At 51.9% G+C, this 106979-nt stretch overlaps 3 protein-coding genes across 7 annotated transcripts; all 3 read right to left on the bottom strand.

The window, feature by feature from the left end:
* Positions 1 to 40281: 40281 nt before the first annotated feature.
* Positions 40282 to 60263, bottom strand: HPN (hepsin). Of its 2 annotated transcripts, XM_061387957.1 has the most exons (13): positions 60098 to 60263; positions 59464 to 59533; positions 52888 to 52989; positions 52758 to 52799; positions 46666 to 46795; positions 46475 to 46597; positions 46293 to 46333; positions 45748 to 45913; positions 45456 to 45646; positions 41498 to 41593; positions 41160 to 41302; positions 40813 to 40977; positions 40282 to 40616 (listed from the first exon to the last, which is right to left on the bottom strand). In XM_061387957.1, the coding sequence occupies exons 2-13, from the start codon at positions 59477 to 59479 to the stop codon at positions 40578 to 40580; spliced, it is 1254 nt and encodes a 417-aa protein (XP_061243941.1). In that variant the 5' UTR covers positions 59480 to 59533; positions 60098 to 60263; the 3' UTR covers positions 40282 to 40577. The 2 variants fall into 2 exon arrangements, with proteins under 2 accessions (XP_061243941.1, XP_061243942.1); XM_061387958.1 differs by lacking the exons at positions 52758 to 52799; positions 52888 to 52989 and having other exon boundaries at positions 60098 to 60262.
* A 1317-nt stretch (positions 60264 to 61580) lies between these two features.
* Positions 61581 to 71654, bottom strand: SCN1B (sodium voltage-gated channel beta subunit 1). The gene is made up of 6 exons (XM_061387959.1): positions 71271 to 71654; positions 69256 to 69422; positions 68322 to 68562; positions 62971 to 63112; positions 62324 to 62395; positions 61581 to 62230 (listed from the first exon to the last, which is right to left on the bottom strand). Exons 1-5 carry the CDS (start codon positions 71308 to 71310, stop codon positions 62329 to 62331), a joined length of 657 nt encoding a protein of 218 aa, XP_061243943.1. The 5' UTR covers positions 71311 to 71654; the 3' UTR covers positions 61581 to 62230; positions 62324 to 62328.
* Positions 71655 to 74697: 3043 nt separating this feature from the next.
* On the bottom strand, positions 74698 to 99827 carry GRAMD1A (GRAM domain containing 1A). Of its 4 annotated transcripts, XM_061387953.1 has the most exons (20): positions 99740 to 99827; positions 98635 to 98955; positions 89654 to 89864; positions 89545 to 89565; positions 88981 to 89065; positions 88740 to 88843; positions 88563 to 88658; positions 87733 to 87813; positions 84301 to 84413; positions 83975 to 84125; positions 83255 to 83453; positions 81657 to 81800; positions 80016 to 80134; positions 79782 to 79924; positions 79124 to 79227; positions 78865 to 79038; positions 78677 to 78764; positions 77298 to 77405; positions 77093 to 77213; positions 74698 to 75144 (listed from the first exon to the last, which is right to left on the bottom strand). In XM_061387953.1, the coding sequence occupies exons 2-20, from the start codon at positions 98904 to 98906 to the stop codon at positions 75052 to 75054; spliced, it is 2427 nt and encodes an 808-aa protein (XP_061243937.1). In that variant the 5' UTR covers positions 98907 to 98955; positions 99740 to 99827; the 3' UTR covers positions 74698 to 75051. The 4 variants fall into 4 exon arrangements, with proteins under 4 accessions (XP_061243937.1, XP_061243940.1, XP_061243938.1 ...); XM_061387956.1 differs by lacking the exons at positions 98635 to 98955; positions 99740 to 99827 and adding an exon at positions 95076 to 95172; XM_061387954.1 differs by lacking the exons at positions 98635 to 98955; positions 99740 to 99827 and adding an exon at positions 94363 to 94510.
* Between the last annotated feature and the right edge of the window lie 7152 nt (positions 99828 to 106979).

Raw genomic sequence — 106979 nt, 5'->3', positions numbered from 1 at the left:
CTTTGGTGGTCTTGGGAATGAAGTGGTGTCTCCCTCTGCCGGTAAGTCAGGGAACTGCATGCATCCAAACTTGAATGGGGACCCGTGCAGGGTGGCTAGGAAGGATGCGCCATCCTTCACCTGTGCCAGAGTCTGCATGCTCAGTTGCCAAAAGGGCCAGACAAGAATCATGAACAAGTAAAGCAAGACAAGTGTGAGACTACAAGTCACGATGGCAACTTGGCGAACAGAACTGAAGTATCTCCTAGACATCTTGTTATGGGGGAAAAACAGCAAGGTGTTGAGGAGTATGCTACCATTTGTAAGGGGGAGAAAGAATGTATATCCATGTACTTATGAATGAATGAAGTATCTTTGGAGATTGGCACCCATGATTGCTTCTAAAAAGGAGGACCCAGAAGCTGGGGGATGCCTGGGAAGGGAGACTCGCTTATCCTCATACACCCTCTTGTACCTTCTGAATTTTATATCCTGCAAATGTACTACTTTGAGGAAAAAAAAGTTTAGTTAAAAGAATTTCAGGATAACCTGTATATAATTCTAGCCAATTGCTTCTATGCTTTCAAAAGATGTCAGCAACCTGGATCTTTATGCAGCACGCTCTATATTAAAAGTTAGCTCCCATTAAAAAAAATATGCAGGTTAGACAAAATATATTTAAGGGCTGGTTGCAGCCTGAGGAGACCACCAGTTAGAGTCTTCTGCCAGCTTTGTTCCCTGAAGCTTTAATCACGTGATCTTGCATTTGGATAGACAGATGTTTATAAGGCTATACCCAAAGTAGGCTGGACTAGAATGTGCCCCATCCAAGTGGGTGTTGGGCTGGGGCTGGGGCTTAGGGTGGGGAGAGGCAGGACTTGAGACCCTTGTGTGGTTGGAACAAATGTGAACACTGAGAACCTGGGGAAAGTCTGCAGGGAGTGGAGTGCATGTAAGTGCTTGCATCCTTTGGGGTTTGAATTTTTTGGGGATTAGTCTTCCAGGTTGATTTGACTTCAGTCATATTTACAGTGTGTCTGCTTATTTATATATGTGTATGCATTAAGCATGTACGATTATATACAAATACGTTTATGTGTGTGTGTGTGTGCTGTTTGCGACCCTATGGGCTGTAGCCCAGCAGGCTTCCCTGTCTATGGGATTTCCCAGACAAGAATTCTTGAGTGGGTTGCCATTCCCTTCTCCAGTGCATCTTCCCAACTCAGGGATTGAGCCTGAGTCTACTGCATTGGCAGGCGGACTTTTTCACCGCGGAGTCACGGGGGAAGCCTGGGATCAGAGATACCCATGAACAGATGAATGTCACCTCCTGGGGCTTATGTGGAGCTGCTCCCTGTGACATGAGAATTCAGCACCTGTGGGAGAAAAGTGGGAACTGTCAGGTCCTGTCCTGCCACTTTGGGGGTGTGGCTGTGGGCATGTTGCTGTCTACCTGGCCTCCAGGAGTCACGTGAGGTGCCAGACAGGGTGACTCATGGGCTTCCTGGTGGCTCAGTGGTAAAGAATCTGCCTGAGATGCAGGAGACATAAGAGAGATGGATTCGATCCCTGGGTCGGGAAGATCTCCTGGAGAAGAGCATGGCAACCCACTCCAGTATTCTTACCTGGAGAATCCCCATGGACAGAGGAGCCTGGCGGGCTACATTCCACGGGGTTGCAAAGAATCAGATATGACTGAACAACTGAGCACACACACACACATATTGTTACCTGGAGGTTTGTGCTCTTGTGTGTGTGTGTGTGTGTGTGTGAGACAGAGAGTTTCTCTGAGTTTCTCGGATGTCATCTCACACCAAAAGAAGCCGGAAACACTGATTTTTAGGATGAAACCTCTTGATTTTTAAATGTTGGTAACTGACTTTTAATTTCCCTAACACTTTGTGGAGTAAGTAAAATGTGTCCAAGGTTGGATCAGGCCCTACGGTCACTAGAGTGAGTCCCCATCTTAGGGACTAGGCAAGCTGGGGAAGGGTCAGGGACCACCACCTGCCACCCCGTCTCCCTCCCCAAGCATGTTTCTGCCTCAGGGCCTTTGCAACAACTGCTCCCTCTGCCTGGGATTCTTCTCCTGCCTGTCACCAGGTAAGAGCTCATTCTGATACCTTCTTCAAATCCTGGCTGAAGACGTGGACTTCCCTGACCCTCTCGCCACCTTTCTTTAAGATTTTTTTTTAATGTGGACTATTTTTAAAGTCTTTGTTGAATTTGTTACAATATTGCTTCTGTTTTACCTTTTCTGTTTTTTGGCCTCCAGGCATGTGGGATCTTAGCTTCCTGACTAGGGATTGAACTTGCACCCCCTGCATTGGAAGATGAAGTTCCAACCACTGGAACACCAGGAAAGTCTCCACCTTTGCCCTTTCTATTCCCTTCATTATTTATTTATTCATTTATTTATTTTTGGCTGTGTTGGGTCTTCATTGCTTTGTGCAGGCTTTGTATAGTCGTGGCAAACGAGGACTACTCTTCGTTGTGGTGTGTGAGCTTTTCATTGTAGTGGCTTCTCTAGTTGTAGAGCACAATCTCCAGGCCCTTGGGCTTCAGTAGTTCAGCTCATGGGCTCTAGAGCACAGGCTCAGTAGTTGGGACTCACAGGCTTAGTTGTTGCATGGCATGCGGAATCTTCCTGGGACCAGGGATCAAACCCATGTCCCCTGTACTGGCAAGCAGACTCTATCCACTGTGCTACCAGGGAAGTCTTTCTATTCCCTCTTGACTTATCTATCTTCAAAGCATATTCTAGAAAACTTCTCTTTGCTTTTTTGATTATCTGCCTCCCCTGCTGGCACATCAGCTCCTGCCCCCAAATTTTCATCTGAATTATACATAGAGCATATAGTGGTGCTCATGAAGTATTTCTTAAATAATAAGAGAAAGGAACTCTTATGACTCCCCTCACCATCACAGAGGTATTTCTGGTGTGAGGCGGGGGTGGTGAGGGCAGAACTGCTTAATGGAGGCAGGTAAGCAGATGGACCACATTTGCTGATGGGCCTGGATCAGTTTCCTCATCTCTGGGGGTGAGGGTGTGGGCTGATGGCTAGAGGTCCTGAGTGTGAGTAGGAGTTATCGTGTGAGAGGGGGACTAGGTGTTCAAGGGGGGCACGCCACAGCCTCCTCCCAGCCTGTCTCAGTCGCTGAAACAAGGATCTCAAATTGGTGACCCCTGGGCCAACCCAACTATTGCAGTGTTTGCTTTAGTTCCAAAAGTATTGCAACTATTTATAGCTGCCAACATTTAAACAGGATATTTCAACGTAAAGCTATGTGTTAGGCTTCTCATGGAAGATCTGGCTTAACTGAACCACATCCCTCCTTTGCACTCTGTTGTTGGAGGGACAGGTCTGTCTTCTCGGGGTGACCCTGGCCCCATCTTCCCCTGATAGGAGGTTCCATGGGAGGAAGAGAGGCAGTGGGTGACCCACAGTTGCTCCAGCCCCAGGCCTGCTCCTATCACCTTCCATCTGAGACCCGCCCTCTGCCTACGTGACCACTATTATAGCACTGACCCTGGACACACACGTCCAGGTGGTGGATCCCTGGGGAATGTAATGGGAGCGGTCATGCCGGAAAGATCCCCAGGGCTGTTTGCCTGCTGTCAGGGGAAAAGGCATGATTAAGAAAAAGCCTGGTCTTATTTTGTAACTTCCTCCTGAAAAGCCTTTGACAGGCAACTAATATCGGAAGAAATCGAGCCTTGTGAAATGCCTGCACGTGGAAGGGGCCAGAGAGGACTTCTGAGATGCAGAAATCATAAACATAGGCAGAGACAGGGAGAGCTAAGGGAAATGAGGCAAACTACTAACAATTAGTGAATCTCTCTGAAGGGTTTTTGGGTTCATTGTACTGGTTTATGTTAAAAATAATTCAAAAGAAAAGTTGGGGGAAGTCAGCAAAAAAACTTTTTAAAATAAACATTTACACAAAATAATAAAACACAAGCTCAAAAACAACAGCAAAAGAATGGAGGAAAAAATAAATTCAGAATTGGGTCACCTAAGTGTCAAACAGAATTTAATTGAACTTTGGATGCCATGTATTTATGTATATTTGTTCGTTGTTTGTTTGGTTGCTAAGTCGTGTCCGACTCTTTTGCGACCCCATGGACTGTAGCCTGCCGGGCTCCTCTGTCCATGGGATTTCTCAGGCAAAAATGCTGAATTGGGTTGCCATTTCCTTCTCCAGGGGATCTTCCCAACCCAGGGATTGCTTCTCCTGCATTCATAGGTGGGTTCTTTATCACTGAGCCACCAGGGAAGTCCATTTATATATATATAATAAAAATACGTACATTATATATATATATACACACACACATTTTTCCCCTTTTAGATAAAAGCCTGTGTTCATTTTTTGCCCTCCCCTAATAGCTGCCTTTTCCTTCTTTCGGATCATTTCCCTGACTCGTGGGTACCCTGCTCTGCCTCTCCCTAGCTGTGGGTGCCTCACCCTGCAGTGGCTGCCCAGCCCAGCCTGGTGGGACCCCTGAGGCTCTGAGGCAGATTCTAGGGCTGGTAGGCTCCTGCTTGGCTGCAGATGCAGAGAAATGAGTCTGCACTTCTAAGAGCTTGGCCGGTGCCCACGGCCCTGGGGAGGCATTGACCAGGCAGCCCGCTGGCAATCAGGGGCCCTGACATCTTAGCCTTCCCATCCCCCTTCCCCCTGCACCTTGGCATTCAAGAAGGCAGTGCGGAGAGCCAAGGGCACGCCCTGTACATCCCTGAGTCATCACCTACTATTGCTAACCGCCTCTCTATTGTCAGCTAACAACGCTGCGGTGTGTGTGGTTGCAGGACTCACCACCTGCTGGGCAAGCCTTGTTCTACTGGTGGAGAAAACTGGTGCAGAGGGGTTCAGTCACCTCCCGAGTCATTTAAGGGTCAAAGTTGGGATTCCAAGGCAGGTTGGCTCCACACCCTGTGCGTGTGGGGCAGGGGAATGGTGACAAAAGGGCCACGGGCCCCACGTAACTTTGAGGGTCCCAAGAACAGACAGCAGGTTAGAAGAGGGAATTAGACAGCAGACAATATTGCCAGAACAAAACCCCACTCCCCACCCTGGCCCCGCCTCCATCCTCTCCCTCCTGGACCATCACACAGCCTCCTCCCTGGTCTCCCTGCTCCCTCCCAACCCCTACAGCCTGCTCCCCACACTCAGAGAAGGGCACCTGTGAACCCCTGAGTCAGATCAGGGACCCCTGGCTCAGAGCCCTCCTCTGGCTGCATATCTGTCCTGGCAAAAGCCAGATCCTCACCAGGACCCACAACTTATAAGTCACTCCCCTACCTGGCTGCCCATCACCTCTCCTCCCCCTCAACCCCTTACTTACTCACTCACTCACTCCTCAGCTCCAGTCCCACTGGCTGCCTATTGCAGGAAGGGGGGCTGCTTCCAGGGCCCGAGAGTGGACTTTTGTCTAATGCTTGGAAATGAATTGTCTGAGGAGACATACGTGTTCATAAAGCAAGTGACTTTATTGGGAAGGGACGCCCGGCGGGGAGAGCAGGAGGGTAAGGGAACCCAGGAGAACTGCTCTGCTACCTGACTCGCAGTCTCAGGTTTTAAGGTGATAGGATGAGTTTCCCAGTTGCCTCTGGCCAATCAGTCTGACTCAGGATCCTTCCTGGTGGTGCACACATTGCTCAGCCAAGAGGATGCCAACGAGAAGGATTCTGGGAGATGGAAGGACACATGGGGTCTTCTTTTGACCTTTCCTAAACTCTTCCAGCTGGTCATGGCTTATTAGTTCCAAGTTCCTTACCAGGACCTCCTGTTTTAAAATAACTCATGCTGAGTAGTTACTATGGTGCCCAGCCAGGGTGGGCGGTTTCAGTCTAACTCCTGCTAACAGCTCTGCTGCTCCTGCAACCCACTAGGCACCTTTCCAGCCCCAGGACCTTTGCACTTGCCGTTCTCACTACCAAACTCACTCTTCTCACGGATATCACATGGGTCGCTCCCCTCATCTCCTTCCTTCAGAGCTTTGCTCAAATGTCACCACCTTCATGAAGCTTTCTGTGGCTACTTGATTTAAAAACACTTACTTTTCCCATCTGGAAACCACTGCACCCCACCCTATTCTCTCTCTCTCTTTTTTTTTACTGTAGCACTAGCATATGTCACCTCCTGCCATACTGAATAATTACACACTTATTGGTTATATTTATTCTCCCTCCCACTTCTGTAATGTTAGCTCTGGGAAGAAGGGACCTTCTTAGGCTGTTCCATTCCCTGCAAGTCCCCAGCATGGAACACAAGGTCTGGTACATAATAGGTGCTCAATAAATATGTGCTGAGTGAATGAAAGAAAGTTATTTTTTTTAGGCTTGATACTTTATTTATGTATCTATTTGGCTGTATGGGGTTTTAGTTGCAGCAAGCAGAATCTTCACTGTGGCATAAGAACTCTGTAGTTGTGGGCTCAGTAGTTACCCCATATGGGTTTAGTTGCCCCGAGGCTTGTGGGATCTTAGTTCCCCAACCAAGGATTGAACCCATGTCCCCTGCATTGCAAGGCGAATCCTTAACCACTGCACCACCAGGGAAGTCCTGAAGATTAATTGAGGCTGATTTTTTTTCCCCTTTTCTTTTGTTGTTGTTGTTTTGGCCACGTGGCTTTGTGGGATCTTAGTTGCCCAACCAGGGATCAAACCCAGGCCCTCAGCCATGAAATCACTGAGTCCTAACCACTGGACCACCTGAAAATCATTCTTGAGAGCTACTACATCCTAGGCCCCATAACAGATGAATCAGGTACCTCCTTTTCCTGAAGCAGGTCACATTTAGGGGGCACACAAGCCCACAAGTGGAGAGGGAAAGAACTCAGAGCAGAGGTTCAAAGCCTAGGTTCAAATCATAGCTCCACCTCTTTCTCCTTGTGTGACCTTGGGTAAGAAATTCTTCCTCCCTGGGCCTCAGTTTCCCCATCTATACAATGGGGTTAAAAATAGAACTCACCCTGTAGGCTGCCCTTTGGATTCAATGGGGTTGTTGTGTGGGATGCTGACAGCATGACTAATTCTGAAAGCGGGTTCCTTTCCTGGAAGTGGGGGGGGGGGCGGCTAGTGGGAGGGGCACAGCTGTGTGTTTTCCAACAGGCAACAATGGAACTCTTGTAGGCAGGGGCCCTCAGGCATGGAAAACACATCCACCCCTGTGGGTTTCAGACAAAAGTCTCAGGTCTCAAATGGGAGGTTTTCCAGGGCATTTACATTTTTTGAAGATTGTTGTATCAAGAAATACTGGTTTGGAAATATGAGCCCACTGGAGTGGGCTTCCATAGCACCCTCCTCTCTGCAATGAGCAGCTGTGAGGGTTGGAGGGACTTCTCCTACCTACAGCTCCTGAGGCTAGGACCAGATAGGCTTAAGACAATCCTTGGGCCACAATGATTGGCTCAGTGGGATCCAATTAGACTGAAGCACTGGAATTTTGTTTCATAGTTGAGGGTAGGAAAGACTTAGGTTTTGCTATGGACAGTGGAGGAAGCACATTTGAGACCTGGAAGTTGCAGTCATTTTGCCACCACCACAAAAGCCAGCCTGAAGACAAAGCTAACACTATGGAGGACCATAAGCCAAGAGAAATGCTGATAAACAGAGTCTGCACCCTGATCAAGCCATGCCTGCTCTCCCTCTGGAATTTTATACAATCTAAAATCTTGACCTGTTTGGGTTAGTTTTAATAATATTTCCTGTTAATTGTAAATAAAACCAACAAAACTGTTATACAGAAAAATTTTGTGGACCCAGAATCACTGCACTTTCACTAGCATATGTCACACGATTTTTACTTAGTTTGAACCAAAGTATTTCTTTTAGCTTAATCAGTTCGAGTGTCTCTGGGGGCCAACGAGTGCTTACCTCAACCAGGCCAATGCCCTCTCTCTGTGAACAAATCTGCATCCCATTCACTTAGATAGACATCTTTGAAATGGACCTGTTCTCCTTCCCAACTTCCACTTTGAAAAAAGGCAATGAGCTGAAGGAGCCACAGGACTTGGCAAAGACAGAAACACAAATTCCTGGGAACTCGGCAGTCCTCCCATTGAAGGTGGTGATGTTCAAGTGCTTGAAGGCCTGGCATGTGCATGGGGAGAGCAGGTGGCACCCCAAGATGCCCAGACACTCAGGAGGAGGGGGAGCAGTGCAAGTGGAAAGCTTACAGCGGCAGACTGCTCACAGTGCTCCCCAGCCGGGTGGTACCTGCCCCCTCCCCGCCATGGAGCAGCTGCACTGCACTGCATGAGGGCGCGGGGGCATGCCATCAGTGCTGCTGAGCACAAAGCCTGTGTCACAGCTGTCAGGCAGGGCGGGCTCAGCACAGGAACTGGGCCATGAGGAGCCACAGAGCTCAAGTGGCTGCGGGGAGGACAGGCCAGTTCTGGAGGAAGACAGATGGGGGTTAATAACTAGCCCAGCATTATTATTCTGGAATACATCCAACCAGAAGAGGACCAAGGGAGCAGAGAGAGAGTTGAGAGGGACAAGGGCAGGCCACAGGGCAGGGAAGAAGGTGGAGGCATAATCAGGAGGTAATGTAATGGTGATGATGATGTTGCTGATGATGGTGATGATGGTAGTGTGATGGTGAGGATGATGGTGACGGTACCAATGATGGTGACGTTGATGCTGCTGACAGTAGTGGTGGTGATAGTGATGATGATGGTACCTCTGATGGTGATGATGGTAGTGGTGGTGATAGTGATGAGGGTACCATAGTGATGATAATGGTACAAATGATGGTGATGATGGTGGTGGTGATGGTGGTGGTGGTGATAATGACGGTGATGATACCCATGATGATGACGATGGTAGTGGCGGTGATAGTGATGATGATGGTACCAATGATGGTGATGATGGTAGTGGTGTTGATAGTGATGAGGGCACCAATGATGGTAACAGTGATGGTGTACATCATGGTGGTGGAGAGGAGGACAGTGGTGGTAACAATAATAATGGAGGTGATGTTGGAGATAATCGTGTATATAATGATAGGGTCATTACCTCCTGAAGATGGTCTGAAATAGCATTTCCTGAACACTTAGTGTACACCAGGCTCTGCTCTGCGTTTCCTCATGAAAAATTAATATTTTTTCCTGAATTCACTGAAGAAAACTGAGTTAGCCAGAAGTTATGCAAGGTCATTATCATCTCACTGGTCAAAAGAACTACCTATAGTTGAGCAGATAGCAGGAACTTGCTTTTCATATGGCATGCTGCCCACACCTCACAACAATCCCAGGAGACAGGGCTTTCATCACCCCCTTTCACAGATAAGGAAACTGAAACCAAGAGAGGTTAAGTGACTTGCCCAATGTCATATGACTACTGAGTGTCAGAGCTGGAATTTGAGGGCAATTGGGTTCCCCTGAGCCTGGACTCCCACTTAGCAACAATCATCTGGCGAGTGCAGCACCGACCCCGTAGGAAGGACACCCTCCTACATTTGCCTGCTCTCCCCTCATCATTACATCTGCTTCAGCCATTTGCCTGCCTGGCTCCACGGGCATTTGGATTTCTGAGCCCCGAAGAAGCAGCAAGAAACTGCCTGGCAGATGTAGACACACATCAGGATCCTGAAGTGTAAAGAGCGGTGACGGGCAGCTGTCAGGGGTCAGAAGTGTCAGTCCACGTGAGGGCTCAGGTGCTCGGTCAAGGGCTGGCACTTCATCCTAAGGAAGGCAGGAATCAAAGCAGCACTCATCTTGCTGACTCTGAGTGACCTCGCCCAAGTTAAGGAAACCCTTCCTTGTGCCTTGGTTTCCTTAGCCATAAAACAGAGGTAATTCTAGCCCTCCCCTTGGCAGGTTGTTATGGAGACTGAACGAGCTAATGCATGTTGTAGAGTCACTGATGGTCACTGAACGCCCACGTGCTGCCCCATCCCAGCCCCACTCTTGTAGGGGGGTGGGGCGGGGGGAGGGAATCATGACGAGATCTAGCCAAAGTACTGTGACTTCCAAGTGAGGGTTGAAGAGTTGGGGTGGGGAGAGGGGGCACACGTGCGACCAGGGTGGTATCACAGGATGGAAATGGACTTGAATGGTGCCCTGGATTATTCTGTGGAATTTGTAGGAGAGAGACTAACCCTTGGTCATGTTCAGGAATGGAGATGTCAGGTGGCTTGGTTACTGCAGCGTGACCTAGACTATCCTGGCTGATTCGATGTCACTCGGTGTCTGCCATTATTTTTAATGAAGCAGTCTTCTCAAGGGGACAGTTACCAGCAGGGTGCACAGTGACTTTATTTGAGCGTCATTGACCTAGGAGGACTTCCTGGAGGTGGTATTGGGCCAGCTGGTGAGAGCAGGCTGAGAAGGACCCTCCCCTGGCAACCCCCGCTCACTGCAGGCCACCAGGTGTGCCCAGGGCTGCACCGGGAGGCCTGGTCTCTGGCATTCCTGGGTATGGCTCCTCAGCACAGCACACAAGTCTTTCCTGACCACCTGTGGCACAGAGCTCGTGTACACAGCTCTCCATGGGGACCCAAGGCTCTGTGTCCTCACTATCGGGTCTGTTGTGGGTGCCCAGCAATCTGTGGAAGGCCTGGGACAGGGCTGCCTTGTCAGGTCTGTGGCTTGTGGATACAGAGGGGTATAGGCCCATGGCTGAGCTGTGGGTATCAGAGAGCCACGTAGCCACGTGCTATTGGAGCCACGGGAGCCGCACGGAGTACCCCTGTGAAAGTCCCCGGCCAGGCCATAGAAGGTGCGGGCGGAGATCTCAGGTACTGTCACCGAGAGGACGTGGGATTCATGGAAGGCCACAGAGAGGCCAGGGGCTGCCTGGACTGTGATGGCTGAGGATGGGGAGAAGGCTCAAAGTGTGCCCCCAGCCAGGGTCAGGGGTAGGCTGGTTGTGTCAGGTAGTCCTGCCCAGACACCAGCCCGTGGGGCCCCCTGCTTCTGTCCCCACGATCCGCTCTCCACGTAGCATCCACTGAATCCTTTAAAATCACAAATCAGATCCTGAAAAATGTTATTCAAAAAATTACTCAAAACCTATTTTTCGGGAACTTGCTTTCAAAAGCATTAATTGCTATGCCCAAAGTTTTCAGTTTGTACTTTATCACAAGTCTAATTTAGACTCTTCACTAAAAATACTAAAAGGTACAAAAGCCAATTTCACCTCCCTACCCTGCCACGTGTTCAGAAAATCTTTTCATATATAATCAAATTAAGGGAATTGAATCTTAATAAGGATAAAAGCAAACTGGAAATACATAATTGCAGTAAATTGAGAATATTTCTTTGTTTGTTCATTCACCAAATAAATTGTTGCTTCAGGCAAAAAAAAAAAAAATCAGATCCTGTCCTTCCCTTATTCCAAACCCTTCCATGGCGCCCTAGTACACTCAGATAAAATCTAAACTCCTCCCCATGGCTTGTGCAGCCCTATGAAACCAGCCTCTGAAACCCCTCTTTCATCATCGCTCACTCACCCCCTTGCACACCCTGCCCCAGCTGCACACCAGGCAGCATTCCAACCTCTGGACCTTTACTCTGGCTGTTCCCTCTGCCTGGTTCCCTTCCCTGCTGTGTCTACCTGACTCCCTTCCTCATCTCCTGCAGGTCTCTGCCCCAGTGCCTCCCTGCCCTCTGTCTTAAAGTGTAATATCCCACTGCATGTTCTTGTCTCCTTTCCTGCTTAATTTGTCTACAGGACAAACTGTATCACCTTCTGACGTACTAGAAGTTTACTTTTGTGCTCAAATTTTTGTCTATTTATTCAACAAAATGAACGAAGTCCCTGCCCTTGGAGATGTCTTATCGAGTCAAGAGGAACACAGACAGGAAACAAAGAAGTGATTAATAGAAAGGATGGCTTAAGATGCTGACAAATTACTTTGAAGGAAAGAAAAATGGGGGATTATAATAGAGAGAGACTTGGGAGAGGTGGTTCCTTTCATGGGGTAGTGAGGAAGGGCTTCTCAGAGGAGGTGATATTTGAGCTGAAACCTGAAGAATAAGAAAGCATCAGCTATGTGAGGCTCTCAAGGAAGAGTGTTTCAGGCAGATGGAACAGCCAGTGCAAAGGCTCTGAGGCAGGAGGCTACCTAGGTGTTGGAGGGGCAATAGAGAGGTTGGTGTGGCTGGAGCAGAGTGAGTAAGGGGGCAAGTGTGCGAAGATAAAGTCAGAGAGGTCACAGAGGCCAGTTTTATGGGGTCACATGGATCACAGTTATCTGGGAGGGCTTTGCAATAGGACCTCTGTGACCTGACTTGGGAGTATTAAAGATTTGCATTTTACTCTGCCTGCGGTGGGGGGGGGGGCAGGGCACCACTAGGAAGCTGGTTTGCCCTTGTAGTTATGTTTTATTTATTTATCAAACATTTTATCCCCTTACTAAATACCTTGTCCTAGGCAATTTACACCTTTTAATGCTCACATACAAGTAGGCACTCGTGACATATTCAGAAATACATACAGTAAGTCCCTTACACACAAACGTGTTCCATTCCAAGAGCACGTTCTTAAGACCAGTTTGTTCGTAGTTCCAACAAAGTTAGCCTCGGTACCCAAAGCATAGTGGGCTATACAGTGCCGTACTGTAATAGGTTTATAATACTTCTCGCCCAAATAATACAGAAAAGACAATCAAGAAAATGTATTTACTCTTACAGTGCAGTACCTTGAATAGTACAGTCGTACAGTACAACAGCTGGCACACAGGGGCTGGCACTGAGTGAACAGGCAAGAAGAGTTCCTGACGGGAGGAGGGAGATGAAGTGGGAGATGGAAGAGCTGAAGGATCGTCAGAAAAGGAGACTGGGGGAAGCTGCAACTTCACTCACTCCTGATGTTGATGGCCTAGGTTCTGGTTCCTTGCTGGATTCGATTCTATCTACCCTCTTGAAAAAAATGACCTGGTGATGTGTGGGTAGTAGCTCTTTTGTTCGAGTCATAGATGACATGGTGGCACTTGATTGCATTGAATGGCAGCGGCAAACTTTGACTCCCATTCTACATTCGGGTCCTATGCCTCAAAAGCTAACAGTGTCTTCTCAATTAGAACTAACTAACGTGACTGGACATACGAACACACGTTCACATCTTTCAAAGTTCGCAACTTGAAGGTTCATATGTAGAGGACTTGCTGTATGTTGTCTCTGCTCCCAGTTTCTGGCACACGGCTCCTAAAACACTTGTATTTCCGGAGTGATTGGGCTGCCAGGAGAGTCTTTGTCCTGCTATTTTGTCCTTGACCCTTGTTCCTGGTACGCAGAGCTCCTAAATCCTCTGGAATTCCCAGGGCACTAGGGGTGTCTTTTGTTCTAACGAGGCAATGCTTGGTGGGCTCCTGGATGAGTTCCGGTCACTTGAAAAATCAAACCAAGATCAGGAGCTTCTGTTGTTACAGTTAGAAGCTTGGAACTTTCAGTTCCATTCCCACCGCCTTCCTCTGGGGAGAGGAGAGGGGCTAGGGATGGAGTTAATGATTGATCACGCCTACGTGGTGAAGCAGCCATAAAAATTCCTCAACTACGGGCTTTGGGAGGGGGGCCCTTCTGGGTTGCTGAACACATCCACACACTGGAAGGACAACACAGCCTAATTCCACAAGGGCAGAAGCACCCACATTTGGGATCCTTCCACAGACCTCACCCTGTGTACCACTCTGCCTCTCCATCTGGCTGTTCAGCTGTATTTTTGTAAGAGCCTTTATAATAAACCAGTAAATGTAAGTGTTTCCCTGAGTTCTGTGAACCAATATAACAAATTATTGAAGCTGAGGAGAGGGTGGTGGGAATCCCTGATTTGTAGCCAAATCAGACAGAAGTGTGGGTAACATGGGGACCGCATTAATTTGGCATCTAAAGTGGGGATAGTCTTCCAGGGTTGAGCCTTTACCCTGTGGAGTTTGCTGACCCAGGTAGACAATGTCAGAATTGAATTGAATCGAAGACACCCAGCTGGTGTCCACAGAGAACTGTCTGGTGTGGAAAACCCCACATCTGGCCACCAAAGTGTGCACAGCACCATTATCACTCCTTGTACAGATGAGGAGACCAAACCACAGACTGTGAAGTCACCACGCCAAGCTCAATAGCTAGCGAATGGCACAGTGGGATTCGAACTCAGGCCTCCAGGTCCGGCAGCACACGCTTCACCACTTTACTTCATTGCCTGCTAGAGCATCAGTGAGCTCCTGGTGGGCCCGAAAGGTGGACCCAGAGAGTTAGTCATTCAATCGTGTCCAACACTTTGTGACCTCATGGACTGTAGCCCACCAGGCTCCTCCGTCCATGAGATTCTCCAGGCAGGAACACTGGAGTGGGTTGCCATTCCCTTTTCCAGAGGATCTTCCCAACCCAGGGGCTGAACCAGGGTCTCCTGCATTACAGGCAGATCCTTTACCTTCTGAGCCACCAGGGAAGCCTGTTGACCCAGAACAGCCATATAAATGGAGGCTCACAACTCCTATGTGTTCAGGCTGCCAAACTGCCAAATGGAATATGTTCTAGCCTCTTGCCTTGACACCAGGACCTTCCTAATGGCCAAAGGCCAGGTGACTCCTAAGGATTCCTGGATAGGAAATGATGCCCGAGCACAGGCTGCCCCGGCCCACCTCCTGTTTTCCAGCCCTGGTTTCACCCAGCTGCAAGGGGTCCTGCATGTTCATACGATCCAGCCTGCCCCTCTCTCAGTCCAATCTGGTCTCACCCTTCCTGCAGGGGCCTTTGGCTGTGCTCCTTCTTGCTGCATGGTCCATTCTCGGGAGCAAGGTCTAGAAGGCTGTCAGGGAAGGGGTTGGGTAGCAGGCTCCAGGGGGCATGTCCCAAAGGGCCTGGGACTCCACCACCCGTGGGGAGAGGGTGCAGTCAGAGGAGGCCAGAGTGGGATCTCTGAAGTTCAGGGCTGGGGCGGGGACTCTCTGTCCAGGTCTAAGGGCATCAGAACCCCAGTATTTCCATCTCCAAAGGGGACACCCTTGGGCTACCCTTTTGTCAGCCTTCTGTCACCCACGTTTGTTACAAGTTGGCTGATGCCTACCTGGACTGCCCCCAACTGTCCCTCCAACAGTGAGAGCACCATCCCTCCAGGTCCACACCCACCTGCTGAGTCCACGTGGGACCCCAGGGCTCCGGATGCCTGGCCTACACCCAGATGCTGCAGGGGTGTGGTGTGGCAGCAAGCTGTGGTCAGTGCCTCCTGGCCAGGCCCTTGACCCTGGTGGTGGGTTCCACTGAAGGTGCATGGGTGAGGGTCTCCCTAGAGCCACAGCACCCCATTGTACATAGGGTGGCAACCCCCAACTCTTCAGACTGGTGGCAGTTTGGGGACCCGCAGGAACAGGAGTGGCTCTCAAAGGGGTGTCTACACCTGTAGCACACATACCTCTGGTCACAGGTGGCTCTGGGTAGACCTCAGTGCCCAGAGGGCTGCAGCTGGCCTGCAGGGGGCAGCCACAGTGAGGGTCCAGCACACGGATGCCCACTTCCAGGCCAAAGCCCTCATGGCAGAAACAGTCCACTGTTCACTGGCAGGCTCAGGGCAAGGAGGAGTTAAGGCTGGCACAGGGGGCTGGGCACGGGGGCCCACAGAAGTCATAGTGGCTGTGGGCTAGACACATCCAGCCAGGGGCGGGGTGTCACCCTGAAACCCCTGAATCAGAGGGGAAAACCTAGGATGGTTGCAGGACAGGGCAAGGGCAGGGCTGGACCTCAGGACACTTCCCAAGTCACCACTGTTTGGGGTCAGCGTTTTTCCTTCATGTGGTTTATTACCATCACATCCATGGGCTGCTTAAAAATCATGGCAGGTGATGAGCAATGAGAATGACTCGGGATGAAGTGCGGAGAGGAAGGAGGAGGGATTAGAACAAGGGCTAAGAGGAGCCCTGACTCTGGTATTTTAATATCTTACCTTTTAAAATATATTATTTTCTATTTTTGGCTGCACTGGGCCTTCGTTGCCGTGGATGGGCTTTCTCTAGTCGAGACAAGTGAGGGCTCCTCTTGAGTTTCAGGTGCTCGGGAGTCTCACTGCGGGGGCTTCTCTTGTTGTGGAGTGCAGGCTCTAGAGTGCAGGCTCGGTAGCTGCAGAGCACGAGCTCAGTTGCCCCATGGAATGTGAGATCTTCCCAAACTAGGGACTAAACCCATCTCCCCTGCATTGGCAGGTGGATTCTTAACCACTGGACCACCAGGGAGGTCCATGAGTCTGGTTGGAGGTTTGGGTGGCCATCCCAGGGAGCAGGGCTTGGGGTCTCCCTGGGGGAGACCAAGGAAGGGGACATCAAAGCTGCCCGAGGGGTGAGGACTTCATCAGCAGTGAAGAGGCACCTACAGCATCCCAGGGCGGCTCGCCAGTCAGGCAGGCGGACGCCGCACTGGGTGCAGAGCTCAGCGTGGGTCTCCAGTGAGGCCCACAGCGTGCAGTGCCAGGGCCGTACCGGCAGAGGGCAAAGGTGCAGGCCTGCAGGCAGGACAGGGGGTCCTCATGCCATGGCACTTGGTGAAGGGCCCGGAGCAGTTTGCCAGAATTCTGCAGAGCTGCCTGGCAGCCTTGGCAGATTTCCAGGCCCCCCGTGTCTTGCTGACAGCTGGTGGAAGGGTAGGGGTCACCGGGACTCAGCACAACCACCTCCAAATCTCACATCCTGCCTCCTGGCTGACTGGCTCTGCCAGCCCTCCTCCTCCAGTCCCTGTCTGCTCCTGGCACAGTTTTATAAACTTAAAAAAAAACAAACCCAACCCAGACTTCCCCTGTGGTCCAGTTGTTAAGACTCTGTGCTTCCACTACAGTAGGCACGGGATCGATCCCTGGTCAGGGAAGTCCCACATGAAGCTCAGTGCGGCCAAAAAAGAGTCCCAACCTATTCATCTCAGAGTGGCTGTACTTCTGTAGTCTTGTTGGTTTCAAGCCTGTGGCTACTGAGCACTTGAGATGCGGCTGGTGTGACTGGAACGAGAAGTTTAATGTAATCTAAATTAATTCACTTATTTATTATTTTTTTTTCCTGGCCACACGTTGCAGCTTGTGTGATCTCAGTTCCCTGACCAGGGCACGGGTTAAGTCACAGAATCTTAACCACTGGTTTGCCGGGAAAGTCCCTAAGTGAATTCACATTTAAATTTAAATGGTACATGAGGTTAGCGGCTGCAGCATGGGGCATCTCAGGACTAAAGGTTTGGTGAGGGGGAGGATTTTCTTTCTCCTTTTGGTGAGGTGGTTGCGTGGAGTGTTTAAGATCAAGGCCTCTGGAGCCAGGCTCCTTGTTCCATCGTTTACTACTGTGAGGACTTGGGCAAATACCTTCTGTGCCTCAGCCTCCTCATCTGTAAATGGGTACAACAGTTGTTCCTGGTACTAAGGAGCACCACGTGTTTGCTATCTGTGGCCTCTGTTTCAGCCGTCTGTCCTTGAGGCACCCCCTGCTTGCCTGCTGTTTGCCCCCAGCCCAGCATTTCCCCCAACCCAGGCTTCCCTGGCCCTGTGTGGGCACTCATCCAGGCTGGCTATCCTGGGTCTGCCAGGCGCTGTCAAAGTCAGCATCGCCAGGGGTGGGCACCTCGCTAGGGAGTGCTTTGGCATCACCAGGATCACCTCTGAAGCCATGGAGGCTACAGAGACGGCCCCAATGCCTGTCCTCGGTACTCAGGCCGCACCATCAGGAATAGCCTGATGAGGCTGTTGAAATGCAGTGGGAGCTAGGTGCCCACCTGCAGCACCATGATGCCCTGGTCCCACCACATGTGAGCTCTGGGGCCCAGCTACACTGGGAGGCTCACTCCCTCGCTGTCCACCTGGGCATGGGGGGCGCTCAGGGTCTGACTCCTCCTGCTACCTCCCGCCCCCGCTCAGTGTTGTAGGTGTTGGGGAAGGGAGGAAGCAGTAAGAAATGGACATCTCCAACTCCACGTATCCAAATCTGAGCCCTGTCCCGCCCCGTCCCCCCACCTTCTGCATCTCAGGCAGGGACCGCTCCATCTTTCAGAATACGGAGGCCCCAAACCAAGTCATCTTGGACCTCGCCCTCTCTCTCACCCCACATCTGATCCTTTCAAAATATTTCAAAATCCCACCACTTCTCCGCACCCCCTCCTATCCTTGCCCTGATTCCAACCCCTGACACATCCCGCCAGGCCTTTCACATCAGCCTCCCACTCCCAATAATAGTCTCTTCCCCATAGGAAGCCAGAGGGAACTTCACCCCATTTAAAATTGTAATCCCCTCCTCACACACATGGACTCCCAATCTTCCCTTCATGTTTTATTTTTCTAGGACTTATTACCATCTGATGTGTATTTATTTTTACTGTCTGTCTCCCACTGTTATAATGTGAGCTCCAACGGGGCAGGGACCTGTCTGTTTTGATCTCCGCTGTGTCCCCAGAGTCTAGAACAGGGTCTGACACAAATTCACTGTAAAGTTTTGTTGAATAGATGAGTGATGATTGATGGATGGATTTAAAGATGGGTGGATGGATGGAGGGATGGAAGGATGGGTGTATAGAGGGAGGAATGAACTGAAGGATGGAGGGATGGATGAATCAATGGTGTGCTATACACTAGAGATGATTTGATGCAGGGGAGTTTCAATAAAGTTTGATAGAGGGGTAGGTAATTGAGGAGTGGAAGGATGGAGGGGTAGGGGGTGGGTGGATCAATGAATGGATGAAAAGGTGGATGGATGAATGGATTGAGGAGGATTGTATGGAAGAATGGTTATATGGATTGATGGATGGATGACTGCATGGAGTTAAAGGCATGAAGGTGGGATGAGAGATCGGCCTAGACAGGACAGAGAGTGGGGCTCCCCAGTCTACCCTCTCACCTGAACTTGCTGCCCCCGTTCCAGGGTCACACAGGTCTTCAGTCTCCAGCTGCTGAGCTCCTCCTCCTTGCTGCACAGGAAGGACACGTGAGGGCTGCGGAGGTTTCTGTTGGAAGTCACACTGAAGGAGAACCCCCACAGGAATGGGCCAGGTGGTGGGTGTAGGTATCTTGCAAGTGAGCCACGGCCCCATTGAAGGGGAAGTAGTGAGGGTCTCTGGTGTCCATACAGGTGCCTAGGGGGCTCTGACAGCCCAACCGGCCACCCCGAAGACCACAGACCTCCCCAGCAGGGCATGGAGCCGGGCTGCAGCAAAGATGTCCTGATCTGTCGCAGTTGCAGTGGTGGGGGCATCAGATCAGCCAGACCACGTCTCCTACCTGGGGAGGGAGGCCAGGTGAGCATCCCCGCCCCAGCCTGGCCGATCAGAACAGGGCACAGCAGAGGCCTGGGGCAGGCAGGCCTCCTCAATCCATTCATCCATCCACCTTTTCATCCATTCATTGATCCACCCACCCCCTACCCCTCCATCCTTCCACTCCTCAATTACCTACCCCTCTATCAAACTTTATTGAAACTCCCCTGCATCAAATCATCTCTAGTGTATAGCACACCATTGATTCATCCATCCCTCCATCCTTCAGTTCATTCCTCCCTCTATACACCCATCCTTCCATCCCTCCATCCATCCACCCATCTTTAAATCCATCCATCAATCATCACTCATCTATTCAACAAGGAGGAGCAGAGGCTGAGGGGCTGGCTCAGTGAGGATGGGTATGAAGGAGATGCTTGGAGTCAGCGATGGGCATGTCTGATGCTCATGATGGGCCAGAGAGCAAAAAACTGTGAAACCAGTGTCCTCTGGCAGAGAGCACAGCCCAGCAGTGAAGAGCACAGTTGAGGGTCAGAGAGACCTGGAGTGCAGGCCTGGCTCTGCCCCTTGATGGTTCAGTGCACCTGCAAGTCTTGGCTTCCTCCTCTGAACAATACAGATGATAAACTCGAGCTGTTTAGGGGTCAGTGTGATTGTGTGTAGGAGGCACGTGGCACCCAACTGGCCTACAGTAAGCTGTCCACACACACTGACTAATATTACTAATAATAACGTGCTGACTCAGTGCTTGGTTTAGAATGAGGTCTTAGAAAATATTACCTGCTATTATGAGGACAGGATTACACATGTAGTAAATGACGAGACATGCTGGTAAATGACCAACATGTAGTAAATGACCATTTACGTGTAGTCAATGTATTACATGTCATGTAAATGACAACAACCATTGTTGTTATATATCATTAAACACTTAGCACAGGGACACAGCAAATGCCCAGTACCTATTGGCCAATATTATTGCTATGATCACCATCATTTTAATATGCTTACATACAGATAGGCACATGGGAAATACCCCAGATATATTAGCTGTTCTTGTTGTTGTTAAAATGCTTAGCCTAGGCATGAACACAAAGTAAATACCCAATATACTTTCATTACCATGAGCCTTAATAGTAAGGGACTTGACATATGGTCAGGACTCAAATGTCAGCCAAAAAAATAATAGCACCAGCAGGGCTTCCCTGATAGCTCAGACAGTAAAGAATCTGCCTATAATGAAGGAGACCTGGGTTCAGTTCCTGGGTTGGGAAGATCCCCTGGAGGGACATGGCAACCCACTCCAGTATTCTAGCCTGGAGAACCCCCATGGACAGAGGACCCTGGCAGGCTACAATCCATAGGGTTGAAAAGAGTCGGACACAACTGAAGTGACTTATCGTCATCAATGCTAAATAGCTTAAGACTAGGCATGTTCACTGGCCCAGGTTCAATCCCTGCTTGGGGAACTAAGATCCTGCAAGCCATGCAGGGAGTAATGCTCCCTAGAGAATATGCCTTGTCCCCATTGTATCCCTAATGTTCGAGCCTCTGATATCCAAGCATTAGGGAGTGAGGAAAAATTTTGGTGTAGGGGAGGAGGGCAGGATATTTGGGGGACAGTCAGAAAGAGCTGAATATGCACTCAGTTCTTCATATCAGGGAATTCTTACTCATTTTGTTAAGTGTGAGCAAATAGTGCCTTTTTTAAAAAGCCGTATCTCTTATTAGAGCATCATGCTGAAATATTTACAGGCTTCCATGATATCTGGGACTTGCTTTACAAAAAGTGAATAATGAGTTCAGGAGTGGGATGTATAAAACAAAGTTGGCCACAACTTCAGTTCAGTCACTCAGTCGTGTCTGATTCTTTGCAACCCCACGGACTGCAGCACGCCAGGCCTCTCTGTCCATCATCAACTCCTGGAGTTTACCCAAACTCATATCCATTGAGTCAGTGATGCCATTCAACCATCTCATCCTCTGTCGTCCCCTTCTCCTCCTGCCTTCAATCTTTCCCACCATCAGGGTCTTTTCAAATGAGTCAGTTCTTCACATCAGGTGGCCAAAGTATTGGAGTTTCAGCTTTAGCATCAGTCCTCCCAATGAATATTCAGGACTGATTTCCTTTAGGATGGACTGTTTGGATCTCCTTGCTGTCCAAGGGACTATCAAGAGTCTTCTCCAACACCACAGTTCAAAAGTATCAATTCTTCAGCGCTCAGCTTTCTTTATAGTCCAACTCTCACATCCATACATGACTACTGGAAAAACCAAAGCTTTGACTAGACGGACCTTTGTTGACAAAGTAATGTCTCTGCTTTTTAATATGCTATCTAGGTTGGTCATAACTTTTCTTCCAAGGGGCAAGTTTTGTCTTTTAATTTCATGGCTGCAGTCATCATCTGCAGTGATTTTGGAGTCCAAAAAAAAAAAAAAAAAAGTACGCCACCGTTTCCATTGTTTCCCCATCTATTTGCCATGAAGTGGTGGGACCAGATGCCATGATCTTAGTTTTCTGAATGTTGAGCTTTAAGACAACTTTTTCACTCTCCTCTTTCACTTTCATCAAGAGGCTCTTTAATTCTTCTTTGCTTTCTGCCATAAGTGTGGGGTCATCTGCATAACTGAGGTTATTGATATTTCTCCCAGAAATCTTGATTCCAGCTTGTGCTTCATCCAGTCCAGCATTTCTCATGATGTACTCTGCATATAAGTTAAACAAGCAGGGTGAACCTGGACCTGTGCATTGGGAGCATTGAGTGAGCCACTGGACCACAGGTGAAGCTCCCAACACATACTTGAATCTGTGTATTTACCTGTACTCTTTCTGTCTTCTCCACTGGAATGTCACACCCTTTAGAGCAGGATTTTGCCTGTTTTGCTCACTATAATGTTAGTCGCTCAGTTGTGTCTGACTCTTTGCAACCCCATGGACTGTAACCTGCCAAGCTCCTCTGTCTATGGGATTTCTCAGGCAAGAATACTGAAGTGGTTTGTCATTTCCTTCTCCAAGGAATCTTCCAGACTCAAGGATCAAGCTTGCACCTCTAGCGCCTCCTGCATTGGCAGGCAGATTCTTTACCACTAGTGCCACTTGGTGGTCTCTAGCCAAAAATACTGCTTGGCACTTAGTAGCTGTTCAATTAACATTAGTTATTGTTAAAGTAAAGTGAGTAATGATCTCAGGGCTTGTCTCTGGCTTTAAGAGGAGGGGCAGGCCAAGGAGGGTAGAATACCCAGCCATCCTCCCCAACACCCCGCCCACCCCACCCCCATCGCATCCGTCCCTTCTGCTGGCCTTTGGAACATCCAATGGGCTGCTTCCTTTAGAAAAAACACTAAAACACTTCCTTTAGTGTTTGAGGGACACTAAACTCAAACAAAATGGGAAAGACTAGAGATCTTTCCAAGAAAATTGGAGATACCAAGGGAACATTTCATGCAAAGATGGACACAATAAAGGACAGAGACAGCAAGGACCTAACAGAAGCAAAAGAAATTAAGAAGTGGCAAGAATATGCAGAACTGCACAAAAAAGGTCTTAATGACCCAGGTAACCACGATGGTGTGGTCACTCACCTAGAGTCAGACATCCTGGAACGTGAAGTCACGTGCGCCTTAGGAAGCATTACTACAAACAAACTAGTGGAGGTGATGGAACTCCAGTTGAATTATTTCATATCCTAAAAGATGATGCTGTTAAAGTGCTGCACTCCATGTGCCAGCAAATTTAGAAAACAGCAGTGGCCACAGGACTGGAAAAGGTCAGTTTTCATTCTAATCCTGAAGAAAGGCAATGCCGAAGAATATTCAAACAACTGCATAAGTGTGCTCATTTCAGATGCTAGCAAGGTAATGGTCAAAGTCTTTCAAGTGAGGCTTCAACAGTTCGTGAACTGAGAACTTCCAAACGTACAAGCTGGATTTAGAAAAGACAAAGGAATCAGAGATCAAATTGCCAACATCTGTTGGATCACAGAAAAATCAAGAGAATTCCAGAAAAACATCTGCTTCATTGACTATGCTAAAGCCTTTGACTGTGTGGATCACAACATACTGTGGAAAATTCTTAAAGAGATGGGAATACCAGACCACCTTACCTGCCTCCTGAGAAATCTGTATGCAGGTCAAGAAGCAATAGTTAGAACCCGATATGGACCAATGGACTAGTTCAAAATTGGGAAAGGAGTACATCAAAGCTGTATATTGTCACCCTGTTTATTTAACTTATATGCAGAGTACATCATGCTAAATGCTGGGCTGAATGAATCCCAACCTGGAATCAAGATTGTTGGGAGAAAGAGTAACATGGAAACTTACATTACCATATGTAAAATAGATAGCCAATGGGAATTTGCTGTATGGCTCAGGAAACCCACACAGGGGCTTGGTATCAATCTAGAGGGGTGGGATGGGGAGGCAGATGGGAGGGAGGTTCAAAAGGGAGGGGATATATATATACCTATGGCTGATTCATGTTGAGGTTAGACAGAAAACAACAAAATTTTTAAAGCAATTATCCTTCAATTAAAAAATTAATTAATTAAAAAAAAGATCACTGGGAGAAATATCAACAACCTCGATATGTAGATGATACCGTCCTAATGGCAGAAAGTGAAGAGAAACTAAAGAGCCTTTTGTTGAAAATGAAAGCAAGTACAAAAGCTAGCTTAAAACTCAACATTCAAGAAACTAAAATTACGGCATCCAGTCCCATCACTTCATAGCCAATAGATGGGGGAAAAATGGAAACAATGGCATATTTTATTTTCTTGGGCTCCAGAAGCACTGCAGGTGGTGACTGGAGCCATGAAATTAAAAGAGTTTTGCTCCTTGGAAAAAAAGACAGAGACGGCAAACCTATGACAAACCTAGACAGCATATTTAAAAGCAGAGACATCACTTTGCCAACAAAGGTCTGTATGGTCAAAGCTATGTTTTTTTCAGTAGTCATGTATTGATGTGGGATTTGGACCATAAAGAAGGCTGAGTGTGGAAGAATTGATGCTTTTGAACTGTGGTACTGGAGAAGACTCTTGATGCTTTCGAACTGTGGTGTTGGAGAAGACTCTTGAGAGTCCCTTGGACTGCAAGAAGATCCAACCAGCCCATCCTAAAGGAAGTCAACCCTGAATATTCATTGGAAGGACTGATGCTGAGGCTGAAACACCAGTATTTTGGCCACCTGATGCGAAGAGCTGACTCATTGGAAAAGACCCTGATGCTGGGAAAGATTGAGGGCTGGAAGAGAAAGGGACAACAGAGGACGAGATGGTTGGATAGCATCACCGACTCAATGGATATTTTGAACAAGCTCCGGGGGATGGTGAAAGACAGGGAGGCCTGGTGTGCTGCAGTCCATGGGGTCGCAAAGAGTCAGACACAACTGAGCGACTGAATAACAAGCTCACTCCCTGTCCTGAGAAGTGCATGGGACTGGGCTGGGGGAGGGGAGTCACTGGGCACCATGAGTTGGGGGGCAGGGGGGCGGTCCCAGGCCGTCAGGATAAAGCCCTCGCTTCATGCCTGTCATTTCAGGCCCGCAGGCCTGCCCCTTGCAGCCTCATCCTTCTGCAGGCTCTCTCTGGCTCCACTGCATGCAGTCGTCTGCACTTAAAATTTTTGCCTCTAGGTTGAAAACACTGTTGCTTCTTCCTGGAACATTTGTCTTCTTGTTTACCTGTCTGACTTTATCTTGTCATTCAGGCCTCAATTCAGTTGTCCCTTCCTCTGGAAATTGTCCCAGACTTCCCCGGCTGGCCCAGATCCCTCCTAAGGGCTCCCAGAGACCCCTAAGTGTCCCTCACTGAGCCCCGATCACTCTGCCTGCCCTTTCCCCATCACAGGCACCCCCTGCCCCCACCCCCCAGGTTCTTGCTGTCTGAGCACAGCTGTCTATCCCAGCAGAGTGTGGATTCCATGGGACAGAGGCAGGGACCTTATCAGTCACTACTGTGTCCCCAGCATCACCTAGGACAAGGTCTGGTCCGGAGTACCTCAACCTACTCTGTAGCTGTGTGTCCTCAAGACAGACCCCTCACTTCAGTGCCTCAGTTTCTCATCTGCAAAATGGGTAAGAACATGGATCAGGCCACCCCTCAGCTGCCTGCTGAACTAAGGAGGTTTGGGTAAGGCTGACTCCAAGTTTTCCCCAGGACGAGGTGACCCAGGACTCTGGAACAACATTTATCACCAAAAGGGCCCTGGAATGCAAGCCCTGTGGGTCTGATCTGGGGGCAGAATGACATCAGTGCAGTGTCCTTCCCTAAAGTGAAGAGGGTAAATAAAATTATGACAGCTAATCCTTAATAGCAGTCACCGTATTACGTGGAACTGTTAAAACACTTGATTCTCACAGCAACGCCACAAGTTAAGTACTATTAGCATCATTTGTTTTCATGAAAAGGGAAACTGAAGCAGAGAGAAAGGTTAAGTGATTTTCCCAAGAGCATCCGGTTAGGAAGTGGTGCTGCCTGAATTCTAACCAGCGGAGCCTGACCTTGGGATCTGCGTTCTCAACCTAAAGGCTGTACAGATAAATTGGACAATCTCTCCTTTTATATATATATATACATATATATATATATTTGTTTATTTATTTGGCTGCCTTGGGTCTTAGTTGAGACACATGGGAACTTCATTGTGTCAATCGGGATCCTTCAATGAAGTGCACAGACTCAGGAGTGTGTGAGGTGTGAGCTTAGTTTCTCTGGGGGCTGCATGTGGGATCTTAATTCCCCAACCGGGGATCAAGCCCACATCCCCTGCATTGCAAGGTGGATTCTTAACCACTGGACCACTTGGGAAGTCTCAGAAATCCCTGTTTAAAAAAAAAAAAAAAAGGCAGAAAAAAGGGAATGGGAAGTATTTGAGTGTCACCTATTTGGTGATACTTTGTATTATGTGTATGCATATATTGGTGTGGCCAAATAATGGCCGAATCCCTGGCTCCTGAGAACCTGTTACATCACATGGCAAAATGCCTATGCAGATATGATTAAGTTATGGACCTTGAGGTAAGGGAGGTTATCCTGGATTATTCACATGGGCCCAAATGTAATCACATGAGCTCTTGACAGTGGGAGTTGAAAGCAGAAGGGTTAGAAAGAGACAAGAGAGATTTGAAGTATGAGAGGGACTGAGCCTGCTGTTAGTGGTTTTGATGATGGAGGAAGGGGCCATAAGCCAAGGAATGTGGGAGGCCTCTGGAAGCTAAGAACAGACCTCAGTTTATAGCCAGCAAAGAAATGGAAGCCTCAGTCTTACAACCACGAGGAGTTAAATTCAGCAACAATCCGAATGAACAAGAAGATGGGTCTCCCCTAGAGCCGCCAGGAATGCCTGCAGCCCTGCAGCCATGTTGATTTTTAGCCTGATGAGAACTGTGTTCAATTTCTGACCTAAAGACTTGAGTGTCATAAATTTGTGTTGTTTTAAGCTATGGAGTTTATGGCACTTTGTTATAGCAGCAACAGAAAATGAATATAATTGGGTCCTCAAACTAATAGTATTTTGTTCTGTGGGTCCTTCATTAAAAAGTATCTGAAAGACTCCTTAATACTCCGGATGAAGGTGGCATGGCAGCAGGGCAAGGATGGGGAGAAGAGTGTATGTTTGTCCTTGGGGCACTGGCCAGCATCCATTGCCCACTGCTAACCTCACCCCAGCTTCTGCCCATGCAAACACCCAGAGCCAAAGCCTGGAGTCGGGGAGAAGCCAATTGGAGAATTATCCCACCCTGCATCCACAAGAATGAGATAGAAAAACATCTCCTGAGAGAGACATTTAAGGTCTCCAATCTGATACCTAAAGAGATTCTCCGACAAGCAAAAGGAGTCTTCAGTGATGGAATAGCCTCAGTTAAGAATCGATGGTTTAGGGACTGACTTCCCTGCTGGCACATTGGACAAGAATGCCAATGCAGGGGACACGGGTTCAGTCTCTGGTCTGGGAGGATCCCACATGCTGCAGAGCAATTAAGCCGTGTGCCCCAGCTACTGAAGCCTGGGCACCTGAAGCCTGTGGTCCGCAGGAGGAGCCACCACCACGAGAAGCCCTTCACCACAACGAAGAGCCACCTCCCCTTGCCGCAACTAGAGAAAGCCCACATAGCAACAAACACCCAGCTCAGCCAAAAATAATAAATAGCGAAATTATATTTTTAAAAGAATTCATGGTTTAGGATTTTCCAGGACTACATTGAACATCTGGTTGATGATAAAGTGACGGCAAACGCAGTCCAAAATCTCCCATCAATACTCCCAAAATGAAAGAAGGCTGTAACTACCATCAGCTCTTTGAACTCCAACACCAGAGACACGCCAACAGGCTGCCCCAAAACTCAGGTGGACCAGCGCCACTGACCCTTCCCGCCGCACTCTGACCCACTGCAAGGCCACTGGCAAAGCTTAGGCACTCCAGTAGCAGTGGGGTGAAAGTAAAAATTTTCCCTTCCTGTGAAAAGCAGGGGGCTTGAGGACAGAAAAGTTCAACTGCCCAGATTTGCTTGAGTGTGAAAAAGTTAAGTGTTACTTTTGAAAAGAAAAAAAAAAAATCAGACACAGTGATTGGTTCAGGAAAGAGCGAATCACAGCCATGGAGACACAGTGTAACTCTGCTGGGACTTCCCCACCAAGGATTTCTCTTTCCTGCTGGGCACCTGAGTGTCTGAAGGTCCTGAGCTACTCTGCTCAGGGTGAGCCTGGCTGGACAAGGGCCAGAGTGGCAGGAGGCAGCAAACCAGGGCTGATGATCCTGAACTCCAGGTTGATCCATGCCTGGAGTAGCTACTCTTAGATCCTTAATCACTTAAGCCAACAAAATGAGCTGCTCTCAGTTGGTGAAAAATCTGCCTACAATGCAGGAGACACAGGTTCTATTCCTGGGTCAGGAAGATCCACTGGAGAAGGGATAGGCTACCCACTCCAGTATTCTTGGGCTTCCCTTGTGGCTCAGCTGGTAAAGAATCCACCTGCAATGTGGGAGACTTGGCTTTGATCCCTGGGCTGGGAAGATCCCCTGGAGAAGGGAAAGGCTACCCTCTCCAGTATTCTGGCCTGGGGAATTCCATGGACTACAGTGGTCCTTGGAAGAAAAGTTATGACCAACCTAGACAGCATATTAAAAAGCAGAGACATTACTTTGCCAACAAAGGTCCATCTAGTCAAGACTATTGTTTTTCCAGTAGTCAGGTATGGATTTGAGAGTTGGACCATAAAAAAAGCTGAGCACCGAAGAATTGATGCTTTTGAACTGTGGTGTTGGAGAAGACTTTTTAGAGTCCCTTGACTGCAAGGAGATCCAACCCGTCCATCCTTAAGGAAATCATTCCTGAATATTCATTGAAAGGACTGATGCTGAAGCTGAAACTCCAATACTTTGGCCACCTGATGTGAAGAACTAACTTATTGGAAAAGACCCTGATGCTGGGAAAGATTGCAGGCAGGAGAAGGGGACGACAGAGGATGAGATGGTTGGATGACATCACCGACTCAATGGACATGAGTTTGGGTAAACTCTGGGAGTTGGTGATGGACAGGGAGGCCTGGAGTGCTGCAGTCCGTGGGGTTGCAAAGAGTCAGACATGACAGAGCGACTGAACTGAACTGACTGACAGTCCATGGGGTCACAAAGAGTGGGACATGACTGAACAAGTTTCACTTTAACTTTTCTGTTTTCTGCAGCTAGCAAGAAGAAGACTCCTGGCCGGCATGGATAGGAAGGCAGAGCCCAGTGCCTGAGAACTGGTGGAGTGGCCCCTCACCACAGTCTACCCGATGTCTTCACAGCTGCAGGCGGAGGCCATGTGGCTGCCATTGCTGGGTGTAGCTCCCCAGCCGGGCACACAGGATCTCCCTGAGCCCCCAGGGGCATGGAGGTTGTGGACACGGTGGATTTGGGCCTCGGCTGGCTCGTCGCAGGCCTGGAAGGGCCAGTTGTGGGCTGTCAGCCCACAGAAGGCCAGGGACTGGTGCCAGGAAACCCTGTTGTGAGGGTACAGAGGGACGGGGCCTGTGATGGAGCGGCTGACTTGGGGAGGCCAGATCCTTCCAACTGAGTGCAAAGTCTCTGTGTCAGGCAGCAGGGAGCCGTCAGGGCCATGGAAGTCATCCTGGGGATCCCCACTGAAGTCCCCCACCTAGGCTTCAGAGGGCAGCAATGTAGATCTCAGGCACATGGCAGATAGGTGGTGGGCACCAGTCATAGGCCAGCCTAGGCCAGAACCACTGATGCACACGTGGCTGGGGCTGCTAGCCAGAGGCAGGGACAGGTGGGCTGGAAACATAAACGGGGCCGTGTCCACATCAGACAAGCCCCGGTGGGCTCTCATTCCCTCAGGACCTTTGGCATGGGCCATGTCCCCTCAGCATCCCCAAACCCGGGGCGGGGGGCTTGGACTCTGGTCTTAGCCCTGGCTGAGCTTACCTGGATCTTCCCAGGAGTCTGAGCCTCCATCATAACCTTTACCCCCTGGGCACCCACCTCGATCTGCCATGCCCCAGTCAGGCTGGCTGTGGGGCTTAGGTAGTCATTATCCACCCACACGGTGAATGCCGGTGCCCCTTGGCCAACTTGACAGGCACAGCTTGGCACATAGTGGCGGGCCCCCTGGCTTGTGACGATGACCCCACAGAAGGTGTGGTGATGGGGGTCACCTGACATTTGGTTACTGCCACTCAGGACTCCGTAGCCAGACCCCCGCACACAGCAGACTCATGGTCCCATCTCCACAAGCCGGAGGATGCAGCGAGGTGGTCGCCCAGCCTCCTTATCCTTGCACAGCTCACGCAGTGGGAGCTCAGCTCTCGAGCCCCTAGGAGCAGGACATGTCTCTGCCGGGGCAGCCACAGAGGGCTGGGTGCATGCAAGCCCCACCACTGAACACATAACCAGCATGGCATACACATCCCTCACGACACAGGCTGTGGCAGGTCAGAGGCACCTTCTTGTGTGGGCACATGGTCTGGCAGTTACCGGCACATGTCTCCCAGTGGCTGTTTTCAGGGCAGGATAGTTCTGGAGCGAGGAGAGAGACAGGGAGAGACATCAGTATTAAGTTTGGTGTTCAAGACAATCCCTGCCCTGACACACACATAGAGTAGGTTTGTATCCTCTCAGACCCCAGAGCAGGGCCAGATGTTTTTGTGCAGTCCACAGCCTATGCAACTGCACACAGCGTTCCCAGTTCCAGCTTCCACACTTCTCTTTACTATCTCCCTCCAGCTTACCACAAAAGTCAGGACCATGCCAGGTGCCCACAGGGATGACAGTAGCTTGACAGACCCGGGTGAAGGCAGCCAGTGCCTGACAGATGACAGCACACTGCTATACACCATTCCTCCACACAGCTTGTCCACACACTGGGCGGGTCCAGGCACAAGCCGGAAAGGGCCTCATCAGTTCTGAAAGCTGACCACAGGTCTTGGGAACTGCATACCTGGCCCTCAAGTAGGCTGCAGGGCTCCATCTCCTGCCAACTGGGCTGGAATGGCCCAGGTTTCAGCTAGGCCATTCCCAGAGAGGTCAGGGTCTTGGGCCTACACAGGCCCTTGGTGATGGTTACCTCAGTGTGTGGTGCCACAAGTTCCAAATACCCGTCCTGGATCCACAGTTTGAGGCCTGCCTCCATGGCCAGGCAAGTGACTAATTCCCATGTGTGGACAGCGAGCCGAGCTTCGGCGATGGAGAAGGACAGGGGAAGCGGGTGCCCATTCACTGTGGGGACAGGACACAGCACTGGGATTGGGGAGCCCCAGCACAGATTCCACTCTGGGGGAGGCTATTGGTGGGAGGAATCTGAGACAGAAATGCATGTGTCCAGTGAGGCTCATGACAATGACACTCTTGAGGGGGAAAGGGGACACAGATGGGGGTGTTTACAATAGAAAACATGGAAGGGACACCTAAAGGAGTGGGCAAAGGTGGGGTTGAGAAAAAGGTGGGCTGAGTCCACAGGCACGTCTTTAGAGTGACGGCTGAGAAGGTGGCCCAGCTGGAGAGAAAAGAGGAAAACTAGATGCTTGGGGTCCTACAAGTGGGGAAAAATGAGCTTCAGGGAGAAGACAGGTGTTGGGCATTATCTAAAGCTGCTGATGGTCAAGCAGGACATGGCCGGGGGATTAAGCGCTAGACAGGGGTTGGGGAAAGCGAAAGTCACTCAGTCATATCTGACTCTTAGAGACTCCATGGACAATTCTCCAGGCCAGAATACTGGAGTGGGTAGCCGTTCCCTTCTCCAGAGGACCTCATCAAGAATGGTTTGGGAGGAGTTCTTCCTTGATGGTCCAGTGGTTAAGACTCGGTGCTTTCACAACAGGGACTCAGGTTTAATCCCCAACTGGGGAACTAGGATCCTGCAATCCCGCAAACTCAGCCAAAAGAAAAAAAAAAAAAAAGAGTGATTTTGGAGGCCTGAGGTTGAAGGATGACAAAAGCCTGATCAGAGAGGGTTCAAGAGACTGGAAAGAGAGGGTTGGAGGCAGCAGGCTTTGGGGGTATTTGCTGTAAAGGGTGTCTAAGAAAGGGGGCAGGAGCTGGGTGTGGGGGAGGGGTGCAGAGGGACCGAGGGATGTTTCTTGTTGTTCAGTCGCTAAGCTCTTTTTGACTCTTTGCAACCCCATGGACTGCAGCACACCAGGCTTCCCTGTCCTTAACCATCTCCTGGAGTTTGCTCAAACTCATGTCCATTGAAGCTGTGATGCCATCCAACCATCTATCCTCTGTCGCCCCCTTCTCCTCCTACCTTCAGTCTTTCCCAGCATCAGGGTCTTTTCCAGTGAGTTGGTTTTTTGCATCAGATGTCCAAAGTATTGGAGCTTCAGTCTCAGCATCAGTCCTTCTAATAAATATTCAGGGTTGATTTCCTTTATGATTGACTGATTTGATCTCCTTGCAGTCCAAGGAACTCTCAAGAGTCTTCTCTAGCACCACAGTTTGAAAGCATCAATTCTTTGGCATTCAGCCTTCTTTGTGGTCCAACTCACATACCTGTTCATGACTACTGGGAAAGAGGCTTCTTAAGATGGACAGATCAGAGCCTGTTGGAATGTAGTGAGAAGGATCCTGTAAGAAGAGGCAAATTGATACTGAAGCATTAAATCAGTGTTGCCCAAGCTTGAGCTTGCATCAGAGTCCCGGAGGGGCTGGTTAAAACAGACCACTGGCCCCACCCAGAGTGGTAGTCTGGGGTGTCACCCAAGGATATCCACCCAAGAATATTCAAACAAGTTTTCCAGATGCTGCTGCTGCTGCTGGTTTGGGCCCCCTTTGAGAAGCACTGATGTAGAAGAGAGAGCACAGAAGAATCTCCAGGTGAGATTAAGGAGCAATCACGGAGCAGTGCTTAGCCGGGAGCACAGACCATATTCCATCCCCATGGTCTGGAAGGTACAGGGGCCTGGGCAGAGGGGCAGGGAGGGTGGGGGCTCACAAAGGGTTTCTGCCCCCATTTCCCAGTGAAATAGGAAGCGAGACCATCACAGCCAAGAATGAGGTGACTTGGTCTGAGGGGAGAGGGGGACAGTGAGGGAGGCTGGTGCGACGGCCCTTCAAGTTCATGATCCCAGGTATGAGGTTGGCCGGGCCGCCTAGGGGTGAGAGTAAGAGGAGAGGGGCGTCTTCTGATGAGGGGCTGCCTAGGTGCGAGGGAAGGAGGGCACAGGTGGGCACAAGTGGTGAGGGTGCAGGCCAGGAGGGAGCTTGAAATCCTAGAAGGAAAGGGATGAGGAAGAAGCAGCATGGCCAGGGAGGTCAACCAGCGGCTAGAGTCAGGGAACCAGGGAGTGGGAGCCAGAGACTGGGTTGTGTAACAAAGAAAGGGGAGGGGGTGGGGACAGAGGGGTATCAGCCTTCCTCTCGCTTTCCCTCAGTCTCTTATTTTATTCTTTAAAAATATTTGGTATTTATTAAAAATATTTGTTATTTATTTATTTGACTGTGCTGGGTTTTAGTTGTGACACTTGGGATCTTTAGCTGTGGCATGCAAACTCTTAGTTGGGGCATGTGGGGTCTAGTTCCCTGACCAGGGATGGAACCCGGACCCCCTGCATTGGGAGCGCAATCTTGGCCTCTAGACCACCAAGGAAGTCCCTTTAGTCTCTATTTTTTTTTCTCTTTTTCTGCCTCCACTCTCCCAGTCCCCACTCCCCAGCCCTCAGTCTACCTATCCCTTTCTCTCTCTCGCTCGTCTCTCCGTCTATGGTCTCACTCCCTCTGCCATCTCTCTTTCCATCTCTCACTCTCCCCCAGTCCGTGTCTGTCTCCCTCTCTCCATCACCCATTTTCTCTCTCTCTCACTGCACTTTCCTCTTTGTCTCTCCATATCTGCCATCACCCTCCTGTTTTTAATCTTTTGCTCTTTCCCTCTGTCTCTGACTCTACCTCCTGGTGTCTCCCACTTGTCAAGGAACCAGATCCTTCTTCCCTGGGCCTGGGCCAGAGAGCCCCAGCCTTGGCCCTTCTCCCTTCACCCCTTTCCTCACCTGGAGACCAAGGGCCCCAAGAGTGGGAACTCGGTCCCAGGTGGCCACAAGCAGGGCACACTGGGAGGAAGCATGGGCCAGATCTTGGGCCTTCCACTGCAGCAGCTCAGGCTGGCAGCTCTCCACCTGCTCAAAGGGGATCCCACTCAGTGTGGACCCATCTGCCCAGAACGGGGCCTCAAAGGCCTGGCCCATCTCCAGGGGAAATAACCTCAGGCGTGACCAGGGCCACAGGCTTCCCAAAGGACTCCAGCCTGTTGGTGCCGACCTGGGGGAGGCAGAAAAGGAAGGGGCTCAGGTCAGCGATTGGAGAGGGTGCCGGGCCCAAGACCCAGAAGGAGGAGGGAGCAGATATAGACTGGATGAGGCAGGAGTGGGGTCGGGGGAAGTGGGGCCCCTGTACAGTTAGGGGTTTGGGGCACTCACACAGGCCATCCTGTGCGTGACCTCAAAGAGTGTAAAGGGCTTCCGCAGCTGTAGCTCCTCAAGAAGCCATTGCCCTCTGAGGGGGGCCTCATCCCCCCACGTTCCAGCCCCAAGGGAGTGAGGCTGGGTACACCCAGACCACTGAGGCTCCACCAGCTCCCCCAGGGTGGGGCCATGTCCTCTCAGACACCCACCTGGGTAGGGCCATGTCTCCTCAAACATGCCCCGGTGGGGGGGCCTGTCCCCTCAGACACCTCCCAGGGAGGGGCCCTGTCCCCTCAGACATCCCCCCAGGGTGGGGCCATGTCCCTTCAGACATCCTCCCAGGGTAGGGCCATGTCTCCTCAGACACCCACCTGGGTAGGGCCATGTATCCTCAAACATGCCCCGGGGGGAGGCCTGTCCCCTCAGACATCCCACCAGGGTGGGGCCATGTCCCTTCAGACATCCTCCCAGGGTGGGGCCATGTCCCATCAGATACCCCCTTGGGGGGATTATGTCCCCTCAGATACCAACTAGAGTGGGGCCATGTCCCCTCAGACACCCCCCAGGGTGGGGCCATGTCCCTTCAGACATCCCCCCAGGGTGGGGCCATGTCCCCTCAGATACCCCCTTGGGGGGATTATGTCCCCTCAGATACCAACTAGAGTGGGGCCATGTCCCCTCAGATACCCCCGGGGGGATTATGTCCCCTCAGACACCCACCAGGGTGGGGCCCTGTCCCCTCAGACACCCACTAGGGTGGGGCCATGTCCCTTCAGACATCCCCCCCAGGTGGGGCCATGTCCCCTCAGATACCCTCTGGGGCAATTACGTCCCCTAAGACACCCCCCAGGGTGGGGCAATGTCCCTTCAGACATCCTCCCAGGGTGGGGCCATGTCCCCTCAGATCCCTAGGCCCCTCTCTGCCTGCCCCCCAGTCCTGTTCCCTGACCAAGTTGGGGAGCATGTCTAGCTTTACCTCTTCACTCCTTGCTCCAGGTCACTTGGTTCTGCAGGACTGAGGGAAAAGGAGAAGGTGTCAGCTAAGGGCTGGGGTGCCCGCATCACATCTGACCCTTTTCCAGAGTCTTTTATCGCACTTATCCACCAGCAATGGCCAGAGAAGCCCCCAAAGTAGCCCCATGGGCCGGGTGGTCACTCTGGCTTGTACCTGGAGGAGAAGGGACTGGATTGCCAGGGAAGTCCCATAATAGGTTTGATTTATATTGAAATAAAAGTATGCCACTGCCATATGAAGCCCATGGTTTCAAAAATATTACTATTAATGTCAAGGTTAAGTTGAAAAAGGGGGAAAGACAAAAAGAAAGATAATTATTATATTTTATTTTATTAAATAATTATATTTTATTTTATTAAATAAAATAAAAATAAAAATGGTACCATAGTATTTGTTCCTGGTCTGTCTTTCCTAAAGGCAGCTCCATAGGGCAAGGAATTTTGTCTGTTTATTTTTTTGTCTCCATTTCTAAGCCCCTGGTGCTTAGAACGGTGCTTGACACATAATAGCTGCTCAATAAATATTAGTTGAATGAATAAATAGTAAAAGTTAAGAAAATCACACTCAGACATCTGAATTTGGGAAAATGATTAATTAACATACATAAAACTCTCAGCAGTACCCAACACATAGGAAGTGCTCAAAAAATCTTCATGAATATTCTTATTATTATAAAAATGATTATTATTTAAAGATGCAACACATAGGCATTCTGGCCAAATGCTTATGTGCCCAAAGCTGAATATCATCATCTTAGAATGAACTTCTGAGATATAAAAAAAAACCTGAAAATGTATTTAAAATGTATTACTGTTATAATTTTATTATCCACAAAGGTCAAGGGCAACTCTTCTGAGTTGACACTTCAGATAATTTCTCCACTTTGTCAGCAGCCAGTGTTCAATTGCAGTCAATAAATGTCTATGGCAGTTCTAAAACATAGCCCTAAATTTTCTGACTAGCCTACCATCATGAGGTGGGGATCTGTCTCTGTCTCCCCTCCTTGAATCTGAGCAAGTTTGTGATTACTTCAACCAACAGAGTAGAAAAATAGTGAGGCTGAGCTATGAAAGGCAGCATTTGCTAGCATGTTTGCTATGGAGCCCTGAGCTACATGAGCAGTCCACATGTCCTGAGGCAGCCATGCTGGGAGGAAGCCCAAGCCGCTTGGACAGACCAATGCATTGATGGTTCCAGCTGAGCCCTGCCGCTGAGCCGTTCCAGCCAGGCACCAGACTTGTGAGTAAAGCAGCCCCTTTTCACCAAGTCAGTCCACCCTTTAGGACAGTGGTTCCCAAACTTTTTGGCCCAGGGACTAGGGTCAGAGGGAAGGAGTTTGGGGATAATTCAAGCTCATTATACTTATTGTGCACTTTATTTCTATTATTACTACATTGTGATATTTAATGAAATAATTACACAGCTTACCATAACATAGAATCAGTGGGAGCCCTGAGCTTGTTTTCCTGAAACTAGATGGTCCCATCTGAGGGCGATGGGAGACAGTGACACCCAAAGTATGTTGCTTATGTCCAGTCTACTACTCTGTGATCTTGTTTGGTTGCTGTCACTGCAGAAAACCCTGCTTCACAAATATAGGATGTTGGAAACAGAAGCAGACTTTTCAGTGTTTGGTGGCAATCCTGAGATACTCTGCTTTGACTTTAATCCAGACTGTATGGAGATTTGAAGTCTTCAGCATACTTTTAAGGCCACTGTCATTTGCCATCTCAAGTGGTAATGCAAGCTATAGGGAGCTGTTGTAAACACAGATGACGCTTCACTCTCTTACCCACTGCTCACCTCCTGCTGTGCAGCCCAGTTCCTAACAGGCCATGCACTGGTATGGGCACATGGCTGAGGGGTTGGGGACCCCTGCTTTAGGACTTCTAGCTGAAGACCTGGACATCATGAAGTAGAGTTGTCCCTGCTGTTACCCCTCTGACTTTCTGAACCACAGAATCTGCATAATAAAATGGTTGCTATTTTATACCACAAAGTTTGGGATGGTTTGTTATGCAGCCTAGAACTGGGACAGCTGCTCACTAAGTAACTGTAGGATTTAAATAGTATTACTTTTTCTGCAGAAACTAAAATCCATTCTCTCCTTACAGCCCTATTTGAACATTCAACAATAATTATTTCTGAATACAGAATTCATGGCCATCATAATCATTGTTAATTATGGTGCCAATTTACTTGCAGAAAAACCATGGTAGAAAAAAAATAACTGTATACTTCCCCTTCGATTTGACTGGGAGAATGCCAACTTATAAACCACATATGGAGCTTTCCATTCCAAGTTACATCCAGAAGGCTTTCTATATTTGAAAGTGAATACTCAGATATAAACACTCACCATGAGTGCAAAGCCTTGCATGTATCCCTGAGGTGGTTACATAAATTGGGCCAAAGATAAGATGGGCCAAATATTTCTGGCTCGGAGATACACAGCAAAGACATGGAAGAAAGAGTTTTGATATTTGATCTTTCTGAAGACCAAGATCCTGGCAGAGCTTCAAAGCAACCCTGTGATTGTTATTAATATTTTTCTAATATCTGCATGACTCCTTGAGTGGGTGGCAAGGTTTAGTGAGAGCGGAAGGAGAAACTGAGGCTTACCTACCGCTGGCCAACATAGGAGACTGCTGATTGGCTGTTGAGTAAATCAATCTCCCCAACCTCTTCTCCCCTCCAAGAGCAATGATGCAGGCAAAACCCAGAATGACCTCCTGGTTAACAACTTCCCAGAGGAGATCTATAGGTTTTTAATGTCCAGACTTCCAACCAGACCCCGTAGAATCAGATTGCATCCCCTCAAGCTTCCCAGGGTGGGAGTCCTACCCTGGGACTTCAGTCCCACCCAGAGCAAGATCGTGTCTTCTCAGACTGGCCCCCACCCAGCCAGAGTGAGCTGTGTCCCCTTGAACCCTCCAGGACACCGCCATATCTGCTCAGAATCCCCAAGGTAGACCATGTTCTCTCAGAGCTCCCAAACTTAACAAAACACATGTACAGTACATTTTTCAACTGACAATGATAAAGGAAAATTTATAGTCCCATTCCTGTAGTTCAAAACATTTTTAACAAGCAATGTGTGAGTCAAGTCTTGAATTATATCTCCAATATGGTGGGTAGAACAGCGAGTGCAGCCGCACACAGATGTTTGGAAAACTGTGTGGAGATGTGGAGTCAGGGCATTCCTGATGGACAAAGCCATGGTGAGGATCACCAGATCCTAAGGGTCTGATCCAGGGAGAAATGCTCAGGGCATTTTCCAAGTAAATAGTCTGTACTCATTGGAAAAGACCCTGATGCTGGGAAAGATTGAGGGCAGAAGGAGAAGGGGGTGACATGATGAGATGGTTGGGCAGCATCACTGACTCAATGGACAGGAGTTTGAGCAAATTCTGGGAGATGGTAAAGAACAGTCCCTGGGGTCGCAGAGTCGGATATGACCGAGCGACTGAACAACGATGTTATTTGCAGGGACTTTTCTGTGTCTATTTGTGTTTTAGGAAATTGCTTGGGGACTTGTAGTTGATGGGCAACACACTGAATTTTTATCATGGGAAATAGGCATCTGGTGGGTGTTTTCCTGCAGAGCATCTGGTGTCCAGCAGCACCTGGTCAAGCCTAACCAGGAAGCCCCATAGTTTAGGAGCAGTGGTGCCCCCTGGTGACCATCTGGGTTCCCCCTGCCCAAGATCTGCCAATACTTATGTGCTGCTGCTGCTGCTAAGTCACTTCAGTCGTGTCCAACTCTGTGCGATGTGCAGTGGTACCCAATCTTTCTGGCACCAGAGACCGGTTTTGTGGAAAATAATTTTTTCACACCCGGGATGGGGAAGCTGGTTTCAGGATAATTTCAGCGCATTGTGTACTTTAAGGAAATGGTGGGCTTCCCTAGTGGCTCAGACGGTAAAGCGTCTGCCTGCAGTGCAGGAGACCTGGGTTCGATCCCTGGGTTGGGAAGATCCCCTGGAGAAGGAAATGGCAACCCACTCCAGTACTCTTGCCTGGAAAATTCCGTGGACTGAGGAGCCTGGTAGGCTACAGTCCATGGGGTCACAAAGAGTTGGACACGACTGAGCGACTTCGTTTCACTTTAAGGAAATGGCAACCCACTCCAGTACTCTTGCTTGGAAAATCCCATGGACAGAGAAGCCTGGTAGGCTACAGTCCACAGGGTCTCAAAGAGTCGGACACAACTGAGCGACTTCACTTCACTTATTACTATTATTATTACATTGTGATATAATCATAATGCAGAATCAGCGGGAGCCCAGGGCTTGTTTTTCTGAACTCAGGCGGTGATGCAAGCAATGGGGAGCAGCTGTAAACACAGATGAAGCTTCACGCCGCCCAATGTCCACCTCCTGCTACAAGGCCTGGTTCCTAACAGGCCACGGACTGGTAATGGTCTGTGGCCTGGGGTGTTGGGACCCCTGCTCTAGGGAGCAAAGTGGGTCCAAGGGGAAGCTGAAACCAACCTCCAGCCCAGATGAAGAGATGAGGGCGATGTCTCAGGCTGTGCTCACGGGGCCTGGCACACCTGCCTTCTGTCCACAGGGTCCAGCTTCCTGTGGCGATCCACAGTAGATGTCTTTTTTTCTCACTGGGTATCTACAACCATTTTTTTTTTTTTTTTGGAAACAGCACCTCATTCTCTTCTGGAGAAGCCCTCATTCTCGGGTCATGTAGTTCTTGAGGGTCAAACCTCCTCCCCACCCCATGCACAGGTGCACAGTGATCTGATTAGGGATGAGCATATGGCCCAAATCTGTCCAGGGAGAGCCAGGCCTGGGGCTTCTTTGCTATAGCTGATGGGAAAAAAGCATTCTTTCTCTACTGAGGCTGCTAAGTGGTCCACAGCATATAAGCTTAGAGTTTCTGTGGGTTGGGGGGGAACATTTCTATCTCTAGTTGTAGAAGAGACTGCTTGAAAATGAAGCTGACACAGAGAAAAGCAGATGTGAGAGAGGAAGTAAGGCACAGTCCTGAAAAATGTTTGAGCAGCTGGATCGAGAAGAGAAGCCAGAGGCTCCAGTGCATTTTCAGTTAAGTGAACCAATTAAGATCTTTTCTGTTAAGCCAGTGGGAACTGGAGGATTATGCTCCCTGCCTTGATCTATGCCAGGCCCTAATCGCTGTCTTCGATGCGCCCAAAATGTCCTCATTTGCTGCTTACAGCTGCAAACTCAGAGACCACATTAATCAAAACCATCTTTATTATTTAAAGAGCATCCTGTCATCAGGAGCACAAGATGGGGGGGAGGTCCCAGATGGCAGAACAATATTTACATGGGGGGCAGGAGGGTGGTCCCAGGGCTGAGTGGGCCCGCCACTGTGGAGGACCTTGGAGGGAAGAGTATCCTTGGACCTGTGGGCTGGGCCCAAGAAGAAAAATGTTCCATCCCTGGCCCAGGGTGAACCCCATCACGTGGGGCTGGGGCCCCTTAGATCAGCTCGGGCCCTGGAGGCGTGCACAGCGAGGAGAAGCCACAGGTCAAAGCTGGGTTACCATGCCGCTGGCTTCGGAGTGAGTCTGGGGAAAGACAACTAGGGGCTCCCCCCAACGTCCCACAAGTGCCCACCCCTCCCCAGGAGCCCCGTGAAAGCCATCTGTTCCCTAGGGTGACCGCTTCTAAGCCCTATAGGTTTCCAGAAAACCCTGCCTCCCTTTCCCGCTCAGAGTCCCAAACCCTCCCGCCCTCTGGCTCCCATCTGGGCTCAAATTTCACCTTTATGGCCTGGAAGATCCACTCCCGGAAGTCACTGACTTTGGTGTAGACGCCTGGCTTCTGGGCCAGGGCACAGCCGGTGCCCCAGCTCACAATGCCACACAGCCGCCAACGTGGCGTCCGAGAGATGCTATCCTCACACACGAAGGGGCCACCACTGTCGCCCTGGTTGGGGATGGAAGGCCTGGCTGGAGGCTGAGACGGCTGGCCGGGAGGCCCTCCTCGGAGGGCCAGGGGCTGTGGTCATAGAACCCTCTGGCCCTGAGATAGGGAGCCCAATCGCCCAAGGCCCTATGTCTCCATCCCCGGGGAGGCCAGGGCCCCGGCTGCCCCTCAGCATCCCTCACCTGGCAGGCATCAATGCCACCCTCAGGGTAGCCGGCACAGAACATCTTGGGCTTGATCTGGTTCCCGTAGAAGTCGGGGCCGTTGCAGACATCATTGCTGATTATGGGGACTCGGGCCTCCTGGAGCACCCCAGCCTGTTGGCCTGGGGGTGTGCGGGCAAGGCTGGCCGAAGCTGGGGAGCATGCACACCCCCTCCCCTCCCCTCCCAGTGCCCACCTGGGCTGCTCAGCGTCCCTACACCCCCGGGTCCAAGAGGCACTGGCGTAGCCCAATTGCCCTTCCCCAGCCCAGCTCAGAGTCTCCCTAAGGCAGCTTCCCAGCAGAGGACAAGACTCACCGTAGTACTGCGTGTTGCCCCAGCCAGTCACCGTGCAGATCTTGCCATCCACCAGGGCCTGCCCGGCAGCCGGGAGACACACGGGCTGGATGTACTCTGTGCAAGAGACCACACCGGTCTGGGCCCCTGCCAGCCTGCTTCACCCAGGACAAACCTCGCTCCAGCTGCCCTGGCCCACCTTTCCCTCTGTTCTTTCACAAACACCACAACAGAAGTTGCCTCCTATAAACAAGGTCCCACTGCATAGTGCTGGGAACCATATTCAATACCCTGTGATGAAACATAATAGACAAGAATATGAAAAAGATGTGTGTGTGTGTGACTGAGTCACTTTACTGTATAGAGGAAATTAACACAGCATTGTAAATCACTACACTTCAACACAGGGCTTCCCCAGTGGCTCAGCGGTAAAGAATCCACCTGTAATGCAGGAGACATGGGTTTGATCCCTAAGTTGGGGAGAGTCCCTGGAGGAGGGCATGGCAACCCATTCCAGTATTCTTGTCTGGCAAACCCCATGGACAGAGGAGCCTGGCAGCTACAGTCCATGGGGTTGCAAAGAGCTGAACACGACTGAAGTGACTTAGCATAGCATAGCATCCTTCAATACATTTTTAAAAATAAAGGAAGCTGACTTCTATTGAGAACTCACTATGTACTTGCATCTTTCTGGGTGAATTCCCTTAATATCCCATCAGCTCAGAGAGGTAGGGGTTATTATTACCCCCACTTAAAGAGGGGGAAATAAAACCATGTCACTTGTCCAAAGCCTTAGATTGAGTCAATGACAGAGCCCAAATTTGAACCCAGGTTGGCCCAATTTCTAAGCCTGTGTTCTTAACCATGGCCCATGTGGCTGCCCCCTACCTAGAGAGTGACTTTGAGAAATTTTAATTTATTTTTTCAATTTTTTGGCCACCGTGGCATGTGGGATCTTAGTTCCCAGAATAGATCGAATCTGTGTCCCCCCGCATTGAAAGTGCCTCCCATTTAGCTGGATCACCAGGGAAGTCCCTTCTGTAAGAAATTTTACAAAGCACTATCTTGAGATATTGGACTTCCACCTGTCAAAAAATCATCATCATAAACACACCAGTCTATCCTGTCCACAGTAAGAATGGCATCCCTGAGACACGACATCCTTGTGCAGTGTACAACCCATGCAAGTGGTCCTGGCAGCCCTGCTAGCAAGCCTTGCTGGTGACTTCACCTGCCTGAGCTCAGAGCTCTCAGGTGCAAAATGGAAAGAATAATCATTTCCCCCCCAGAGGTGTATCGTGAGAAATTGGTGAAGTGTTAAATAGCATGCCTGGCTAACAGGAAATGCTCATGTAACTAGGAATAGTAATAAACAACAACAGCAATGATTATTAGTATTAACTGAATGCAGGCATTGCTCTAAGCTCTTTGACTCAGATTAACCCTTTTCAGCATTTCAATAACCTTCAGGAGTCATTTAACAGATGAGGGAAACAGGTTTGGAGAGGTGAAGCTACATACCCAAGACCACAGAGCTGCTGAGTATCTGACCCCAAAGCCCATACCACTCCTCTCAGCCCCATTTCCAAATACAGGCCACTCACATGTATTGTTCCCTTAAATGGAGAACTAGTATCATGGACCATTCAAAAGAAAATAACCATTAAAAATAAGAATAAGGCAGACTTCCCTGGTGACCAGTGGCTAAGACTCTGAGCTCCCAGCACAGGGGACCCAGGGTTCAATCCCTGGTCAAGGAACTAGATCTCACAAGCTGCAACCAAAGATTCCCTATGCCACCACTAAGACCCAGTGCAGCCAAATAAATAAACAATTTTTTTAAATTATAAAAAACAAAGACAATAATGACTTTCCTGGCAGCTCAGCCAGGGGCTTATAGGCACAGATTCCAGAGCCATGCAACTTGGGCTCAAATCGTTGCCATTTTCCAGTTGTGAGAATGTGGGGTATTATGCATCTTCTCTATGTCGGGAATTTTCCTCTTGTAAAAAAAAAAACAACAACACAGGATCATAAGAGAACCCACCTTCCCCAGGCTGCTGTGACAAAGAAATGAGTGCGTGCTTGGGACAAGCTGAGGCCTGTGGCTGCCCACAGGAGGAACGCGCAAGTGTTGGAGTTCATCCTATCATCACTATTATCGTATTTTTTCATTACTATTTTTTAAGATGTTTTAAAATCTTATTTATCTATTTAAGGCTGTGCTGAGTCTTTGTTGCTGTGAGGGCTTCTCACTATTTGTGCGAACTGTAGTGGGGCTACTCTGGTTCTGGTGCACGGGCTTCTCATTGCAGTGACTTCTCTCGTTGTGGAACAGAGGCCTACAGCGATCAGGCTTCAGGAGTTGTGGTACCTGGGCTTAGTTGCTCTGAATCAGGGACTGAACCTATGTCTCCTTCATTGGCAGGCAGATTTTTAACCAACGAACCACCAGGGAAGCCCAAGATTTTTTAATTTTTTAAATATGGACCATTTTTAAACTCTTTATTGAATTTGCTACAAAATTGCTTCTGTTTTATGTTTGGGTGTATTTTGGCAGAGAGAGCATGTGGGTCTTAGGTCCCAACCAGGGATCAAACCCACACCCGCTGCATTGGAAGGTACAGTTCTAACCACTGGACTGCCAGGGAAGGCCCTCTTTATCATTTTTATTATCATCATCATACTGATGCCTGCTGAAGGCTCATCATCATTGCTATGATAACTTCCTTATCATTGACATTATTATTATTACTATTACTACCACTTGGTGGCCTTCTGATAGCTGAAGCCCAATGCTGCTGCTGCTGCTAAGTCGCATCAGTCGTATCCGACTCTGTGGGACCCCATAGACGGCAGCCCACCAAGCTCCCCCGTCCCTGGGATTCTCCAGGCAAGAACACTAGAGTGGGTTGCCATTTCCTTCTCCAATGCATGGAATTGAAAAGTGAAAGTGAAGTTTCTCAGTCGTGTCCAACTCTTCGCAACCCCATGGACTGCAGCCTACCAGCCTCCTCCATCCATGGGATTTTCCAGGCAAAAGTACTGGAGGCTGAAGCCCACAGCCTGCTCTTAATTCAAAAGGCATGTGTAGATGAGGTATGAAAGACACACTGACACCCAGGTAAGTCTTTCTCATTGACAGCAAGGAAATGCTCTGGAGAACTACAAAGGGAATAAATAACTCCTGACTTTCTGATTCATTCATACACTTATTTTTTTTTTCATTTCTTTCTTTTATTTTGGTAATAGCTTTTTTGGAGATATAATTCCTGTACCACACAATTCACCCACTTAAAGTAAACAAGTCAAAGGGTTTTAGACAGGTTTTAGATTCAGGGACTAGCCTGCCTGGCAGTAGGAAGGTACCACCACCACCAAGATCGATTTCAGAACATTTTCATCACTGCCTTTACCTCTGACCTCCCAACGTTTCTGTGCCACCCCCATGCCTGGGGAACCACGAATGTACTTTCTATCTCTGCAGGTTTACCTGTTCTGGACATTTCGTGGAAATGGAATCACATAGAATGTGGCTGTTTGGGTCTAACTTCTTTCTGAGCACAATGCTGTCCAGGGTCATCCACTGTGTACCATGGATCACTTCATTCCTTTCTAACCTAATATGATTCCATTGTATGGATCTAGCATGCTTTTTGTTTATCTACATGTCAGATGGTAGACATCTGGTGGTTTCCATCTTTTGGCTACTGTAAATAATGCTGCTATTATGAACACCCACGCACTAGTTTTTGTAGAGCTATGTATCTTCTTTTCTTTTGGGTACATACCTAGGAGTGGAATTTTGGGGCCAAATGGTAATACTCACACACGGTTTTCTAAAGTGGCTGCACTAATTGCCCCTACCTAATGAATGCACAATGAGTGCCCCTGGAGATCATTTCTCTCATCACCATGAATTCTGCCCCAGCCCCTCCTCTGCCCTCCTGGCCCCTGGAGTCCCCAGGCCCAGACGTACCTGTGAGGGGCAGGGTGCCGGAGAGGTGGACCAGGGCGATGTCATTGCTATTCTCCTCGCTGTTGGGGTCTCGAAAGGGGAGATAGCCCCCATGGTAGATGACAGCCTGCACCCCCAGTTGCACGCCATGGGGTGAAGTCTGGGCCACAGCACCAGCAAACACTCGCCATCGTGATAGGACCCGGTTCCGCCTACCGGGGAAAGGAGGGGAGGGTGGCCACCTGTCTGGGCACAGCCTCCCCCAGCTCACCACTCCCCAGCCTCTCCCCTCAGTGCCCTGGGGGACACTCACTCAGGGAAGCAGTGGGCGGCTGTCAGCACCCAGTCCCTAGAGAGCACGGACCCCCCACAGAGATGTGCTCCATCATAGCGAAGACTGACTTGCCATGGCCACCTGCCCAGGCTGGTGTCCTGGCCGCCCACAATGCGATCGACCGGCAGTTTTCGGTGGCCACAGTCTGTGGGGAGAGGGGCAGTCAGGGCAGCGGGAGGCCTGGACTCCCTGCCCTGGGGGTCTGAGAGGTCATGCCCCACTCTGGGGAGAATGAGTGATCACGATCTTAACTGAGGGGTCTGAGGAATATTGCTCTGATGGAGGGGGAAGGGGTCTGTCTGAGGAGACACAGCCCCATCTGTGGGGATCTAGGGGGACATGGCCCTATTTTGGGGGTCTGAGGGGACGTGGAACCCCCACCCTGAGGGAGTCTGAGAGAACACAGCTCCATCCTTGGAGGATCTAAGAGGATAAGGCCTATCTGGGGGTATCTGATGGGCCATGGCCCTACCACGGTAGGGGCAGGGAGTCTCAGAAGAGGGCTCTGAGTTTTGGGGTCTCACCTTGGCAGCTGGTAGCCAGGAAACGGCCTCTGGGACAGTCGCTGTGGGAGGGACAAGGATGAAGACACAGAGACAAAAAAAAGAGGCCAATTAAGACAGAGGAAAGGCACCCAGGGGAGAGTGGGTACCCAGGGGTGGTGGGGCCCGCGGCGTGCGCCCCACCTGCCCGCCGCCCTCCTCACCACACGGAGAGGACCTCGAGCAACCTCCGGGCATGCGGCAGCCTCCCCTCGTCCACGCAGAAGAAGCCCGACGTGCCATTGGCGCCCGCCGTCCGCACGTCCAGCTCCGAGAAGTCCAACGCCCTGGGCAGGGCAGCGGTCAGACCTGTCCCCCCGCCCTCCCAGCCCCCCACCAGGGGCACCCCGGGTACCTGAGGAAGCCCATCTCCTCGCAGCTGAGCCCCGCCACCCTGGCATTGGAGCGCGAGGAGCAAAGCAGGCGCCACGTGCCCTCTGTCTGGTCGAACACCGTGAGCCGAGCATCCGCCGGGCCGACCTGCACTGCAGGGCAACAAGAGGAGCGCCTGGGTCGCCTTCCCGCCCGAGCCCTCCCGGCCGCTTCTCTGCTCGTGCCAGTCTAGTCCTGAGTCCTGGCAGGCCCGATCGGAGCACCCCGGGCTCCGCACATTTGTGACTGCCTCTGGAAGGGCTCAGGACTCAAGCTGGACCAAAGATTGGGGATCCTAAGACTCTGGCTGCATCGCCATGGGGAAACTGGGCAAGGTGGGGGAGGGGCGTTCCTTTTGCCACCGGGATTCCTAAACTGGTTGCCCAAGAGCTGGAAGCTAGATTTGTCTGCAGGAGGGGGAATGGGGGGCAGCAGTGATAAACCAATGTAAAGGAAAGCCAGGAGATTCTGATAACATTTTTATAACTCCTTAATGGTTGGAGAAGGAAATGGCAACCCACTCCAGTATTCTTGCCTGGAGAATCTCAGGAACCGGGGAGCCTGTTGGGCTGCCATCTATGGGGTCGCACAGAGTCGGACACGACTGAAGCGAAAGAACCTCCAGAATCGTTACTTAAGTGAGTTAATAATTTCCCTTTTTATTTAGCCAGTTTCTTGGTTTTTCCTTTTCTCTTTTACAGCCTGAAGATCATTGACCAATACATCACATTGCCAAAATATCTAAATAGATTTCCTATAATCTTAAAAAAGAAGAGTTATCTTTTTTCTGCAGGACTCGCCAGAGCCTTGAATACGTACTAAGTTGCAGGATAATTATTCAAGCAGAGGATGCAGTATTCATTCATTCATTCAACAAGTGTTAACTAGACACATACTCCATGCCCGTTCCTATGTGGGGTGATGCTGGGGGACATAAAAATGACCAAGACATCTCTGGGCTGTACCCTCACCAAGCACAAAGTCCATCCATAGGGGAGACAGACAACAATAAAAAAAAAAATGACCCAATCAAACACAGCTTCACTGCAGAGTGCTTATGGGGGACTCTTCCTGCCTGCTTAATGCACTGAAAAGTGATGCTCCCCTCAGCCCCTTCCAGCCTGCTCCTCACACATGGCTAGAGGACCCTTGCCACACCTAAGCCAGGTCACAGCCCTTAGGTGTGCTTTAGCAAACACTCAGTCTGTGCCAAGCTCTATTTTGAATGATGAACAAATCAGACAAAACCCCCAGCCATTGGGAGCTCAAAGGCCAATGGGTGAGATGGATAACAAACAGGAGAGAGAAGTAAAATAGATTCTGTGTCACAAAAGAAGGGGCCTGGGAGACAAGTCGAGCTTGACAGAGAGGCAGGAGAGTGCTGACATGGGGAGAGACAGGAGGTTGTCCTTTCCTATAGGTGGGCAGGGAAGGCTGCACTGAGAAGGTGGTATGCAAGCAGAGATCTGAAGGAGGTGAGAAGACAGGTGAGGGAACAGAGAACTAGGCCAAGAGAATTGCAAATGCAAAGATCCCAAGGTGGGGGCGGGGTTGTTGTAGGAACAACAGGGGGTCTGGGCAGAGTGAGCGAGGGGAGAGGGAGCCGGAGACAAGACTAGACTGACTTTGACTTTTACCAGGAGTGAGGGCTGAGCCAGGAGGGCCTTGATCTGACTCAGGGGATCAAGGCACCCTCTGGCTGTGTATAGGGAGCAGACTGTAGGGGGCAGGATGGGACCAGGGAGACCAAGGAGGAGGCTGTGTGATGGTCCAGGGGGGAGACAATGGAGGCGGGGCCAGGGTGGGGGCAGTGGAGGATTCTGCATAGAATTTGTGGGTGGAGCCCACAGGGTTGGCTACGATTGGATGCGGGTGGAAGGAAGAAGGGCCAAGGGCAATTCCAAGGTGTTAAGCTGAGCCACTAGAAGGATGAGCTGCCATTGACTGAGATGAGCAAGGTGGCAAGGAGTAGGTTTGGGGAAAGATCAGCTGTGAACCCCTTTTCTCTGGAGCCTCCTGAATGGCTCCTGTTCTGAGAGCACATTCTGGGACAGTGAATCTGGTCCAAACACAACTTTGCATCCTTGGAGGAAGAACTTGATCAGGCCACACCCAAGCTGAGCAGTCTTCCCACAGCCCCACAGATCTGGACAAGGGGAGGCAGAACTTCCGGGGAGAGCCCTGCTGAGGACAGAGAAAGGCAAAGAGAAGATTTGCATTCAGGCCTGAGTGACTCCAAACCCCAAGCTTTTAATGTTGCCTGTGACTGCAGTCATGAAACTAAAATACACTTGCTCCTTGGAAGAAAAGCTATAACAAACCTAGACAGCATATTAAAAAGCAGAGACATCGCTTTGCCGACAAAGGTCCGTATAGTCAAAGCTATGGTTTTTCCAGTAGTCATGTATGGATGTGAGAGTTGGACCATAAAGAAGGCCGAGTACCAAAGAACTGATGCTTTCAAACTGTGGGGCTGGAGAAGACTCTTGAGTGTCCCTTGAATGTTAAGGAGATCAAACCAATCAATCCTAAAGGAAATCAACCCTGAAAAATCAACCCTGAATATTCATTGGAAGGACTGATGCTAAAGCTCCAATACTTTGGCTGCCTGATGCGAAGAGCTGACTCATTGGAAAAGACCCTGATGCTAGGAAAGATTGAGGGCCAGAGGAGAAGGAGACAACAGAGGATGAGTTGGTTGGATGGCATCACTGACTCAATGGACATGAGTTTGAGCAAACTTCAGGAGTTGGTGAAGGACAGGGAAGCCTGGTGTGCTGCAGTCCACAGGATCACAAAGAGTCAGACACGACTGAGCAACTGAACAGCCAGTCAAGCAACTTTCCTCCTAAGGGTTAAACAAAAAAGGCACAGTAATAGCACTGGTGAAGGAGTGGGTGGGACAAACTGAGAGAGTAGCACTGAAACATATACATTACTATATATAAAATCAATAGCTAGTGGGAAGTGACTGTGCAACAAGGAGCTCAACCTGGTGCTCTGTGACGACCTAGAGGTGTGGGATGGGGTAGGGAGTGGGAGAGAGGTTCAAGAGGGAGGGGATATATAGCTGATTCATGTTCTTATACAGCAGAAACCAATATAACATTGTAAAGAAATTATCTTCCAATTAAAAAATGAATTTTAAAAATAGTAACACTGACTACATTTCCTGGGGATGGGCTGACCCCCATGTGTCACATGCTATGTGTCATATCTGGGGGGTTCTATCCCACAATCATCCTGGGAGGGAGAGACCATCTCTATGCCCATCTTACAGATGAGAAAACTGAGCCTTAGAGAGGACATACTTGCCCCTGAGAATATAGCTAAGAACTGGCAAAGTCAGGATTTGAATCCAGACCTGCCTACCTGCATACTCCCTGCTCCTTCTGTGGCTGTCATACGGACCCTTATCAGCCCCTTTTCCCCAAATATACTCATGTAGGCCTGTACTAGGAGCTTCCTGGTTAACTGGCCTTAATCATGGCTTCCTGTTCTGGGATGGGGCCTGGAATATCTGGTACCTCCACTGGGTACCACCCCTTGAGTTTCCAGACCAAGACTTGGGGTTCTAAACACCAGCTGGGGATGGGAGTGAATTCTTATTTTTAAATGACTTCTCAGTGCTCCAGAGATTGTGATTTCCAGAAAGTGTAAGGTTTTAGGAAAAAAATTATCATTTTATGGATGTATTTGGAGGGAGGAGCGGAAGGAGGAGAAGGGAGGGAGGAAGGAATATCAAATGCCCCCTCCAAGTATTTTTAAAGCTATATTCTGTGCCACTGTTTCTCACTTTTAAACTCTTTATTCTTGTTTGTGTTATTTTAAGCCATGCAGAAAGTACGTTCTGGGTCACCTGGTTTGCTTACCAAATTGTCTGATATATTTAGAGGTGTGAAAAATCCCAGAAAAGTGAGGTGGGGATATCATTTCTGGGTTGTTTCTGTTTGTTCATTTTGTAATTTCCCAACGTTTTTGAAAAACCCAAGTGTAATGGGAGGGCACAGTGCTGGCGATGGCCAGAGTCAGGTCTGAATTGTGGCCTTATTACTTTCCAGCTGAAGCTCAGGACAAGTTAGTTCACCTCTGAGATTTGTCCTCATGCTTATTCATTAAACAAAGGTTTCCTAAGCACCTTCTATGCACCAGACACTGTCTAGGGCGGTAAACAAAATGCCCCTGCCCTTCTGAAATTCACCAGGAGTAAATCATGAGCCATGTTGGGAGGGTCATAGAGGGGGTAGTGGTGGTATGCAGAGTGGTTGTGGGGGGCGGAGGGTATGGAGCCTGGGAACAGAAAGGTCCAGCTCGGGAAAGTTAAAGCCTAAAGGCTGAGACACAGAAGTCCATGTTAACCAAGTTGGCTGAAAGTCAAGCATTGCACGGATCATCACCTCCGCTAATTCTCACCAATTACCAGATAAGGATGCTGAGAATCAGAGAGGGCAGGCCAGGTGGGAGCCTCAGCTCAGCCATGATGGTACAGGACCCAGAAACCTGCCTCTGGGTGTGAGCATAAAGAGGAGGTGAGCAAAGACTGTGGTGCTAGGAGAGTCCTCTGAGAGTGAGAGCAGCCTGTGGGCTGGGGCCTGAAGAGTGCTGGGAGCAAGCATGAGGTGAGGGTGGAGAGGGGCGGCACCCGAGGAGCCTTGGAGTCCGCCAAGTGTTGGGATTTTAGCCCAGCAGCAGTAGCGAGTCATAGAGGCCCATCTGGTAGGTGCATGACCCCTCTGCCCTGCCATTTATTCAATGTGCAAGTTAGTACAAGTCACTGGGCCTCAGTTTCACCCATGTGCAAAATGGGAGTGATGATAAACGGCCCCAACTTCACAGGGGTCTTGTGCAAAGGCTGCAGCCAGGGCCTGGCATACATTAGCCATCGACATGGCAACTCACTGGGCTGTTTCTTGAGAAACAATAGAGTATAGTAGTTCTACACAAGCTCTGGATCCAGGCTATCTGAGTTCCGATCCCTGTGGCCTGGGGCAAGTCACTTGGTCTCTCCACACCTCATTTCCCCATATTAAAATGGGCCGTGGGAAGGATTTAATGAACTAATACTTGCAAAGCCCTGAGGCCTGTGCCTGGCACAGGTAAATGCTCTGCAAGTGTCAACTGTGGTGGTTGACCTTGATGGCCTTCCTGCCTAGATGTTCATTTCTGCTCTTAATGTGAGCTGAGTCCTTTATGGGACTAGATGGGCCTCGTGGGAAAATGAAAAATGTGGGACACGTGAAAGATGTGTCCCATCATCCAACTTCCCCTTTCTTCCTGCTGCCCTGGGCCATTGAATGGCAGCCTGGGGTTGGCATTCAGAAAGATCCATTCATTCATTCATTCATTCCACAATTAGTTTCTATAGCTATTCATTTTTCCACCTATGGAAAAACTCAAAGGAACTTTTTGGCCACCCTGGTATTTATTCACGTGACCATTCCTGCCTCCACATCTCTTCCAGTCAAGCCTAAGTGCTATTCCTGGAGCGAGCACGTGCCCACGGTGTATCCTCTCCAGTCCTCACTTTCTACATCTGTAAAATGGGAATAACAACAGTAGGTACCGCCAAGAAGCGACAGAAAAAGGTTGGCTGAATTCATACAGCACCTCTACCTCTCAAACATGTATTGACCATGTTTCACAATAAGAAACTCATGTTTACATTATGATGTAGCCCCGAACTTCCGTTTCCTGGGGTGAACTATGGCATTGCTCCAAGCCTCAGTCTTCCCATCTGTAAAATGGAGGGAATAACAGTCCCACCTTCATAAAACCCAAAGGAAAGATTAACAGAACTTTTTCTTATGGAAAGAGATGCATTCTGATTTTTTTAATCAAATCTGTTTCATACTTTTTTAAATGTGGTTTTCAACTCACTGATTTCATGATGCACTTAATGGATAACATGTTTAGAGAATGAAGAACACTGGATTAGACCAGCCACACGTGTACATAAGCACCACCAGTATTCCTGCAGGCATTCGGGCATTCATTTAAAAAATCCTTTCACGGAGTTCCCCCCAGGTGCGAGTTTCCTCCAGGGCTCCCCAGAGGGTCTCAGCCCGCTCTACTCACCTGGATACAGTGGCTCCTGATCACTCCTGAGTAGAACAGTCACTGCAGAGAAGGCAGAAGTGAGGGCAGGCAGGCTGGGGGCTGCCAGGGGCAGGGGAGGGTAGAGGTGCAGGGGTCTGTCCACTCTCACCAATGGCCCAGGACGCTGCCCCGATGCCTGTCAGGAGCAGGACGGTCCCCACAGTGAGAGCGGCCACCTTGGGTCTGGAGCAGCATGGCACAGTCCGGCCACCTGCAATAGACACCATGCTGGGGCCACTGCCAGGTCTGTCCTCACTGTGGCAAGGGGCCAGCTCTGCCCTGCACCCCAGGGTTAACTTAGCACGCCCGAGCCTGCCCTGCCCTGGGTCCAGTTTCTTGGGACGAGCAGTTGGCAGGCCTGTCCCTCCCCTGCGGGAAGGGTGCCCAGCCCCCCAGGGCTTCCAGCTGGGAAGGGGTGTGGCTGGGACAATTGCCACCCTCCCTGCCCACACTCCTGGCACTGAAGGGACTTCTCCTTCCCAGTGACATTGCGCTCTGTATCTCCTTCTTGGACCTCTCACTTCTGCTAACTTTCCCAGAGGTTCTTGGAGCCTCTTGGGGGCTGTGACCCCTGACCTTTGCCCTCTTGGCAGCTCTCTTCCCTGCTGTTTGTCATTTCCTCACTGCCTCATTTCTCTCTGCTGTTCCAGATCCTCTGTCCCTGGGAACCCCCCAAAACCAGACCTCTCCCCAAGGACCCAGGTCCAACGTCAAATTGACCCCAGAGGTTGAGAACCTACATTTGGAATTTTGTCAGCCTCACTTAAAAATATTGGCCTTGGGAATTCCCTGGTGGTCCTGTGGTTAGGACTCCATGCTTTCACCGCTGAGGGCTCAGGGTTGATCCTTGGTTGGGGAACTAAGATCCCGCAAACTGCGTGGCCCAGCCAAATTAAAAAATAAATACATTGGCCTTACCCACTGCTATATATGGGACCTTGGGCAGGTACTATCACCTTTTTAAGCCTCAACTTCCTCATCTATTTAATGGGCATCCACCTAGCACTCACCTCTAAAAATAATACTTGAAGTTTCTTTCAAATAATTAAGAGCTGTACTCTTATTATAGCCTTATGTGCCAAGCACTGCTCTGACTGTATTAAATTATTCAGTCCTTGTCTCAGTTATGATTCCTATTTTTCAGACAGGGGAAACGGAGGCTCACAGAAGTGGAGCCACCTGCCCAAGGTGACTCAGCCAGGAAGAGGTGGTACTGATTTGGCACTGGGATCCAGGCGTATAACCACTAAGCCTCGCCACCCTCTCTGTGCTATAGTGGCTGGCGCAGAGCAGGTTCTCAATAAATGCTTTTTTTCTTTTTCATTTTTATTGGTCAATAAATGTTTTTAAATCATTATAGCTGTGTGGACTTGGACAACTCCCTTCACCTCTCTGGGCCTCAGTTTTCTTATCAGTAAAATGGGGGTTTATTCACTTGTGGTCCTATGGAGCATCCACTGTGTACCTGGCACCATTCTAGGCTCTGGGGACACATCCCTAAACAAGACAGCAGAAATGCTCTCACAGAGCTCACATTCTCATGTGTGGAAAGTGAGGGGGAAACCAAAACAAGCAAACAAGTAAATGAACTCGATCATGTTCAGAACATGGCCAAGTCTATAAAGAAAATGATAGCAGAGGAGGCAGCAGGTTCTTCTGTGGGGTATTCAAGAAGGGCCTCCCCAAGAAGGGGCTTTTGAGCTGAGACCTGAGGGCTGAGGCCAGCCAAGCAAAGAGCTCTCATGGAAGAGCACAGTGGGCAGAGAAGAACACGGGCCAGGGCCTTCAGACCAGAACAAGCATGGTGGGTGAGAGGGCAAGAGAGGCCACTGATGTGGCCAGAATGGCATGAGCTTGGGGAAGGCATTGGGGCCAAGGCTGGGGCCAGCTGGAGAGGCCTGGCAGCCTGAGGAGAAGAGGAATTTTATTCCCAGTGCAACAGGGACCCTGGGGCTGAAAAGCCAATCCTTTGGCTAGGGATGGGGGGAACCAAAGAGAAAAGGCAGCTGAAAGCCTTCGCTGGGCCTGGCGTGCACCCGACTGCCCCTGGCATCTGCAGGACCTTCCAGTTCTGCCATCTGGGCTACGGCAGTATGGCTGATGGGCACAGGGCCAGACCAGCACCCAGAAAGGAGCGGGGAGTGGTCCAGGACCTTCCTGTAATGGCTATTGTCTGAGTGTCTTAAGAATTTGAGAACCCAGCCATTCTTGTCCAGGTGTGCCTCCCTCCAAAGAGGCCCCGGCGGACCAGCTCAGCCCTGCTCCGGCTGGCTGACCCCTCCATGTCTCCCTGAGGGGGCCTCTCAGGCCCCGTCCCAACCTTGCTGCTGCCGTTGCTTTGTCACTGCAGTTGTGTCCGACTCTGTGCAACCCTGTGAACTGTAGCCCTCCAGGCTCTGCTGTCCATGGGATTCTCCGGGCAAGAATACTGGAGTGGGTTGTCATTCCTTTCTACAGGGGATCTTTCCAACCCAGGGATTGAACCCAGGTCTCCTGCACTGCAGGCGGATTCTTAACCACTAAGCCACCAGGGAGGACCCCGTCCCCACCTTGGTCTCCAACCATATTCCTGGTTTCATTGGGAGGTCTTGGCTCCTGAAGCCATTAGGCTGGTCCAGGGTCCTTTATTTTCAGACATGCCTGCGGAGCTTTGGGCCACTCAGAGCCCAGCTAGAGGACCTGGCATGACAGTTGGGGCAGGAAGCACGGCCACCTTGTGTCACTTAAGGTGAGAGGAGAAACTTGCTCCATGCCCTGTGATTCAGGAGACTTCAGACAACCCCCAAACAGTGCCTCTGGTGGGACAGGAAGCGTCCTCACCCAGGTTCTTCAGAGAGGCATCCTGACTGCATATCTTTGCCAAGGCAGGAAGTGTCCTCACTGCATGATAGGCAGCATCCTGGTGTGATTCCTCGGAGCAATAGAGCCTGATAAGCTGGGACCTCTGAGCATCCTCCTGAGGCTCCGCTCCCTGTTCCTTCAGGGGCGCTAGGCTGTCCTTGTCTCCTCCCAAGGCAGTTCCTTTGCCTCCACCATTTGGCTGCAAAACCCTCCCAAGTGATGTCCTTGGTTCCTTATCTCTGAAACTCCACTCAAACAGCTCCGTGTCTGTCCTCGTGTACCCAACTCCAACTTCCTGAACAAAATTCTCTCCCCATCTGATTCCGGGGACACCACCCTTGTCCGATTTGCTTACTACTTCTCAATCTCCTGACCCTCCACATGCTCTCTGAAATCTGGGGTTCACAGGGTGGCCCCGGCCTCCTTCCCCTCATGCCTCCCCACTCCACCCCCACAGACTGTGTTGCTCTTCTGTCCCCAGCTCTGGACTCTGCTTAGTCCTAGGCTGGGGGTCCTGCAGCCTCTTAGATGCCTCCCCCCGGAATCACCACACTCCGTCACATCTCCCAGGTTCCATATTGGCCTCCACGTCTCCCTAAGTCCCCAGGTCCCATCTCAGAGGTCCTCACCCGCAGGTCTGTCCCTGTGTGCAGAACACCTCCCTCTCCCCATGGCTCAGGCCTCCTGAGGGTCTCCTGCCCACTCTCTCCTTCCCTGCCCCAACCCCCTCCAACCTCTGGGCTCAGTCTCTCCTTCTGGTCCAGCCTCCACATGGAAACCTGGGGGGTCTTCCCAAACAGCAAATCCAACCTGTCCCTAGAATCCTCCATGGCTCCCCAGTGCCTCTCAGGACAGTCTAAGGCCCTCAGCCCAAGGTGCCAGGCCCTCTAGGATGTAAGCACAGCTATCAGAGATTTGGAGGTTGCACATGTTTTCCTCAATCCCCAGACAGCCATAAGGGTCCTTACCAGACAATTGATAGAGCTTCCAAAAAGCAACCAAAATGACAGGACTTATACAAGGCAAAAAAAAAAAAAAAAAAAGAAACGAAGAATAACCACCAGCTCCATCTTGTGGAGAGAGCCGGCCTTGCCCGGGCATGGGCCGGCTTCTTACTGGAGTCCTAACAAAACTTGGTCCAGCCTGCGTGTCTCATCACCCGCCCAGCTCCATTTCCAACTTCACCTCCAGAAATCCCGAATTAGCTACATGCCACCATACACCTGGCAGACTGTCACCCCCAGCTGTTAGCCTTGCTCGTCTCTCTGCCTGGCACACCTACTTACTCCTGCCTCATTCTGAGCATCAACTCAGATATCACCGCCTCTGATTTGGAGTCCCCAGGTAGCACCAAGAACCTCACCTTGGGCGCACTTCACCAGCAGAATGGTAACACAAATGTTAGCATAACTGCAGCTCTCAGAAGACACACCAACCCTAGGCCTGTCCTAACCCCATCCTGCGAGGATGTGTGTCAGTGACAAGTTGCTTCAGTTGTGGCCAACTCTCTCTGACCCTATGGACTTCAGTCTGCCAGGCTCCTCTGTGTACGGGATTCTCCAGGCAAGAATACTGGAGAGGGTTGCCATACCCTCCTCCAGGGGATCTTTCCCACCCAGGGATCAAATCCACGTCTCCGTGTCTCCTGCATTGGCAGGTGTTACCACTAGCGCCACCTAGGGAGCCCAACCCCATCTTGCAGTTTTCTGAAATCCTTGCAAACTATCAATGAGGAATGTATCATTATCACCACCCCCGATGTACAGATGAGGAAAGGAAGCCCAGAGCGGTTCAGCCACCCACACCAGGCAACCCAGCAAGTACGCCCAGGTTTGCCATGACGGTAGGACTCCCCTCCCAAGACTAGGACTGAGCTGCCTGGAGATGTACTGAAGCTCACTGTGCCTTGGCTGTCTGTCCTCAGACCAGTCCCTGGCCGTCCTTCTGGACACACTCCACTGTGCTTCTCTGGTTCATTCCCCCATAGGCCCCAGGCCTGGTGAGTCCCTTCAGTGGGCTCCAGGAAGGAAGGTTTCCAAAGGTGCAAGGCTCTGCCACCCACCTCCTTAACAAGGGTGCAGTGCTGTCTCCCAGGCCACTGGGAGCCTAGTGGCTCAGATGGTAAAGAATACCTGCAATGCGGGAAACCCAGGTTCAGTCCCTGCATTGGGAAGATCCTCTGAAGAAGGGAATGGCTATCCACTCCAGTATTCTTTCCTGGAAAATTCCATGGACAGAGGAGCCTGGTGGGCTACAGTCCCTGGGATCGCAAAGAGTCGGACACAACTAGCACTTCACAGCTGGATGGTTTGGGCTCTGATTTTCTAGCTGTGCTGAGATGCAAGGAGGCCAGCGATCCATACCCATCATTTCAGCCAACACACTCAGTGCTCCCTGCCTATCCCTGCATTTAAATCCTCACACCATCCTATAGGGTGGACATTAGTACTGCTTTTTTTTTTTTTTTTACAGAGGAAGAAATGAGGCCCAGAGAGGGTGAGCCACTTGTCCAGAGCCTCACAGCTAGAGTGATACTGCCTGGGACCGAGACCAACTAGCCTGGTTCCAGGAAGAAGAGAGAGAGTCAGCCCCAGCTGGGGAGGGCAGGAAGAAAGAGCCACCCCAAACTGGTCTCCTCCAGCTGGCTCTCAAGTGTGGAGGAGGTTAAGAGGGAGTCAGGGTGTCTGGAGCCCCTGCCAGGGGCTTCCATAAACCCTTGAGTGTCTGTCAAATCGGAGGTGTGGTTTCTCCCCACCATCCCTAGGGTGGTTTCTCTGTTGTTTCTCCTCTCTTCATCCATTCAGACCGGGTCCAAAGTCCTCCCTCTGCTCTGCCCACAGAGTGAGGAGGTGGGAGGAACGTCTGGGATCGGTGGAGGTCTTGGGCCCTAGGTCTCCAAGTCTGCTGACCTCTGCCATGACAGCTCTGGGGCACCCCGCATCTGGGACACCCCGTGTGTTTTATGCATGAAGCCCCAAGCTGGTGCCTTGTGCGTGTTCTATGCTCCCAACAACCTCATGTAGGTAGGGAGGTGGCATTACAACCCACGCTTGACCCAGAGGGAAATGAAGCCCAGAGGAATGACGACACTTCTCCAGATCGCACAGTAATAATCAGTGGCAGAGGAAGGTTTGAAGGCAGCTTGGTGGGGCTTCCCTGTTGGCTCAGTGGTTAAGAGTCTGCCTGTCAACTCAGGAGACTTGGGTTCCATGTGAGGATCCCACATACCGTAGAGCAACCAAGCCCGTGTACCAGAACTATGGAGCCTATACCCTAGAGCCCGGGAAGCGCAACTAATGAGCCCATGTGTCCCAACTACTGAAGCCTGAGCGCCCTAGAGCCCGTGCTCTGCAACGAGAGAAGCCACCGCAACGAGAAGCCCTCTCACCGCAACTAGAGAAAAGCCTGCATGCAGCAACGAAGACCCAGCACAGTCAAAAATGAATAAATGAATAAATAAAATTATATATATATTTTAAAGGCAGGCCTGTGCATTCCATTCCAGAGTCTATGTCCTGAACGGTGATAGCTAGTTTCCCCGCCTTAACACCAAGTAAAGGACAGGTCCAGACGTAGCTGAGAAATCACTGGGGGGTGAGGGGAAACTGAGGCAGGGAGCCAGGAGGGTCATACGGGGTGGCCGGGAGGCAGGTGGTGTTCCAGCCCCACAGAGAATTTGGTTAATAGTTAATTAGGTGGAGGAGGCTTCGGAAGGGGGTAGGGGTGGGCCCATGAGGGGTGCCAGAGAGAGGGGGCTCCAAGGGAGTGGAGGGTTGGGAAGACAGCACAGAGGGAGGGGAGGGGCACCAGGCAGAGCTCAGGTCTTCGGGACAGGGGGACTCACCCTCCTTCTCCGCCATGTCACAGCCTCTAGTTAATGATTCCCCGGCTGACCTCCGGGGCCGGGGCGGGACCTGTGGGGAGATGAACGAGGGGGAGGCAGGGCCTGGGGGAGCCCAGCCCGGCCCCTGTGCCCCCAGTCCCAGGCGCCCATCCAGGGAGGCTGAGGGACTGGGTCCCGGCCAGAGCACGCCGTGATCACGGACACAGACTGGGCTGGGTTCAAGGATGGGGTCAGTGTGTGACCAGCAGCTAGGGGATGATGGGATTTATAGCGCCGGGGGACCCTGGGCCTGGGCCGGGGTGGAGAGGGGACTGGGGGTCTGAATTCCCGGGTCTGAGGAAGGCGAGCTGGAGGCCTCAACTCCTGGATCCTGGGGAAAGAGAGGTTTGGGGACCGGGACTGCTTCTTATGAGGGAGGGGCAGCACAGGGGCTGGACTCCTGGGTTGGAGGGAGGAGGAGACTGGGACCCGATCTTGGGAGTCTGAAGAAGTGGGGGCTAGAACTCTGAGGTCCTTGGAGAGAAGTCCGACTGGCCCCTCTCGGAGCACCTCTAATGGGAAGTGGGCATTAGGGTGGGTAGGGGTGAGGGGACCCATGTCCTGGGGACGGGAACCTGAGGACCCTGGTCCTTACCCTGGGGTCCGGCAGGTGGGGGCGGAGCTGAGAGATGGTGCGGGTTTAGGGTCAGTCTCCAGGCCTGGGCAGGAGCATGGTGGCCCCGCAGCGGCAGGCGGGCCGGAGGCAGAGGCAGCGGCAGCGCGAGGGGCCTGCTAGGCCTGGCTGCCTCACCTGAGGAGGAGGGGGCGGGGGAAGGGGCGGGGAGGGGCCGGGCCAAGGGATTGGCAGAGCTGGAGGCCACCTGGCTGGATGGACAGGGTTTGCAAGGGGCTGGACCAGGGCGCCCAGCAACCTGCCTCCAGCCTGGACGGGCCCCAGGTGTGCCGGTATGAGGGTATGTGGAGTTGGGACAGATCTGGCCTGAGGGCCCGGAGTCTGGGGAGACAGGCCAGGCTGGGGAGTGCTGACAGGGCCCCCAGGAAGGAGGTATAAAGTGGAGAGGCACAGATGGAGGGTTGCCCCAGCTGTCCCAAGGCCGCCCTGCCCCTGCATCTCCTCTGCCCCCTGCCCAGCCCCCTGCCTACCGCTGCCCCTGCCATTTCCTGCACCCGTTGTCCATCTCCTGAACAAGGCATTCCCAGCTCCAGACTGGGTCTCAGCCCAGCCCTGGCCCCAGACCCCTCCTGCACCCCAACTCCTGCCCCAGCCTCTGCCCCTTCCAGTGTCCCTGGTCCTGACTCCAGCCCCCACCTTTATTCACCCTCCCCCCAGCCCCCTCCCCCCAGCCACTTTTCTACAAGTCACGGGGGCTGGTTTGCTTTGGCAGCCTCTCTGCCGCCTGCAGCAATGACCTCTGGAGCTGGGAAGTCCTAGACAAGGGGGATGGGGACTTGGCCCGGAAAAGGCAGCACGGAGTGCTGAGGCCCAGGCCAAGTGGCCGGAAGTGTCCACAGGCAAATACGCACTGTCCCGCCAGCAGCCCAGGAGTCATCGACGTCAGACCCCAGGGCCGGATAAACACCCAGACACATAGGGTCACTACTGTGGACAGCTGCCACCCAGACTCAGTCAGGCCACAGCTGCTCACCCCAGACAGGCCGCCCCTATTCCGTCAGACCCAGCCCCTGGCCCAACGCACCCCTGCACTCAGAGCCACGGCTCACCTGGGGGACAGGCCGGTGCAGGGTCCCCAGTCCCTTCTCCTCCCCCTCCATTCATTGCCCTCTTTCTCCTTCCCTAATCACCTCCCACCTCCACTACCAGTCTGCTTCCTCCGCTCCAGTCTGGCTCCCTTGAAACTCCAGGTCCCCGCTGAGCTAATGACTCCCTGAACCCCAACACTAATCAAGTATCAAGTAGCTGCACCCGCTGAGACTTCAAGCAGGTGTCGAGCCTGAGATGCAGCTCTCGTCTGTCCTCCCCTATCCTTCCCCCACCAAACGTGTGCACAGAGGCCCTGTCACCAGGCCAGGAGGGCGGGTCCCCGGAAACACCAGGAGGCTCTCTCGGATTTGGAGGGGGTGTAGAAGGTGACTGGGCTCACGAGAGAGACTGTGAATCAAGTCCAAGAATCTTTATTTCATGAACAAAACTACTTGTGTAAAGAGAGACGAGGCTGAATGGGCCCCTTTCTAAGTGGCCACAATCCAAGGCTGGTGAGAGAGGGTGGGTTGGGCTGGGGTGAGAGTGCGTCGCAGGGAGAGGAGACCCCAGGTCCAGCCAGAGGAAGCAGGAGGGGAAATGGCACCAGGGGTCGGAGGGGAGTGGGGGGGCGGGGTCCAGGAACCCCCTGCCCCGAACCGTTCCAGCCATCACAAGCCCCACTGGGCGGGGAGGGGGCAGGGAGGCACTGGGCCCGTTAGTGCGTGTCCGAAGCGGCCAGTGTGTGCAAATCAGCAAGAAGGAGGGGTGCGGAGCCGCTGCCCCCACCTCACCGCCCCCCCCAAACAGGCAGCAGAAGCAGGGGTAGGGGGCAGCGGCAGTATTGCTTTAGCCATCATGCATGGCGCAGGTGGGTGATGGGGCAGGAGGAAGAAGGCTGGATTAGGGGTGTGAGCCGAGCCCCCTGCCCCCTCCCACCCTGGAGGCTCCGTTGGCAGGACTCTGAGGCTTGTGGAGGCCCAGGAATGGCCAACCCCCATCGGGGGCAGACCTTGCCTGGATGTTCCCCCGTTAGGGCTGGCTCTTCCTTGAGGCGGAGCCCAGGGCCTGAAAGGGGAGAGACAGGGCACGATGAACCTCACAGCTAGCTGGCACCTCCCAGGCTCTCCAGCCCCCTGCCCGCCTGCCTGCCCACCTTACCGGGGCTATTCGGCCACCTGGACACCCGTACAGTTCTCTTTGCTTTCTGAGGTGATGGCCAAGTATTCCGAGCTGTGGGGGCAAAAGCCAGGTGTTCAGTGACCCCATTGTCAGTCTGGCCCATCCCCCCATGGAGATTGATGAGGGTTGAGGTCTCTGTTCCCCAGGGGCACAGGGGTCAGAGAGAAGAGGAAGTGGCAGGCTGGATCCTAGGGATCCAAGAGGAGCCCAGGCTGGAGGTCTGGAGTCCTGAATGTGGGGGAAGAGGGGTTCTGGGGGCCTAGACTCCTAGGTCGCCAAGGGGTTGGGGTCTGAGTCTGAGGAAGCAGCGAGCGGGAGGCTCAGACTCCTGAGTCCTGGCAGATAAAAAGGGCTAGGGCCTGGAGTCAGGTATCGCTGGAGCAGAGGATGCCAGGCCTGAGCTCTGGATCCTAACAGAAGTGGGTGCTAAAAGAGTCTGAGCACCAAGGGGCAGGGACCCAATCGCAGCCTCACCCCATCTTGGGCACCAAACGGTCCCCTCTGGGGAGGACTGGCAGATGGTGCCTGGGTCACTTCCCCACCCGCCTCCCCACTCAGCCCATGATCCCCTCTGGGAAGCACTAGGCATCCTGGGCCGTTTCTCCCCTCCTCAGGACCCCACTCACGCATTCTCTTGTGCGGCAGCCTCCGTGGCAGCGGCGATCTTCTTGTAGCAGTAAACCATCTCTGCCACGAGCCAGATGGTCAACACCACGATGAGCACGTACATCATGATCTCGGACACAATGGACGCCATGTCTCTGTTGGCTGCAGGGGCCAGGCAGGGTCAGGTGGCAGCCTGAGTGTGTCCTGAGTTTGCTGTGCAAGCCTGGGCAAGTGGCTTGACCTCCCTGGGCCATGTCTGCAAATGAAGCCACGCTCTCCCCCTAGAGGCATCACTGTTACTGTGGTTCTTAATAATCAGCCTTGGAAGAGCTTTCGGATCGCCCTGAACCTGTCTCCCTGTGTAACTCGAGGGTGCCTCCATGTCATACAGGTGATTGTAAGTGCCCCAGAGCTGAAGCTCTGCAATGAGAAGGCTCAGGTTCAAATCCTGGCTCTTCCACTTGCCAGCTGTGTGATCTTGGGCAAGTGACTCAGCCTCTCTGGGTCTCAATTTCCCCACCTGTAAAAAGTTGATAATCACAGTGTCTCCTTCATGAGAGTATTGTGAGAATTAAATAAGCTTTTAACACGCTTATAATTGTGCTTGACAGATAGAGAGCACTTTATACATATTTACTATTATCAATATCATCACTGTTATTATTGGGGCGAAACAGCATAGTAGTTAATAGCAGGGCTCTGGAGCCAGACTGTTAGGGTCCAAATCTTATCTCTGCCTCTGCTGTGTGACCACAGGCAAAAGACTCCACCTCTCTGAGCCTCTATTCCCCTGCCGTAAAATAAGGATGATAATACTCATGCCTTCTCACAGGGTTGCTGGGAAGAGGAAATGAGTTAACATCCGTAACATGCGTGGATGTGCCCACAGTCAGCTCTGCCTAAGCGCTGGCTATTCGCTGACATTTTCCGGAAACCCTCTCTCCTTTCCACAGCCCTGGCTCTTGCCAATGTCAGCTTCCTTTCATGGAGCCTAAATTTAAACTGTAAAAGGAGCATGTTCAGCCGGGGGACCAGAACGCAAGCCCATGGTGGTGTCCTCGGCCGGATTTCGCAGGTGTCCACCCCGCATCCCCAGCCCCTCTTCCCGGATGGCCGGGATGTCATTTTCCCTGCTGTTCCCACGTGGTCTTCCTCCCCTAGGTGTGTGCTCAGTTGCTTAGTCATGTCCGACTCTTTGCAACCCTATGAACTGTAGCTCGCCAGGCTCCTCCGTCCACAGGATTTTCCAGGCAAGAACACTGGAGCGGGTTGCCATTTCCTCCTCCCCTGGGAGTGGGCGCTTTCTGCTGCTCCACCCGAGGCAGATGGTACCAAGGCTTTCTGGGCCACAGGAAGTGGGGTGCAGGGTCCGATGCTTCTCCCCTGCTTCCCAGCAGGAGGAGCTGGGGACAGGACTCCACACCTCACCCATTTGTTTGTTCGCTTGTTCCTTCACTCCAGAGATACCCTGAATGTGTCTCCTGCGGTGAAAGCATGCTCTCACCCAGGCTCTGTCCTGAGTTCTTTACTTGAACATCTCCCTGACTCTAAAACAACCCCAAGGATACAGAGCGTCCAGGCTTCCCATGTCAGCTGACCTCCAGAAGCACAGAGTTGAATACATGTTGGATAAAGCTCAGTGGTAAAGAATCTGCCTCCCGGTGCAGGAGACGCAAGGGATGCGGTTCTATCCCTGGGTTGGGAAGATTCCCTGGAGTAGGAAATGGCAACCCGCTGTAGTATTCTTATCTGGGAAATTTCATGGACAGAAGAGCCTGGTGGTTGGGCTACAGTCCATGGGGTCACAAAGAGTCAGGCATGACTGAACACACACACAAGCAAGCATGGATAAAACTCAGTCATCAGAATTCTCGCCCCTGCTCCTGGAACTCACCAACCAAATGGGTTAAGTAAACTGGTATCCTGCTCTCCCAATCAGATTAGGACAGTGGCAGGTACGGCTCTCTAGGCCATCTGCAGGACAAGTTTACTGAGGACTTCCCTGGCTCAGATGGTAAAGAATCTGCCTGCAATGCAGGAGACTTGGGCTCAATCCCTGGGACGGAAGATCCCCTGTGAATGGTTACCCACTCCAATATTCTTGTCTGGAGAATTTCACAAACAAAGGAGCCTGGCGGGCTACAGTCCACGGTGTCGCAGTCAGACACGACTGAGCAACTTTCACTTCACTTCGAGAGGAGAAAGTGCCAGGCAAGGATGCACAGCCAGGATTGCACTCAAAGCCAGGAATCAACTCCAAGTGGAACTGACTGCAGGGTCCGAGCTCTTATCTACTCTTAAAAGCTCCTGCAGCCCAAGAGAGACTTGGAAATGGCCGTGGTATGTCCAGGGCAGTCTCCATCAACCCACAGACATCTCAGGAGGCGGGGCTGTCATCCCCTCCACCACACTTCACAGATGAGAAACTGAGAGAGAGCGGTCACACCCAGGAGCAGAGGCAGTTTCTCTGAGGGGCGTTTGATTTCTTCAAAATCCCTGAATCTTCCGAGAGCTTCACCTGCCTGCCTCCAGGGGCAGATCTGAAGCCCCAGCCTGCACGTCTACGGGCCGCATGTCTCGCCAGCTTCAGTCGCCACTGCACGTCCCCACCTGCTCCCCTCTTACTGGGTGTGTCCAGACAGAATAAGCCTTCCTGTCCCCAGATGCCAGCCCCACCCCTGGTGAGAGACACCCAGATGCTTCCTACCATCTTCTGCACCCCTCCCAGCTCAGTGAAGGCCTCATCTCCAGCACCCACTGCTCCCCCCTTTGGAAACGACTCAGTTCATTACTGAGGGGTCATGACCAGGAGGCAATACCGACTGATAGGTAATGTTGAAATGGCAGTAAGACAGTGGCTTATGATAAAGACAGCAGTGGCTACTGATGCTAACAATACAATAATACCATGGGGAATGAAATGCCATAGAGTGACACATAATGTTAAAAATACTACAAAATGAGCAAGGATGCCGAATACATACCAAATAAAAATTTTTTAAATACTATGACATCACTGATAATATTTTAGAACATATAGCATGGTGGCTAAAAAAATGATAATATGGTGGATAATATTAAAAATACTCTGGGATGATGGATTATAATTTAAAAAAATATTGTTGTTATGTTTGGTGTTTGGTAATGTGAAAACACTATAGCATACAGTATAACATAACATACTATATCATAGTGGGTAAGGTTAAAAAAGCAGGATTATAACATGGTGGATTAAAAACCACTGGGGTATGGTGGATGGTGCAAAAAATACAGGCTCTGGGAAGATAACAGAAATAGTCCTATATTACATAAATATAAGTCCATGCGTGCTAAGTCACTTCAGTCGTGTCCAACTCTTTGTGACCCTATGGGCTGTAGTCCACCAGGCTCTCTGTCCATGGGATATCCCAGACAAGAATACTGGAGAGCGTTGTTGTTCTCTTCTCCAGGGGATCTTCCCAACCCAGGGATGGAACCTGAGTCTCTTATGTCTCCTGCATTGGCAAGCGGGTTCTTTACTATTAGCTCCACCTGGCAAGCCCAATTAAATATAAGTCCTGCATCACATAAATATAAGCCTCCCACATATACTGGGAAGCAGTATAACGTGGTAGATAATGTTAAAAAAAAACAAAAAATAGAGGCTCTTCTGGGACCTGGGCGTGCCTGAGCCCAGGCTCCACCATGCTAGGGAAGACAGCATCATGAGCAAGGGCTGAGCCACAAGATGGAAAGAACCTGGGTGCCCAAAGGGCATCCAGGAAACTTCCTACCCCCTAACCCTTCACCTGAGCACAGATTTGGGAGACGGGACTGACCCAGACTTTGTTAAGCCACAGTATTCGGGGGTGTCTTTTTTACAACTCCTCCACCGTCACCCAACTCACCAGGGCAGGGCTCCATCATCGACGTCTGTGGGTGGCCACCCACCCAGCATCGTGACCTACACCAAAGAGTCGCTCAGACATGTCTCCTGAATTGAATTCTGCTAGATCACTTTGCTAATACCTGTAAAAATGCTAATTACCAACAGGAACCCACAGGCTCTGGCTGACGGCAGAGTATAGTGAATCATGCCAAGAATAAAAACAACAATCACACAGGTTTGGCTGGGTTCAAATCCAGGTCGCAACTCTGTGACCTTCGCCTTGTAATCTTACCTCCCTGAGCCTCGGTTTCCCCATCTGCTAAATGGGGATAAGAAGAGCCTCTACGGCAGAAGGTGGGTTGTTTTTTCGTTGTTAAGTCATGTCCGACTCTTTGCGACCCTGTAGACTGTGGCCTGCCAGGCTCCTCTGTCCGTGGGATTTCCCAGGCAAGAATACTGGAGTGGGTTGCCATTTCCTTTTACAGGGGATCTTCCTGACCCAGGGATCGAACCTGCATCTCCTGCATTGCAGGTAGATTCTTTACTGTCTGAGCCACCAGATGGTGGGTGGGAGGATTCAGTGAGGGACTTCATACAGGACAACGAGGCCAGCCCCAGTCTTGGGGAAGGAGGGCACCAGTGCACATGGCCCATGATGGTGGCATGTACTGATGGCCCCTCGGGACTCACCTGCCATGCTCTTTGGAAGCCCAAGGTCTGGGATATCTCCCTGACTCTCTAAGCCAATGGCCCCTGGGGCCCTGGAAAATTCCAATTTACACCCAATCAGAAGATGGTTCAGGGAAGGAGTCCAAAGCAGTTGAAGCCGAAATGATGAAAAATGATTCAAAACACACCTTAGATCTTTGCTGCTCAGCATGGCCCCAGACCTGCAGCCTTGGCCTCATCTGAGACAGAATCCTGGGCCCAACATGGATCTGTTGAGTCAAGATCCAAACAACAGGACGACCGCATATGGTAGAATTTGAAGAGCCCCGCCACAGGTGACACCACTGATTTCCTGCCCCAGGTGACACAGGGGGGCAGGACTAAGGCTGTTGACAATCAGAAGCACCACGACCATGGCCCCCGTGTGCCGAGGCCCTGCTGTGACAGACGCACCAGCCTCGGACACCCAGCATCTCACTCCATCCTCACCACCTCCCCCACGACATCAGAATGGCTCCAACGACACACCGAGAGAGAGACACCATTATCACCTGTTTCCTACAGGACAACACTCAGGCTCAGAGACAGGGAGGCACCCGCTGGGGTTCACAGCGCAGGAGGCAGAGCTCAGCTCTGCACTCAGCACTTCCCTGGGACAGGCCCGCCATGACCTCTCCATGGCTGAAGGGAAGTGGGGGCTGGAGCTGGACTCCAGGCGGGAGGTGTTGTCTCCACCCCCTGCTGCCCAGGCGCTGAGCCAGCCCGTCCATCCCCCCTCCCCCCCTCGCTTCCGCCATCTGTCCCTCCATCTGGCTGCCCGGGGGCCCGACTCACCTTTGTCCACCACCTCAAGGTGGATCTTTTTGACAACGCTGGTGTTGTGCTCGTAGTTGTCGAAGAAGAGCAGGCGGTACACGTGGCATTCATAGTCGCCCGAGTGGTTGTAGGTGACGTTGGTGATGAAGATGGACAGGTCCTGCAGGTCTTTGGTGCCCCGGCTGCCATTCCACACCACGCGGCCCTCAAAGCGTTCATCCTCTTCCAGTTGCAGCACCTCGTTCTCATAGCGCAGGATCTGGGGGCAGTGGGCGCGGGGTCACTGCCGGCTACCCCCGCCCCACCGAGACCTCTATTCTGCCCCTCGCCCTGATGCACAGACACAGAAGGACCCAGACTGTGCCCGAGCCCTGACACACACACGCCGCTGCACGTGTTCCGTGGCCATCCTCCGGAGCCCCCATTCAGCCTTTCTGGTCTTCATTCTCTACCATCTTGCCCGGCCCCCAGACACACTCCCCAGGCAGGGCGAGAGACAGCCCAATTCTGGCTGCTGTAGACTTCAATTCTCTGGAAGGCCCTCAAAAAGTTTATGGAACCCCCTCCTATGCAATTCAAAACACAGAGAGTGAAAAGGAGGTCAAAAAGTTCTGTTTCCTTCCACGATAACAATCTGAGGCATTTTTTGCTGGTATAAAATAATTCCGATGACGTATATTTTGTGACAACCGTGTGCCAGGTGCAGGAACTCAATTCTCACACCAGCCTCAGAGCTGGAGACTACCCACTCCCCTTTCTTTACAGAGGAGGCAGTGAAGGTTCAACGGCTTGCCCAAGGTCACCAGCCGGTCCTGGTGGAGCTGGCATGTGGATCCAGGTCATCAGAAATGGCACCTGGGTGCAAACAAACTCGCAACCCCAACTGGAACCCTGCTCCCCGTCACTAGCTCCCACACAGGTGCCCACCCTCCTGTGCCAGGAGCCCACCCACCTTGACAAACTCCTCTGTGCCCTTCTGGCGGAAAGTCCACTCAGTGAAGGTCTCAGCGTTGGTCTCACTGCGGCGCTTGCAGGAGATGCACAGGATTTTGAAGGTCATCCCATACACGGCCTCGGTCTCCGAGTCCACCTCCACGCAGCCCCCCCAGGCTGAGGACACTGCAGGGACAGTGGGCTCAGGTCGAGCCGGGGCACCCATCACCCTTGGCAATGCCAGGCTCACTGGTTGACAGCTCTCAGGCCCCTTGGAAGCCATCTGGTTCCCCTCGATTACGATCAGGAATAGCCAGAACCAGGCTTGGAGCTTGGCCCTGCCACCAGCTACATGCCCTTGGTGAGTCCCTCGTCCTCTCTGATTGCCCCTGTGAATAGTGAGGGAACCGATTGTCTTTCTTCTGGAGGTGGCTGGGCAGGTTCTTTAAGGCAGGTAAGGCTGCAGGGGACTTGATACCTTGTGTGTGCACTCAGTCGTGTCCGACTCTTTGCAACCCCACAGACTGTAGCCCACCAGGCTCCTCTGTCCATGGGATTCTCAAGGCAAAAATACTGGAGTGGGTAGCCATGCCCTTCTCCAGGGGCTATTCCTGACCTAGGGATCGAACTCGGGTCTCCTGTATTGCAGGCGGATTCTTTACTGTCTGAGCCACTAGGGAAGCCACGGTACACTGGATGCCCCCAGTCAACAGGGCTGTTACTGTGGTCAGTAACTTAGAGTCTGTGCTACCCAAGTACCCCTTTCTCAGGAGGCCACTTGTCCAAGGTATTGCAGTGTCTAGGTGGTGGGACCAGAATTCTAGTGGCGTTAGAAATTCAAGGTGGCAGCGTCAGTTCTACCAGCATTGATTGCTCTCTAAGACCAACCAGCCCCAGATAAATGGGTTGGGAGAAGCCAAGGCCTCAGAGAGGGAGGTGGGCACTGGATCCAGGGCAGAAAAACACCTCAGCCCTGCTCCCCAGTCGGGTAAGTTCCCAACATCCACCCCTTCCTATCTTCTCCTGCCTCAGTCCCCTCTGCTCCCAGGCTCCTCACTTCCTGAAGCCAATCCCACCCCCATCATCTTCTCAAAACTCTCTGAGCTCTTTCCCGCCACAGGGCCTTCACATCCCCAGCAGATTCCAGTCCCTTTGAGTCCCTCATCCTCATTCTTACCTGCCTCCTCCTTCCTGCTCACTAACTCGTGCTGTCTTTCCAGCTCCGAGGCTTTTCCTTTGCCCCCCCATCCTTTCCTCTATTAATCGGGGTTTTCTGCCCTCCTCCTCTGCTGTCTCTTTCTATCCCCCTGAGCGCCTCAGTCTTTGCCGCCCCCTCTTTATTTCTCTCAGGAATCTCTCCGAAGGCCCCACTTTGTATCTTTACTCCGGCTCAGACACCCTCTCCTGCTCTCCATCTCGCCCTGCACCTTTCCCTGTCCTTTTAAAACTCCATCTCTACCTGTGTCTACCTGTGTCTCTATCTCTTCCTGCCTCGCTCAAGTTTTTCTCTCTCCACCGCTCAGATCCCTAACTCTGGCATACTCTACACCCCTCTCTCTATCTCCCCCCTCACTTTCCAGCTCCCCAGTCTCCCAGCGGAGCACTCAGGAGTACTTCTATGTCTCTCGCCGCTGCTTCCTTTCCGTGTCTCTCTCTCTCTCTCTCTCTTTCGGTCTCTCCGTCCCAATATCCGGGCGCCGCCTCCCCCCCTCCCACCTCCCGCGACTGTAGGTGTCACATTGCAGCCTGCGGGGCTCTCCGGGAGCAGCTGACTCCGCGTTTCCTCGCCCCCGGCTGGGCGCCCGCAGCCGCCGAGCCGTGCCAGCCCGGCCCTCGCCCGCTCGCGCCCACCCGCACCTCTGCGCCCTCCCGAGCCCCGTTCCCCGCGCGCACAACTTCTGAAGCGGACTTAGCCGGGCTGGGGGATGAGGTGGGGACGGCCCTCGCCCGCGGCCCAAAGTCCCGAGAGCGAATCCCGCGGCCCGGCCAGTGTGCCGGCTGTGCCCCCGCCGCGCGCGCCCCCCGCGCACTCACCCAGTGCGGCGCCGACCACAAAGGCCAGCAGCGTCCCCATGGTTGCGCTGAGCACGCTGCGCCCCGCTCCCGGGCCGCCGGTATTAATAGCGGGGCGAGAGGCGGCGGGACCCGGCGGCGGTTAGAATGTCCCCGGGAGCGCGCGGGCGCAGCAGCTGCGGCTCTGGGACCGACGAGGGGGGAGGGGGGGCGCGGCCCCCCCGCTCCGGTTACCGCCGGGGGCCCAGCCCCGGGGCCCGGCGTCCGGGCATCCCCGCCGCGCGGGCGGCGGCCGCTGCTCGGGCTGCTGCGTTGGCGCGCGCAGCCGGACACATCCGCCAGGTGCGCGGACCCCGGCCCCGCTCCGGCTCGGGCGCGCTAGGGCGCGGGCCGCGATCTCCTGCGCACTGCAGCGGCGGCGGCGGCGGCGGCGGCCACGGCAGGGAGGAGGGAGAGGGAGGGGGCGGGATGAATCACCGCCGGGGGAGGGCGCGGCTGCCCAGCCTTTGCCGCAGCGGCCCGGGAGGCGCCCGCCGCACCGGCCTCTCCCGGTGGTGGCGCAGGGACCGCGGCTTCGGGCGTGGGGCGCGTGGTCTGGGCGTCGGACCCCTCCAGACTCCGGGGACCCCCAGATGCGGAGTCTGGGAAAGGTGACCCCCCTAGAGTCACAAGAGGGCTTGGAGGGCGGTTTGAGGGCAGGGCTCCGGACTTTAAATTATGGAGGTCATCCCCCTGGAATCTCCAGGGGAACCTGGCAGGAATCTCTTGGTGACCTCCCCCTCGGACCCCGGGCACTCGGGCCTGGAGGTCACTGTGTTGGAACCCAAGTGGGCTTGGGGGGTGTCAGGCTAGGGCTACCCATAATACTCCAGATCCCTCCCAAGCAGGAGGGACACCCTGGATCCAAACCATAGAGGCTGCTCTGCTCTGGTTACTAGAGGTGCCACGTTTCTAGAAGAGGACCCTTCGTGACCCCGCTACCCTCTGTCTCTGACGTCATCTTCTACTCCGCCCCTTGCGACCCCCCGCCCCCACCCCGCCTTGCTGCTGTCGAGGCCCGTGCTGTTTCCAGCACACCAAGCTCCTTCCCACCTCAGAACCTTGGTCCTTCCTCACCTCTGCTTGGAACACTCTTCCCCTAGGTGACCCCAGAGCTGACTTCCTCTCCTCCTGCAGCTCTTGGCTCTAACATCAACTTCATCAGGCCCTCTGTCCACTCAGGACAAACTGCCTCCACCGTCCCTTACTTGACCTCCTTTACCAGTTTTTTTTTTCCTCACAGCAGTTGTCACTACCTGACATTATACTCTTCTTTATATGGTTCCTCCATTCACCTCTTGTCCTTCCAACCCTGGAAAACAAGCTCCCTCAAGGTGAGAACACTGTCGCGTGCACCACTGCGTCTCCAGCACCTTCACCTGTGCCTGGCACCTCAGTGTTGTTGTAGTTGCTCAGTCGTGTCCGACTCTTTGTGACTCCATGGCCTGTAGCCCGCCAGGCTCCTCTGTCTTATGGGATTTCCCAGGCAAGACTACTGGAATGGTTTGCCATTCCCTTCTCCAGGGGATCTTCCCAACCCAGGGGTCGAACCCGGGTCTCTTGCACTGCAGGAAGATCCTTTACCATCTGAGCCACTCAGGGAAGCCCTTTGTCACCTTGCAGGTGCTCAATAAATATTTGTCAGGTGAATAAATAAGTACCAGTGCTAGAGCCCTGCTGTATGCAGGGTCCACTTCTACCTCCACAAGCATGTATATACCAAGTTCTGTTATTAACCTGCATTTTACAAACTGGGAGACTGAGGCTGGGAGAGGGCCATTCCCTTGCCTAGGGTCACGCAGCCAGCCTCAGGTGGGTCTGGAATTCTGCCCGAATGGCAGGTAACTTGTCTGCTAAATGAAAAGGATGAGGATAGGGGCTCTTTCGGGACCACAGTGGGGGATTTTTGGCTGAGGGCTGCTCTTCAGGTCCTGACCTTCAGTTCTAGATAGGGTGAATTTCCAGAATCTCCCCAGCCCAACTTTGCCAGGCAAGAGAAATCAAGGGTGGGGCTGGCCCGGGGCAGAGGGAGAGGAAGCCAGGGACACCAGACACCTTTGCGGTCTGGGCCTTTGTGCCAGCACTTCCTGGGCTGTGAAATTCCCCTGCAAAAAATAACTCTCTTGCTGTTCCGGTCCCTCCTGTCAGGGGTGGCAGGCAGAGGCACAGTAAGGACAGGCCTTAGGCACCACACAGGGGCACCTGCAAACTGATGTTCGCTGAGCACCTACTATGGGCTTGTGTCATTCTAAGCACTTTACTATTAACTCATTTAATTCTTCCTACAAGATGGGTGTTAACATTATTCCCATTTTACAGGGGGGATAAACTGAGGCACAGGATGGCTAATTTGCCTCAATCGCTAGCTAGAGGATAGGAGCGGCTGGCTCTGTAGTTTACCACTTGTGGTCATCCTGCCCCATCCAGCCCCTCCTTCAGTCCTCTGCCCCACACCGTCAATTAAGATTCTTACAGCCTGTGACCTGTCAGGAAGATCCCCTGGAAAAGGAAATGGCAAGCTACTCCAGTATTCTTGCCTGGGAAATCCAATGGGTAGAGGAGCCTGGTGGGCTACAGTCCCTGGGGTTGCAGAGTCAGACACAACTGAGCGACTAATACTTCAGACCTTGGCACAGACTCTGGTACGTACTTGGTCCTCACTATATGACTTACTTTTTTTCTCCCCTGATTTTTTTTCTGCCATAATAGTAACCTTTATTGAATATTTACTCTGTGCAGGCCCTGTTTCAAGTAGCCACCTTTATTAATTCCTTGAATCCTTACAGAGTGGTTCTCACAGTGAGGTCCCTGGACATTCAGCAGAGCATCACCTGGGAATCTGCTGGCAGTGCACGACCTCAGCAGACTCATGGCAGGTGGGCTGAGTCTCAAACTGAGGGTGGAGTCCAGCTTTCTGCTTTTTAAGAGTCCTCCAGGAGATTCTGATGCAGCTAAAGTTCGCGAAAACTCACTTCTAACAATCCTAAAAGACCGGTGCTATTGTTTTTCTTGGCCACTCTGTGAGGCATGCAGAATCTTTGTTCCCTGACCTGGGCTCCAACCTGCACCCTCTGCAGTGGAAGCATGGAGTCTTAGCCACTGGACCACCAGCTAAGTCCCTGACTGGTGCTATTCTTATGCTCATTGCACAGAAGAAACTGAAGCTCAGAGAGGTTGAACTGCTCCGGGCGACATGCCTGCCAAGTATCAGAGGTAGGATAGAGCCAGGCCACTAGTTTGTCCTTGGAGCCCCCACCCTGGATCCTGATGGTGCAAAGCTGCTTAGGAATCCCAGGTCACGTCGGTGTCTGTGGCCCCAGAAAATGAATCGTATGCCCCTCCTACCGCGGCGGGATCAAGTGTAACAGGAGGCTCTCACCACTCCCAGGGCCCTGCAAGGACAATCACAGCCATTTCCAACCTTTTATTGGGGCTGTCAGCCCCAAATAAATATAATACATTAAACCCAGAGCTGAAGGAATTGTGTACCCCAGGAGGCACCCCACAACCCCAGACGGGCACAATAAGTTAGTGGGGGGCCTGCCAAAGGCTGGGCCAGCTCCCTGGCAGGGCAGGCAACGGCAGCTGGACTCGCACACGCTGGTCTAAAGTGCATCTCGGTTCTGTGGTCCCCGTGTCTGTGTGGCCCCTGGCCAGGCCACCGGGAGGGTTGGGCGGGAGGCTCCCGGTGCTCACACTGTGCCAGCAGTGGCCACCGAGCCTCTGTGTCTATCTGTCCGTTTAGGAGGATGGCCGTGTGTCCTCAGGAGAAGCTGTCGTCAGGCTGTGGCTGGGAGTCGAAGGGAGGGTCTGAGACGGTGATGCCTTGATGTAGCTTCTCCAGTGAGAACTTCATCTGCGGGGAGAGGTGGGCAGAGTCGGGGGTAAGTGCTGGTAGGGGTGATACACCCCCACCATCCTGCAGCTGAGGAACTGGGCAAGGTGCAGAGAGGCCAAGGTCAGCCTGTGCTGAGAGAGGAGCCTTTCCGCATCCAGTCTGACTTCTCACAGGCAGAGAGCGAGATGGTTGGATGGTATCACCGACTCAATGGACATGAGTTTGAGCAAACTCCGGGAGATAATGAAGGACAGGGAAGCCTGGCCTGCTGCAGTCCATGGGGTAGCAAAGAGTTGGAAATGACTGAGCGACTGAACAACAAACAACAACCAAAGCAGCATGTGGAAGGGGCCCAGACGGCCTGGGTTCAAGCCATTTTATGGGGTAACCTTGGGCAAGTCCCTTAACCATCCCGGGTCCCTCAGCTGAGACACTAGTCAGTAATATTCCTACATCATAGGATTACTTCAGGGATCTCCCGGGTGTATGCCTAGGACCCGGCACACAGAGTGCTGGGTGCCTGTTAGCGAGTCTTACTCCCCGCCATGCGACCTTGGGAATGTCTCTGTTCCTGTCTGTTACATGGCAGGGGGTGGGAGGCGTGGAGTGGTAACAAAAGCATCCCCCTCGAAGGTTGGCCATGAGAAACAAATCAGTTGGTCATTTTAGCTCTTAGAACTGTCTGGCTCAATCAGCATCTGCTGTTAGTTACTTTGTGTAGTCAATTCCATGCCCTTGGCAGAAGAATATAATCAGAACTGAATTCAGGATGGGAAGGCCCTGACCTCCTATCTCTGAGTGATGGCACACCAGCCTCGATGATCCCTCCTCCCTGTCCTGCACAGCCCTTCCCCTTCCTCCTAGCATGATTTCAGGGTGCAATGAGGCCCCTAAAGGTGGACCTCAGCATTACGGTTCAGAGTGACCAGAAAGGACTTTTAGCATCACCCAGCAACGTGGGCTATGATGCCCTTGGGCACCCAGTCAAGGCCAGATGCTCCCCAGCGCCTGGCACCTGTGCTGACGCACCACCACCTTTACTGAACACCTGCTTTGCAGGATCCCACTTATAACAGCAAACATAGGCGAGATGTTTACGTGAGCTGGACGCTACTCACAGGCTAACTCCTTTCTAGTTAAAACTATTTTCTGGCCACACTCCACAGCATGTGGGGCCTTAGTTCCCTGACCAGGGATCGGACCCACAGCCCCTGCAGTGGAAGCTTGGAGTCTTAACCATTGGACCGCCAGGGAAGTCCTGGATGCTAACTCCTTCAATCCTCCTGGCAGCCTTTGGAGTAACACTGATTATCATCCCATTCACAGAGGAGGAAGCCAAGGCCCCAGCAGTGAAGTCATTGGCACAAGGTCACAGGTCAGAATTTGAACCTGGCTGTCTGAATAGACACTGCCAGCAAACTACAGCGGGTGTCTGGGGCAACCCCTCCTGGAAGTGAGATCCCTGACTTTTGGAGAACCTCTTTCCCACCCTCACATGATCCCTTAGTCACCTTACAGGCAGGAAGGGGTTCAGGGACCAAGCTGTGTCTACCCCTGGCTTCTGTGCCTGGTTGGGGGATGGGCACGTGACCCAGTAGCCAGTGAGAATGAGCTCCTTCCTTTGGCTGCTACCTTGGAGGTGCAGGTACCATCTCGGTCCACCTGGGATGCCCCCGAAACAAAGCCAGGCCTGGGGGTGGGCAGAGTCAACAGAAGGTAAGAGAGACTGATTCTTATTACTGTTGGGCGGCTGGATCCAGCCATGCCTGAAGTCAAGACATCCTGGACTTCTTCCCCAGGATGAGAAGCAATAAATTCTATCTTCCATCTCGCTGATTTCTCTAGCAACCCTGGGAGGTGAGGACTATGAATGGCTTCCTCATTTAACACAGGAGGAAAGTGAGGCCCGGATGCATTATGCTGCATCTCGGGACATGACTGCAGGACCCCGCAGCCCACGCCGCACCTCGTCCAGGAGCTCCACGGAAGCCCGCAGGATCTGCCTCCACTTGTGCACCTCGACGCTGTGGAACTGCTTCTGCAGGGCCAGGATCTCCGCCCACTCCGTGGCCGTCTGGGGGAACTTACTGTGGGGAAGACAGGGCCCACGTTGGGTCTTGGCCTCCCCCACACCTCCCCAAGCTCCCAACCCCCTGGGGCTACCCACTCACCCCTTGGCCAGGGCCAGACTGTGCCAGGACTCAAAAGTGTGAGCTGTCCTCTCCAGGGACCAGAGGCGGTAAAAGAGGAGGACGTTGAGGGCAATGAGGACGATGAGGCTGGGGAGACGAGGTCAGAGGTCAGGATACCAACGCTTCCACAAGTGGTGGGCACCCACTTGACCATGCCTTGAAGGGGCACCATGACTAGCCCTCTTTCCAGAGGAGGGAACCAAGACTCAGACAGGGGGAGCGACGTGCCTGGGATCACACAAGCCAAAGCCAGGGTTCAAACCCAGGCTAGCCTGATGCCTGAGCCCTTAACTGCTGCTCCGGTCACCTTGCTGGGGGAGCCGGGGCCATGGAGTAAGAAGGGGTTGCAGCTAGGGGCCGAGACACAGGGGAAGGGAGGGCAGGACGCAGGATCCTACCTCACACAGATCCTGAGAAGGCAGAGAGAGGGGGAGACAAAGAGATGAGAGCTGCCCAGCCTGTCCTGGCCACACCTTGACCCCCAACCCCAGCAGCCCCAAGCTGAGCACGCCACACAGCCCCTCATGGACTGCTGTTACTGGCCAACTGAGGCCCAGAGGCTGAGCACGAGGCCGATCTCTCACTGGCCATGATCTGGCAGGAGCATGGATCTCATTTCCATTTCCTCAGAGTGCCCTGCTCCCAGCCCAGGCCTCTGTACATGTGGGACCCCCCTACCAGGCCAGGATACTCCCAGGCGAGGCCTGTGTGCAGGTGGGTCCCCCAGCCCAGGCCTCTGTGAAGGTGGGTCCTTCAGCCTAAACCCACTGTGGGTGGGGGGTGGTCTCAGCTCAGAGTCCTCTGCTTTCCCAGGATGCCTTCCCCAATGACCCACTGGCTGGCCTGGAGGAAGCCTTCCCCCGCCTCCCAAGGCTTCCCTGTCAGCCTCGCCCATTCCCTCCATCACAACCTCATCCCTCTGATCTGGTGCCAGACCTGTCTCGCCCCAGGACTACTGGTCACTACTGTGTCCCTCGTGTCACACAGCTCAGGGCTGAGCACAGAAAACCTGAAACCTCCATGCATAAACCTCTCCTGGCTTACCGAACTCCACCTCTCCTGGGAGCCTGCTCCTCCAGCTCCCTGGGCGAGGCCACACCCCCTCTGACCACTCCCCCAGAACCCCAGGGTTTCCATCTCCCTGCGGGGACTACCCCTCCATGACAGACTGAGCCATACAAGCTGAGGAGCCCTCCTGGGCGCATCCCAAACATCGCCTCCTTAACCCTTGCTGTGGGGTGAGCCCATGCTCCCATGTAAGCAGAGGCCCAGACAGGCCAAGCACTGGCCCAGGGTTGCACAGCCAGGGTGCAGATCCAGGCCTGTCTGATCCCCCCAAGCCCGGCCCCCTTACTCACACAATGCTGATGAGAACCAGGGCGCTGGGGGTGCCTGCCCCGGGGCCCTGGTCCATAGACGGTTCCGAGAAGCGGGAGCTGAGGGAGCCTGTGGGGGAGCAACTCCAAGTCAGAAGGACTCATCTCTACTCACCCCAGCCAGGCCCCCAGCTCCTCCCCAGCCCCCCACCAGGCCTGACAGAACCCACCCGAGGTGTGCATGCCAGTCCGGGCACAGGGGTCAGGGTCCGGGTGTGGGGTCCCATCACCGTGAGCCCTCCAGCTCAGAGGCCGCTTCCGCCGGCGCAGGCCAGACAGCAAGCCCCGCGTGTCCTTCCCGCCTTCCTCCAGGGACAGCTTCTCGGCCTTGGCGAGTTCTCGCTCTGTGGACACAGGAGAGGGCTCTGCACGGCTGCCCCAGCCTGGCCCTGACCCCGGCTGCGGCCTGCCCGGGTCCCTGCCCCCTACCCAGGTGGTGGAAGTAATCTTCGATGCCACTCCATGAGTTCTTCTCAATGAGGGACTTCACGAGGCTCCAGGGCTGCTTCCGGTAGCGGATCTCGGAGGACACCCTGGGGAACAGAGCCAGGGGAGGGGGTCAGGAGCTGACTGCAGCCTTGCTGTCCCATTCCCCAGGGGGTGCGTGCCCTCTTCTAATTCAGAGAGGGCCCTGTGTCACCCACACACAAAACAGACATCCCCCACAAGGGTTCCCTGTGATCCCCACACAACACCCCACTTAGCCTGCAGCCCCTTCTCTGTCCACACCCGTGACTGTGGCAGATCTTCAGTGCTACCCCAGCATTGCCCACCCAGACTGCCATCCTAGCCCGCACCTCACCCTTGAACCCCTTCCACCCTGCGGCTGTGTCCACCCCCACGTGGGGTGGACATGTCCCAAGCTGAGTACCTGGTCTTCTCCCAAGCCCTCCCCGCCTTCCCCTCCTGGTCAGTGGTGACTCCGCCCTTCTGGTGGCTCAGGTCAACCACCTCGGGGTGTTCCTGACTTCTGCTCATCTGTCAGGGTGGCAACCAGCATTCTGCGGATGACTCGAGACAGGGAGAATGTGGCAGGGGGCCCTGGGACCACCCGGCTGTCAGGTGGCAGGGCCAGGGTGCGGCTTACCGGAGGCGGGCCTTGTTCCGGGCGAGGCCCAGGATGCAGTAGCGGTGGGCAGTGTAGAAGTAGTCTTGGTAAGGGATGCCCTGCGTCAGCACCTCGGAGTCTACCACACACCCTCCCGCCTGGGGGCCACGCCGGAACAGCGTCTGCGGGGTCAAAGGGGGAGCCAGGAGTCAGCGCCATCCTCCCTACCCCGACCCTCGGCCCCCCACCCACCGGAAATCCTGCCTGGCTCACCTGTGTCTCCACCACAGAGGCGCTCTTGGGCCCCAGCGGGTTGCTGATGGGAATGGTGTAGGTCAGCACTCGGCGCTGGTGGCATTTGCTGTCCCCACTCCAGGGGCTCAAGGTCACGTCTGGGGGATGGAGGAGCAGAATGAAGACACCATTCTCCAGTCCTCTGCCCTCGGGCAGTAGGAGACCCAGCCTTTTGGGGAAGGTTCCAGTTCTCTGGAGACTGGCTCCTAAACCCGCACCTCCTCCCTGCCCCCACCCCGGTGTCTGCCCCATCTTCCTTCTAGATGCCTGAAACTTTAGATGCTGATGACCCTTGGAGCCAGGACCTCTCTCCTGCCCATACTTCTCAGCCCTCCTGGGCCTCTGCATCCACTCTGCAGCCCTGTCTCCATGCTACCAGTCCTGGTTTCTCCCCTGAGCCTGAGACCTAGGGTCCTGCGACCTCTTGAAAACATCCCCTGGAAGTCCTCAGGACCCCGCACAGCCACTGGCCTCTCCAACCCCTGAAACATGCCCATCTTCGCTGGGCCCCACCGTCCTTCAGGCTCCCTGCAGAGCCTCGGGCCTCATCCTGGACACTATCTATTCACTGACTGTCTGAGCACTGTCCTCGTTCATCCCATCTTTGCCATTCCAGGGCACCTCTCCAGCCTCCCCCTGAGGTTCTGGCCTCCATCTCCAGCTCTGGTCCAGGGGGAGCTTCTAACAGCCAAGGCTGACTCTGTCCCGCCCTACAACACTTTATGACTCCCCAGTACTGCTGGACAGAGTCTGAGCTTCAGTCTGATGTGCCACTCTCTCCAGAATATAAGCATAGTTTGGCGGGGATTCGAGAGCTCCCAACCTAAGGCACAGTCTTACCCATTCTGCAGAGGACGCTGCATGGTTCGTTTTCATCAATCAAGAAAAGACACAGGCCTCTCCCCTACTTGAACCTCTTTCGTAGCCTCCTGAGCTCCCTGCTGGTCTCCTGGTCAGCCCTTCTGCCTCCCCTGGTGCTGTGGCTTGCCCCCTCCACACCTGGCCTTGGGGGCTCAACCCCAAGGGCCTTCTCCCAGTGCCTGCCTCCAGCTTCAGGACCTTTGCAGGCACCCTGCTGGCCTCCCTGGACTTCCTCTCTCCTACCCCCTCCCATTTCCCTAGGAAAGTTCCTCCTTCAGGCCTTAGTTTCAATTCACATCCTTCCAGCACCCTTTCCTGATACCCCCTAGATCACAGCCACCCCTCTGATACACATGCTTATCTGTGTCAGTATCTCTTCACTGCTGTTCCCACGGGACTCAAGTTCATCTGTCCTGGGCTCTGCACTGGCCTGACAGAGCAGTCTTTAATTCATATTTATTAAATGGCTTCCTATCTGCTCCTGTTCTAGGCACTTCCCCAGTACTGACTCATTTAGTTCTCACGAGAACCTGACAAGGCAGGTAGCATCACACCCGCCCCACACGGAAGAAACTGAGGCACAGAGGAGGTCTGCCCCTGGCCCAAGGCCACTCAGCTCGTAGGAGGTTCTCTGTCTCACAATCGCTGCTTTTCACTCCCTGACCCACCGCACCCAATTTGCATGGCGGTTCCTGCCGGTCTCCTGGCCTGCTTCTCCCCGCGCCCTCCCCTTGTACCCCAGCCACCTCAGCCCCTGACCTGTGAACTTGCACTGCTGCAGGAAGTCCTGCAGGAAGGGCGAGTCTGAGAAGAGCATCTGCTGGAGCCGCTCAGCACCCACGTGGAAGACGGAGTTGATGAGGAGACGGCCGGAGAGGTCAGGCAGCAGGGCCGCCAGGTCGGCTGGGCGACAGAGAAGGACAGTGCATGGGGCTGCTTGTGTTCCTCGGGTTCCCTCGGCAGGGGGGGCACACCTCCCCACTCCCAGGCTTTGTGGGGTGGTTGGGCAGCCCTGTCCTCCTGGACCAGAGTGGACACTGACATGGAGCGACTCCGCTCCCTCCACCACGGGATGGCTTTAGGGTGGGCGTGCGCCCCCAGCCAGACAATCAGAGCCATCACTGTGCGCTGAAGGTGGAGCACACACCTAGACCTACATGCTTGCAGTCCCAGTGACGACAGGGGTGGACCTGTCATAAGCCCACCCTCCAGCTCATAACCTTGAGTCTTTGGCCATGGTGATTGGTTCAGGGTGTGTGCATGTGGGCATGCACAAGTGTGTGTAATCCAGGCCAAGCCATCAGCCACAGTTATGGGACTCGGGTGGGGGTGTGTGTGCACGCATACATGTGTGTCCCAGACCAGCCACAGTGATTGGTTCAGGGTGTGTGTATGTGTGCATATATGTGAACTAGGCCAGGCCACTAGCCACAGTGGTGGGCTCAGGGGTAGGCCAGCTCTCCAATCAGAAACAACCCTAGAGCTTGGTGCAATCACTGGGAAAAGCTGGCTTTCTTTCCACTAGGCTTATCTGGGGCAGGGCTGGAGCTCTTTCTGCCCCCATAAGAGTAGAAGCTACCTGAGAAGGAAGCTGGCATGGAGAAAATGGAAATGCTGCTGCCGCCAATGGAAATAAGCCAACACTTATGGACTGGCCCAAGCATTCTACATGTATTAAGCCATTTAATACATAATAGCTTATGTATAGGAGAAGGCAATGGCACCCCACTCCAGTACTCTTGCCTGGAAAATCCCATGGATGGAGGAGCCTGGTAGGCTGCAGTCCATGGGGTTGCGAAGAGTCAGTCACGACTGAGTGACTTCACTTTCACTTTTCACTTTCATGCATTGGAGAAGGAAATGGCAACCCACTCCAGTGTTCTTGCCTGGAGAATCCCAGGGACGGGGGAGCCTGGTGGGCTGCTGTCTCTGGGGTCGCACAGAGTCGGACACGACTGAAGCGACTTAGCAGCAGCAGCAGCAGCTTATGTATAACAGTTGTCTCTTCATGACAACCCTATGAAGTAGGCATTATTACTGTCAACCCATTTTTCAGATAAGGAAAATGAGGCTCAGAGGTTGAATAATTGGCCCACGTCACACAGCTGGGAAGTGGCATGGCCAGGATTTGAGCCCCAGCCATCTATGGGGCTCTATCTATGCTCCTATTCACCTTGCCAAGCTGCCTTCAAAGCAGAGCGAGATACGGACAGATTTCTAACAAGAACACGTGAATGCCTTATCTGCCTGTGCTGTGGATTTTTCAGTCCTGTGAGCCAGCAACTCCCTTGGTCAGCCCGTCTGAGTAAAGTCTGTCTCGTGTAGCCGAAGCAAACGAGTTGGGCCACCTGCCTCACCTTCCTCCCCCGTGGACGAGGAGGAGTTACTTGTGTCTGTCAACAGCTCCTCACTGGGCAGCAGATCCAAGGGACCCAGGGAGGTGGGCCCGTCAGGTGGGGTGGGCTCTGCGCTCGGGGGTTCAGCCACCGGGGTCACTGTCTGGCTGGAGGAGGCATCTGGCTGGCTGTCTGTCTGCTCCTCCTTGTCCTCCTCTGCCTGTAGAGAAAAGCTTAATCCAAGCTTGTCCCTTGGGTGCCCACATCCACCAGAAGGCTTCAAGACTGTAGGAAAACCAACGCTGGGGAGGTTGTGTGTTCCGCTCATAGCTGAGTGGCGAGAGGCGCTGGGGCCACCCGGAGGAGGCCTCCTCTCAGCTTCTCAGTCAGGCGTGTCTTGGATGCCTGGGTCATAAGCTTTCTTATGCCTGTCCTGTCCACGCCTCATCTGACTGCACCCACCTCGTCCATCCATCCATCCATCCATTTCTCTCTTGGCTCTTCTGTCTCTCCCCCTTTCCATCTATCTACCTGTCCCACCCCTGTCTCTCTCTTTGCCTACCTGTGCTTGTTTTCCACACCCATCTTCCCAGCTCCATCCCGTTCCTCCATCCATTCGCTCACTCATCCCTCCAGCCACCTCTTCTCTGTCCATTCCCTGCTGGTGCCCTCAATCTGTGAGTCCGTTCATCTCCCCAGCCCCACCCAGCACCCTCCTCTCTCCTCTACCCTCCTGCTCACCCCATGGTCTGCATCACTGCTGGCCCGGGACAGGTTGGGGGTGATGCGGCCACGGCGTGAACCTGCGGGGCTTGGCTCCTGGCTGTGGTCAGCTGCCCCCGAGGGGGTGATGTCGCTCAGGGCAATTACATCGCCCACATCCTTGGGGCTCCTGCAAAGAAAGAGAGGGAGTGAGACCACTGTGATCTTTGAGATTCCACACACCCTCCTGGTCTCCCAAACTTTTGTACACCCATCTTGGTCCACCCAGGATTCCAGGAGCTATAGACACAGTCCCTTGTGTCTTCTCCCAACCCCCCGGAACCAGCCACCAACCATCGACTCACCCTAGGCCATTCAGCTGTAAGGGGCAGACATAGTCCTCGTCCTCGCTGGTGAGGCCCAGCTCTGAGCCGTAGCACTGATGCACCAGGTGCCAGAGCTCGCGGGGACTCAGCGTCTGGATGGGCACGACATTGGGTTGGCCTCTACCTTAGAGTCAGAGCCCTTCACTGGCCTCAGCTTCAGCAGTTCCCCCGGTGTCCACAAGGGGGAGCATGACTTCCCATAGCAGACATCTCTCAACCCACTGGGTAGGGAGCCAGTGTACTGGGGAATTTTCCCTTAGGTCCTCACAATACTTTCACAGCTACAGGTTAAACTTCCCAGTTTTATAGAGGAGAATAAGAGGCCCAGAGCGGAGAAGTTATGCTTGAGGTCAACTCTGAAGTTCAAACCCAGCCAGACTCCAGAGCCAATGCTCCCACCCACCGTGCAGTCATGCTCCCAACTATCAATACTTCTCCCAGGCATCCTCAGGAGGTACCCACGGCTAGAGTGGCTAGATGAGACTGATGAGATAGTAATAGTAATAATAGTAGCAGCAGCAGCAACTGACATTCACTGAGTTGTTACCATATGCCAGGCATTCTTCTAACTTTTATGTGTGCCAACTTAATAAGTCTTCAAAACAATTCTGTCAAGTAGGTGCTAATATTATCATCATTTTAAGATAATGACAATAAGGCACAAAGGTGCGTGTGTGTGTGTGTGTGCTCAGTCGTGTAACTCTTTGCCACCCCATGGATTGTAGCCCACCAGGCTCCTCTGTCCATGGGATTCTCCAGGCAAGAAAACTGGAGTGGGCTGCCATTTCCAACTCCAGGGGATCTTCCTGACCCACGGATTGAACCCACATCTCTTTCATCTCCTACACTGGTGGGTGGGTCCTTTAGCACTGGCGCCACCTGGGAAGCCCCACAGAGGTGGCATAACATCATTTAATTAGAAAGTGGAGGTACTGAGGTGATCCCAGAGTGTTGGTTCAGCCCTGGAGCTAACCATTGGACTGCACTACCTCCCAAGAGCTGATGTGATGGAGCACTTATTCTGGGGCCAGCTCAGGTGCTACAAGGAAGGAATGGTCCCCATCTGATGGATGGGGTTCAGTGACTTGCACTCAGTGATAGGGCTGAACTCCACCCCCAGCAGTCTGGCTGCCCTCAGCCTCCCTGAAGACTTTGATGCTGCCTTGTCCCTCCCTCAGGCTCCTGTTTCAGGACTCTTGCCCCTGAGGATGGCCACAGCTGCAGCCCCCTTGGAGGACAGGATGTGAGTAAGCCCTGCTAGAGGAGTGTGTTTGGGCCTTCTGAGGTGCTGCATGCCAGCAGTAGCAGACCCCAACATCTATCCACCCTTCCTTCCTGCCAGCAGGACCCTGATATGTCTGAGGTGAAAATCTTCCCCAGCCCCAGCGAATTAAAACTGGCTCATACCAATTCATTTTTTCATTTGCCATATAACCCATATAACTCTGCAACCACAGGTGATCATGTGACCAAGTTTTAGCCAAAGAAATGTAAGGAAAAGTTTGCTGAAAGAGGCTTTCCCTTCCTGATAAAGGAATGCCCACTTTCCATCCATCCCTTTCTTCCTTCACGTTTGGGATAGTTAAGTGAGGGCACGACATCTGGAGCTGTAGCAGCCATACTGCAACCATGAGGCAATAAGCATGTGGACAAAAAACATCAACAGCAGGATGATGGTGTGAAATAATGGATAAGAGTTTGGATCCTGAATGATGCAGGCAGCCCCCAACCACTCCCCTCTCCCAGGATTGCCTACCTCCATACCTCTTGTTACATGGGTATCAGTGTGATTAAGTGGACTCCAGAACCTGACTACAATGGGTCAGAACCCCACTCAGCCACAGAAAAGCATATGTGACCATGGGCAAGGCTTTCCCTCTGTGCCTCCTTGGTGGAATAAAGATAACCATATTGCCTCAAAGGGTGGCTGTGATGATTAAGTAAGTTAATTCATGGAAAGCTCAGAACAGTTCCTGGCACACAGTAGCTCTGTTAGGTGTTAGCTATCCTTATTACTACCTGAAGTACTTCAGCATCTGTTTGCTTAAACCATTGTCTGCTTGGGTTTTTAGCTGATTGCTGCCAAATTCATGCTACATAAACCCATTCAACCATAATGGTCATTCCAGGACAGCCCACTCAAAGCTGGCCCATAATAGACTACCAGAATGTGATAAGTAAAGGTCTGAAATCCCTTATTCAAAATCTTTGGGGGTAAAACTTGATTCAAAATTAAGAAATTTGGGGATATAAGAAACATTTTACAGTGCCTATACTGTAATACCCCAAATATCTGTATTATATTAGTATCCAGAGGTTCTCAAAGTGTGGTCCAATTTCTGGGTGTCCCCTAGACCCTTTTAGGGAATGCATGAGGGAAAAATTATTTCCATTAAGTATGGTAAGTGTTAGTAGCATAAGATATTAGATATTACTTGCCTTTTTCACTTTTACTCTTTTATGACTATACAGTTGGGTTTTCCCAGAGACTGTGATATTATCATTGTTCTGGTAGCTAATCCAAGTGTATTTGTGTATCTTATGTTTAAAAAGCTCCCAGTTTCAATTTCTAAACCAGTTTATATTGTCAGATATACTGCACTTAAACAAAACCTCCTTGGAGTCTGTAATTAAAGAGCGTAAAAGATTCCTGAAACTCTGGTTTGAGAATCACTGGTATATTCTATACTGGTTACTATAATTTTATGTTGAATCACAGTTATATTTAAGATTGACCCCAGTCATACACATAAATATTTTGTGGCCCATTAATTGAGATAAATACAGACCTGTGTTATATAAGAAGCACACAGGATTTTTTAAGTTTAAATTAATTCAAACTGAAATTAAATTAAAAATACAGTTCCTCAGTCACACTAGCCAAGAGTTCAACGGGCACGTGTTGTCAATGGCTGCCATATCAGACAGCATAGCACCAAGTTCTGTTAGATGGTGCTGACAGGGATTGTAAATCTCCATGTTAGCTCAAGTCAGGTTTTGTTGCCAAACATACCCCAAGTCTCCCCATTTTCAGAGCTTTTTTTCTTTTTGGCTATGCAGCATATGGGATCTTAGTTCCCTGACCAGGGATTGAACCCACGTTCCCTGCATTAGAAGCTCAGAGTCTTAACCACTGGACTGCCAAAAAAGTCCCTTCAGAGCACTTCTGATTCACTGGTGGTTACTAAGGGGCCGTGGGTATGCATTTCTTGTGGGTGGGCTATGACACTGGAGCCCGCGGAGGCCCTCTGGGCAGTGGGGGGTGGCCTATGGAGAAGCTACAGGTACGTTGGACCTGCTGCCCATGAGAAGAGCTGGAGGGGTTCCCCGAGTCCTAGCATCCCTGGCTCCATGGTCCCCTCTCCCCAGCCCGACCTCTAACCCCCTTGTCCAGGACTCGCCCAGGCCTACCTTTTCAAGCAGCGCGTTCTGCCAGAGGCGGAAGATGAGGAGGAAGCAGCGATCTCGGGCCCCAAAGGAGGTGAAGAAATGCTGCAGGAGGGAGAGAAGTATGAACGGTGGGGGAGACACCAGGCCAGAGGAAGGGGGAAGCTCTACCTGTGCACACACTGTGTTCCTGGCTCCCCAGCCCGAGGTAGCTATTCAGTCATCCCCTCACTCACCCAACAGAATGTCAGTTCTGTGGCCAGTCCAGCAATGGTCAACTCTGGAGTCCCAGTGATGAGGAGATGACATTAACCCTGCCCCGGGACTTACAGTCCAGGGCAGGAGACAGGGTCAGCCTAGAGTGGCTAGGCTGCTCGGGGGAAGCCCAGGGCACATACCCAGTCTCTGACGCCCACTTAGGAGTGGCTAACAGATCCCCTTTTAGCCAAGAAAACACAAAGAGAAGTCTGCTGTGAAGCTTTCCCTCCCTATTTCTTTCTCCTGTCTGGGCCACTGGTGTGAGGCAGCCATCTTGGACCATGAGGCAACAATCACGATAGAGCATCAGGGAAGGCTTCCTGGCAGAAAAGGCCTCTGAGCTGATAGAATTTGTCTATTAAGACTATCCCTGAGCAGCTGTGTGAGGGGAGACTGCAGGGCCTGAGTCAGGGGCATGTGCAGGGGTCCAGGCTAGAGATGATGGGAGCCCAGGCTGGGGCTGGAGAGTAAAGAGAACGAGTATTCCCTGTGAGAAGTTGGGTGCAAAGTGAACAGGGCTCTGGGTGGCGGGGAGGAGAGAGGAGTCAGTGAAGATCGGGGACCCGGGACCCCTGTTCACCTCTTCTCTTGCTCACCTTCTCGTTCTCCGTGCAGATCTGGATGGCATTGGGGATCAGCTTGGCCGTCTTTTCCTTCTTCAGACACGTCACTTCCTTCAACTGGATGGAGATCTGAGAACAAAAGGTGGGTCAGAAGGGGCCAGGCCACTGCCCGCCCTGGGGCCCCTCCTCGTCCGGGCTGGGTCGGCTCACGGTTGTCTCCCAGCGGAAGATGTTGCTGTAGAAGCAGATCCAGTTCTCGGAGAGATAGAGGCGGCCCTGGAGGAGGATCTCGCGCTGCAAGGCACAGGAGTAATCTGAGGCGGCCAAGAGGAGAGACGGGCAGACACCCGAGTCACAAGCTGGCCTGGCCGGGCTGGCGCACGCGGGGAGGGTCAGGAGGGCAGAGCTGGGGGCTCAGGGTCTGGCTGGGGGCGGTGGGGGGACGACTCACCCACAATGAGGCGTTCTGCTTCAGGGAGTTTGCTGAACAGTTTCCGGAAGTCCTCGTTCCGCTGTTTGTATGTGGGGCTCAGCATCTGGGGGACGTTTGGGAGGTAAGAACCGGGATGGATTTTCACACCCCTAAAATTCTGCCCCCCAAAGCTCCCAGCACCCCTCAGTCTCAGCCCAGGACAGCCTCTCTGAGGCTTCAGTGTCTAGCTCACTTCTGGCTCCCACTGCCCATAACACAAAAGTAACCATGATGAGAGCCATTTACTGATTGCTACAGAAGCCAGGCGCTGTGTCCGGTACCCACCGGCATCACTGACTCTCAGGGAGCGTTCCCTTCAGTCTAGTAAGGTGGGTACTGTTTCTCAAGGACAGAGCAGCCCAGAGAGGTTAAGCAACTCACTCAAGGTCACAGAGCATGTAAGTAGCAGCCTGGGATGAGACCACCCCCCAGGTCTCCTGACCCCAGCGCCCACTCTCTGACAGTGGCAGCCAGCGGCCCCTGGGCCCAGTACCTGTCCCCCTCCCTCATCCCTCTGGCAAGGCCCCCTGCCCAGTTACTTACACTGTACCAGCTCTGCATCTTCTGCAAGAGAAAGGAAAGGAGTCAGAAAAAGCCCCTGAATCCCCCTGCCCTCCCACCCTGCCCTCACCCCACCTGAGCCGGCACCAACCTTGCTGTTGCGGATGAAGTTCCGGCTGCCCAGGCTCTGGGTGCTGGGTGTCCCAGGCACCCCACCCTTCTCTGAGGAGCTATCCGACCCCTTCTCCACCATGGTGCCCGGTTCTGGCTCAGGCGGGGGTCGGCTTGTGGGCAAGAGCTGCAGGCGCTTACGGAGGGATGGAGAGCTGCTTGGCGTGCTCCGGCCAGAGTGGGGGGTTGTGCTGGGGGGAGAGGAAGAGGGTTCTTATGAGGGGAGGTAGGCTGGGGGATGGCGATGGGCCTGTATGGGGGGTCCCGCTTCAGCCCACTGATTCTCACCCACCCACCCTGTTCCACCTCTTCGCAGAATGATCCAGAGCAGGCCCCCCAGCTCCCTGTCCTTGGTGAGTTCATCTATAACCCAGGGGTAAGAAACACATGTCATCTTCTTGTTTGGAGGGTTAAACAAGTCCATACGCGTAAAGGGCTTCTAACACAGCCTGGCACAAAGTGAGCTCTTAGTCACGCCTGTGTCGTTTTTCAAACTAACATATTCATTCATTCATATAATAAATATTTATTGAACAAATACTTTCCACTCAGTTGCCTGAGCTAAAAACCTAAGCTGCTTCTTCTTTCCTACTTACTCTTCATTTTTAATCTGTTAGCAGGTTCCCCTGCTCCAGCTCTAAGATCTATTTCCATTGTTTTTATGTTGCCTACTTCCTCCTGCACCAGGACCCTGGCCCAGCCTCCAGGCTCTCCGTCCTGGACATCTCAGCAGCCTCCTCCCCAGTCAGGTCAGGGCCCTCCTGTCTAAGCTCTCCCCACCGCTGCACTTTACTCCAGGCGAAGGCAAGGTCCTCAGCCCATCCCCTGCTCAGGGCTCACTTCTCTAAGACACCTCCCCTCGCCTCTCCATGTAAAGCACATTCCTCCTCCCAAGCCCCTTCCCTCTCCACCATTCTCATCACTTCTCCTGCACTTCTGTATTTTCTTGTTTCAAATCCTCCCACACCGGCAAGTGCACTTCACAGGGGGAGGGGGTTTCGTCCCCAGGTGCACCCCCCTGCCTAGGAGGCCTGGCATACAGCGGGTGCTCCGCAAGCTTCTGTCCTGGTGGACTGAATCACTCACTGAATGAGTGATTCAGTCCACCTACCCCCACCTACCCCACCCCCAAACTTGGATTCCACCAAGTGTATGACTTGCCCAACCCTTGGCAGCCTGAGACCCCTGCAGATCTCAGCTGGGGCCCTGCGTTGTGTGACCTTGGGCAAGTGTCTTTCTGGGCCTCGGTTTCTTCTCGAGTATAATGGGACTAGTAGCAACATCCACCTCACAGGGTTGTCTGGAGGAGGACATATATACATAAAGCCCACCACTTGGAAGGCACCTTTATTAAGAACTGTCAGACTGAAATGGAGCACACAGCCCTGCTGTCACGAAGCCAGCCCATTTGCTGCCAAAGTGCTATGTTAACTCCAACAGGTACTGCACAAACACCTCAGCCTAACCCAACTGACCCCAACCCCAACCATTCACTCTCTGAGTGCACACCGAGCCCCTGCCCTGCACCAGGCACTGGGGACACAGAAGGGGGCAAGACAGATGTACCACCTGCCCGCAGGGACCTGGCATTCTGACTAGGGAACAGGGATGATCAATAAGAGAACAGGTAAATGAGGATGATGACCTCAGACACTGGTCAGTGCTACCAAGCAGCGCTGCTCAGAGGAAGTGCCCAGAAGTGGTTAGAAATGCAGAGTCCGGGACCCACTGCAGACCTCCTGAATCAGGAAGTGGGGGCGGGGCCCAGGAGACTCTAATGCAAGTTCAAGTTAGAGGACCCCAGAGATAAAGGAGGACTAAGTTGGTGGGGGCAGGGTGGTGTTCAGGGCACACTTGAGCTGAGCCCCAAGGACAAGGATCTGGCAAAAGGCTGGGGAAGGCTGTTTTAGGGGCAGGAACAGTGAGTTCTGGAACAGGACTGAGCTTGGCAAGGCTAAGGAGGAGTGAGGTGGCCAGGAGGTGCTGGGGAAGGAGGATGGGAGGTCCCAGGCCTACCCACAGGCCCTGTGGGCCCTGGGCAGGAGTCTGGGCTTCACCCTGAGAGCCCTTATGGGCTGGGGGAAGGGTTTGAAGGAGGGGTGATCACATTCCCCTCTTGCCTCATCTTCCTGCCTCTCCAGCCTGAAATGATCCCCTGGAGAAGAAAATGGCTATCCACTCCAGTATTCTTGCCTGGAGAATCCCATGGACAGAGGAGCCTGGTGGGCTAGAGTCCACGGGGTTGCAAGGAGTCAGACATGACTGAAGTGACTGAGCTCAAGACCTCCACCCCTCCTATACTCCTGCAGCCACAGGTCTGCGGAGGGTTCCTGCAGACAGGTCCAGCACATGCAGCCAGGGCACGGCCTGCACCCCCAGATCTTGCTCTCGGCAGTACAAAGAGGAAGTGCTGACAACCATGCGGCTGCCCCACCAGGCAGGCTGCAGCAGTGGAGTGGAGGGGCCTTGCCATGGTGACAAGGCTGGAGGGACTTGGACGAGAATGGGGTTCTGTCACTGCAGACACCTCACCTCCTGCCTCCTGGGCCTAAATGAGCCAACAGCTCCCTCTGGGCAGAGTGGGGCAGAGGCATCTTGTGCACAGGTGTGCACAAAACGGACCCTCCGCGTGGGTCACACATAGCCAGGGTCCCAGGCAAACCACAGTTCCCCACAGTTGTAAGACGTCTCCCCCACCCCTCACCCCTACACACCCAGCAGTAACATCACAGGTATATTACAGTCACACACAATGCCCCAGAAGTCACACACACACCTGCATGCAAGACAAAGACACGAAGCTGCAGAGGGTGACAGAAACAGAAAAGTCCCAGGTACGTTCATATATACAGCTCCAGGGAAGTTTTTGGAGGAGACTTGAAAGTAACATTTCCACAGTGACAGAGATGGCCACACAGTGAAAGAACAGTCCCAGAGGCCCCCAGCTAACACAGGCACCACCCAGGTAAATTAAGTCCAGGCTCAGCTCAGTTTTCATGGCACTCCCCATCAGGAGCGGAAGACAGAGCGAAGACCTGCTCTTACGTGGCACGAGATGGACGTGGCAAATGCTGTTGCAAATGCTGTTGCCGAGTGACTGAGAGTCCTACACACACACAGCCGTGAAGGACTCAGGAACAGCGCAGCCCCGGACGGCTGTGGACACACCTCGACCACACAGTGGCCAGGGACTGAATTTGAAATCATGCGTGGGACACGTCTTATACACAGGAGAACTTTCATAATAATGTCAGCTATTATTATTGCTCCAGATTGTCAAGGGTACACCCAAGGTCTCGAGAGGGAGGGTCCCAGGCTCACTAAGAGCCACAAGGGGTCTCTCTCTCGTATTCTTCACACACCCTTCACACACACAAAGCCCCAGAGGGTCCCAGCTGCTCACATGCAAGCCAGGGGCATACAACAATGTCATAAAGGGACACACACCGGAACTGTCCCACAAAGATGGAATCAGACGTAGATTTAAGGTACAGCCCCAGAGGGTTTCACTCATACTCACCAAGGCCGGGGCCAGACAATAATGTCACACATGGACACACTGGTGACTTATATTTGCACACTATGCTAATAGGTACAGAGGTAAATTACAAGCACACACAGAGGTGAAAGGTCACAGCAGCAAACAAAGAGCCCCTGACACACGCACACACACACTACAAAGTCACAACTGAACACACAGGCAATTTACAGTGACACTTGGAGCCACAGATGGAATCCAAGATAATAAATTCACACACACAGGCACACGGCCAAGGAGGACCACAGCTGTTGCTGCACACTAGGAGGCTTAGACACATGTACACATACTCCAGAGTCACAACTAGACACGCGGATGTCTGATGGAATGAGGTACAGTACACACACACAACCATGGGAAGTCACAGCCACACACACAAAGCCCCAGACACACACTACGATCCCAATCAGACACACACACGGAGCTTACAATACCACATGAAGCCACACACACACACAGAGCCAAAGAGGATCACAGCTGCTTGCACACCAGGAACACAGATACGCATACACGTCCAAGACACCTATAATGCATAATCTAGAATACTCTGGGCCCAGACAGGGACTACTAGGTCAATTCCGTGCTCAGGACCCCAGAGGATCTGAGACACGCGGTCGGCCGGCCACGTAGAAGACCCTATCCGAGCAACCTCGAGACTTCAGACAGACCAGAACAGAGGGGGCTCAGACCTGGAGAGGCTGCTCCCGGGCCTGCCCCGGACTCACGGGCCTGGGAGCCTGGTCGGCGGGGGCTCGTCTCCGCCCAGCCTTGATAGCAGGCCTGAAGACCCGGGTCAGCCTCGCGCCCACTCCTCATCTCCCAAGCAGCTGCAAAGGAGGCCGGGGGCGCTCCCGGCAGGCCGCGCTCCTAGCACGATGAGCCCCGGACCCCGAGCCAAAGCTCCGCCAGGCTGGCGCATCGCGTCCGGGCAGTGCCGAGCAGACCCGGGGGGCTACCCTGCCGTCAGCGCCCCACCCCCGAGTGCACCCCTGGGCCCCCGAGGCTTCCCTCCCCTCCCCTCCGGCCGACCCCTGTGCCCAAGCTCCTGGACTTCGGCTGCGATCGCGCCACGCCGGGCCGAGCCCGTGGAGCCCCCGCCCCAGCGACCCCTCAGTACCTCCCCGCGCCCCCGCCCCCGCCGCGGTCCTCACTCGAACATGGATGCGGCGCGGCGGGCGCGCCCAGCCGCAGGGCAGGGCCGGGCCGGGTTGGGCTGGGCCGTGCGGCGTTGGGCGTCCACGCCGGTCAGCCGCCTCTCCTTCTTTGGCTGCCGTACCCCCGACCCCCGCCCCAACCCCGCCGCCCTCTGCCCGCACAAAAGGCCGGGGCCGCGGGACGCCGCCGCGGCGTCAGCTCCGCTTTCCTGCCTCCGCCCCGCGCGTCACGGCACCGCCCCCCGCCCGCGGGAGGGGGCGAGAAGGGAGGGATCGGCCCTGCCGGGGACTAGTGGCCTGGAGGGATCGGCCCTGGCGGGGAGGGGCGGCTGGGCCTCGAGGCAGAGACTCAGATCCCCGGAGGGAGAAAGGTACCGGAGGGGAGGCGGGAAAGCAGGAGGTGAGAACTAGAGGGAGACCCGGGGGGTGGGGGGGTGGGGGTGCTGGTCAGAGGCGAGGGAAGGACGGCGGGGACCGAGCGAGACCCCAGGGAGGAATCCGATGCTGGAGGGAGAATTAGAGATGGAGCGACGCGGCGCAGGAGCAGGAGGAGCGAGACAGAGGTCAAGAGGGGCCGGCGGGGTCGTCAGGGCCCGGAGAGAGCAAGAAGAGGGGCGAAGAGAAACAGAGAGACGGAGGATCTAAGGAGAGAGACAGAGAATTGGACCGGGGAGGGGGAAAGACCGAAACGGAAAAACACAGAGACGGACTCGATCAGAAACACAACTCCGCCGTGGTAGCCTGGGCACAGGCCGGATGCGCTCGCCTGGTACCCAGAGAGGGGTCCTCCGCTCCAATGAGGCCTCGGGCCCGGCGCTCTACGCACCCCTACTCCCTACCCGGGGCGGAAACTGAGAGAGGAGGCGGGGCTGGGGATGGGAGGGAAATTCGGGGAAACGGAGGTGTTGGGGCAGTGGGGACGCGGGGAACAGCAGCTGGCGGGAAGGAGGTGGGGCCCTAGGTCGCCTCCCTCTCAGCATCTCTGAGCGGCGTCTCTGGGGACCCCTTCCAGTGCCAGCCCCAGTCAGCCATGACGTCGAGCAAGTCAACCCAGTCCTGGGAACCCCACTAACTCTGTGATCAGGGTTTTCCCACAGGATGGGATTGGGAGCGAGGGAGGTGGGAGTGCTCCCCTTTTATAGAAGGGGAAGCCCCGGCCTCAAAGATGGGAAGTGAGTCGCCAAGGTCACTGTCGGTGGACGCAATCCTCCACTGATGCCCTAACCCACCTTTATCTCTGGAGCAGCTGCCCGGGTCTCTCGGTGTCCTGGACTCCTCCCCCGAGAACACAGATATGTGCACAGAACCTCACAGCTCCTGGCCACAGGCCCCCCAGCTCAAACTTGCTCCCCACCCCTCTCCAGGATGGGCTGTTCCTACCTCTTGAAAAAAACTCCATTCCCACGGCTCTTCCACACTTACACCCTTTCCCTCCTAAAACATCCACTGACTTCTCCATTTTGGTGGGTGTGTGCTCATTCAGTCCTGTCCAATTCTTTGCAACCCTGTGGACTGTAGCTGGACAGGCTCCTCTGTCCCTTGGATTCTCCAGGCAAGAACACTGGAATTGGTAGCCATTCCCTTCTCCAGGGGATCTTCCCGACCCAGGGATCGAACCCACGACTCTTGCATCTCCTGCATTGGCAGGTAGAGACTTTATCAATATCTCCGTCTGGGATGCCCATTTTGGTGGGTGGAATGCCCCAAATTTCAGCCTTTCTTGACCCCTCTCTTTCCCTCTAGTCTCTCAGCAAACCCAGTAGGCTCCTCCTACAAAATCTATCCAGTTTAAGCTCTTTTCCCTCACTGCCCCAACCCTGGCCCAGCCTCCATCCTCTCCCTCCTGGACATCCTCTCCCTCCTGGACCATCACACAGCCTCCTCCCTGGTCTCCCTGCTCCCTCCCAACCCCTACAGCCTGCTCCCCGCACACACACAGCCTGAAGGAGCCTGTCAGGTGGAAGCCCTCCAGTACAGAGTCTTCTGGCTGTACCTCAGTCCAGCTAAAAGCAAAGTTGCCGAAGACTCCACTCTTAACTTCTCTGGCTCCCTTTTGTTCACTGCCTCTAGCTTACCCAGCCTCCCTGCTGTTGCTCTGACTTCCCAGTTCCTGTTCCTGCCCCCAGGCCTTTGCACTCCCTTTCCCTCTGTAGGAAAGCTCAGTTCTTGGACAACTGCCTCTCAAGGTCAGATCTCAGGGTCAGATCCCAGTGAGGCCCTCCTCCCATCTCCCTCTGTCTCACTGTTCTCTTTCTTTGTATTTCTCTTGGCCTGTTTCTTCTTTTGAAATACTTAAAAAATTTTAATTAGGGAATGTTTATTTCAAACAAGAAAAATACAAGAGTTATCTTGGTCCCCACCAAGCATATATAATAGATGTGGATATTTTACCATTTTTGTACATTTTTCTATCCTTTTTCTGCATCAAGATGCATCCACTAACAATATATCCTGTTCAAAATCTTTTAAAAAGATACACAATTAGGCTCCTACTATCATTTTGCAACCTGTTTTTCTTCATCATCTTTATTTCTGAGATTTCTCCACATTAACACACAGAGCCCTACTTCATAAACTTTTAACTCTTATCCAAATGTTCTTTGTTGGAAAAAGCCACAATGGACATTTCTGTTAAAGGCCAATGTAGTTCTTTCCTCCTACAGCCTTCAACCTCCTTGTTCCTGTCTCCTTGTGCCAGAGGTAGTGTTTCTTTGTAGAAGTTTTGTTTAAACTTTTTTTTTTGCCCATGAGCTGCAACAGGAAATACTTTTTATATTGGTCTCCAAGTACACAATTAGAAATAGAATAGGCCCTCATATCTGCAGGTTCCACGTCCATGGATTCAACCAATCAAAGATCAGAATTTTTTTTTAATTCTGGGAGGAATACACTTGAAACTAAGACAACATTGTAAATTAACTATACTTCAGTTTTTAAAAACTGGATAGATAATATTATATTAATTTCAGGTGTACAGCATAATAATTTTTGTATAAAAATTTCCAGAATAGGAAAGCAATAAATTAGGAGTCTAAGATTTCCCTGGCAGTCCAGTTAGGACCCAGCGCTTTCACTGCTGGTACTGGGTTCAGTCCTTGGTTGAGGAACCGAGATGTCGAAAGCCCTGTGGCTTAGCCAAAAAGAAAAAAGATAAATGGCAAGGATGTACTATATAGCACAAGAAGCTATATTCAACATCTTAAGATAAATAACCTGTAGTAGAAAATAATCTGAAAAAGAATAGATATATATATGTATGTATAATTGAATCACTTTGTTGTACACCTGAAACTAACACAACATTATAAATCAACTGTGCTTCAATTAAAAAAACTTTTTTCAGAAAACAAACTTGAGTTTGCTTCCTGGCAACTGTTTACATTGTATTGGGAACTTCCCTGGTGGCTCAGACAGTAAAGAATCTGCCAACAAAGCAGGAGACACAAGAGACAGGGGTTCAATCCCTTTTTTGGGAAGATTCCCCTGGAGTAGGAAACGGCAGCCTACTCCAGAATTCTTGCCTGGAAAATTCTGTGGGCAGAGGAGCCTGGCGGGCTACAGGCCACATGGTCGGGGCCACACGGTCGCAAAGAGTTGGATACTACTGAAGCGACTGAGCACAGCACAGCACAGCACAGCACAGCACAGCACAGAAACCTGTAAGTAACCTAGAGGTATTCTCAACGGGAGAGTGTGAGTAGTTTAATATGCAAATACTACACCATTTTATGTAAGAGATTTGAGCATCTGCAGAGTTTATCCACAGGGGTCTTAGAATACTCCCATGGGTATGGAGGGTCTGCTATATATGTAATGTCACAAAATTGCTAGGAAACCACACTTGTTCACTGCCTGCTACACTGTGTTATTTTCTTATTCTTTTTCTGTTTGTTTTTTTTTAACACTGTGTTATGTTCAGTTCTCTTCTGATTCTATTTGGGGGAAAAAAGTGTTCACTGCGGTGTACTACATCGGTTTCATGGCCTTAAATGGGTCATGACCCAAAGTTTGAAAAACACCAGTTGGTGAGTATTTGCCTCTGGTCTTAGTAAGCAGTGCTCAGCTGAGCATAGCTGATTATCCCAACACATATTCCAGTTTTTATCTGCATATATTTTACAACTTCCAGTCAGGCCCCTGTGGGGCTAAAGCCACATTCTAACTGACCTTCAACCCCCAACCAGGACAGTGCCAGCCACAGGGAACCCACCCTCGAGCTTGAGTCCTGAGAGAGAGAACCCCTTTCCCATCCCACCTCCTAGGTCTGACCTGTCCTGGGGCAAACTCTTCCGGCCTGGGGTCCTCGGCAGCTGCAGGCGCTGGGCGGGTGGAGTGCAAGGGGGTGACTCCCCATTGCTGGCTGGTGTTATCTGAATGGTGGGCACCTCCAGGAGCTTCCAGCGCTTAGGGGCCGGGCCATGGACCCTGCCACCCTGTGCCTCCTGGCTCGGCTCCTTGGCTGGGGGCACCCGTGAGTCCTGGGCACAGACATCCTGGGTCAGCAAGGGTGTACAAGGCAGCAGGGGCAGAAACTCAGCCATGGGGATGGCTCTGCCACCCAGCCGGGGGTCTTGGACCGTGGTGTGGCCTCTGGGGGAGAAAGAAGAGGTGAAGGGGTGAAGGGGAGACTTCCCATGCAGACCCTGCCCCTCACCACCTCCCGTTGCCCAGTGGGAGGAGGGGTCAGCTGAGCTTCAGAGCATAGCATGGGGGTCAGAGAGATCTGGGTGGGATTCCCATCTCGGCCAACCTTGTGACCCTGGTTCCTCTTCTGGAAGCTGGAGGGCCTGATGGCGACCTCCGAGGGTGGCCGGGCAGTGTCAGGGAGCTCTGACAAGTGGAGGGCTAGCCCAGGGTCTGGCACACGGCAAGTGGTCAGTGAACTCTGTTCGTGCCCCTGGACTGGGGTTTATTTTTTTCTAGCGTGAATGCACTGCGGTTAAGCCCTGGGTTCTCTATACACCCGCCACCCCAGCTCCCTTCCCCATACACAGGGCCAGGAAGGAGCCAGGTCTGAGAGGGCCCCAGAGGCCCAGGGGCCTGAGTAACGGCTGATTAAGGCCAGGATTTCCCTTCTCTCTTTGCTCAGCAATTGCCCCTCCCAAGACAAACAAAGGGAGGGAACGAGGCCAGTTCCTGCTGTTATGATTGTGATACTGGAGGCCGCCGGGGTCTGGGGAGATGAGATTAGTGTCTGTCTGTTCTCACCGCAGGACACGGTGAGAGCTTCTTGGCACCCCACTGCTGAGGAGGTGGGGACAGGGAAGGATGACCCATGGGACCCAGAGAGGGTTTCCCCTGGTTTGGGAAGAACCTGAGCCTTACAGGCCAGCCTGGGACCCAGAGTCCTTCCCAGACACCCCAGTGCCCCTACCTTATGGCTTTCTCGTCCTGTCCTCACAGCGTGTGGTTAGGGCAGGTGACCAGGCCCTATTCTTTCCCCCGGGGCGTCCTGGCTGGGCCAGGGAGTCATGACCTTGTCAGTCGGAATAGAGTATCCGGCTGGAGTCAGATTCCCCTCTGGCCAACTGTTCCAGGGAGAAAGGGCTGAGTGGGGGTGGGGGTGTTCCGACCTCAGAGGAGGCCCTTCCCTCTTGACTCTGTTCTGGGGCTCTGCGGCTCCATTTTTCCTGTTGGCTGCAGCCAGTCACTGTAGCTTCTGTCCCCATTTCTCCCCCAGCACTGCTCCTCCAAGCCCAGACGTCACCCCCGGGCGGCCAGGTCTGATACTCTTCCCCATCCTCATCCTCCCGTCCTGCTCTTAGCTCCGGGAACCTTCGAGACTCCAATTCCTTCCTTCTGGTGGGTTCTCTTGGCACTCCAGGGCACCCCACTGACAGCTCCTTCTCACTCTGTGCACAGCTCTGTCTTCTCCACACGCTTGGTAAAAGCTGGCATTCCCCACAGCTTAGCTCTTTTTCAATTTTGTGACATGATGACTGACACACGCTGAAGGCTGTCTGGAGGCTAGTTGTGAGGTAGCAAGTTTTAACAGTAAAACGAACCCCTCAGAACCAGTTTGAGAGCCAGCATGTCACTGTGAGTCCTACCCTGCCTCCCTTCCAGAAGTCTCCATCACCCCTCATTTATCAGTTATTAGTCCCTCTTTTAATAGTTTATTTTTTAAATCAGATCGGCATGCATTCCTAACTATTATAATTTTAGCTTTACTCGATTTTGAGCTTATAAAATGGAACATTCTTTGTTCAGTCGCCAAATCGTGACTCTCTCGACCCCATGGACTGCAGCACGCCAGGCTTCCCTGTACCTCACCATCTCCTGGAGTTTGCTCAAGTTCAGGTCCATTTAATTGGTGATGCCATCCAACCATCTGCGTGTCATCTTCTATGACTAGCTTTTCTCCCTCAGCTTTATTTCTAAGATTCCTCCCAGGGAAGTAGGTAGGTATACTTCACCCATTTTTGCTGCTGCACAAGGGTCCCTTGTGGAATTAACACCACAATATATTTATCCAGTTTTCCTGTCCATAGACCCTGGGTTGTTTCCAGCTCTCTGCTCTAAGGAGCAGCTGAGCTGCCCCGAATGTTCCTGGATCTGCTTCTTGGGTATCTTGTGGGTAGCCAGCATCCCTCTGATTGCCTGGCCATCTGTGCCTCACCTGTGCGGCTCTGCCTCTAAATGCCCAGGCTGGTTCTGTGAATCTGCCTAACTCTGAATCTATGAGGTATTCCCTCAATTGCTTCATCTTTAAAGTAAGTCTTGATATGTGGTGAAGCAAGTCTTTCTATCTGGTCCTTCTACCAGCATTGGCTTGTCAGATTCCAAGGGGAAAAAATCAACAATGGGAGTTTAATTGTTATGCTCTAATGGAGGAGCCTGGTAGGCTACAGTCCATGGGGTCGCAGAGTCGGACACGACTGAGCAACTTCACTTTCCTGCACTGGAGAAGGAAGTGGCAACCCACTCCAGTATGCTTGCCTGGAGAATCCTGGGGATGGGAGCCTGGTGGGCTGCCGTCTATGGGGTCGCACAGAGTCGGATATGACTGACATGACTTAGCAGCAGCAGCAACCAACAATTGATATCTTTACAACACTGAGTTTTCCAAAATTTTCACACAGGGTTACACTGAATGTATTTAGGTATGTCTTAATGTCCCTCTCTGAGTGTTTAGGTTCTTTTTTTTAAGTTGTGGCAAAATGCACATAAAAGTTACTGTCAGTCTAAGTGTACAGTATCATTTTCATTCACATTGTTCTGCAAACACAACTACTATATGTTAAGGTACTTTTGAAACATAATGTTTCTTGGGACTTCCCTGCGGCCCAGTGTTTTAGACTTCATGCTTCCACTGTAGAGGGGTGGGTTCAATCCCTGGTTGGGGAACTTAGATCTTGCATACCATGCGGAGTGGCCAAAATAATAATAATAATGTTTCATGTAAAGTTCTTTTAAATCTTTTCCTAGATTTTTTTCCTTTGGTATTTTATGTTTTTAAAAATCTTTCTATGACAGATATTACTCACAAGAAATGGCATAAAATATAAATGACTTAATATAATTATAAAGGAAACTCCCATGGACCCACCACCCAGGTCAAGAAAAAGCATGTTGTTCCCCCCACCCAATCTCACCCCCGTCAGATGCCACCGAGCGCTTCCCAACCAAATCTCTGTCCACTCCAAAGATAAATATGCCCTTATTTCTAAGTTAATTCTTTCCTTTTGTTTTTCTTTGCTGTTTTATTACCTGAGCACATATTCTCCAAAACCCTCATTTAGTTTTGCCTGTTTCTGTATGTCATATAAATAGAATCGCACACTTCAAAGTCTTTTGTGTTTGGCTTTTTCCTTTTAACATTTTGTTTGCAAATCATCTACTTTAGTGTGTGTGGCTGAAATTTGTTCATTTTTACTATTGTACAGTATTCCACTGATGAAATAAATTGGAGATAAATACTACTATTTACTTATTGATTATGTTGATGGGTATTTGAGGGCTTCCCAGTGTGTGGGTGTGTATATGTGTGCATGTGTGTGTGTGCGCGTGCTAAGTCACTTCAGTCGTATCCAACTCCTTGCGACCCTGTGGGCAAAGAGCTTAGCTAGCCAGTCTCCTCTGTCCATAGGATTCTCCAAGCAAGAATACTGTAGTGGGTTGCCATGCCCTTCTCCAGGGGATCTTTATGACCCAGGGATTGAAACTGTGTCTCTGGGCTTCCCAGTTTGGACTGTTAAAAATAGTGCTACTGGGACTTCCCTCATGGTCCAGTGGCTCAGACTCCATGCTCCCCATGCAGGAGGCCCGGGGGTTCAATCCTTGGTCAGGGAACTAGATCCCACATGCCATGACTAAGAGTTCCCATGCTGCAACTAAGACCTGCCTGGTGCAGCCAAATAAATAAATATATATTTTTAAATAGCACTGCTGTGAATACTCTTTTACATGTGTTTTTGTGTTCCTCTCTGTCACACAGCAAGTGTCTATCTATCCACCCATCCCCATCTGTCCATCTATCCATCCATGAGCACTTCATTGGTCCATTTGTAAATCCCTGTGCAAGAACCACACTATCTTAATTATATCTACCTAATTATCATATATATAAACACATACAAAAATACTAAATATATATATGTATACACATATGTGTATACATATATATATATACATGTGTAGTTTTACAACTAGTCTTGATATCTGGGATGGTAAATCTTCCCACTTTGCTCTTCTCTAAGAGTCTCTTGGCTTTTCATGTTAGAGGCTTTCCTCCAATGTGCATTATCCTTGTTTCATATTTAGAAGTGGGGATCAGCCTGTGGTTTAACAACTGAGGGGGCAGAGGATGACCAAAATAAGAAAAGGCTTTGCAGAAAAACATCAAGAATTCTATTTAGGACAACTTGTTGGTGATGCCTATGGAAGCTCCTAATGGGGAAGTCCAGTGGGCAGCTGACAAACAGCTCAGGGCTGGCCCGGGGAGTCCCCAGCATGTGATGTGATCACCCACCCCAAGACACCTGGCATCAAAATGTCCCTCCCCTCCCCTGGTGCATCCGGTCCCGGAACTCAGCCTCTCTTCCTGCACAAGATCACTGTCTTCAGAAAACACTGAGCTTGACCCAGATTCCCTCTTTGGGTTTGAGTAATGTGGGGGACCTGGGCTTTATCTTTTCTGATCTCTGCTTTTGCAGATAGGTCTCTGAGGGAAGTTAATGGCTGGCGTTCAGACTGTGGGGAGAAGGAAACTCATTAGCACCTAATGTCCTTGGAAACAGGAAGGGCTGGTGTATGGAAGTGAAATCTCAAACAGATCAGGGTTACCTAAGAACACCCCACATGAGGCTCCCACGTGAAGGTCCCTGTGTTTCCCCATTGGAAAAACACTGTGGGTTGAAAATCACTTGTTTCTTTTTAAAAAAAAAAGTGGATTTAAAAAAAAATTTTTTTTTTTGGCTGTGCTGGGTCTCCGTTGCAGTGTGCAAGCTTTCTCTAGTTGCAGTTCATGGGCTTCTCTTTTTGCAGAGCACGAGCTCTGGAGAATGCAGGCTTCAGTGAGCAGGCTTAGTTGTTCTGAGGCTTGCATGTTTCTGACACATAATAAGCAATTAAGTGATATTTTTGTTCCCCAAATACTTCAGGATTTCCCAACTCTTTCCAATGAACCGTGATTTCCGGTTTCTTCTCTGAGTGTATCCACGTGGGTCTAGTTAAGTTTTGACTTCTTACCAAATCTCACCCACTCCCTCTGTATATGCAGGGTGTCTTCCCCCAAGTGTGTGAGATTTTGACAAATTCCTTCCCACAGCCTCCACCCTGGAGAGTCCCAAATTATCTGGTCTTCTCCCCTTCAGTTCTTTGTTTGCATATCGAGAGTTCTCCCTTTGGGCTAGACTGAGCTCCATTTCAACAAAAGAGGTGTAACTGGCCATCTGTGGGGCAGGCTGGACAGTCCCTCCCAGCCGCCCTCTGCCTGACTTCCCACACCGTGTCATTGGAGCATATCTTTCTCTTGCACTTGTGCTTTGTCTTGCCACCATCTTGGGTCGTGGTGGTGCTGCTGCTGTCAGAGCAAAGACGCCCATGCCAAGACCATTTCCTGCCCTTAAACTTGGGGTTTATCTGGGAGGAAGCTTGGTGGACCTTGAGTTCCCAAGGAATCAGAACCTTGACAAGGACAAGATAGGAAGGAAGAAGATGGACTTTTTATGTTTTGTCAACTACAGCCTTAAGGACTGGGCCTCCCAAGGGTTTCTTCCTTCTCCCAGCTTCCTGCCTAGCACCTATTTTTCTGTTCTGCTTTCTAAATAGTTTCTTTTTATTTTTTTGGAATTCTTTTCTGTTTGCTTTTTTTTTTTTTAACTTTTTATTTTGTATTGGAGTATAGACAATTAACAATGTTGTGATAGTTTCAGGTGGACTGCAGATAGACTCAGCCATACATATACATGTATCCATTCTCCCCTTCTACCTTCTAATTTTATATACTTTATTCCCACCCTGAAAACTAGAAAGGGAACCCAAGACCTGGTATAAGAAAAGATGCATACTAAGCCACTTGTGTCTGACTCTTTGCAACCCTATGGACCATAGCCTGCCAGGCTCCTCTATCCATGGAATTCTCCAGGCAAGAATACTGGAGTGGGTTGCTGTGCCCTCCTCCAGGGGATCTTTCCAACCCAGGGATCGAACCCATGTCTCTTACATCTCCTGCATTGACAGGTGAGTTCTTTACCTCTAGCGCCACCTGGGAAGCCTTATGGCCTGTTCTAAAAACCTAATTACATTTTTTTCTGACCATTTGGTTTCATTTCTGCAAGGACTTCTTAAGACTAAATATAACATTTTCTGTAGAAAATAGTTGTTTGGGACATAAAAAGCCAACTAATGGTTTCCAAGGGAGAAAGAGGGGAGGGGAGGAGGAATAAATTAGGCATTTGTGATTAACAGATACTACCATGTACAAAGTAGATAAGCAACAAGGACATACTGTATAGCATGGGAATCTAGATTCAGTATCTTGTGATAACCTCTAATGGAAAAGAATACATGTGAGTGAATCAGTTTGCTATACACCTGAAACATTGTAAATCAACTATACTTCAGTTTAAAAAATAAATAAATAAAGCAAATAACTGTTGGAGGGAGGGCTTATAAGCCCAGTAGGCGCTCGATTCTGTATTTCACCTGGATTGGGAAATCTTCAAGGAAACTTACAGATATTGAAGGCTTTATTTCAGCAGTGATGTCAGGGGAGGCTTTTGATAAACTGCAGTGATTTTGTAGGCTATCTCTCTTCCTATGGACACACACATTGTTGGCTATTCTCCTAGAAAATGAAAACTAAGCCACTGCCAGACATGGTCCCTGTGGTCAACGTGCTCACAGCCCTCATCTATGAAGTGTGGAAAGGGTTATGACCCACCTCCAAGGGTTTGGAGTGAACTGATGAGATAATACAAGCATAGTGCTTAGCCTGGGCTTAAGCCACAGTGTATACCCATCATGATTTCAGCTGTTACTATCTGTTCACTGGTGGTGTTTGGATGAGCATATATAGTTCATGATTTCAACAACCACACTATCCAAGATGCTAGAACCCAGATGCTGGGGAAATAGAGCTAGAAGAAGTATAAGAATTCTGGAATGGGGACTTCCCTGGTGACCCAGTGGCTGAGACTCTTTCAATGCAGGGGGCATGGGTCCAATCCCTCATCAGGAAACTAAGATCCAGCCTAATAAATGAATAAATTTTATGGTGCAGCCTAATAAATAAATACAGCACTTGCTGAGTGCTTATAGAAAAAAAAGAAAAAGAATCCTAGCATGCTTGTCCTGTCAAAAAAAAAAATGTTGGTTTTGTTGTGCTGTGGGTGTTTCTTCACATCACATACTAGACAGATCTTAAAGTGAGAGGATGATGCATGCTTGCTTGCAAAGAGACCAAAGAAGGAGGAACTAGAAAGATTTCATTTTGCTCCACCGTCAGGCTTGTGAGGAAGGGAGCCCTCCAAACAGGACAGGTTTAATATGGCTAACTTTTTTTTTTCTGTTTATGTATCAGGATGAGGCATATTTTTTTGCTTTTTATTTTAAAACACTTAAAAAATTTAAAAAAGAAAACAGTTAAATTTTAAGCATGGCTAATTTTAATAGGAAAAAACTGGCCTTGCCCCTGCAAAGATGAGTAAGGGAAGGGCAGTGGTAGGGGAATTGGCTGCCCAAGCAGGGGAAGTGCGTCTGCTCAAGGGCCGGCCAGCCGTCGCTAACGGAAACCACACACAGACGAGTGGGCTCGCGGATATGCCTATAAGCCTTCTGGGCCCACCTCAACTCTTGCATATTGAATAAATACTACCTGTTCTCAGAAAGGGGGAGAAACTTAGTCTGGCTTGAGAAAGCCTGCCTTCAAAACAGCTTAAAACATTGCACTTGAGTGTTGTGCGCGTGACGAGCAAATGTACATGGGTACGCACAAAGTTACATTTTAAACGCCATCTGTGTAAGCTTCCTGGGTCTGCCATAACGCAGTACCATGAACTTGGTGGCTTACAACAACAGAGATGTATTATCTTGGAGTTCATTTCTGGGGTGTGGAAACCCTAAGTGTTGGCAAGGCCGAGCTCTCCCCAGAGGCTCCAGGGGAGAATTCC

The sequence above is a fragment of the Bos javanicus genome, chromosome 18, assembly GCF_032452875.1.
Source record: "Bos javanicus breed banteng chromosome 18, ARS-OSU_banteng_1.0, whole genome shotgun sequence".
Classification (NCBI taxonomy): Eukaryota; Metazoa; Chordata; class Mammalia; order Artiodactyla; family Bovidae; genus Bos; species Bos javanicus.
Note: the sequence above shows the minus strand (reverse complement) of the source record. Positions and strands in the feature narration are given on the sequence as shown.

Coding starts and splice junctions, on each gene's coding strand:
- HPN (XM_061387957.1), bottom strand. Junction 46,598..46,665: donor GAGGAGATGGGCTTCCTCAG/GTACCCGGGGTG, acceptor TGCCCTGCCCAG/GGCGTTGGACTTCTCGGAGC. Junction 40,978..41,159: donor GTGGCATTGATGCCTGCCAG/GTGAGGGATGCT, acceptor ATCCCCAACCAG/GGCGACAGTGGTGGCCCCTT.
- GRAMD1A (XM_061387953.1), bottom strand. CDS start 98,906: ATGGCTGAGTTTCTGCCCCTGCTGCCTTGTACACCCTTGCTGACCCAG. Junction 79,925..80,015: donor CCTCTGTGGTGGAGACACAG/GTGAGCCAGGCA, acceptor TTGACCCCGCAG/ACGCTGTTCCGGCGTGGCCC. Junction 78,765..78,864: donor GACTGGCATGCACACCTCGG/GTGGGTTCTGTC, acceptor GCTCCCCCACAG/GCTCCCTCAGCTCCCGCTTC.
- SCN1B (XM_061387959.1), bottom strand. CDS start 71,310: ATGGGGACGCTGCTGGCCTTTGTGGTCGGCGCCGCACTGG. Junction 63,113..68,321: donor CCTTGAGGTGGTGGACAAAG/GTGAGTCGGGCC, acceptor TGGCCCCTGCAG/CCAACAGAGACATGGCGTCC. Junction 62,396..62,970: donor GCTGCCGCACAAGAGAATGC/GTGAGTGGGGTC, acceptor TTGCCCCCACAG/CTCGGAATACTTGGCCATCA.